Genomic DNA, 134,144 nt, shown 5'->3' with positions numbered 1-134,144 from the left:
GAATATTTTTCAGCCAGAATTGTAAGCGAAAAATTTTCGGGGAAGAATTTGCAGCAGGTATGGAGTTGTCCAGGGGTAATTTCCCGGCGAAAGAATTTTACATGGGAGGAACTTTATATAGTGGAATTTTTCGTGGGGAAATTTTCCACAGAGGGGTGGATTTTCTGGGATTATCTGAAAAATGATCAGAAAAAAAAACAAGTCTTTTCTACCGAAAGTAAAGAGTGACATTAAAACTTAAAATGAACAGAAATTATTCTGTATATGACGTGGGCTACTCCCACTTTAATACCCCCACCCCCCTCTACGCTAATGTTCGACCTTTTATCTAATTTTTAAAGAATGATTCTTGTAACACAAGTGCCTTGTAATTGAAAAAACACCTTTTTTAAAAGTTCTTAAAAATATTTTACCTTGAAGAGAGGGGTATTGAGGAAGGGGCAGCTCTTCTAATATAAGGAATAATTTCTTTTCGTTTTAAGTTTTAATGTTGCTCTTTACTTTAAGTAGAAAACTTATTTTTTTCATTTAATGAATGAAAGAGTGATAAAATTACAATTTATTTTTTACTTTCGACCAAGGCACATCGTGTAGAAAGGGTTGTCGTTAAAACTTCAAAAGTGACTCGATTGTAGATTGAAAGCTGCAATGCCTTTTCTAAGAATCATAATTGATTCGAGGGTGAACAGCCTCCTCCCCTGCCCATCGTTTTCCCAAATATGTCCAATCCAAATTTTGAGATTGCAATTTTGTTCAGCATATTTGAAAGGTCCAGTGCATATGTTTTTTGTGGATGACCCCCCCCCCCCCAAAAAAAAGAACTTTAAGGGCAAGGGCTATGAGTTATACTAGTTTCCCATTATTAACAGATAAGATTTCTATGGAAGGAAGGGCCTTATAAACTTTGAAGGGGGCTCACTGGATTGAAAATCAGTAGTTCTAGTGCCATTTTTATGAGTCAGAAGTGGCCAGAGGCAAACAAGCCACCCCTCCACCCACGTCTTATTTTCCCCAGATGCATCCAACAGAAATCTTGAGATTGTCATTTTGTTAAAAATGGTCCAAAGAACATATAATAATGCCATCGTCGATGATTCAACCCCTAATACCCCTGGGACAAGGGTTGTAATTTATGTCCCTGGGGTATATAAGGTTTTACGGAATGGGTTGTCGTATAAACTTCAGATGGGGCTAATTTGATAGAATTTTAATGCCTTTCATAAGAGTCAAAAGTGATTTGAAGACAAGCCCCCCCCCCCTCCCGCGCCTATCATTTCCGAAAACCAGCATCCAATCAAAATTTGTAGACATCTGTTTTATTCAGCATTGTTGAAAGTTCCAGTAACTATGCCTTTGGAGATGTCACCCCCCCCCCCCCTGATTGAAGGGCAACCCAGCTTACCTAGCGCTCTGCAACGTCGCTTGACTCCTGCCAGAGGGCCATGGCGCCCCTGGAAATTTAGGACTATAAAGTAATTATAAGGAAACCAAAGGAAAGAGAAAAGAAAAGGGAAAAACCATGGAAAAATGTGCGTTGCCCCGTTTTTGGCTGCCTACCAATAGATTTCGACCCTTAGTAAGGAAAACATAAGTTCTGATTTGTGACTGCGTGACCCTTTTAGAGTTTTCCAGAAACATTTTTTCTTTATGATTTGATTGGAGAAACAAAAAAAATCAATCAAATTCTTCATACCCTTCATAGTAATGAATTGTAACTAAATAACGATCCTTGTAAGTAAATAACGAAAGTATAAGAGCCTAACTTTTGATAACATTAAATCAAAGAATCAGCTTTTTATGGTGACTCTAAATATGTATTTGTTTATTAGTAATTAGTGCAGTTATTAGTATACAAGAAAGTTTGTATAATTATTGAAAACAACTTAATAAGGGCTTTTTCGGTAAAAAAAAAAAAAAAAATATGCCGTCAAGCTTTGACTGCATTGCAAGAGTACCCATGAGCTGATATATGGAGCCACCATAATCAGAAATGTATCGAATATCAGAAATAATCAGAAACGTAAACGGACTGCTGGGAATTTCTGTATCTTTCCCCTGAACAGAAACGTTTTTTGTGTTTTATTATCATTTTTTTTCCAGGAGTGATTTTATTTATCTAGTTGTCATTTTGAAAAAGATTAAATTTTTTACAGTTATGAAGCATAAAGTTTTCAAATATATTAGGTTTTCGTATTTAAAATACCAAATTAAAAATATTGAATAAAACAAATTTTATTTGATTTTCTTCATCTTAGTTTTAATGTTCTACTTTGAACAAACTATTTTGGTAATGCGTTACTTTTTATGAATACTGAGTAGTCTAAAGGGATTAAATATTTAGGTGTTTGATAACCAAGTTCAATACTTTCGATATTGTTAAAAAATATCCATTCAACACTTCGGCATTCTTCAACAGAACTAAGGAGCTTGTCCATTAAAATGTAGTTTTTAATGCATCTTGTAGGAAGAAGCATAAAAAAGTACTTTTTTATGTATCTCATTTCGTAGGAAGATGAGTCTTAAGCTCCCACAAGTAGTTTTTTACTGTTTACATGTTTTTATGACTTTTGTGCTTTCAAACAAGTTCATTCTGTATGAATGTACTAAATGAATCTTTTTGTTTTCATTATATTCGATTTTAACTGACCACTTTGAAAGAGGTTTTCCAGTCTAAAAAATAGTTTCTGAAATTTCAAGATGGACATATTATGGACATAATTTGGCTGAAAAGGACACATTTTTGGATGCTCAAGGGACATATTCATTGACCCAAAAGTTGGCAACTCTGTACCTGACATTCAATCAGATAACAGCCTATCTTTCTGTCTTTACTTTCTAAAACCTTTTGTTTTTGCTTTTTTCTTGGTTTCCATTGAAACGAATAACCAGAATAATCTTTTTTCTTCCTCCAATCGAGATTCCTTTGCTTATGAGCGTTTTTAATCCCTATGCCACAGTATGCATCCTTCATGGTAAGCTTTCGCTTTGAAAAAGTCCACTCAAAAGGTGTCAATTTCTTGTATATTTGTTTTACCTCTGAAAAATTGTCATGGGTCAAGCCTAAGGTGAAATGTCAGACAAACGGTGATAAATCTTGATCCCCTGGTTCCTTTGACAAGACCCCTGCTCTGGTCAATCGTCTAAATACTGTGGTTTGGAGGCATCATACAAAAGAAACATCTTGGCAAGAAACGCAAGGGCCAGAGAGCACGTAATTCTACCAGCCAGCAGATACAGATTTCTTGGTTAACTTTTTAACGGCATATTTTGCAAACCCACAAGTTCACGAAATGTACCTGGCAGGGTTGCCCCCTCCCCTTTATGCTAAATTTGTTATTGCTAGCTCCATTAATTAATGCGTCATCTTGTGACCTCTGAATGAATTCCCAAGAAATATTTTGAATCTTCAGGAATTTTAAAAATCACCAAGAGTGTTACCACATTTTCTATAAAAACCCTATAAGACCCCAAGCCATAACTTACAACCCTTGCCCTGAGGGCCGGGGGATTTCTTATCCTCAAAGACATAATTGCGAGACTTTTCTGATAAGTCTTTTCAAAATGGCTATATCAAAATTTTGATTGGAAGTGTTTGCAGAAATGATAGGCGTGGAGGGGAGTATTTGCCCTCTGATCACTTTTGACTAATGAAAAAGGCACTAATCCTCTCAATTTCCAATCGAATGAGGCCTTTTTGAAGCTTCTAAGACAGAACTTTCTATAAAAACGTAATATGCCCCAAGTGCTTAAAATGCAACCTTGTCCTGAGGGCTATGGGGGGAGCTCAAAGACATAATTTCCAGACCTTTCAACTAAGTTGAACAAAAAAGCCATATCAAAATGTTCATCGGAATTGTTTGGGCAAATGATGGGCCTGGGGGGGTGGGGTGATTCTCCCTCCGATTACTTTCGACTATTGAAAAGGGTAGTAATCCTCTCATTTTTCCAATCGAAAGAGCCCTTTTTAAAGTTTTACGACAACACTTTCTATAAAACACTTTATGTCCCCAGGGCATAACTTACAACCTTAGCCCTTAGGGCTGTGGAGGGTTGTCATACTCAAACAAATAATTTCCAGACCCTTCAACTACGTTCGACAAAATAGCTATAACAAATGTTCATCGGAAGTGTTTGGGGAAATGATGGGCATAGGGGGGGGGCATTCGCCCTCCGATCGCTTTTGACTATTAATAAGGGCATTAGCCCTCTCAATTTCCAACTTAATGAGCCCTTCTTGAAGTTTCTACGACAAAGCTGGCAAAGAGCTAATTTCCAGAGCTTTCAACTATGTTGAACAAAACGTCTATATCAAAATTTTGATTGAATGTGTTTGGGGAAATGGTGGGCGAGAGAGGGGCGGTAGTTGCCCTCCAATCACTTTTGACTATTAAATAGGGCATTAGCCCTTTCAATTTCCAATCGAATGATCCCTTCTTGAAGTTTCTACGACAACGCTTTCTATAAAACCTTATAAGCCCATAGGGCATAAATTACAAACCTTGCGCTGAGGGTTGTGGGAGGAGTGTCATCTTCAAAAACGTAATTTCCACACTTTTCACAAAAATGGCGATCTCAAATTTTTATTGGATGTTTTTGGGGGAAATGGTGGGCATGGGAGGGATGTTAGTTCTCCTCCAATCACTTTTGACTATAAAAAAGGGCAATAGCCCTTCGAAGTTTCTATTACAACGCTCTCTATAAAAACCTTATATACCCCTAGGGCATAACTAACAACCCTTACCATGAGGGTTATGTGTGTGTGTGTGTGTGGGGGGGGGGGGGGGGTTATTATCCTCAAACACATAATTTCCAGAACTTTCAACTACGTTGAAAAAAATAGCTATCTCAAATTTTGATTGGATGTGTTTCGGGAAATGGTGGACGCAAGAAGAGGTTAGTTAGCCTTCAATCAGTCTCGACTAGCCTAATAAAAAGGGCAATAGCCCTTTCAATTTCCAATTGAATAAGCCTTTTTTGAAGTTTCTACGACAACATTTTCTATAAAAAAAAAAAAACCTTATATGTCCCCAGGGTATAAATTACAACCATCTGCTTTGAAGGCTGTGGAGGGGGAGGGGGTTGTCATCCTCAAAAACCTAATTTCTAGAACTTTTATATACGTTGAACGAAATGACTTTCTTAAAAATTTGATTAGATGTGTTTCAGGAATTGGTGTGGGTGTGAGAGGGGGATTAGTTGCCCTCCAATCACTTTCGACTATTAAAAAGGGCACTAGCCCTTTCAATTTCCAGTCAAATGAGCCCTTTTTGTAGTCTCTACGAAAAAGCTTTCTATAAAACCTTATATGCCCAAAGGGCATAAATTACAACCCTGGCCCTGAGGGGTTTTGGGGGTTTGTCATCCTCAGAATCATAATTTCCGGAACTTTCAACTACGTTGAAGAAAATGCCTATATCAAAATTTTAATTGGATGTGTTTGGGGAAACGGTGAGCGTGAGAGGGGGCTTAGTTGCTCTCCAAAACCCTTTTGACCATTAAAAAGGGCACTATCCCTTTCAATTTTCAGTCAAATGAGCTTTTTTTAAGTTTCTACCACAAAACTTTCTATAAAAACCTAATATGTCCCCAGGGCATAACTTACAACCCTTGCCCTGAGGGCTCTTAGGGGGTAATCATCCTCAAAGACATAATTTCCAGAACTGTTAACTACGTGGAACAAAATGAATATCTCAAAATTTTTATTGCATGTGTTTGGGTAAATGGTGGGCTTGAGAGGGAGGTTAGTTGCCTTCTATTTACTTTCAACTATTAAGAAGGGCACTAGTCCTTTCAATTTCCAAACGAGTGAGCCCTTTTTAAAGTTTTAGGACAACAATTTCTAATAAAAACCATATATGCCCCCAGGGCATAACTTACAAACCTTGCCCTGAGGACTGTAGGGGGAGTTTCATCCTCAAAGACATAATTTCAGGACGTTTCAACTACGTTGAACAGAATATCTATCTCAAAATTTTGTTTGTTGGTGTTCGGGAAAATGGTGGACGTGAGAGTGGGGTTAGTTGCCCTCTAATCACTTTCGACTATTAAAAAGGTCACTAGCCCTTTGAATTTTCAATCGAACGAGCCCTTTTTCTACGAAAAAACTTTCTATAAAAACCTTTTATGCCCCCAGTTCATAACTTACAACTCTTGTCCTGAGGGGTTTGGGGGGTTGTCATCCTCAAAAACCTAATTTTCAGAACTTTCAACTACGTTAAAGAAAATAGCTATCTCAAAATTTTGGATTGTATTTGTTTGGGGAAATGGTGGGCGTGAGAGGGAGCTTAGTTGCCCTCCAATTACTTTCGACTATTAAAAAGGGCACTACCCATTTCAATTTCTAATCGAATTAGATCTTTTTGAAGTTTCTATGACAACACTTTCTATAAAAATCTTATATGCTCCCAGGGCATACTTTAAAACCCTTGCCCTTAGGGATGTGGCTGTGGGGGGGGGGGGGTACAATCCTTAAAGATCTAATTTCCAAAACTTTCAACTACGTTGAACAAAATGGCTATCTAAAAATTTGGATTGGATGTATTTGGAGGAAAGGTGGGCCTAAGAGGGGGGTTAGTTGCCCTCCAATCAGTTTCGACTATTCAAAAGGACACTAGCCCTTTGAATTTCCAATCAAATGAGCCCTTTTTCAAGTTTCTACGACAAAGCTTTCAATAAAAACCTTATATGCCCCTAGGGCATAACTTATACCCATCGCCCTGAAGACTAAGGGGGGGGGGGGAGTGTCCAGCTCAAAGATATAATTTACACAACTTTCAACTGGGTTGAACAAAATGGCTATCTCAAAATTTTGATTAGATTTGTTTGGGGAAATGGTGGGCGTGGAAGGGGCGTTAATTGCCTTCAAATCACTTTCGACTATTAAAAAGGGCATTAGCAATTTCCATTTCCAATCGAATGAGCCCTTTTGGAAGTTTCTACGACAATACTTTCTATAAGAACCTTGTATGCCCCCAGGGCATAACTTGCAACGCTTGTGTCATCCTCAAAGAACTAGTTTCCAGACTTTCAACTAAGTTGAACAAAATGGTTATCTCAAAATTTTGATTGGATGTATTTGGGGAAAAGATCGGCATGAGAGGGGTTTAGTTGCCCTCCAATCAGTTTCGACTGTAAAAAAGCGCACTTGGCCTTTGAATTTCCGATGGAATGAGCCCTTTTTGAAGTTTCTACGACAAAGCTTTCTATAAAAACCTTATATGCTTCCAGGACATAACTTACGACCCTTGCCCGTAGGGCTGTGGGCGGGGTGGGGGGGGTGTAATCCTTAAAAACCTAATTTCCAAAACTTTCAACTACGTTGAACAAAATGACTATCTAAAAATTTTGATTGGATTTGTTTGGGGAAAAGATGGGCGTCTGGGGGGGGGGGGGTAGTTGCCCTTCAATCACTTTCGACTATTAGTAAAAAGGGCACTATCTATTTGAATTTCCAATCAAATGAGCTCTTTTTCAAGTTTTTACGACAAAGCTTTCAATAAAAACCTTATATGCTTCCCCAGGGTATAATTTATAACCCTTGCCCTGAAGGCAGTGGGGGGGGTGTCCTGCTCAAAGATATAATTTCCATAACTTTCAACTGCATTGAAAAAAATTGCTGTCTCAAAATTTTTATTGGATGTGTTTGGGGAAATGGTGGGCGTGAAAGGGGCGTTAGTTGCCTTCAAATCTCTTTCGACTATTGAAAAGGGCACTAGCAATTTCCATTTCCAATCAAATGAGCCCTTTCTGAAGTTTCTACAACAATGCTTTCTATAAAAACCTTATATGCCCCCCAGGGCATAACTTAAATCCCTTGCTCTGAGGTCTGTGGGGGGGGGGGGGTTGTCATCCTCAAGGACCTAGTTTCCAGAATTTTCAACTACTTTGAACAAAATGGGTATCTCAAAATTTTGATTGGATGTGTTTGGGGAAAATATTGGCGTGAGAGGGTGGTTAGTTGCTCTCCAATCACTTTTTACTGTTAAAAAGGGCACTAGCCCTTTGAATTTCCAATCGAATGAGCCCTTTTTATAACCCATAGAACTTACTACCCTTGCCCTGAGGTCTGTGAGGGGTGTCCCCCTCAAAAACATAATTTCTATCTGGAAATCAACTACGTTGGACAAAATGGCTATCTCAAAATTTTGATAGGATGTGTTTGGGGAATTGGTGGGCGTGGGAGGGGTGTTGGTTCTCCTCCAATCACTTTTGACTATAAAAAAGGGCAATAGCCTTTCGAAGTTTCGAAGTTTCTATTACAACGCTCTATATAAAAACCTTATATACCCCTAGGGCATAACTAACAACCCTTGCCATGAGGGGTGTTTGTGTGTGTGTGTGGGAGGGGGGGTTATAATTCTCAAAGACATAATATCCAGAACTTTCAACTACGTTAAAAAAAATAGCTCTCTCATATTTTGATTGGATGTGTTTTGGGAAATGTTGGGCGTGAGAAGGGGTTAGTTGCCCTTCAATCTTTCTCGACTAGCCTATTAAAAAGGGCTCTAGCCCTTTCAATTTCCAATTAAATGAGCCTTTTTTGAAAATTCTACGACAACATTTTCTATAAAAAAAAACTTATATACCCCCAGGGCATAACTCACAACCATTGCCTTGAAGGCTGTGGATGGGGAGGGGGTTGTCATCCTCAAAAACCTAATTTCCAGAACTTTCACATACGTTGAACAAAATGACTATCTTAAAATTTTAATTGGATGTGTTTCAGGAATTGGTGTGGGTGTGAGAGGGGGATTAGTTGCCCTCCAATCACTTTCGACTATTAAAAAGGGCACTAGCCCTTTCAATTTCCAGTCGAATGAGCCCTTTTTGAAATCGCTACGAAAACGCTTTCTATAAAACCTTATACGCCCGGAGGGTATAACTTACAATACTGGCCCTGATAGGTTTGTCATCCCCAGAATCATAATTTCCGGAACTTTCAGCTGCGTTGAATAAAATGCCTATCTCAAAATTTTAATTGGATGTCTTTGGGGAAACGGTACGCGTGAGAAGGGGGTTAGTTGCTCTGCAAAACCCTTTCGACCATTAAAAATGGCAATAGCCCTTTCAATTTCCAGTCAAATGAGCTTTTTTTAAGTTTCTACCACAACACTTTCTATAAAAACCTAATATGTCCCCAGGGCATAACTTACAACCCTTGCCCTGAGGGCTCTTAGGGGGTTATCATCCTCAAAGACCTAATTTCCAGAACTTTTAACTACGTTGAACAAAATGAATATCTCAAAATTTTGATTGGATGTGTTTGGGGAAATGGTGGGCGAGAGAGGGAGGTTAATTGCCCTCCAATTACTTTTAACTATTAAAAATGACAATAGCCCTTTCAATTTCCAAACGATTGAGCCCTTTTTGAAGTTTTTACGACAACGCTTTCTATAAAAAAAACCTTTTATGCCCCAAGGGCATAACTTACAACCCTTGCCCTAAGGGGGCAAGGGTCTACTAACTTTAACGGCGTGGAACAAAAGGGCTATCTCAAAATTTTGATTGGATGTGTTTGGGGAAATAGTGGGCATGGAAGGGGTGTTAGTTGCCTTCCAATTACTTTCGACTATTAAAAAGGGCAAAAGCCATTTCAATTTCTAATCAAATGAGCCCTTTTTGAAGTTTCTACGCCACTGCGTTCTATAAAAACTTTATATGCCCCAGGATATAACTTACAACCCTTGTCCTGAGGGCTGTTAGGGGGTTGTCATCCTCAAAGACGTAATTTCCAGAACTTTCAACTACGTTGGAAAAAATTGGCCTTTTTGAAGTTTCTACAACAATGTTTTCTATAAAAACCTTATATGCCCCCAGGGCATAACTTACAAATCTTGCTCTGAGGTCTGTGGGGGGGGGGGGGGTTGTCATCCTCAAGGACCTAGTTTCCAGAACTTTCAAATACTTTGAACAAAATGGGTATCTCAAAATTTTGATTGGATGTGTTTGGGGAAAATATTGGCGTGAGAGGGGTGTTAGTTGCTCCCCAATCACTTTCGACTGTTAAAAAGGGCACTAGTCCTCTGAATTTTCAATCAAATGAGACCTTTTTATAATTTATAGAACTTACTTTGGGGGGGGGGTGTCCCTCTCAAAAACATAATTTCTATTTGGAAATCAACTACGTTGGACAAAATGGCTATCTCAAAATTTTGATTGGATGTGTTTGGGGAATTGCAGGGCGTGGAAGGGGTATTACTTGCCTTCCAATCACTTTTGACTATCTAAAAGGGCACCAGCCATTCCAATTTCCAATCGAATGAGCCCTTTTCTAAGTTTCTACGACAACTCATTTGATACGAAGTGCCCTAATCTAGAAAAAAAATAATACATTGTGCCAACATCGTTCTTTACTTAGGCAGCACTATTGCGCTGTCTATGATAAATTTTTGTCGGACAACCCATTTATTCAATATCAAAAAAGGATCTGGTCGTGGAGAACTGTTGCAAACCTGGCTTGATTAGCCGAGCGTGATTCCTTTCAACTACAGCATAAATATTAGGAATTTTGATTTTATTTTATTTTAATGTTATAATTTTCAAAAATATCTATCTTTCAATAAATATAAAATTATAAAAATTACCTATTTATTGTTTAGAGACAAATTTTTTATTCGTCTGAGGAAAGCATGTACTTTACTTCACTCCCCCCTTGGAAAGAAGGACTTGTACAAGTTACCCTCTGCTAATCTTGATCCGTATAAGGAAAAAAAAATTTATATTTTTCTTGATTAGCCTATAGTTTTTTCTTGCTATTATAATTTTGTCTGCTATTTGAGTCGTGAATCGAAAACACCAAAAAAACAGGCTTTCCATAGGCTTATCGTCATGTGTACTTCGGAATCGCGCGTGTGCGAAGGCGGAGTATGAATCTTGTGTGGTTTCAAATCTGTGTCACATATTTTTAATTGAGAGTATAGCCTATGTCGATACTGTATGTTCTGTCTACTGTGGTAAAAGTTGTGAAATCTAGTTGGGATGATTCTTTTGCTATCAATTTTGCTAATTAATTTTTTACTATTCCGCAGTGTGAAGGAGCCCAATAAGTATCTTAAAAAAAAAAAAAGTATCTTTTCTTGATAATTGTGTTATCGTATTTTCAATCGTAAGGGCAATATTTTGGTCCTGGGCTTTGCTGACGTGAAAGGTAATTTAGAACAGACAGTGAATCAGCGCATATTATGGACTTCTGATGTCAGACCTCTGCTTGTCTTAATCTGACTTCACGCCTAACTTGATTTAAAAAAAAATGTGTCAACAGCACCTTGTGTCACAAAGCAGTCACCCTTCCAAGTACTGACTGGGTCCGACGTTGTATGACTTAGAGAATCTGACGAGACTAAATACTTTCAATGTGGTATGACCGTTCTCGATATGTGTGAGATATCAGTTAATTTATAGAAATTATTTGAACCAATCAGGTTTAACATCTTACGATGTTACATCTTTTGATAAGACGAATTTAACGAAAATTAGAGGACTCTAATTCTGCTTCTTAGTAATTTTTTTAAAATATCTTTCTTCGTTCTACTCTGATCAGTGGTAAAAAAAAAAACTTCGATGAGATTCTCTCTTCAATGCTCTACTTGGCAGTGAGCTGTAAGATTTTAGAACTTTGGTAAATAAACAAACTTGTTGGATGTGAGCTATAAGTTCTTAGTACTTTGATGAAAAAAAATGATAATCTGAGTAGACAGAAGTAAGATGTGAGATGTAAAATCATAGCACTTTGGTGAGTAAAAAAACACATAATGTGTATACCGAGAATCTCTATCTTGTGGGTAAATCGGTTTAGAAACGAGACGTTGAAAAATGGCTGTCGAATCATTTCGAATAAATATACCCAGTTAAGAATCATGCTCATTAAAACCTGGTGTGGGACTAAGGGCGTGGCAAACCCCCTCACATTTTCCAATTTCCATTCGTTTTAGATTTCTTGTAACTCTTTTTTTTTTGGCAAATCTAGGTATATACTCAGTAAAAAATTTTTGAGGAGGGGCTGGTGTTCAAGAGGGAAGGTGACTTTGAAAAGAACACAAAAGAGATATATTATTTAGACAATGTAAGAGATTACAGCAGAAATTGCAAATTCACTGATTTTGCGTAGGTCTCAAGATCGACCCTCCCCATAGACGCACTTGAGCCTAGAAAATCATTATAATTTTGTCTGTAGTAACCTATAGGCTGCACAATTGCCAGTCGAGTTTTGACTGAAACTACCCTTATAACATAAAATTGCCAGATACTTCCGTACAATCCAGAATACACTCAAAAAGTGAAGTTGAACTATATTTTTGCACATTAGAAAGGGGGGGGGGGTAAAGTAACCTAAAATAACAATTTGGGCTATGTATTTGCACATTAGGGGTGTGTAGGGGTAAAGTGACCTAACCCTACCCAATACTGTTCTATTATCTGTAACACAAAGGAGAAGTGAAGTTTCGTTAATGCTAATGAAATAAAGCAAAACAGGATAAAAAGATAACAGGATAAAGGATTAAAAAGCAAAACATGATAAAGGATTATACTCGTATATAATCCTAACGCAAGTTTACCGGATCAACCTATTTTGTCCCTCCCCCCCTAAAATATCTTGGAGCTGTCCCTGGGGGGGGGGGGGGTAAAGCATATAATATATTAAATACGTAAGTAACTTAACCAAACCAAGGTACTATTTTCCCTCTAAACCCCAGAAAATAAAAGTTTAAATATTGTAAACGCAGTGATAAATTACTGTTTGCAATCCTCAGCAAAGGAAATCTCCGTTGAAAAAAACCTGTTTGACTAGTTTCTTTAGAATCTTCGCTGTAAAATATCGCGTGTGGGTTATAGATAAAAGAACAGCACGCCCTACCCTGCACAAATAAAGACCAATGTGTTCTGTCAACGGTTATTTATCTTTGTGGCTATGAAACCGGTTTTCATAGATCGTATATTTAGCAAACCTTTCGAGTGTGTAAGTGTGTTCTGGATTGTACGGAAGCATCGTGTTCCAAAAAAAACTATTGGGTAGGATATTATAAACTAACCCTACCAAATAATATAGCCTGGCTATTAAACAAATTTTGCGAATCTAGGAATTCAAGCCTAATACAGTTCCGAAAAAATCTTATTGCTTAATATTTGTGAAAATCAAGTACAACCGGTTATTTTGACGTAGTTAAATACGACCTCGCCCATTCACGAGCCAATAGAAAAGCGCCATTTAATCTTTGCTCTGACTATCCTCTATCTGATTTTTTCTCATTTAGTCAGACACGTTTAACTGAAACATGTGTGGAAAGAAATTAACGGCGCCGAAGGTAAATTCTCTTGATGAACTTATTCAAGAGGTGCATGCCGCATTTGAAGGTGATGAAGTTGATGTAGACTATGTTGAAGATTTGATGACAAACTATAGAAGTAACCCTGCTGACTGGAAAAAGTTTGCTAAATTTGATCGTTACAGGTAGCCTATATGTTTCTTAGTTAGATCAATTCTAGGCTAATTTGATCAAGAAGTATGACACAATAGATACTTTTGTCGGTAGAAGCATAGAAGCGGGAATATTGAGAAGGAAACTTGTTGGTAAAGTTCTACTAAATCATATTATTGAGTTGGGACAAAAGTGAATACACCATTCGATGCCTTTTTTTATGCTGATTACAAATATAATAATCATTTCAATCAGAAATGAATTTCAACCCCCCCCTATATATACCCAACCTAACCCTGAATTGGTATATATAGGGGGGGGGGGGTGAAATTCATTTCTGATAGAAATGCTTATTATATTTGTAATAAGAATAAAAAAAGGCATTAAATGGTAAATTCACTTTAGTCCTAACTCAATAATATTATTTGGTAGAACTTTACCAACTTGTTAAGAAAACAATTGTTACTTCATAATATGCAGAACATGTGTAATTAATACCTTTTGAAGAGACTTGCACTATGGTGTACCCCCCCCCCCCTTCTCGTAGTGTCCAAACATATAGCCAAAATAATATATTTCCCATGTCTTTTCCATTTTTGATTTCGTCTGCGTTGATTTAATTTAAGGGTAGGCTTCACGGGTTGAAGCAAAAGTGACGCATGCCAATAGGAATGGGAAACGTTTTTTGGGGCTATTTATTTTCGAATTGGGGGGGGGGGGGGTAAATGTTAGTTTATCATCCATCCTAGGGCAGGTTTCCTACTTAATAACCCAAATTTTAGGGAGGGGTGTAATTTGCTATGCCCCCCAGACCCCAGTTTCCCCCCAGCTGAAATTTAGTTTCTTCAAAAATCTTGTCAAAACTAAGATAAGGCTGCATAATTCAAGCATTCACAGGAACGGATAGATTTTCGGTACTTGCGTATTCTATCGACCATACTCAAGAGGTACAGTTACATTAATCATAATTAAATATGCCAAAATGTGATGAAAATATTATACTTTAGTAACAAAATTATGAAAACTATAACATAGAATAATGGAAAGTAGGCCGCCCAGAACGTATTATATTAAATACCTAAGCTAACCAACTCTATAAGTTAAATATTTAATTAAAATATACCTGCATAATATTTTATCTCACTCAGGCTAAGCTAATTATCTCCGTGTGTACACAGAGAAACCGGTTTGACAACAGATCAAGAACAGCAGTGTGGTCGATATAATACGTAAGTACCCGGTTTTCTTTAGTATAACAACCTATGGGGTGTTATATGGCTCATTTATCAGTTTTAATTGTAATTTTCACTTGTTTTGAAAAAATCGGCTCCAATGTTGACCCCTTACCTCCCAGGATTTTGACGAAATTACGCCACTGATTCTAGGCCTGTGCCCTTTTGTCAGTATGTTAATGAAACTTAATTTGAAGATAATTATTTAAGTTTAGGAAAAGTGGCATCAGAATTTCTATCACATAGTTCTTAAAACCTTACAAATCGAAAGCAGTGGATGTAGAAACTTGACCCTCTTTCTGGGTCATGATTAAAGTAAATTTGCTCTAGTTGACTGCATCTATCAAACACGCTGGACCAATTAATGAAAATCAGTAGGCCTACCTTTAGATTTACTATTTTATGCTCTTTGCACAATACCGTGGTGGGTTTTCTGGCAATGCACCCCTCCTCATTTTCCCAGATGTAGGCCCAGGATGTTACCAAAAAAAAAAAAAAATACATAAAAAAAACGATGAAAGTTAATGTTCTATTTTGGCGACTCTCCTCAGAAGGAAACATTTGAATAAAATTAAAGTATCGGGCCTACCGTTAGATCCCTTATTTTATGCTCTTTTCGAATATTCTGTTTGCGTTTGAGATCCCACATATATATGAGATCCCACAACCGACATAGGGACAAGACAAGGTGGACACACTACTAAATTTATTTTTATGTTCTTTCCATATGTAATAATCAATTCACTTACACATACACCCCCCCCCCTCCTAAGGAAAAATCAGTTACAACGCCCCTCACCCTACTCAAATATAATCAAAATTAACTGCCCTGGTTGCCCCCCCCCCCCCTTCCCATAGGAATGGTTCTGCATATATGTATATATATATATATATATATATATATATATATATATATATATATATATATATATATATATATATATATATATATATATATATATATATATATATATATATATATATATATATATATATATATATATATATATATATATATATATATATATATATATATATATATATATATTCTCACTGCCAGTCTGGAATTTATCTCCCTCTGGGATTGAGTGCGTAATATATCGAAATATTATTTGAAATGACTTTATAAATAGAAAATAGCGTAAGGAAACATGATAATCTGATTAACAGAAACATCGTGCTTGTTATAAAGAAAGAACGTACTGGTGCATTATACGGACACTTCTAAAAATTCAAGTTTGGATAATGCTAATGAAATAAAATAGGATGAATATATAATAGTTTTTAAACAAATTTGGGCTATATATTTGCACATTACGGGGGGGGGGGGGGGTAAAGCATAGCATATATTAAATACGTAACCTAACCTAGGTACTTTTTCCCCCTTAAACCCCCAAAAAACAATCGTTAAAATACTGTAACTCATTGAGAAACCCCGGCTTTGCAGTCATTTATGTATAACAGTCTCTTGAGAATAGCTTGTTTGACGGGTTTTTCGTGACTGGTTTCCTTGTACAATATATAAAAGCGTCCGTATAACGCAGCAGTACCACAAAGAATTTAATTGTTTTAGTATTTTATTTTTGTTTTATATATATATATATATATATATATATATATATATATATATATATATATATATATATATATATATATAACTGAAAGAAAACATTACAACGATGAATTTCTTTATTAGCAGGATTCTCTTGAACAGATTATTATGTTACCTTTGATTGTTGTCCTTATTTCTTAATTAATTTTAAAAAACAAAGTTTTTCCGAGGGAAGTAAAGAGCGAAGTTGAAACTTTAAACGAACAAAAATTATTACTTCACAGTCCATTTAACATATACCAATAAAACTAATGCAAATAATTCAACTGGTGATATTTCCCTGTGCTTGTAGGATTACAGAAAGCTAGCGCTTTACTGAAAACACAAAACAATATAGTAGTTTTGGTAAGGTCAAAGTAAATCTTTTAATGGCACTTTTAACAGTATAAAAGTAAAGCATTTTTAGATTGTTGCTTTATATTTTTTTTTCGTTTAATTTGACATCACTTCTGGAAGTGAAGTTGGAAGTGAAGGTCTTATTAGCATTAGGACTATAACTCGCTTTAGAATTTGTATCACAACTTAATAAAATAAAAAAAACGCGAAGAAAGGAAGAAAACAAGGGCAATTTCAGTCTTTGATTCACATATTTTTCACTGGCTGTTAATTGTCCTCGTTTTCTTCATTTCTTCGCGTTTTTTTGTTTTATCATGATTAGCCAGTGTGGTCTTAGAAATTATTTATCACAACTTAAAATCCTTTGTTTTATACAGAAAAATAACTGGATTTCCAGAGTTCATATTAAGGTTGATATATTCTTCATTTCAAATAATACTAGGTGAGACCAAGATGTTATCTGATAAATCAATCCATTATTTTATATGCCGTGTAATGACTTCAAACTTATGATTTTTATGCCCAAGTTTTTAAGACAGTCTTAATTGTATACTGAAAGTTACTGATATCGCAGCTCCTGGAGGACTATGAAAAGTGTTATTGATTAGTTTGTTGTTGTGACGCTATGTATTTACTCTTGACTCCTAAATCAATATTCTTGGTTTTATACTTGGCTTTTGTGTTTTCAGTAAAGCGCTAGTTTCCTGTAATCCTACAAACATAGGGAAACATCACCAGTTGATTTATTGGCATTAGTTTTGTTGTATATATGTTAAATAGGCTGTAAAGGAATTTTTTTTTGTTCGTCTTAAGTTTAAATTTCACACTGTACTTCCCTCGGAAAAACATTGTTTTTTAAAATTAATCTGTGGTCGGTTTTGATTAAAATTTGATTTAGAAGCAACACTGTTATGACCTTTTCTACTTATACGGAATAATTTCTGTTTGCTTTAAGTTTTAATGTTCGTCCTTAGTTTCAGTTGAAAACCTTTTTTTTTTTATATAATTTCTAATCACCTCCAATCTAGGGGAGATAATACACCTCAACCCTTATTAAGGAGCTGAACTAAGAAGCCGTACAAGAATTGAAGGAAAATTTAAGTTTAGATTGAAAAAAAAATTCAAAACATAGTGTCGTTTCTTTTTGTATAAAACAAAAAAATTTAAAAAGAAGAAATAGATCCTTAATTCTTTGTTTTAAAAATTAAATTTAGTCACACTTAATTGTTTGACCTGTCCCTAAATAAAAAAAAACACTCATTACTAAAAAAAATCAATGAAAATTTCAAAGAATATCATTTCTTGTCTAGGTACGATAAATGGTATTACAAACTAAGTTTGTTTTCATTTCAAAAATTTTGGGAAGGATTTCCTGAATTCTCCTACAGAACTGTTTTCATTTGTCTTTCTGTGTTTTTGGACGCACAATCTTACGTAAGGAGAGAATATTAAGGTGGAATTGTCAAGTAAATAATTTGAATAAGTAAGTATAACCATCATGGCCGTATCCAGGGGGGGGGGTTACCCGGTTTGAACCCCCCCCCCCCCCCGAAATTTTTTGACCGACTCGAAAATAAGTCGAAAATTAGTAAAACCTAGGTAAAAATCAGTAAAATTAGTCGAAAACTGAGTCAAAAATTAGTAACCCCCCCCCAAAAAAAGTCAAAAATTGGTAAAACCCCCCTGAACAAAAATCCTGGATACGGCCCTGATAACCATAAGTAATCCTTACCTTAATATACAACTTTTAGTGGTTCCAGAACCACATGCCTACACTTCTCCAACCACTACGTGGCAAGGGGTGTGGGTCAGGGGCGTAATTTGCTATGGGGCAGAGGGGCCAACTTCCCATCTAAGACCACAGTTTTCGTCCAGACTCCAGTAAGCCCCCCCCCCTCCCAGCTGATATTTCGGTTCTCCAAAAATGTTGTCAAAACTAAGATAAACCTGCATAATTCAAGCATCCACTGAAACAGGTCAGTTTTCTTTAGTACAGCTTCACCTTTTTTATTACTATATAGCTAAGTTTTCTCTGTCATTTTCACTTGATTTTGAAAATTGGCTCCAACTTTGAATCTACCCCCACAGGACTTTGACAAAATTACGCCATTCGTTGGGGTATGGATTTAGAGATAGATCTACTCAGAATGGCTTTGCAAACCATGAGCTGGATGACCTCTATTCCCTTTCGAATCAATATGCTAGACAAAATACCTTCCTGGAACAGGCTTTAAAAAATCAGTGTATCACATTTACAAAAACAGTGAAATTATCTGAAAATGATCGTATAGAAGGGAGAAAAGCAAAATTGAAAAAAAAGACACCCAAGCAGGAATCGAACGCAAGGCACGAAGTCGAACGCTTTACCTACAGAACCACGCCTCTAATAATGTGATTTGATACATTATTGTTTGTACCTTAAGTGCGCAGCTTATTAAGGGGGCTTGGAGGAGTAACATAGGAGAGGTGTTCTTGCAAACCTCCAGTTAAGGATTTTGGACCATAATTACTACAATGATGATATCGTTTTATGCTTCCGAGCTTTTCTACTTAAGAAGTGACATCAAAAGTATTGGCTTTAGTGTTATATCACACTTACGGATGGTAATATTGATAAACATCTCGTAGATATGAGCAATAGCTTTCAAATGATCCATTAAACGTCACTCAAAAGATTACTAGTTGCCCACTAGCCCCAGGTTTTCCACTTGAGACACGGTACCTAAAGTGCCGTTTTTAGTGCCATTTGAACTTGCTGATGGTTGAATTTATAGGAAGGACGTAGATATGAGCAATATCTTTTATATGAGCTATTAAAAATTTGTTTAAATACCTGCGATACCAATACGCCCAATAACAATACCGATACGCATGATATCAATATGTCCGATATCGATACAGTGTGCAACTCTTTCCCCAGGGACAAAGGAGGGTCATATCATCTCCAAAACCAAAGATATTGAGCTATCGAATGAGCTATTACACATCTCTCTATGATGTTCTGGTCACCCCCTACCCTTGCTTGAAATAAAAAAAAAAAAAAAACAGAAAAGAAACGTAAGACAGATCAGTGCTACCCATGCAAAAAAGTTTATTTTTCTTTGTTGTTTAAGGAAGGGGGTTGTAATTTCCCATAAATAGGTTTTCGACCGTGCTGATACCAATAGAAGACTTTTCATTTTGATCCGATGCCATTTTTGAGGGGTTTCAGACTTTTTTTTTGAAATCACCATAAATTTCTTTTCGCCATAAAATTTTACTTTTAAGACGAACCGAAATAATAGTTACCATTCCTGAATCAGTGTCAGGTGGAATTTTTTTTCACCAGGTAGTTTTTTTTCTGCAACCATCATCATTTCAAATAGTATTTTAAAATATAGTTATAATAGTAAGATCAAATATTCATTTGGGATGTATACGGGACCACCTGAGGGGGGAGCCTGGTTGCATTGTCAGTAACATGAATATGGTAATTATTTCAAAAGAGAAAACAATTAGGAATCTAATGATACTACTTAATTTATGAAGATGTTTCTTTCCATGAAGCCGCCAATCTAGAATATTTCCCAGTGACATTTTTACTTATATTGTGCAACATGTTTCTATTAACCAAATTATCATGTTTCCTGTCATTGTTACGTTTGAAAGTAATTCTGAATTGAGTAGTATTGTTATCCACCAATTCTATCTTAATGATTCAGGCAAAACTGGATTTCACCTGATCAAGAAAAGAAGCAAGAAAAACGGGTTACAAAGAAGACATGACGTATCGCAATATTTACGTAGCTCAGTAGCTTTGCATGACATGGTGCTAGGCGATAATTTGACTAATCGAGATATTGATGTGCCGATATTTTCACTTTCGATATCTCGAAACGGATATTTTGGATCAGGTTTTTGCTCAGATTAATTCTTGGTAGTAGTGGTGGCCCAATCACTCCGATCAGGTCCATAGTCGCTACTCTTCTTCACTGTTTATCACAAATTTCAACGGCGATTCCCTCAAGACGCAAGTGACCGATTTTCATCAAGATGCAGGTGTTTTTTACGTAATAGGAGTTGCTTGTTACGTAATATGGAGTGTTTTTTTCTTTAATTCATATGTTATATGTTTTAAAACCTAAGGATGTAGGGGAAAACCTTCAGGGGCCCCAAATAAAGACATACTCCCAATTGATCTTACTCCAATATTTACTTATGAAGATGACTTAATCTCGCAGGACATGTTTTGGGTCTGTGGGACCTTTATAATCCAGCTAAAATAGGTTTTGATGGTCTACGACGTGAGACTTGTTAGATCTTATGGCCCCCTTAAGTCGTAGTGCTTATGTCTAGTAACACCTGTCAGAAATTTCTCAGGTATGTTAGGACGATCAGACCTGTAAGGCTATGACAAAGAATTTTACATTATCATATGGAAACTTTGAGGGGCTACTATGACCAATTTGATGAATAGTACACCCCCTATGTTGGTCGTAGAATGCTTTAATGCCTTGCTGCTCATATGTCACTATCTCGGCGTAGGCGCTAAAATGAACGATCGTTTATTTTTCCGTTCAGTGACAATGGACGCCTGCATCGCTGCCGTCGACTATTCTTTTACCGAGAATTTTTTTTTTTTTACAGCCCAATGTGTATGCCGCACTACTATCCTATACACTTCTAAGAAACGCTCGGTAAAATGTCGAATGTGTCGGGCGTTAAAGCTGGTTATCTTAACGTTCCAAATCCTAATCTTTACTTTCGTCCACGGTTTTTGCAATAACGATATCTTGGATCGATTGGTATTAGTGTGAATGTTTTGGGTATGGGACATCCCTTGCTCGAACTATTAATAAAGCCGTTGTTCCTTTGTTATTATTGAGTTTCATCAATCATAATTAATATTCACAAAACACCCATGAAACTCGATGAAACATTTACTATGTGTCAGTGTTCTTATTTCAGATATACGAGGAACTTGGTGGACGAAGGAAATGGAAAATTCAATCTTATGCTGCTTTGTTGGGGAGAGGGTCAAAGTTCAAGCGTTCATGACCATTCAAACTCGCATTGTTTTATGAAGGTACGAATTTATGATATTGATTCTGGACTCTTTGAGCTTAGTTCAGATAGCTTGGAGGTATTCTTCCGTTCATGCTTCTCGGCAGTATGGGAGAATCCAATCAAAACAGTTTTTCGGATTTTATTCAATCTTTCGCATTAGGATAGATTAATGAAATTTGGGAGCGTAAAATTTACAACAGGAAGACGGGAAAAAATGGGAGAATGAATAGTTTAAACCCTTAATGAACTTTGACTCAAAATATCAATTGCTGGCATACACGAACGCTTTCGAAGAAACGGTTAGTTTTTTTTCATTCCCTCCCAGAATAATGTTTGGCTTTTGCAGTCAGATCACTTAGTTATAGCTTTCACTAAATGTTTAAGATGAAGGTTATTCTCAATGGCTGTCACAAGCAAGCATTATCAACCCTGCGTTTCTCGTCCAAAAAAACTAATTTAATATAAAAAAAACAATAACTGCAGAAGAAACAAAAACGTTGATGACACAAGAAGGAAGATCGGTGAGGAAGATTAAACCAATAAGAGAAAATTCTGCAAAATATATGACAAATTTATTAAAGCGCAAAAGGTTCCCTGGTCAACAACAAATATATAAAAACTTGTGTTTTAAATGGATAAAAGTCGGAAATTTACCAACAATTTTCAAAATGTAAAAGCTGGACTAAAAAGAAAATGGTTCTTGGAGTTAAAAAAGGGCAAAATAATCGCATTCGAAGCAAAATGGACAATTAAAACAATTTAGGTAATTGAACGCTGACATTTGTAACAAAATACGGTCCCGAAATTCTTCCAATACATCACTGTTTCGCAATGACTGTCTGGATTTAATATTTGTGTTATTTTATATTTATATATGTAAATGTGTTGTACGTAATTCACCTGGCAGTATTTTCAACGAGAATATCGCATTTAGGATTCTGTAATTAAGATTCCATTGAAGTGAGGGAGGGGGAGGGGGGGGGGCCAAAAAAGATGGAGAACTATTTTGGAAAGTAAAGGTGAGAACTGATTCTGTGGTGTAATTTCTTTGTTTTCAAGAAGTGCTTTAGAATTTTCAATTGTTGCCTGGGCTGATGGTTCTGGCGGGATGAACCGTTCGCGTGTTTTTCTGTCTAGAATCATAAGTGCAAACAGCGATGCGGGGTCACCTTGAGGAGGCGTGCCGGTCGAGGAAAATCATAATAAAGGGCAGAGGGTTACGCAGGGTTTTGGTCAATTGATAATTGTTCTTTTGTTTGTTTTGGAACTGTGAAAAAAATACCCTGTGCCTTCGTTATCCTACTTTTAATATCTTAACTGAATCCACCGTCTTTACTAATAATTAATTTAAAAAACTTTCCACAAAACGAGTTTTTCAAAGAAAAGTAAAGAGCTACATTAAGCTAAGAATGAGCAAAAATAGTCAAATAATCTTTCAAATATAAAACTACTACCAATCACTGTCAATAAATAAATGACACTCAACACGAATGGAATTAATAAAAAACTGTACAGAAAAGTTGAAGACGAATAGTAACGAGTATTAGTAGGGCTTAAACCGCCATGCCTTCTCAAGATTAGAACATAATTTGCGCTTTACTGAAAAAAACAAGACAAATAGTAGAGATGACCCTATAACTCCCACCGGGGCTCCTTATTTGGGCATAGAACCACGTGGTTTATGGTTTTTGTCAGTGAGAATGAAAAAATAGGAACTTTGTCACTTTTATGGATGTTTTTATGGTTTTTGTCAGTGAGAATGAAAAAACAGGAACTTTCTCACATTGATGTCTGTTTTCTTGGATGGTTATGTGTGTTGGTCGATTTATTTGATGTTTTTCATGGATGTCAACAGTAATTTATGGATTTTGTCAGTGAGAATGAAAAAACAGGAACTTTCTCACTTTAATGGATTATTGAGTCTAATGGGGACAGGTCAATGACACTTCCTTCTTGTTGTTGCTCGATGCAAATGTTATGATCCAGAAATAGTATTTGTTGTTGTTGCTCGAGGCAAACGTTATGAGTTTCCAGGAAACAGTTAGATCACGTGTTTCCTTCTCAGCCAATCAGAGGGCTTGTTTACATAACAATTCGACCTTGAGATTTCGTATTTAACAGGCATGCAATGTGATTCAATTATCAGAAAGTATTTTGACACAGTTGAAACAACAATGGATAAATTTGATGAATTAGAAGCCATGCCAACTTCAATTTGCAATGTAAGTACATTTTTTATTTTCAAATAAAATTATTTTCCTTGGTCACCCTCCACTATATTCACATAAATCCCCCCATACAATACAAACATCACTATAAAATCTTTATACTTGATAGAAAAAATTAAATATATTCTTTTTACCCTCAAAACCTACCCCCCTCCCCATTGTTTTACAACCAAATTCCTGCAAGTAGAAATAATTATCTTTTCGTTAAATTCCTGTTTTTTTATTTTCAAATAAAATTATTTTCCTTGGTCACCCTCCACTATATTCACATAAATCCCCCCATACAATACAAACATCACTATACAATCTTTATACTCGGAAAAAATAAAATATATTCTTTTTACCCTCAAAACCTAACCCCCTCCCCATTGTTTTACAACCAAATTCCTGCAAATAGAAATAATTATCTTTTCGTTAAATTCCCGTTTTTTTTATTTTCGAATAAAATTATTTTCCTTGGTCACCCTCCAGTATATTCACATAAATACCCCACCCCCCATACAATACAAACATCACTATACAATCTTTATACTCGATGGAAAACATAAAATATATTCTTTTTACCCTCAAAACCTAACCCCATCCCCCATTGTTTTTTACAACCAAATTCTCGCAAAAAGAACCGAACCTAACCATTAACCCGCTCTGGTTTTGACACAAGACTCCAGTGCGAGGCCTATAATTAGCTGTCACCCCTTTCCTGTTTGTATACATTAGCTGGTTTTAGGCAAACTAGGTTTTCAGTGCTTTTACGTAATTCTGTGTTTGTCTGAAAATATTGGTCATCTAATTTTGTCTGCAAAATTAGCGATAGATATTTAGGGCAATGGAATTCTATATAAGAGTGAAACGGGATTATTTCAAGGTTTCTTTCGATAAAGTTTCCCCTATATTCCCAGGAGGGGAGCGTGAATCCAGGATTTTTGTTGGAGGGGGGTGTAGCACTTTTAATAGTGACAAAATAGAAATGAAAAGATAATTGTTTCTTACCTTAATTGCTTCTTCGACATTTAGTGATTTTAGCTATAACATTTGAATAAAAAGGCAGTAAGATATGCCTTTCTCTTGAATAAATCGCAAGATTAACTCAATGAGAGGGTAGACCTAGGGCGGGTTAATTTTCCTAAATTTAGGGGGCGGGGTAGACAAAATTCTGGTTAGTGTGGATACTAATTCTCCTTCTTTAAAATAAAGGGGGAAATTATTTTGATACTAATTTTTTTCTCTTTTTTAAGGCAAATTATGAAGAATTTGCAACCCCTCCAGCTGTAAAGAGAGCTAGGGGTAACGCAAATACTGAAGAATACATGTCTCCTCCATCAAAGAAAGCGAGAGATGAGGAGACCGCCCGACCAGTGCCGCCCCCAATGCAGTCCGGTAAAAAACCGAAAAGACGATGGGCCGCAGGGGTGGAGAACCCCGTTATAAAAGCCAGTGACATCAATACTGCATCTATGCAAGCCCCTCTTAATCGAGCCTCAATGCCACCTCATCAAGTGCAGCCATCTGTGCAAGCCCTTGACATCACTGGCTCGACTGCACAAGTCACAGCTCCTACTGTACAACCCGCAGCCCAATCTGCGCGAGAAATTAATGACGTCGACCCGTCCGCCCTCCAACACGCACTACCCGGACCATCTGGCACCCTAGTGCAGCCAGGATATGCAAATGTGAGCATTTTTTTTCCTACATATCTATTACTTCCAATGTTTTTCTTTTCACTATTTTTCAATCCCAATATAAACTTGTCACAGAGATCTTAGCCCCCCCCCCCACCACTATTACCTATCTCAATGTAATTTTTTTTTGCCAAGTAACCGCTCTTTTTTTCCAATCTTTGCTATTTTCTCTGTTGCTTTCTCTTTACACATAGTTTTAGATACCTTTGAAACTCTGTGAATGCCATTTCACATAGTTTTAAGAGAGAGATTATTCCATCGATCTGTCACATACCAGCGTTCTTATTTACACTGAGCCTTACATCGTGCCAAGATATTAGCGAGGGGAAAGCGAGTTAACGGTTCCCGTTATTTTCCTACCTGTTGAAGTTCAATCTTGGAAATTGGAACACTCACGCGGCTTACAATAATTAAACTCGTAAGTTTACTGAACCAGTATGGAATTAGAAAGGAATATTTCAACTTTTGACGAGCATTATGTAAAGGGGGGCTGGGAGCCGATCGGGAAGAGCTGTGGGAAGCGCCGCGGGCCAGAGAAGCGCCGCGGGATGTGCTGCGGGCCCGAAAAGCGCCGCAAAAAGCTGATTTGAACACTTTGAAAATAAACTATTTTTTGAACAAATTGGTGCCTTCTATGTAAAGCGATGTTTTAGATTGTAAATATCTTAAGTTGGAACTTTCAGTTGAATTAACCAAGTGCTATTAAGCGTGTTTTAAGCAATAATAATCCAACTTTTAACAGTAGGGATGATTTGAACACTTTGAAAATAAGCTATTTCTCATTTATAGGTTGGTGCATTGGTTCCTTACTCACCATCGAGTGAAGAAGAGGAAGAACTCATTGAAGTGGCAATGGAGTTTCATGACATTCAAGACAATTCAGCTATCAGTGAATGGCACGGTATTATTAATTCCATTGAAATACCATCTAATATTGATGAGTTTTTAGTTGATTATTTTAATGTAGAACCTAGCACAGTTGAGCAGGTGGACTTGAGTCCAAATACCCTACAAATTTTAGAGGATTTCACAAACGAATTAACTGGGAACCCTCCTTCCACTGATTACCTACTTCCACTTCAAACCACTGAAGTGGAGCATACCCCAAATTTTGTCGGACAACTTGGAGGAGGGGGTAATATACAAGAGGGGAATACAACTTTTCCCGATTTTCTATTGTCCAACACAATTTTAAATAATATAGTTGTTTTCACTGCGACGTTTGGGGACTCCTGTAATTCTCTTCTAGGGAGAAATTTTGTGTGTGATCCCGTAGAGATTGTGCATGCCGATGTAGATAAAATTCGTGCACTGCTAGAGAACCACATTCAGTTGCGGGGGGGTAGGGATTCAATTAAGGTTTCTATTGTTTTAAAGGTTTTTTATTTAAATGAGGGGGAAAGTAAAGTTTATTATCATTATATACATTCCGAGATGCGCTTCATTTATCCGAATTTGGAAAATTTCGAAGGTGTTTTTAGTGAGTGGGTAGGACAAATTATAGCACATCTTGAGAACTATAACGAAAATGGGAGCGGGTCTGTAGTTTTATTTATTAAAAATGTAAGCGTTAATATTTTTAAATTTAAGAAAGATTTTATTTTAAGAGGGGGGCAGAGGGACACGGATATAGTTTTAAATTATAATCCAGATCTAGTAGGTTGTCGCGGTGTCCAGAAGAACTGTTTTGTAACAGGTTAAAAGTGTTTCAGGTATGCTTTCCTCATACCACCCTTTGAGCCTCTTGCAGATTACGCAACTAAAACGAATTTAGATCATTGGGTCCTGCATGAGAGGGAAGACTCTGATTTCGCAGTCGTAGATTTTTCATGTTTAGAAGGAAAATACCCAGTAGCGCTAAGATCTATTGACATTTTGAACGGGCTAATGCCCATTTAAATATCGGCGTTGCTGTGGTTCAGTACGAAACTGAATTTGAAGATGGGATTCGTTCTAAAAAGAAAGGGGTGGTTATCCCTGTAAGGGACCCGTCAGTTGATTTGGTCAAACACTGGGTTTGGTTGCTATACACACCACCTAGTCAACCGAATGCAATTGGGCATTTTAACCCTATCACTGACATTAGTAGAGTTCTGGGGGAGGGTAAAAAGGGGCGGGGGACCCGTTTCTACTGTCCAACATGCCTCTCTAGATTTTGGACTGAACTAAAGTTGCGAAATCATATGAGACACTGTATACGGCATGGATATCAGACAGTGGAAACAGTTTCAGGGGATAGGGCCATTCTAAGCTTTAAAAATTTCCAAAATACCCTTCTCCAATGCAACAAAATATCTTTGGACTGTGAAGCTAAGCTGGTTGAGGTGAATGATCCCCAATATCCAAACCGTATCAAAGAACACCAGGCCATTGCAGTGTCTTATGCTCATGCGCAAAGAGACAGTTCTAACACCATGCGGTTGTTAGAAATAGTAGAAACGTTGGATGAGAACGAGTGCATGGTCAAGGCATTGATTAAACTAATTGGCACGGCTAATGGCGCTATTTCTCGTTTGAGAAATACGCATTACTCTATGGTGCTGTCTGCGGAGGAACGTATCGCGATTAAAAATCAAAAAATATGTTGGGTTTGTAAGGGGGAGTTTGAAGAGGAGGATACAGGGACTACCGGGACAAGAGGGGGGAGTGGGAAAGTCAGAGACCAGGATCACTTGTGGCAGGAAATAGCCGCTCGGGGGAGTAATTTTAGAGGGGTAGCGCATCAATCGTGTAATTTAAACGTTAGCCAACAGTTTTTTATCCCTGTTTTTATCCACAACTCAAATTATGACTTAAAATTTATTTTACCGGCACTGGCACGTATGCACAGGGAGGGAGAGGGAGTAGACAGTCCATGGGTAAATAATTCATCTACCTATAACATTATTCCCAAATCGGCCAAGAAGTTGTTGCTTCTCGAACTGAAATGGCAGGTATTGGATAATAGACGTACGTGCTGGAATAAAATCAGGTTTTTAGATTCTTTTAGTTTTTTCCCCAAGGCATTGAGTCAATTGATTCAAGTGCAGAAAAGCGACATTTTTGATAGCTTTCCCTTGCTTAAACAGCACTTTCCAGACTGTGAAATGTATGACTTATTAACCAGCAAAGGTGTATACGCATACGACTATTACTGTTCTGGCGCTCGCTTAAGCGAGGTGAAACTACCTCCAATTGAAGCTTTTTACAATTCACTGACCAACAGTGAATGCACAGCCGAGGAGTATGAGTTTGCCAAGAAGGTGTGGGCTAAGGGGAATTGTAAAAATGGGTGAGATTATTGTAGACTGTACTTGGCCAGTGACGATTTAACTCTGTTGGATATAGTCTGTAAGAATACAGACCAAATCTATTCAGAGTTCGGGTTAGATATAGGCTATTATTTTTCCACACCCCATTTAGTGATGGATTTAATTTTAAAAATTAGTAGGGAGGAAATAGGCCTAATCACAGATGTAGATCAACACCTTTTTGTAGAGCGTTCAATGAGGGGAGGGTATGTTTTTTACGGGAACCGCGTCTTGTCATCTGATCTGAGCGGACAAAGCACCGGTGCAAAGTCATATGCGGTGTTCTTGGACATGAACTCGTTATACCCCTCGGCAATGTCCCACTACTCTTTGCCGTGTGGGAACTATCAATGGCTTGAGAATCCTTGTGAGTTTCCCGACATTACCACCGTCGAGGACAACGGGCCGCAAGGATGGTTCTTTGAAATTGATGGTCACATTCCGCTGGCGCTTCACGACTCAGTCAAAGATTTTGTCTTTCCCTGTATCAATTGACCAGTGACCAGGGACTCGCTGAGCCCCTACATTCGATCATTGGTTGAGGATATGGGGATGCTTTGGACTCCCTCCAAACAGAAACTGATTGCTGATTTGGACCCTAAAGAGAATATCGTTGTTCACCATGGGCTTTTGCATTGGATGGTGAACAATGGTTTCAAGATCACCAAAATACGTATGGTCCTGCAGCTCAATCAGCGGCCATATTTGAAAATGTTTATCGACACTTTTGTCGATAAACGCTCTAGGGCAAACTCCAAGGTAGAAAAGGAATTGTACAAGCTCATTCTAAATTCAGCGTTTGAAAAAATGTGTGAAAGCGTACGTAACAAATATCGCTGCGACGTCGTGACTGACCCACGAGAGTGTGCACGAATTATGACCGATCCCAATTTTACATCATTCACGAGCATAGAGGCTGGCATGGTTCTTCTACACAGGAAAAAGCGAAATGTGGTACTGAACAAGAATATAGCAGGCGGTAGTTCAGTACTCGAAATTTCAAAAAAGCTCAAGTTGTCGTTCTTTTACAATGTGTGCAAGGTGCAATGGCCACGGTAGGGGAATGTTCAAGTTGACGTTGGGGTGACAGATTTTTTTATTCTAAAGGTAAATAGGTCTGAGGATTTATTGTTTGATCTTGGAATGGGGGATCACATCAGCTCACAGTTGAATTTCCCCATCTGGACTACGACTCTTTACCACAAGCTGGTGAAGCGTTAAGCCCCCAACCAACTATTAATGTTAAAATGAGAGACGGGGAGTGATTTGATATCCATGGGGGTGTTCCCGGGTCCCAAAGTTTATTGCGTTGAAAAACATAGTGGGGATGAAAAGCAGGCGTGTAAAGGGGTGCCTACACACTTTGTAAAGAGCAATTTCAACATGAGCGTGTACAGAGACTGTATAGAAAGTAGCCTAGTGCCACGAGCACAAGTGCTTGCAATTCGCTCTCTACAGTATAGAAATTATACTGTGAGTGAAAAAAATGCAATATAATTTATATCCGACAAAGTCTATGTGTTCGAGAATGGTATGATTGTCTTTCACCATGCCCACTATCTTATTTCAGACCGAGTTGAATGCATAGACTATCGTAATCAATTGGGTTTGGATAAATTAACCTAACTAACCAACTAACCCCCACCACTGACCCAACTAACCCAACCACTAACCTGTAGCAGTGACGACAACTATTGTTTTTCCACCGCGGCCCCCGGGGGGTGGGGGACCCTTCCCGCGGCCGGCTCCCGGGGGGTGGGGGGCCACCAATCACTGTAATGTTCAACTGTGCTAGTTCATGTTCCGAGTGTTTTTTTTTGTTGTACAGAAAAGTGTTGTTGTACAGAAAAGTGTTCATGTTGTTGTACAGAAAAGTGTTGTACAGAAAAGTGTTTGCTGCAAAAAGTGCTGTTGATGGACAAAAGTTTTGTACAGAAAAGTGTTTAAAGACAATAAGTGTGTATTGTACATAAAGTGTCATCATTGTTCATGTTGAACAAATAGAGTTTTCATGTTGACCATGAAATTTTGTCTGGCTCTTGTTGAACAAGTGTTCATGTTGAACAAATATTTGTTTTCATATTGTCGAAATAAATATTGCCATGAAATATTGTTTTTTTGTTGTTCTTGAATGGATAAATCTATAGGGAAGTTACTACTTATTCATCTGACCCGTATGGTTTACAGTTAGTCATAGTCCCAATGTTGTCAACAGCATGTATCAATTTAAAACACCCTTCAGATCGTTTCTGTGTGGGCCCTCAATGTTTGGAAAAACAACACTTTTTGCTAGAATAATTCAAAATTGTGATAAAATGTTTTTGGAAAACCGAAAAAAAATCTACTATTGCTATAGTATTTGGCAGGAGTCCTATGATAAAATAAAAGCTATTGCCACAACCATACCAATACAATTCATACGAGGACTTGATGTTTTCAATAGTATTGAACCGAACTCGTGACTGATTATTGATGATTTGGCTGAATCCATTGAACACTTCTCACAGGAAATGCTACAACTGTTCACGGTTCGATCTCACCAAGAACACATTTCTGTAACCCTGGTACTACATAATGTGTTTCATCAGAGCAAATGTATGTGAACCCTTGCTTTGAATTGTACTATCTATATTATATATCGAGTCGTTAGTGATTCTAGCTCGCTCATAACTCTAAATAAACAGAGATACCCCCGCACTCCAAAATTTCTGTTGTCAGCTTACACTCAGGCGACTAACAAACCCTACGGTTACATTTTGCTGGATTTTAATCAGAGCACGCCCGAGGATCTTCGTGCTGTCACCGACATTTTCGACAATGAAATTACAGTTTATCTTCCGTTGAACAGTAGAAAAGGCTATTAGTCGCTATCATGACACTGAAGAAACTACACGAACAACGGCATTTATTTTCCGTTTTGAGCACTTCAAAACCCTTGCTTAGGAAGGCCATACTTAAACATGGTGTTGACAATGATTTCATTAATCTAATATCTGAACTTTGTTTAAATTTAACTGAGGGCAATGTTCAACTGCCAGAAGGTGTTAGACAACAGACAAAGCAACATCGTTCCACTGTACGTGCCTTGGCTTGTAAAAACAAGGGAAAGAAATTTAAAAGAAAACGGCTCCTTCAAGCAGGCGGTAGCTTTTTCACACTTTTACTGCCAATAATTGCAGGACTTGTAAACAGTTTTCTGTAAATGGCAAAACCAGATAAATTGACACCATCTGAACTTGTCCTCTCACCCGTTGAACATTTTGAAGACAATCTAAACAAATTCATTAATGATGAGAATATTGCCGATGACAAAAAACTGTTTTTACTTCAAGATGCATTGCGACGTATGGACAAAGATAAACCTTATCGTGAGAGACCCGCCGTCGATCCCTCTAAACAGGAAACATCTCAAGATTCTGCACAATCAAAGGAGAAGGACTTGAATTCGATTGTATCGAAAATTGGAAATCTATTGTCGTTGACCTATCGGGAACAGAGTAAAAGAGTATTATCTTATCTCGTGTTGGAAACTGGTGATCAAGTTCAAGTCGACAGCACAGGGAAACAAATTATAATTCAGGGAAAAAGTTATAATCTAGTTTATTTAATTTGTGATGTGGTGACGAATCGTAAAGGACTCTTATCCTTTGACGATAATCTATACACCTTTCTAAGTGCATCATACTTTCCCTAAAGCCTTATTGGTAATAAGCAAATTCTAAACAAACTAAGAGAATATAATCCTACAATATCGCCAATCTTAGTTAAAAAATAAGAAGATTCACTAGTTGAAAATGCTAGCACCATCGGTATTACATCACCTGTGACTGCTAGTCAAAAGCGAAGACTAATTAATTCACCATCCAGTGTGCAAAAGGGGAGTAGTTATTAAACTATGTACTTGCGTTAAAAATGGATGAAGTTATGAAAGCTGTCTATGAAAATTTTGGTGAAGCGATGAGTTTATGTTCTCCCAAAACGCTTTCTAAATTTGTCTCCGGCACAAAATTGAAAAAGGTAAAACAGTATCTAGAGAATGAACCGAGTTACACACTACACCGGAATCATAGGCTTCGTGGCAAACAATATCGACAAACTAAAGCCTTTTTCCCTCTGCATATAATACAAATGGATCTTTTAACTTTAGACGCAGTTCAACGGCGTCACAATGCACCCTACAAATATATTCTGGTGGCAATCAGTATCTTTGGTCGCTATGCCTATGCCATTCCATTACGATCAAAGAGAGGTGTTGAAGTTGCTCGGGCCATTGAAAGTATTCTTGAACAGGATTCATATACAAAAATTCAATCAGATCGTGGTAGTGAATTTGTTAATCCTCATGTGCAAAAGGTTCTTTTGAAATATAATACAACACTTTATCATAGTCACAGCCCGATAAAGGCTGCATTGGCTGAACGATTAATAAGAACGATTCGTCTTTTAATTTCAAGATATTGTACATTGAAAAATACACCGGCTTTTATTCATGATTTAGATAAAATCATGCAGATATACAACCATCGACCACATCGATCTCTGTCCAACTCTAGCCCTCGGGACGTTCATTGCAGTGAAAATACATTTGATGCTTTTCTAAAGCAATACTCCATTGATAGTGGTAATGAGAAGAAAAAGAAGAATTCAGTGTTGGTGATACTGTTCGAATAAATAGAGCCACCAATATTTTTGAAAAGGGGAATTATTTATGGAACACTGAACTTTTTAAAGTGTCCAAAATCCTGGACACCGAACCCGCAACACATCGACTACAAGACACCAAAGATGATGAGATTCTCGGCAGTTTTTATGAATATGAACTGCAAAAAGTTAGAAACAGTAGTGAAATTTATCAAATTGAAAATATATTAAATAGTCGTACTCGTAGGGGCAAGAAACAGTTGCTTGTTCGCTGGCTAGGATACAACTCGGATTTTGATTCTTGGGTCAGTGCTGAAGATATTAACAATGCCCAATGATTTCTATGTGAATTTCATGTCCAGTGTTTCTGATCCTCTCTACAATGATCTACGAGGAACTCACCTGCATGAGTGATTTATGTCGTTCTATTAATAAAAGAATTTCCTCTCGTAAAAAAGGAGCTTTTCATTTCAACTATTCAAATGAGGAGGGTAAGATCTACATTAGTTCACCTATTGCCAGTGAAAATGTTATTCTCAAGGATAGTCTAAAGAATGTTCTTGGCTTTAAGCTCAATATAATCAACGGTAAAAGTGCCGGAAACACTAAGTTCATTTTTGCTGACTACCCACCTGCCTTCTCCACAGACACTTGTATATTTCTCTACGCCTCATTTGTGAAAACATCTAGGGTTGGTAATTCAAATGTCCCCCTCCTACGAGCTCTTGAACGAAAAACCAATCAAGAGCATATTCACCACTACAATATGAAGCATCTTCAGTATATTCCCGTAAACACTTCCAATTTGGAACTCTTTCAGTTAACACTAAGAACTGAGTTAGGTGATCCCATAGCAATTTCAAATGGTTTGGCTGTGATTACATGTCATTTTCGCCCCATCGTTCAACAGCAAGATGTCTAATAGAAAAGTGGTATTCACTTGTCCTGATATTGACTGCTATGTTAATACTCTTGGCCCAAGACAACAGGGCAATGGAATGGACTATTACAAGGGTCGCTCGTCAATGTCTGGCTACGGTCTTGGCAGCTGGTTTGCTAAGCTGTTTCGCTCTTCACTACATCTGGATAGAAAATATCTTGTAACTTTTGCGACAGACTTTGTATCGTCTAAACTATAAGATTGTGGCTCTGAAAAGGATTTATAAAAGAGTTCTACTTAAAATTTTAGGTCCAGCGCGCGAACCCTTGGAGAGAGATTAAAACGGAATCGAAAAGGTTTAAAAAGGTCAAGAAACAATGCATCACTCATCAGTCTTTACTGATGACGGATACAAAATACATCATCCCGCTTTTCAAAGAAAAGAAGGAAAAGCTAACACGTGGCGCAAACAGAAGTATAATGACGAGAATTGTTAGATTGAAACTAAATTGCTTCCCATATGATATTCGACATAATACTTAAAGATTCTCAACCTTTATTAACCACATCTTTTAATCTTTTCAATACTGAAAATGTTGATGTCAGTGTCAAGAATGGATACTATAAACAATTTTATCCACTACAACCCCTCTCCGATAATATCCACTTTCAAATTTATTCCAATGAAGACTACTTTATGGACATGTCTTCAACATTTATAGATTTACAAATGCCGATTTACAAAGAGCCGATGGGATATCCTATGAAAATTGTATACTACATAATTTATTTCGTCAAATTAGTGTCTACATCAATGGCAAGCTGGTGAGCACAAGCAACAATCTCTCAAACTATGCAAGCTATATGCAATTCATGCTGATGACACCCAAGTCATACAAGGAATTGAGAGGCGCCTCCAATGGATATGAATATATTACTAATACTGATAGTACAGATGCACTTAAAAATGCTACAACTAGTGAATTACATCTAGTTGGAAAATATATCATGAAATATTTAATATACCCCAATGGCTGTTCCCATTGTTAAAGTGGATATAAAATTAACGCTTGCACCATCCAATTTCATATTGAGAAAAGAACTTGCTGCCAATCCCAATGTAAGTCTCTTCCTCACAACAGCAATACTCCAGGTACGCAAACAGCAGGTCATGAGTTTTGTTGCTTTGGCCGTGGACAAACTAAGAGCCAATGGGAATAATATTAAACTACTCGTTCCTCATACAATCACCAATCAACGTCATATTGCCATGGGGTCACGCAGCTTCACCGATTCATCCTTTATCAATGGCGAAATCCCCTCGAAACTTGCATTGGCGTTTGTAAAGAGTGCCAGTGCAATAGGATCGTGGACTGAATGCCCACATAAATTCGAGATGTTTGGACTTTCATCTCTTGTGTGCAAAGTAAACGGTATCCCACTCTACAATCTATCTTTTGATAAATCCTATAGAACATTGCATAAGTTGACCATGCAAACCCTAGATCATGATTCGCAACTATTTGAAAATGGTATAACCGAAGATATGTTTGCTAAAACACATGGTATCATTGTACTGGATTTGTCTGGCACACAGGATATGAGTATAGTACGTACGGGGACTGTGCGTTTAGAGTGTACATTTGCCGATCCATTGGCTTAGAGTATTGCACTAATCTCACTAAATCAATATGAAACCCATTGGGAAATCACTCCCAAAGGCAGTGTTCTACTAGACTTGGCGCCATGAACACCAGTCAAATAATCAGTGTATTTAATATGGATCCCTACATGTCCTAGTACAAATCTTGTAGTCTGCCCTCAGACTTTCTCGGAAAAATTCAAAGCTTGAACAATACCTTGATTATTGTTAATAGAAGTCCATTGACTGTGCTTACGGGTCATTGGCTGTGCATCTATCAAACAATGAGGATGATTGAGTTTTTTGATCCTTTTGCCCTACCCTATACATTCTACACACCCCACATCAGCAACTATATTGAGAGCAATGGGAAAAGTATTATTCAAAATCGAAAGAGGGTGCAGGATCTAACGACTAAAAGCTGTGGCTTCCATGCACTGCTATATTTTGTGTTCCGATGTCATGGCTATATTTACATGCAGTTTCTCCATATTTATGGTGACAATCCTCGTCTGAACGACTTTCTAGTGGAAACTATCCTCTCAGAACTATACAGTATTGATTTCAGTGCCCTAAGAGTAAAGTGCTTTAAAAATGTGTGTGAATTTGTTAATTAATAAAATGTATATATACAACAATGTCTTTAAATCTTCACTTTTAGATTTCTTCTTCGATGTATAGGCAACTGTCGTGAACCACTAATGCTGGTAAATCATTTGGATTCACTGTATATTAATCTTGATTGACTGCAAAGTCAGGGTCACATTTTCTGCAGCACAATGTAACTTCACTCTTGTCATATCTCTTTGTATAGTCAATGATGCTATTTGCATTCATATTATGAAATTCACGAGTTTCAATCTGTCTATTTGAAGCAATATCACATACAGTGTTTTCAAGTGGAGAATCACATTCGGTAACTGCCAAATAAAAATCACTATGTTTATAGTCATAGTAGGCAGTGTCGTCACAGCGATGACGTAGAAACCAGATTGTCTTGTTACCCCAACAGTTGAATCGTAGACCAGATTCCTCTTCTCAGAATAATTTAAATCCACGACGATACCAATCTCGTAGCAATAAACTGAAATCATATTTAGGATTCTTTTCAGTCATAGTGGGGTAAGTATTCTCCCAATTCTCATTTTTATAATGGAGGAACCCTGAACATAGGTGCCTGCTTAGGTTAGAGTCACACAACTCTTCAAGACATTAATTAAATCTTTTATTTTGTATTACGTAGTCTCAATGTACTTTACCGGGATTACATAATTTACTACTCTCAATACAGTCGTCAATAATTGTGCAATTCTCACATGATGACCAGCTGCCTAGTGTGTACATGCACAATGGACATATATCATACATTTTTTGGTTTCCGATGTCAACTCTCTCACAGCTAAAACGAAACTGATCGTCTTCGCTCGATAAATTCAAAGTGGAGGAAAGGGGAGAGGAGTAACTCTGTGACGCTACCTCTTTCGAAGGAGGAGCCATCTACATTGAATCCATTGGCAATGATTTCAAAATTATATCTACGATATGATTCTACTTTGTTTCTATTAATATATAAATACATTGATTATAAGAACTTTAATCACATTTTAAAAGTTTCAAACACTATTCCAATGGAAGAGACTCTCTTTTCATTTTAATGTCAAGGGCTCCATCAGATAATATAAAATGTTAGAGAGATAACTCGAGAAAATCATCTTCCAAAACCAAATGTTTTTCCATAAACACTAGATTTTATCTAATTCTCTCTTTCTCAAATTTATTCATTTTTCAATCCTTTCGCTCTGACTGCTAACTCTAGACTGACCCTGATTCGTTAGCCCTGACCAGAAAAGCATGTACAATTAGCGATAGAGTTTGTCTTCGATATGTTTCACTAATGCACTTAAAGCACATTGAAGTCTATTCACATGTGCTATATCACCTTTAGCGGCGAAACATAATTGATCTTCCATTTTAAATTTGCTCAAGGATATCACATATCTTGCATATACTGCATCCCATTCCAGACAAAGCAACGATCCTTTCGTGATTTTCACCGCAATATTTGGTGCTCTTGTACCATTATCATCAACTCCGCTCTCTACTTCTAAGAGTGTAAACATTCCATTTGACGTCAAAACAAACAGTATATCCAAATGAGTATAGTCGAAACTGTTTTTTTCACTCTTTTGAATTCTGTTCACAGGCTAATAAAACTATAGCAAAAACCCTTTCCTTATATTCCTTCCGCCGCTAATATGTAAACAAGCCCTCTGATTGGCTGAGAAGGAAACACGTGATCTAACTGTTTCCTGGAAACTCATAAAATTTGCCTCGAGCAACAACAACAAATACTATTTCTGGATCATAACATTTACATCGAGCAACAACAACAACAAGAAGGAAGTGTCATTGACCTGCCCCCATTAGACTCAATAATCTATTAAAGTGAGAAAGTTCCTGTTTTTTCATTCTCACTGACAAAAACCATAAATTACTGTTGACATCCATGAAAAACATCAAATAAATCGACCAACACACATAACCATCCAAGAAAACAGACATCAATGTGAGAAAGTTCCTGTTTTTTCATTCTCACTGACAAAAACCATAAAAACATCCATAAAAGTGACAAAGTTCCTGTTTTTTCATTCTCACTGACAAAAACCATAAACCACGTGGTTCTATGCCCAAATAAGGAGCCCCGGTGGGAGTTATAGGGTCATCTCTACTACAAATGACTGAGGATTGTTTGTTTAATTGACATATACTGATATTTGTTCCTTAAAGTTTTAATATTTTTTTTATTTATGGAAGTATGAAAACTGAAAACAATTCAAACCTGTTTTGTTTTCATTAAAGTGCAACTTTTGTTCTAGTCCTGAGAAGGCATGGGGGTTATCAGCCCTACTCATGTTAATTTTTGCCTGTTTTTAGTTTGACTCAGCTATTTATTGTAATTTCTGTTTGTTTTGAGTTTCATTTATTTATTGATGGTAATTTGTGGTTGTTTTATGCTTGGAAGATTGTTTGACTTTATTTTTGCTCATTCTTGGCTCAATGGAGCTCTTTAATTTTCTTTGGAAAACTTGATTTGTGGAAAAGTTTTTAAAATTAATTTCTGTTCGTTTTCTATTGATATAGTCTTTTTCATGGGAAAAAACAATATCGTATATCTTTTTCAGTTTTTTTTTCTATAAGAATACGTAGTATGGGTTGCTATTTGTATGTTGGAGAAACTTTTTCAAAAATTTTTAATCCTGACTCAAACGGTATTTTTTAAATAAATGTTAAAGCTTCTGAAGTTGACGTGAAAAACAAAACTTAATATCATTCCCAAAAGATTCTGTCTATGCTCTTTGACAACCTGGATACACTTACACTCTTTTCATTTATTTGAATTGTAAAAGCAGAAGTATTAATAGTAGGCCTAGTACCCCCAAAAGTTTCAACTTAATACCCCCAGTCGTTCTCGATATATTGCTGAGGTGTCCTTTTTCCAACCATAACAACGAAGCTTTTTGATACAGTTTTAAAGTAAAGTTTAGTTTTATAAAATAATAGACCAATTGCATAATTGTGGTGATTTGACATTTCTAATATCTCTAGACATAGTTGCTGGACCTTTCTACTATACTGAACAAAATGGCTGTCTCAAAGTTTTGACTGGATGCGTTTGGAAAATGAATGGGCTTGAAAGAAAGGCTGCTTGCCCTCCAATCTCTTGTTACTCTTAAAAAGGGCACCAGCACTTTTAGTTTTGAATAAGGGGGTTTGAACCCCCCCCCCCCCCCAAATGTTTGTCTGACTCGTAAAGACGTAACAAAAATGGATACAAATAAATTTTGTATGCGTTTTTTAAGGTGTTTTTTGTGTTAATCCCCCCCTCCCGATTTTTTTTTTAGTAAAACCCCCTCCGAAAGAAAATCCTGTGTACGGCCTTGCTGTTCCTAAGATATTGATGTTACACCCTTTTGACAACTCGCATACAGAGGGCGTGTTCTGATTCAGTTCATCCTCCCCCCCCCCCTCAAAATTTCTTTAAGATTTTACCTTCATACCCTTAGGCATAGTTGTAATAGTAGTTACAGTAGTAATATTGATATTACTAGTAATAGCACTGAATAGCCATAGTACTATTAGCAGCAGTAGTATTAACCTATTGCCTTTTGGTCAGTTGAACATCCCTCTCATCATGTCCTGGAAGTTTCAGCTTAATACAATTAGCCGTTGTTATAACATTGCTGATATATCCTTTTGTTAATCTGTATGCTTAAATACTTCTTGGTTTTCATCTCAATGCTCTTAGCCCTAAAATTAGTTGCAATTGAAGTTGTAGCAGTAAATGTAGCAGAACCCGACATCACTTCTTCACCTTCCCTTATTCTTAGTGTCGTTTCTTTTTCTTAGAGCACTCTTAGTAACTATCCTTATTCAGAAAATTATTGTGACGGTTCTTCATTGCAGATGCTTGATGGAAAACTAATAGAAACAAGATATGATTGGCCCGAAAACACACAACTATCACACGAAGTAGAGAAGTCCGATGTCACAGAAATGCAGTTGAAGGGTAGAACTACCCTTGAAAAAGAGGGTGTATGCTATATTAACGGTAAGTCACAGTAAAAAATGTAAAATCCCCTCAAAATCAACATCATATAGAATTGTCTATAAGAATGAATGCATAGTATGTATGACATGTCCATATGTTCATATGACCTTTTTGTCTACATGTCTATATGAACTTTTAGCGTTGAATTATAGCTACTGCGCTATTGCTCTACTTTTAAAAAAAACAAATATGTATAACATACTACGCGTGGGTGATCTGAAACCCAGAAGCCCAATAGCCTTAACACTATGGCCCACAAAACCTTATATAAAGAGGAAAAAATTATAGTAAATAAATAAATTTATATGCATGTAAAATAAATAAAAAAAACTATTTTTTTCAATTGTAAGCTTTTACAAAGAGAGCATAAGAATGATATTTTTCATATAATTTTGTTAATATTTAGACGAGGATACTCGTAAAAAACTAACTTGTATGCTTGGATAAAAGATCAAACGGTAACACTGTCTGCTTCAATTAAGATTTTTGAGTAAAATGTCTTTAATTCTGAATTAGGGTTATTTCTATGTTACGAAAAAAAAACTTTCTAATAGTCAGATAATAATTTACATTGCTTCAAGACTACTAACATTTGTAACTCCTGTGCTGTTTTAAATGTTTTCGAAGCATCTTTTTTCTGAAATTTTGTAAATTTTGCTTTGTTTCAAGACCGACAATTTTTTTACCGACTGAAGTGAGTATGATAATATCTTCTGAATTTTGAAACGAAATTTCAATGCACTGGCCTTTTCTATCCTGAGACACAAACCACTAAAATTCCTAACATTTAAAGGAACTAAAGAAGTGGGCATTTGTGGTTCCATATGTCCCGTTGGCAGCTGTAAGTTATCGTCTTTGGCAGATAAATGACTGTAAAAATATAATCCATTGAACAAAATATCGAAACAAAAAGCATTGCTTCCCACGTCGAGTATAATCAAACAAAATGAAAATATTCGAAAAAAGGTAATACTTGTATATTCACAATCGGAAGTTTTTATCATAAAGCAGAAAATACGCATTACAGAAAACAAAGAGAAAATCGAAAGGATCTCGCATTTCATAAAGTATACCTCTTGTTTTGAATCAAATCCAATGTGATAACTCTACCCTCATCCTGATCTAGTATGATGATAAACCATTCATTTAATCTAATACCTACGTTGTTTATCAAAGCTTGGCCTATAAAAAACATATTGGGTAGTATTTAAGTTAGGGGAGTGAAGCTTTCAGGAGTGAATCTGTAGCCCAAAATAGATCTAAACCGTCTAATTTTTGATGAAATAAGACAAAATAGGATTTTTTTTTAGCTGTTTCAGTTACTTAAATTATTGTTAAACTCACCCACCAAAAGTTATATTTAGAGTGATCATTTTTATTCAGTTTGTCATAAAGTCCTATAATAAGTCCAGCTTAAAATTACCAAAAAGTACTACAAAGAGAAGCTTGTCTAATGCACCCCCTCCCCGCCCCCCCCCCTCTGTCGGTAAACCTTCTGAAGTATATTGCATCATTTGCGCTTTTTTGAGAACTAAGTGTATTTTGAACAGTGTCCTTTAATCTTTCAAAACATCAACAAAAGATACAAAAATAAAATAACATATCCTGATATAAAATAACATATCCAGCATATCCTGAAATTCTCAACTCAATACCCTCAGCTGTTCTTGAGATAATTACTTATATGCCCTTTAAACAACCAGCGTACACATAATATGTTTTGAATTTTTTCAACATTTTATGAAATTTTCATCTTAATTTTCACCTAAGCCTTTTGAAGACCCAGGATCAAACATGCTCAAAAACTAAAAAAACTCGGATCAAAAACTGCATGTAAATGATGGGCAACTTGCATAACTAGCAGTCCTTGCCCTAGGCACTATGGGGTGTCATGTCATCCCCAAAGGCATACTTGGCTATCTCCAAATTCTGATCTGATGTCTTGCTTTTGGGGATGGCAGCTGTAAAGGGCGTTGCAGATGGGCTGGTTGTCCTGAGATAACTTTTGACTGTTAAAAAGGGCACTAGAATTTTCATTTTTCCTGTCGAATAAGCCACCTCGAAACTTTCTACTAACTATAAAGTGACACTTTCTGTAAAGTGGCTCTAAAAAAAGTATATGTACATTGAAGACTTGAGGCTCTTTACTACAGACAACGCTAAAGCGTTGTCTCTGATCGTAGGTATTTGAACAAATGACTGGCTTTATTATATTAGGTTACTGTGTCGTATAAAAGCCTATCCATAGACTAAAGAAAACTTTAAATCTAGGCTATTTATTTGGTTTTCAGCAAAGCATATATGACGATCAGGCCTCTTGGGTTTTGAGGGTGGCAACACACTAGTCTTTTGTCGTAAACATTTGTCAACATAGAGCCTGTTATGACGTTTATTTTAGTTTAAATATTTTGAAAAGACCACTAATTTCGTCAATGTTTTCTTCTTTTAAGTCGATTCTTTTCTAAAGACGAAAAATCTATTTTGTAAACAAAAACTTTCAATTTAAGCAATCAAGTTGGTCTCAGAAAGGCGAGTACTTCTTTTATTTCTTTTTTTATTGGAAATATGGCCTTTCAAACTTATAGGGGATGGAGGGGGGATAAATTTTCACCTTGTATATAAAGTGCCAAGTAATGAATTTCTTTTTTTGTAGTGTCTATTAACTGAAGTGTAAACACAAACCAAATTGTAACTCCAATGATATGCAAAACAATGTACTTTAAGCCAAATACAGTAACTCTTAATCAAGGAAACTACTACTACTACTAACAACTCACCGCAGCACCAAGCCGCCTGAGGCCAACACAGCTACGCACGATCCTCCTCCACCCCACTCTATTCAAAGCCTCCCTTTTTACACCCGCCCATCGAAGTTTCCATTTCCTTTAAATCTTTCTTTATGACGTCCTCCCACCCCAGACGGGGATGACCTGCTTTCCGTTTAGCCCTAGATGGTTGGCCGAAAAGAACAATCTTCGGCAATCTGTCATCCTTCATCCGCACAACGTGCCCTAAACACCTCAACCTTTCTTTCATTATAGCCCTAGAGAGCGGTATTGAACCACATTTTTCGTATAGCCTATTGTTTGAAATACGGTCAGTCAACCGCGTACCCAGAACAATCCTTAAGCAATTTATCTGGAAAACATCTAGCAAATCTTCATCCGCTTTTCGGAGCGTCCATGCTTCAGAGCCATATTTGACCACTGTCATCACTGTAGCTTCTAATATTCTAATCTTGGTTTGCAGACTTATCTTCCTATTCTTCCAAACTTTGTTTAACTATGAAAAAACACCCTGAGCCTTGGGTATTCTATTTTTAACATCTTCACTGGTCTCACCATCTTTACTTATGATGCTACCAAGGTAAGTGAAACTCCCAACCTGATAAAACTTTTCATTATCCAACGTCACCTTTTCATCCTCACGCACTCCCAGCCTCAGTGACCTAGTCTTCCTAACATTAATTTTCAAACCAATTCTAGCACAATGAACTCGTAAAACCTCTAAAACTTCATTCATTTTGCTCACACTTTCATCTAGGATGCTTAAATCATCAGCATAATCCAAGTCCAGGAGACTTTTTCCTCCCCATTTGATATCGTGGTCTCCCATTGCCTTTCCTGTGCTCCTTAAAACAAAGTCCATCAGAATAATCCATGTAAAGGGGGATAGAACACAACCTTGCTTAACTCCTGATTTAATAAAAAACGAGCTGCTAACCTTATTTCCTACTTTTACCGCAGCAGTGTTATTCTCGTACACAGCGCTAATCACTTTAATGTATTTGTCTGGTATACCATACAAGGATAAAACATTTGCTAAAGCTTTTCTATCAACAGAATCGAACGCTTGCTCATAATCAAAATCGTTAGGTACTTCCCCTTTTTCAAAAATCATATTCATAATCTTCAATAACTTATTTCTGACCTCAGAGCCACCATATTTAAGAAACTCATTTACCACCCTATCAGCACCTGGAGCCTTATTATTCTTTAATCCTTTTAGTACTGTTGCTAATTCCTCCTCACAAAACAAATCTTCCTTCACATCCAAAGTATCACAAACTTTTTCATTTTCCTCTATATTTTTTCCTGCAACTCTGTCTCGGTTAAGCAAGTTCTCAAAATGTTTGGCCCATATCTCTTTAGTTTTTTGCTTATCGCTAATTGCGACCCCATTCCTATCATTAACTGGGATAAGTCTGGATTGACGGCTCCTTCTCAATTTGTTAACATGCCAGTACAATATTTTACTATTTTGTCGTCTAGCTGCATCTTCCAGATCCTCGGTAACTTTCTCCATGGCCTCCACTTCACACCTCCTTAGTTCGTGTTTTAATGTTTTTCCCACTTTCTTTACATTTCTTTTGTTTTCATACGATCTATCACTCAGATAACTCTTGCACAAGTCCTTTCTCCTTTCTATTAAACATAAAGCCTTTTCTGTAATATTCTTAGCTGCACTTCTTGCTTTCTTCCCTAATATACCTTCCGCAAGTTCAAAAATTTTTTTTCTAAAATGATTTTAACTATTTTCTACATTGTCAAATTTTGTACTTTCAGGTTTAGCATCGAGCTTTTTCTGGGAAGTCTCTCTCAAATTATCATCCTGGAGTCTACCACCATTATAAATTCCTGGAAGGTAGATACCCTTCCGAAATTTCAGCTTTAAATTAACCGTTGACACTACTAGATGGTGATCTTTACTTTTAACATCAATAACAGCACTCCTATATATCCTAGTTTCTTGTATTGATCCTGCTAGTCTTCGGTTAACGATAACATAATCAATAAGGTTCGCTGTCTTACCATCACGTGAATGCCGTGTTAACTTATGAGCCATTTTATGACCAAACACCTTATTGGTTATAACTAGATTGTTATACCTACAAAATTGCAAAAGTCTGTATCTATTACTGTTTTCGTTTCCTACACTAAATTTACCTAGGCTGGGATACCATCTATCCCTATTTCTACCAACCTGGGTGTTCTTGTCTATTTGCTCCTGTAACTGTAAGTAAAATTCATCAGAGTCCCTAGTATCTCCGTCAGTCGGTTTTACAGGGGCGTATACTACTATAACTGATACCTTGAACTTTTTAGTCATAGAATGAGCAATTAGTATTCTATTATTAATACCTTCCCAGCCCAAACAAGACTTAGCAGCTTCCTTATTCATTATGATCCCTACTGCGTGTCTATGTACCCTATCCCTCCTGCCTGAGTAAACAAATTCTATATCACCTAATTTCATGCTTCCTACCCCTGGGATATGAGTTTCTGAAACTCCTAATAAATCCAGTTCGAATCGTCTGAATTCGTCAGTCAAAATGTCAATACGATAGTCATTTTTTAATGTCGTAACATTCCAAGTTCCAATTTTCATGTTCTTTAAATCATTGAAATCATTTTCGCATCAGGGAAAGCCATGGTCCCGGATACCAGTGCGTGACGGGGATTATATATCTTCCCAAGTCTACATCGAAGTGCTTAAGATGGCATAAAACTGGACAGCAAGAAGTCCCTGGGACCTCCATGAATGGAGGCTTTGTGCAATCCTGGGCCCATCTTGGTCACAACATGGTTTTCAGCACTTAGCGATGCTCTTCTATCAACATAGAGTCGAAATCCTGCACAGACAGTCTCAAGCCTATTACCTCTAACTCATTACATATTCAAGCCTACAAATATTATGCTACTACGGGGAGGCAACCCATAATAGATAAATTAGCTAGGAAGAGGTTTTTCAGCCCAAAGATGCCCATCAAAACATACTAAGCCCAGAAAAATTGTCCATTAGTCAGAATCCCGTGCGAATGCTGTGTCGTTTACTAGGCTATAATTTCCTCGAGGCGCCACTCCTCAAGTGGGAATAGAGTTGACCGCAAGGTCCCCAGTCTTGCAGGTATCCCGAAAAGGTCGAGGCAGCCCTTTGCAGAAGCCGTTGTCTATAGATCTGGATCTTACGCCCTGCCACAGTTGTCCTCCTATAGAGGATCCTCTCGCGATGGTGTTCTGCATCACCATGCAATTTAACCCATTACTGGGAGAAGGTTTTCAACTCACGGGACTTATGGACAAACCAGTGGGTCCTTTTGAGTGTACATTTGAGGGGCCTTCTTCCTATCAATAGATATGTGTGATGGGTGAAATCTTGCATAGTTGGACTGTGTCAATTTCCCTCAGTCTATCAATGCTGCTGTGGATACGTATTCCGTGCGTAAAAAATATTGGCAAAAGGGGACTAGGGGGCTGACAACTCTATATCTCTTCCTAATCTGTTTAGAGCTTCGATTTTTACTCTTTCTCGTAAATTTCTTCCTTTAAATAACTTTTTTCAACCCGATTTGAGGAACTTCTGCTTTTTCTTTTGCCCCAAATGGACTACCAACTTGGGCAACTTTAAAGAACCTATCATGCTTCAGCCATAAAATGTGACGTAACCATCATAAACTTTCTTCTATTGCACCCCTAGAAAGTGCGACCAAAACAAATGTTCCGCGCAACTTCTTGCGTGATATAAAGCAATTCGAACGAATTTAAAACTATCTTTATACATTTCCTCTGCAAAATATCCAACATGTTTAAGACTGTGAATACTGTCCTTCCAGTATCCTATATGTAGTTCCACCCCTTTTCTTCAATTCCCCCTAATTATTTTATTCATTTCAGTGTGTTTGGTCAGTGCTTTCCCTCCCCTTCCTATAGAATCTAGGAATATTCCTTTCTGCTTCTGCTAGATTTCCTTTTCTTAATCCTTTATTTACAGGATCTCTAGTCTAATATGTATGATCACTCGAAGTAATTTTTTTGCCTCATAAATCAGGCTAATCCCTCTGTGATTGCCGCACTCACTTTTATAACAACGCTTATAGAAGAGTTTAATAACAGTTTCCTTAGATAGAAGTTGCTTCCCTTTTATCAAAAATCTTATTCATAATGTCTCAGTGTAGTATCTCGTGCTTTGTTACCAGTTGCCACCATGTTTCAACAAGTCATTTACCATACTGTAAGAACCCGAAGCCTTTTTATTTTGCAACCCCTTTAGTACCGTCTCTAACTCCACATCAAATATTTCTTCCTTCACTTCCGCATTGTCAAAATTTGTCTCACTGTTTTTTCTCGTTGACTCTTTCTTTGTCAATAATTCAGGCCCCAATCCAATCTTAATCTGTAATGGATCCAAACTGATCCATTGCCGTCAGGTCGTATCTTAAGGTCCTCAGTAATTTTACGCAGAGACTGTTATTACTACACTCATTCATACCAACTTTTTTTTTATATAAGAGAGTTTAATTAAAAAAAATTTATAACCCTAGGTAGCCTATCTTATTTCTTACTTTGTGCAAAACTTATTTACATTAATATCAGCACCTAAAGCATATTTATTATGGCTTAACTCACTCCAAAAACCTTCTGTAAATATCTCCTTAACATTTGTTTGATTACAAATTGATGCCTGCTCCTATCTGTAACGGGACAAGTTACTTCCGTTAGTTTAACTGAACATCCTGCTTTCTCTTGGTTTCTTAATACGCAAATGCATTATTTTGCTATTGTGCACTCTGACTGAATCTTCCATATGTTCATTAATTTCATCCATAGCCTCCATTCTATCTTCTTAATTGATACTTCAACAACCGCTCAACATCTCTTACTTTCCATTTATTCTAATAGGATTTGTCACTCAGAAGCATGCTATGCAAAATCCTTCTCTCTTCTCCAAAATTAAGCTTTGCAGCTACCATTCCTAGCTCCTTTTTTAACGTACCTCCCTATATATATATATATATATTCTGCTAATTTGCACTCCCAGACTTTTTTCATAATATCATTCCATCCATTATCTACAATAAGAAATTCTTATCTCCAGTTTCATATCCAACTGTTCTTGGAGTGCTCCTCTCAGATTTCCATCCGGAACTAATATGGTCATAACTTCATGGAAAGCAGTTATTTTTGGTGAATATCAGCTTTAAATTAGCCCTGGAAACTACTAGTATGACCTACCTTATAGGGATGAATGTCAATGATATATGTAATCTCTGATACTTTCAACCATTTATGCATCCAAATTTAAGAATCAAGTCACAATTTCATCATTATAATCAATAAGCCGGGGTAAAAATTCTACAAGCACCGAACATAGTCTGAAAGAAACTTTAGAGCATAGTCTAAGGTCATAGCTGTCAAATGCTTACTGTATTTAGTTTCTTTTTTTATCCAAAACTTTAGATACTTTCTAAGAAATCCATCGTAATTGCGCATACTTAGTACGATAATATACATCGTTTTGCTTTTTTTAGATTCTCTGGGATTGCACAGAGTTGAAAATCCAAGCCACACAGATCCAGCAGTCAGTCTTCATTTGTACTGTCCGCCATATGATCAATGCCAAATGTTTGATGAAAGAACTGGCCAAAAGACATCGTGCAAAATAACTTTCTGGAGCCGGTATGGCGAAAAATGCAGAAATGTAAGTTTATTTACTTCCTATGAAATCCAAAGCTATGAAAGAGATTTCTTAGAGACAGTGAAAAAAAAGAAAATTATCACGGGTAGCACTCATTTTTTGAAAGAAAAGATCAAACGAAGCAAGTTGTAAAATGAGATGCTGTTAAGAGGCGAAGAATAGTACACCTCATGTTCCGGGACCGCAGGAACTGTTACTACGCCTGTGATATGTAGGCCAAAGCTGTGGAGCAAAACTAGCGACCATGTACATTGGATTGGACACAAAAACTGTGAAGCTGGAACAAAGGCCATACCTGTTAATTCTTAAGAAGTTTAATTGAGATCCAATACACCTACCATATATGTGTATATATGTGTTCCTTCCTTAATTCTCCCCTACAGAGGTTGAACAAATCTTGGGACTCTGAGATGCATAACTTAGGAATAAAATAATACTTCTGATGAAATTTAGTTGATATCCACTCACTTGTTTTGATAGATACCCTGACTAGAATTCGTGTATTCCACCCCCTCCTGCAGAGATCAGATATGCTCCAGACTCTCAAATTTTTCTTAGGATGTTTGCTATTACCTCTAATTATGTTTCGTTGAGGTTGAACAACATCCTCTTGTAGATTCCTCGACGAAAAGCTAAAGAGCCTATCCTCCCTCTTCTGTAGATCATTTTTGGGGTCCAACTTGGACCCCAAAAAGACCTATGGAGGACATTTTACACATTTTAAGTGCTTCATAGTTTACTCAAACTATAACCAATAGAGCTGGGGATTAAAGATGCGCAGTCCCCTCATATATTGTGCAATTTCTGTTCCACTTTCAATTTTAATACTACTGGTAACTTTCATTTTACAAGGATATTTTTATTTATTCAATCTTTAAAAAGCATGTCAGTTTGCATTATCCACGTTTTTCTGCTGTGAACAAATTTCTAATATGCCATTTTTAGTGACAATATAGCTTTTTCAATGCTATTTTTCTCTATCATGTAAAATCGGATGTTTTCCTTTCAATTCAATTTCTCAATTTCTTTCTGTTTTAACTCAAAATCAGGCAGCTTAATTATATTGGTTTAATAGACTACGTAGGCATGAGTGAACGTGGTTTGCCAAGATGTATTGAGATTTTCAAAATTAAATATTTCAAGACTTAGTAAATAGTTTTTACTTTTGATAAATATATTGTGTCGTATATACATCTATAGCCAAATGCAGGAACTTTAAAACTAAATATTGCACAAAGTTTATCAACAATGATCGCACAGCTATTTTTTGACTTAATTACTTCGAACGCTCTTGCTCAGCATGGTCGCCAGCGTAGAGGGAACTAGTTGACAGCGCCGTCAGTCTTCTCCAGGTTGTCCTGTCCCGGGCTAGTGATGGGGCCCCGTTTAGGTTAAAATATTAAAATTTGGTATAGGAGCTTAAGCTGTAGAAGAGATTAAAATCTAAAGTTTCTTATGGGGAGGGGGGTATTCTTCGAATAATTGCTATACAGAAGGTAAGCTTTAATGCTAAGGTTCAGTGGGTACTGAATTTCCTTTTATTTAAGTTTACCCTCAATATTGTGCTGAAAAGAGCCAGAAAAAAACAATTTCGTTTTTGCTAAATCAAGTAAAGAGCGATGTTAAAGTTTGAACTGAGCGTTAACTTTTTCATTTAATATATGAGGAGAGCTTCCACTCCCTATTCTTCGCTGTTTGCGCTAAATCTTAGTTTATAGTCTGTTGAGAGTACAACAAGTATCTATAATATGTTTATACTATAGCGTAAAGCTCCTTAAGCTCCCTCGTAGATAGGATAACCTCCTGAGTCCTGACGGACTTTTTCTGGCTGACCTCGGCGAAATTTTAAATTACCCGACAATTTTTTTTTAATTAAGACGATTCTAATAGAATTCGATTTGTGTTCCTGGTGGGGGGGGGTATCCAACCAGCTGGGCTGTGGGTTGTGGCTACATAGTTTTGTTTCTAGGTCGGCAGTTATAAGATAAAGAATAACACTCGATATATTCCATTGCTGTCGTTATTTTTTTTATTTTTTTTGTAAAGATTTAGGCCCTCGCAAACATCATTACGATGAAGAAGTAGAGATATTCCTTACAGGAACTTTCGTTTACTTGTCACAGCCGGGTAAGCAGCATCTCACTGAATCTTCTGAAGTAGCATCAAATCTTGTTAAGTACTTGGCATTAACCGTTCTGTCTTGATTTAACGCAATGGAACGCTTTTTCTCCTCTTGGTGAATCCCTTTATATTCTTGTCTTCATTGCAGAGGCCATTCTCACAATCCAGTTCACCGTATTTGTTGGATGAAATTCTGTCACCTTCGAAAACCAAACATTCCCTTACCTGGAATTTAAAGTAGATCAACTGTTCGTTTCTCTTCTTAGCTTTCGTTGCATTATTTCCGTAGAGGAGCCTGGCATTTAACTAACCAAGATCAATATAATAATTTAAACCACTCACTGTCCATTATCTGCTACGGCTGCTAAAGCGATAATAACTAATCATTCTGTCACATAAGTCTACTTCTCTCATGAACATACTGCACTCGCGAACAACCTAGGGGTAGTTCTTTTTTTACATTTTTTTTATTATAACACAGCAATATTTCGAAAATGAAAACCACCCACTGTGAAAGGTGTACCTTCATTTTTTTGGAGGGTATATGCAGTCTGCAATACTGAAAATGGTTTTTTTAAATTGTGATATCTAAATCTTACACCTTCGGCCTGCAAACTATCCACTGACCTCCCATCCTCCCCCTACACCCAACAATAGGTGTGCAGCTGAGCAATATTGTGTGACCGTTTATAGTAATACATATACAACCTATATAATAACCATTCATTGTGTATGTACTCCACGGTATGTAGGCTATGTTTAGGGAGGCCACAGCCCCTGCGAGGCCGTGGCTTGTGGCACAAAATGGTGGTAATTGGCTCGGTTGTATTTTGACCGTAGCCAGGTCAAAATATTTGTTTGTTTTGCGACAAATATAGGAGAAGTTTGCACTTCCCTGCAGCGCGATACCTGTTATTGCTTTACAGAGGCACTAGATCTCTGAATTTTCAATCGAATGTGACCTCTTCTGATGTTCTGAGACTAATGGTTCGGCATGATCACTCCATGAAGAAAAGCTAAGAAAGAAACAAATGAACACGTGCTAGTGATCAACTTTCATAGACAGTACAATAGCCCTACCTAAATAAACAGCGAAGTGGGCTCCGTGTATTATCTTTGTTTCAGTAGACGGCTTATTTGGACGGAAATTAAAAGTTAATGTGCCCTTTTTAAGTCACCAAAAAGGTTGGAGGGCAGTTAGCCGAGGTGTTGAGCCGAGTGTAAAAAAGTGAGGTGTTGGGGAGGGGGGAGCCCGTTTCAGATACAGAATAATTTCTGTCCAATTTTAAGTTCTTAATGTCGTTCCTTACTTGCAGTTGATTTTTTTTTCATTTAATAGCGTTATTAAATCCAAAATTGTTGAGACTTTCAGAACAAGACTTGAGGAATGAATATAAATATATATTAAACTTGCAATATAAATTTCGTTAGTCCTTTTCAGTAGTCTTGGTTATAATGGTAATTTTTTTCTTTTGTTGATATTGTGACAAATAAAAGCACCCAGCTCGAAATAAAAATTGTTTTCAGTAATACGCAAATGACGTTCCGGTCCTTAGAAGGCATAGAGGTGTTAACCCTACTCCTGTTTGTGGTAGTTTCTGTTCTTTTTGACTGTGACTTTATTAGCTATTGTAATATCTGTCCGTTTTGGGTTTTTACTTAATCATTGAGAGTGATCCTATTGGTTTTACTCTTGAATTGCTATTTAACTTTAAATTTCTGGTCGTCGTAGGCTTAACATAGGTCTTTACTTTTCTTTGCAAAACTTTTTTTGTGAATTTTGTTTTTGAATCATTTAAGGAAAAAGTCAACATTTCGTTGGCCTTCTGTAGGATTACTCCTTTTTTAGGGAATGGGGGTCTTGTTTCTGGAATTATTCGGATTTTCTCATTTTAATTAGATTGACTGGGTGTTTAAAACTTTATGAATATTAACAATTCGGAATCACCATGTAAAGTAGATTCTTGCGGTGGATATATTTTTATAGAAACTTATTTTTTAAATATAAACAAGTTAGTCAATATTCTATTAGGAAACACAGTTTGGAAATAAGGCTGCCTTGCCAACATCGGAAGTCAGTCATCCCACCAACAAAGGTTATCAATAATCAGAGGAACACGAAAATTACTTACTTGGGTTTCCCATCAGGGCTTCCACTTCTACAATATTTCGAGTATAATACTTCATTTTAAGCATTTTTCCTCTAAAAGTTTTTAACCTGCTTTAATGCTTTATTTCTGGTTTAAACAAGGGATCATTATGGCCTTTTCTGTCCAAAAGTTGGTCAAACCTCGTGGGATTCTGGATTAGTTGAAAAAGTTGTGGGAATTGATATTGTCTAAAGAATAGTTTGATAATGGCAGAAATACGGTTGATTATTGGAGCTGTATGGCGTCCATCAAGACGTCAAGTGGAGTGCCAAAGTTTGCTAACATTCTTTAAGTGTTTCGGTTGATTTTTTGTCTTCTCTGTTAAAACGTTGTTAGGGAAAGACCTTTTAGCGTATTGAAAACCGTAAATATTGAAAATAGGAATGTGTTCGAAAGCGTACCTTTTGCTCTAACGATATCCGCCAAGCATAAAGTGTAAAGGTCCCCTTATGCTCATCAAGATTTTGAAAAAAAAAATGAAATCCACGAAATATGATGCAAATGCGTCCGAACGTGTTGCTTTTTTAAGTGTTGCAAAGAACGGCGGGTAAGACGACGACAAGATGATTGGGTGTAATAAATCCTTAGATAGAAATTTTTAACCTCTAAAATAGAACTTCGTGTACTAACGCAGGAGCTATAGCTTGTAATTGACTTTTTACCATCTTGTTTTTCCTTTTTTTTGATTACTTGAATTACACGAATTTCAAGTAATCACCCTCGGCCTTGGTTAGATAGACACACTAAAATTGTTACTTTATTTATAGTGTTCGTGATTATTATCCAACTATAATTCTGCTCTTTTTTGACATTTTAATACTCTATTTCTGTATCGTTGGGTAGAAACGCTGCTTCTTATGTTGCAGAAGCAATGTTTTTCCTGTTTTGCCACTTTTGATTTTCCTGGATGCTTCTGACATCCTTTTAAGGATAGAAAGTGGCGAGGATTCATACTCATCGGTTTTTGCGGAAAGTTGGAACACAGGACAGATTGCTGAATATGAAATAAAATTTTTGCGGCCTCCATATATTCGGTGCCTGCTGCCAAAAAGGATTGCTTTTGTTTGTTTCAAACAGTTCATGGTAACGAACTATTTGAATTTTATGCCACAAATATTGGCACAACATTTTGTGCCATAAACCAAAATTTTCGGGTCGAACAGCTAAAATGGTATAGAGTGAAATATCTGAAATGAGCAATCTGCTTATAATTAGGAAAGCTGCATAAATATTCCCCCTTTTTAGAGGTTGTGCTGTCACTTTCGTCTCTAAACATTTACACAGTCCATTCAAAATGAATTGCTTTTGTGTAGAACGGTTTTACAGTTTTGCAATGTTACAAACCAGCTATTGTGGAGGGGGAGAGATCAGTGAGCATCATTGAGGAGGACGGGGTGCCCAAACCCTCAAGTAGTGCCTTTTTAAGGGTCAAATTTCCTAACTTTTCATGAGAGGTCCTTGCGATCACTGCAGAGGGGAGGTTTAACCTCTAGGATCTCCTCGTTCGAGATAATATATTTTAACTGAGCATTTTCTATGAATGTGAAGGAAAGAACAGCCTCCCAATTATCGCAGTAATATTTTTAGTGTGAGAACAGATCATATTTGCGTTATGCTATAAGGTGGCTGGGGCGACTCTTGGATAAACAAAAATTAAATAAAAAAAAACAAGTTTTTTTAACTGAAAGTAAGGAACGATGTTAAAACTTAAAACGAACAGCCCCTTAAAGCAGCCCCTTTCATATACGGAATAATTTCTGTATGTTTTAAGTTTTAACGCCGTTCCTTACTTTCAGTTAAAAAAACTTGTTTTTTTTATTTAATTTTTGAACGTTTTGAATTAATGCAGGTTTTGATTTTGGCTCACCGTATATGAATAGGTCAATATCTACCAAATCATATTATTGAGTTAGGACTAAAGTGAATATACCATTCGATGCCTTTTTGATGCTGATTACGAATATAATAAGCATTTCTATCGGAAATGAATTTCAGCCTCCCCCCCCCCCCTATATATGCCAATTCAGGGTTAGGTTAGGTTGGGTTAGGTTAGGTATAGCCTATATAGGGGGGGGGGCTGAAATTCATTTCCGATAGAAATACTTATTATATTCGTAATCAGCATAAAAAAAGGCAGCGAATGGTGTATTCACTTTAGTCCTAACTCAATAATATGATTTGGTAGATATTGACCCATGAATAATTAAAAAAAAAAATTGAATATTAATTTTACTTTTATTTGGTTAAATGGCTTTCTCGAAACCTGTTTAATTTTATTTACGAACGTTTTTATTAGTAATAATTATATGTAACTTACGAATTAACTTACGTAACGAACCTCTATATTCTTATATTTTTAATACGTATATTAGAGGGTTCGCCCCCTAGTCAATACCTTGCTCTTTAAGCTAAATTCGAATTTTGTTCCAATTCTTTAAAAACGACCCCTTAATCACATTAGTAGAGATGGGGGTGTTACTCGTGACCCCACACCATATATGGGCATAGAATACTGTCAGTACACCTAATAAGGGCATAACCTCCCTAGGGAGAATGATTACGTAATGGGGTCAATGACCTCTTTTTCCAAGGTCGATTTATTTGATGTTTCTATGTGTGATAACTCCGGGACGAAGGTTGCACATGCGCATTGAATTCTAACGGGAACAATGTTATTGATCTAGGACTCGAGGGGGAAGTGAATTTCCGAGAACTTGATTGCGTAATCGATCGCGAATGTCATGATCCAGAAATAGTATTTGTTATTGTTTCCGAGGCAAAATGTCAAGGTCAATGTTGTTGTTGTTGTTTTGAACAGAGTAATTAGAGAGAACACGTGGTTAATGGGGTCAATGTTGTTGTTGTTATTGTAAGTGCACGCTCGATGCAAATGTTATGATCCAGAAATAGTATTTGTTATTGTTATTCGAGCCAGATGTTATGAGGGTCCCGGAAACAGTTAATTAATGTCTGACAGATGACGTCAAGTTAATTAATGTCCTTGCATTTCCAAAGAGAATTGTCACCGAGAAACAGTTAGATCACACATGATGTCATGATTGATTGATTGACACAAAAGGGGAATTAATTTGTTGTTCTATAGAGAATTGATTCATGAAAGGGGAATTAATTTGGAGTTCTAACAAGAGAATCGTTTCCGAGGCAGATGTTTTGATCTTAGCGTGCGAAAAGGTTTCCAAATAATTTGAAATGCATTAGCGCAGAGATGCCAAACAAAAGGAACATGCTGAAATTCCGTTTGGGGGGGTAATTTTGGCGAAACCGTTTTAGCTATTTTATGGAATTATTTCGGTGAAACGCTTAGAGACATTATAAAATATGATTTTTGAAGAGATTTTGGAGGAGGTTTTGAGTGTGGTCGTTATAATACACAAGTTTCAATTGAACAGTGTTGTGAGGTCCTCTACCCCAACCCAAAGGGCCCCGATTGCTCTACCCCAACCCCAAAGGGCCCCGACTGCTCTACCCCAACCCCAAAGGGTTCCGATCCCCCTACCCCAACCCCAAAGGAAGCCCCCGGTCCTCAAAGGTTCTCTGGGCTTCCAAAGGACCCCCCGGGCCCCCAAAGGCCCTCAACCTGTCTCCAAATGCCCCCCAGGCTCCCAACTGGCCCCCCGGACCCCAAAGGGCCCCGCCCGGACCCCAAAGGCCCTCCCCCGGTCCCCAAAGGTCCCCCGGACCCCCAAAGGCCCACACCGGGCTCCCAGGGCTCCCAAAGGACCAATCGGCCCTCAAGGGCCCCCCAGACCCCCAAAGGCCCTGCCCGAGCCCCCAAAGGCCCTCTCCGGTCCTCAAAGGTCCCCCCGGGCTCCCAAGGTCCACCAGACACCCAAAGGCCCTCCACCAGTCCCCAAAGGCACTCTCCCAGTCCACAAAGGTCTCCCAGACCCCCAAAGGCCCTCACCGGGCTCCCAGGGCTCCCAAAGGACCAATCGGCACTCAAGGGCCACCCAGACCCCCAGAGGCCCTCCTCTGACCCGCCAAGGCCCTCCCCGGGTCCTCAAAGGTCCCCCGGGCTCCCCAAGGGCCAACCGGCCCCCCCGGGTCCCCCCCCCCCCCTCCCTCGGCCCCCCCCAGAGTCCCCACTACATTTTTTAAATACTTTTTTATGGCTTTATTATATCTTTTCTGAACAAGTTCCTTTCTTAATGCCATTCCTAAACCCATTTTCCAACCTCAAAGAGTCCCCTCCCCATTTCGTAAATACTTTCATGAATTTTTTTAACATGATATTTTTTTAACTTTTTTACGTATCTTAAAATGACATGAAATATGCTTACGGCTCTACCAATCTTACTATGTGATTGTTCATGGACACGACGTGGCTTTCCCACTGGTACTCTATGGCAGGTTATCGACACTACCTAGTTTATTGCATGCATTATATCAGTATTTTTTACGCAGTGGAAGGATAAACACACAATTCATATCTGTAAAAAGTGAAAATGAATTATTCGACGAACGAATGTACACATGATAAAATCATTGTCGTATTGAATGCTGACAAGGAGAAATACCTGAACTATGAAACGAGTGCAAGCGGTAACACTATTGGAAATGTATGCATGCGTTGTCATGACAGCGAGAAGTTAGATTTCTTTGGAGTACCGAAGAATTTCAATCGTGTAAACCGCGGATATGCAAGAGTGACGTTTCCAGAGATGTTAGTGCTCAAAGAGAATACTAGTCTAAAACTTTAATTGATGACGAAGGGCAACTACATGCTTGTAGTCCTGGTAACACATTATCGGTTGATAAATCCTATCGTCATCTTTCAGGTATTAGCATACGAAAGAATAGAGGGAGAAGACAAGCATACTCCTGCAATAATGTCATTAATCATATCTTGTCAATATGCCAAAACTGGCATATATGTAAAAATAATGTGACAGTAGACAGTGAAATCACAGGCAGAATAAAAAGGACATTAGCAGACAATATCATCATTGAATATAAAGATGAATTGACGGAAAGTGAAGCGCAAGTGTACTAATAATGTGTAATAATGTATTTAACGTATTTTTATATTAATATTCTACATCTCTTTATTTCATTAAAAATATTTTATGCATTATTTTGTTAAGTGTTCATTATTTTAGGGTATGCTAGAACGTCAAACGTTCAGAATATCTATTGAAAAGGTCAGAGATGAAAGAAAAAGAATTTTTAGAGATAAAGATACTACTAGCAGGCTCAATGTTTCATAGAAGATAGAAAAGTTCAAGATCTCTTCTGAATTTTACCAAAGAACACAATTCACTTGTAATTTCACCAGAGAAAATAAAAAGCTTCCACTTCAGTTTTAAGTTCACCGAGACATAAAAAATTTAAAGTTCACTTCTAAATTTTTCTGTAGAAGATAGGAAAAGTTATGCTATGATTATGATTATTTTCCATGGAGATAAAAAGTTTCACTTTAATTCTAAATTTTCTTAAATTCAATTCCGACCTTTCTCAAAGAGTCAAATTTAAAGTTCTGTTCCAAATATTTTCCCGGAAGACGAAAAGTTCAACTTCGATTCTGACATTTTCTCAATGAAAATGAAATAAGCTATTGATCATTTCTATTTCCCCAAAATAATATAAAAATTTCCCACTTCAGTTCAGATTTTTCTCAAACAGATGAAAAAATTTAAAATACTGTTCCAAATTTTCATAGAAGATAGAAAAGTTCAAGTTCTCTTCTGAATTTTATCAATGAAAATGAAATAAGTTACTGATCAATCCTAATTTCACCAGAGAAAATAAAAAGCTTCCACTTCAGTTTTAAGTTCACCAAGACATAAAAAATTTAAAGTTCACTTCTAAATTTTTCTGTAGAAGATAGGAAAAGTTATCCTATGATTATGATTATTTTCCATGGAGATAAATAGTTTCACTTTAATTCTAAATTATCTTCAATTCAGTTCCGACCTCTCTCAAAGAGTCAAATTTAAAGTTCTCTTCCGAACATTTTCCCCGAAGACAAAAAGTTCAACTTCGATTCGGAATTTTCTCAAAGACAATGAATTGAGCTCATGATCATTTCTATTTTCCAAAAATAAAATAAAAATTTTCCACTTCAGTTCAGATTTTTCTCAAACAGATGAAAAAATTTAAAATAGTGTTCCAAATTTTTCATAGAAGATGGAAAAGTTCAAGTTCTCTTCTGTATTTTATCAATGAAAATGAAATAAGTTACTGATCAATTCTAATTTCACCAGAGAAAATAAAAAGCTTCCACTTCAGTTTTAAGTTCACCGAGACATAAAAAATGTAAAGTTCACTTCTAAATTTTTCTGTAGAAGATAGGAAAAGTTATGCTATGATTATGATTATTTTCCATGGAGATAAAAAGTTTCACTTTAATTCTAAATTTTCTTAAATTCAATTCCGACCTTTCTCAAAGAGTCAAATTTAAAGTTCTGTTCCAAATATTTTCCCGCAAGACGAAAAGTTCAACTTCGATTCTGAAATTTTCTCAATGAAAATGAAATAAGTTATTGATCATTTCTATTTTCCCAAAATAATATAAAAATTTTCCACTTCAGTTCAGATTTTTCTCAAACAGATGAAAAAATTTAAAATACTGTTCCAAATTTTTCATAGAAGTTAAAAAAGTTCAAGTTCTCTTCAGAATTTTACCAAAGAACACAATTCAATTCTGATTTCACCAGAGAAAACAAAAATCTCCCACGTCAGTTCTTTATTTCACAAAGACATAAAGAAATTTAAAGTTCAATTCTAAATTTTTCGGTGGAAGATAGGAAAAGTTATACTATGAATGTAATTATTTTCCATGAAGATGAAAAGTTTCACTTTAATTCTAATTTTCTTAAATCCTGAAATGACATGAAATATGCTTACGGCTCTTCCAATCGTACTCTGTGCTTGTTCATGGACACGACGCGGCTTTCCCACTGGTACTCTATGGCAGGTTATCGACACTACCTAGTTTATTGCATGCATTAAATCAGTATTTTTTACGCAGTGGAAGGATAAACACACAATTCATATCTGTAAATAGTGAGGATGAATTATTCGACGAACGAATGTGCACATGATAAAATCATTGTCGTATTGAATGCTGACAAGGAGAAATACCTGAGCTATGAAACGAGTGCAAGCGGTAACACTATTGGAAATGTATGCATGCGTTGTCATGACAGCGAGAAGTTAGATTTCTTTGGACTATCGAAATCATTCAAAATTGCTCAAGGTGGATATGCAAGAGTGAGAGCACCAGAGATGATAGTACTAAAGGAGAATGCCAACTTAAAAATAATTGTCGATGATCGAGGACAACTCCTTGCTTACAGTTCTGGTAGCACGATACCTATTGATAGATCCTATTCCCATCGTTCTGGTATTACTATTCAAATGAAAGCAAAGAAGAAAAGAAAGGCCTACTGCTGCACTTGTGTAATATATCATATCATGTCTAACTGCCAGAACGGCTATCTATGTAAAAATAATGTGAGAATAGACAATGAAATCACAGGCAGAATAAAAAGTACATTAGCAGACAATATCATCAATGAATATAAAGATGAACTGACGGAAAGTGAAGCGCAAGTGTACTAATAATGTGTAATATTGTATTTAACTTATTTTTATATTAATATTCTACATCTCATTATTTCATTAAAAATATTTTATGCATTATTTTGTTAAGTGTTCATTATTTTATGGTATGCTAGAACGTCAAACGATCAGAATATCAATGAAAAAGGTCAGAGATGAAAGAAAAAGAATTTTAGAGATAAAGATACTACTAGCAGGCTCAATGTTTCATAGAAGATAGAAAAGTTCAAGATCTCTTCTGAATTTTACCAAAGAACACAATTCAATTCTAATTTCACCAGAGAAAACAAAAATCTTCCAATTAAGTTCATTATTTCAAAAAGACATAAAGAAATTTAAAGTTCAATTCTAAATTTTTCTATAGAAGATAGGAAAAGTTATGCTATGATTGTGATTATTTTCCATGGAGATAAAAAGTTTCACTTTAATTCTAAATTTTCTTAAATTCAACTCCGACCTTTCTCAAAGAGTCAAATTTAAAGTTCTGTTCCAAATATTTTCACGAGAGAAGAAAAGTTCAACTTCGATTCTGAATTTTACTAAAGAACACAATTCAATTCTAATTTCACCAGAGAAAATAAAAATCTTCCACTTAAGTTCTTTATTTCACAATGACATAAAGAAATTTAAAGTTCAATTCGAAATTGTTCAGTGGAAGATAGAAAAAGCAATACCATACTTGTGAATATTTTCCCGGAAAATAAAAATTTCTAGTTCAATTTAAATTTTCTCAACGAAGTCAAGGAAAGTTCAAGTTCTCTTCTGAATTTTCTCAATGAAAAAGAAATAAGTTATTGATCATTTTTATTCACTCGAAATAATATAAAAATTTCCACTTCAGTTCAGATTCTTCTCAAAGAGATGAAAAAATTTAAAGTTTTGTTCCAAATATTTTCCCGGGGGAAGAAAAGTTCAACTTCTAGTCTAAATTTTACCAATGAAAATGAAATAAGCTATTGATCAATTCTATTTTCCCAAATAATATAAAAATTTTCCACTTCAGTTCAGATTTTTCTCAAACATATGAAAAAATTTAAAATACTCTTCCAAATTTTTCATAGAAGTTAAAAAAGTCCAAGTTCTCTTCTGAATTTTACCAAAGAACACATTTCAATTCTAATTTCACCAGAGAAAATAAAAAGCTTACGCGTCAGTTTTAAGTTCACGAAGACATAAAAAATTTTAAGTTCACTTCTAAATTTTTCCGTAGAAGATAGGAAAAGTTATCCTATGATTGTGATTATTTTCCATGAAGATAAAAAGTTTCACTTTAATTCTAAATTTTCTTAAATTCAATTCCGACCTTTCTCAAAGAGATGAAAAAATTTAAAGTTCTGTTCTAAATATTTTCCCGGGAGAAGAAAACTTCAACTTCAATTCTGAATTTTCTCAATGAAAATGAAATAAGTTTTTGATCATTTCTATTTTCCCAAAATAAATATAAAAATTTTCCACTTCAGTTCAGATTTTTCTCAGAGATGAATAAATACAAAATCCTGTTCCAAATTTTTCATAGAAGTTAAAAAAGTTCAAGTTCTCTTCAGAATTTTACCAAAGAACACAATTCAATTCTAATTTCACCAGAGAAAACAAAATCTTCCACTTTAGTTCTTTATATCACATTGACATAAAGAAATTTAAAGTTCAATTCTAAATTTTTCGGTGAGAGATAGAAAAATTAATACCATACTTCTGAATATTTTCAAAGAAGATAAATACCCTACATGTGAATATTTTCCCGGAAGATAAAAAGTTCTAGTTCAATTTAAAATTTTCACAACGAAGTGAAGAAAAGTTCAAGTTCTCTTCTGAATTTTCTTAAAGAAGGGAAAAAAGTTAGCTCAATTCTGAATTTTACCAATGAAAATGAAAAGCTCCCACTTCAGTTCTTAATTTCTCAAAGACATAAAACAATCAAAGTTCTCTTCTAATTTTTCCAAGAAAATAAAAAGGTTCCATTTCAGTTCAGGTTTTTTCTCAAAGAGATGAAAAATTTAAAGTTCTATTCTAATTTTAAATTAAATTTTAGCTCCTTTGTCTTATGGATTTACCCCTCAAATTTCTAAATTAGAAAATAAGGGACACGTTCTGTTAATAAAGACAATCGTTCAAACTCGTTCATCTAACCTCCAAAACAGTAGGTTAGGTTAGGTATAAATAAATATTAATCAATAAATAGAAACATTTCTACATGTTTAAGTTAGGTTAGGTTAACTTGTCATGAGCGCTCATGATAAATTAAACTAACCTTTCCCGACGAGTATGGTTAGGTTAGGTTAGGTTAGATTAAGTTAGGTTAGGTTAGGTTAGGTTAGCCCACGTACGCGTCACTTAGGTTAGATTGGGTTAGGTCAGAGACAGGCACAACGTTAGGTATATGATTAGTTTAGGTTAGGTTAAGTTAGGTTAGATTAAGTTAGGTTAGGTTAAGTTCGGTTAGGTTAATTTAGGTTAGACTAGCTTAGCCTACGTACGCGCGCGTACGTAGGCTAAGCTAGTCTAACCTAAATTAACCTAACCTAACATAATCTAACCTAACTTAATCTAACCTAACCTAACCTAATCATATACCTAACGTTTTGCCTGTCTCTCACCTAACCTAATCTAACCTAAGTGACGCGTACGTGGGCTAACCTAACCTAATCTAACCTAACTTAATCTAGCCTAACCTAACCTAACCATACTCGCCGGGAAAGGTTAGGTTAACTTATCATGAGCGCTCATGACAAGTTAACCTAACCTAACTTAAAAATGTATAAATGTTTCTATTTATTTATTAATATTTATTTATACCTAACCTAACCTATTGTTTTTGAGGTTAGATGAACGAGTTTGAACGATTGTCTTTAACAATAGAATGAGTCCCTCATTTTCTAATTTAAAAATTTGAGGGGTAAATCCATAAGACAAAGGAGCTAAAATTTAATTTAAAATTATAATAGAACTTTAAATTTTTCATCTCTTTCAGAACAAACCTGAACTGAAATGGAACCTTTTTATTTTCTTGGAAAAAGTAGAAGAGAACTTTGATTGTTTTATGTTTTTGAGAAATTAAGAACTGAAGTGGGAGCTTTTCATTTTCATTGGTAAAATTCAGAATTGAGCTAACTTTTTCCCTTCTTTAAGAAAATTCAGAAGAGAACTTGAACTTTTCTTCACTTCGTTGTGAAAATTTTAAATTGAACTAGAACTTTTTATCTTCCGGGAAAATATTCACATGTATGGTATTTATCTTCTTTGAAAATATTCAGAAGTATGGTATTAATTTTTCTATCTCTCACCGAAAAATTTAGAATTGAACTTTAAATTTCTTTATGTCATTGTGATATAAAGAACTGAAGTGGGAGATTTTGTTTTCTCTGGTGAAATTAGAATTGAATTGTGTTCTTTGGTAAAATTCTGAAGAGAACTTGAACTTTTTTAACTTCCATGAAAAATTTGGAACAGTATTTTGTATTTCTTCATCTCTTTGAGAAAAATCTGAACTGAAGTGGAAAATTTTTATATTTATTTTGGGAAAATAGAAATGATCAAAAACTTATTTCATTTTCATTGAGGAAATTCAGAATTGAAGTTGAAGTTTTCTTCTCCCGGGAAAATATTTAGAACAGAACTTTAAATTTTTTCATCTCTTTGAGAAAGGTCGGAATTGAATTTAAGAAAATTTAGAATTAAAGTGAAACTTTTTATCTTCACGGAAAATAATCACAATCATAGGATAACTTTTCCTATCTTCTACGGAAAAATTTAGAAGTGAACTTAAAATTTTTTATGTCTTCGTGAACTTAAAACTGACGCGTAAGCTTTTTATTTTCTCTGGTGAAATTAGAATTGAAATGTGTTCTTTGGTAAAATTCAGAAGAGAACTTGTACTTTTTTAACTTCTATGAAAAATTTGGAAGAGTATTTTAAATTTTTTCATCTGTTTGAGAAAAATCTGAACTGAAGTGGAAAATTTTTATATTATTTGGGAAAATAGAATTGATCAAAAACTTATTTCATTTTCATTGGGAAAATTTAGAATCGAAGTTGAAATTTTCTTCCTCCGGGAAAATATTTGGAACAGAAATTTAAATTTTTTCATCTCTTTGAGAAGAATCTGAACTGAAGTGGAAATTTTTATATTATTTTGAGTGAATGGAGATGATCATTAACTTATTTCTTTTTCATTGATAAAATTCAGAAGAGAACTTGAACTTTCCTTGACTTCGTTGAGAAAATTTAAATTGAACTAAAAATTTTTATTTTCCGGGAAAATATTCACAAGTATGGTATTGCTTTTTCTATCTTCCACTTAAAAATTTCGAATTGAACTTTAAATTTCTTTATGTCATTGTGAAATAAAGAACTTAAGTGGAAGATTTTTATTTTCTCTGGTGAAATTAGAATTGAATTGTGTTCTTTAGTAAAATTCAGAATCAAAGTTGAACTTTTCGTCTTCCGGGAAAATATTTGGAACAGAACTTTAAATTTGACTCTTTGAGAAAGGTCAGAATTGAATTTAAGAAAATTTTGAATTAAAGTGAAACTTTTTATCTTCATGGAAAATAATCACAATCATAGGATAACTTTTCCTATCTTCTATAGAAAAATTTAGAATTGAACTTTAAATTTCTTTATGTCTTTTTGAAATAATGAACTTAAGTGGAAGATTTTTGTTTTCTCTGGTGAAATTAGAATTGAATTGTGTTCTTTGGTAAAATTCAGAAGAGATCTTGAACTTTTCTATCTTCTATGAAACATTGAGCCTGCTAGTAGTATCTTTATCTCTAAAAATTCTTTTTCTTTCATCTCTGACCTTTTTAATAGATATTCTGATTGTTTGACGTTCTAGCATACCCTAAAATAATGAACACTTAACAAAATAATGCAGAAAATATTTTTAATGAAATAATGAGATGTAGAATATTAATATAAAAATACGTTAAATACATTATTACTCATTATTAGTACACTTGCGCTTCACTTTCCGTCAGTTCATCTTTATATTCATTGATGATATTGTCTGCTAATGTCCTTTTTATTCTGCCTGTGATTTCACTGTCTATTCTCACATTATTTTTACATAGATGGCAGTTCTGGCAGGTAGACATGATATGATTTATTACACTAGTGCAGCAGTAGGCCTTTCTTTTCTTCTTTGCTTTCATTTGAATAGTAATACCAGAACGATGGGAATAGGATCTATCAATAGGTATCGTGCTACCAGAACTGTAAGCAAGGAGTTGTCCTCGATCATCGACAATTCTTTCTAAGTTGGCATTCTCCTTTAGTACTATCATCTCTGGTGCTCTCACTCTCGCATATCCACCTTGAGCAATTTTGAATGATTTCGATAGTCCAAAGAAATCTAACTTCTCGCTGTCATGACAACACATGCATACATTTCCAATAGTGTTACCGCTTGCACTCGTTTCATAGCTCAGGTATTTCTCCTTGTCAGCATTCAATACGACAATGATTTTATCATCTGCACATTCGTTTGTCGAATAATTCATCCTCACTTTTTACAGATATGAATTGTGTGTTTATCCTTCCACTGCGTAAAAAATACTGATTAAATGCAAAAAATAAATTAGGTATTGTCGATAAACTGGCATAGAGTATCAGTGGGAAAGCCACGTCGTGTCAATGAAAAAGCACAAATTATGATCAGCGGAGCTGTTAGTATATTCTATATCATTTCAGCATTTAAGAAAATTGTAATTTAAGTGAAACTTTTCATCTTCATGGAAAATAATTACATTCATAGTATAACTTTTCCTATCTTCCACCGAAAAATTTAGAATTGAACTTTAAATTTCTTTATGTCTTTGTGAAATAAAGAACTGACGTGGAAGATTTTTGTTTTCTCTGGTGAAATTAAAATTGAATTGTGTTCTTTGGTAAAATTCAGAAGAGATCTTGAACTTTTCTATCTTCTATGAAAAATTTGGAACAGTATTTTAAATTTTTTCATCTCTTTGAGAAAGATCTGAACTGAAGTTGGAAATTTTTATATTTATTTTGGGAAAATAGAAATGACCAATAACTTAATTCATTTTCATTGAGAAATTTCAGAATCGAAGTTGAACTTTTTGTCTTCCGGGATAATATTTGGAACAGAACTTTAAATTTGACTCTTTGAGAAAAGTCGGAATTGAATTTAAGAAAATTTTGAATTATAGTGAAACTTTTTATCTCCATGGAAAATAATCATAATCATAGCATAACTTTTCCTATCTTCTAAATAAAAATTTAGAAGTGAACTTTAAATTTTTTATGTCTCGGTGAACTTAAAACTGAAGTGGAAGCTTTTTGTTTTCTCTGGTGAAATTAGAAGTGAATTGTGTTCTTTGGTAAAATTCAGAAGAGATCTTGAACTTTTCTATCTTCTATGAAAAATTGAGCCTGCTAGTAGTATCTTTATCTCTAAAAATTCTTTTTCTTTCATCTCTGACCTTTTCAATAGATATTCTTAACGTTTGACGTTCTAGCATACCCTAAAATAATGAACAATTAACAAAATAACGCATAAAATATTTTTAATGAAATAATGAGATGTAGAATATTAATATAAAAATAAATTAAATACATTATTACACACTATTAGTACACTTGCGCTTCACTTTCCGTCAATTCATCTTTATATTCATTGATGATATTGTCTGCTAATGTCCTTTTTATTCTGCCTGTGATTTCACTGTCTACTGTCACATTATTTTTACATAGATGGCAGTTTTGGCATATTGACAAGATATGATTAATGACATTATTGCAGGAGTATGCTTGTCTTCTCCCTCTATTCTTTCGTATGCTAATACCTGAAAGATGACGATAGGATTTATCAACCGATAATGTGTTACCAGGAATATAAGCATGTAGTTACCCTTCGTCATCAGCTAAAAGTTTTAGACTAGTATTCTCTTTGAGCACTAACATCTCTGGAAACGTCACTCTTGCATATCCGCCGTTTACACGATTGAAATTCTTGGGTGCTCCAAAGAAATCTAACTTCTCGCTGTCATGACAACGCATGCATACATTTCCAATAGTGTTACCACTTGCACTCGTTTCATAGTTCAGGTATTTCTCCTTGTCAGCATTCAATACGACAATAATTTTATCATGTGTACATTCGTTCGTCGAATAATTCATTTTCACTTTTTACAGATATCAATTGTGTGTTTATCCTTCCACTGCGTAAAAAATACTGATATAATGCATGCAATAAACTAGGTAGTGTCGATAACCTGCCATAGAGTACCAGTGGGAAAGCCACGTCGTGTCCATGAACAAGCACATAGTACGATTGGTAGAGCCGTAAGCATATTTCATGTCATTTTAAGATACGTAAAAAAGTTGAAAAAATATCATGTTAAAAAAATTCATGAAAGTATTTACGAAATGGGGAGGGGACTCTTTGAGGTTGGAAAATGGGTTTAGGAATGACATTATGAATGGAATTTGTTCAGAAAAGATATAATAAAGCCATAACAAAGTATTAAAAAAAAATGGAGAGGGGACTCTTTGGGGGGCCCGGGGAGGGTGTTTGGGGGACCCTTGGGGGCCGGTTGGCCCTTTGGGAGCCCGGGGGACCTTTGAGGACCAGGGGAGGGCCTGTGAGGGTCTGCGGAGGGCCTCTGGGGGTCTGGGTGGCCCTGGAGTGCCGATTGGTCCTTGGGGAGCCCTGGGAGCCCGGTGAGGGCCGTTGGGGGTCTGTGAGCCCGGTGGGGACGGGGAGAGGGTCGGGGGGGTCGGGGGGAGTATCTGGGGGTGGCGGGGAGAGAATTGGCGTCTGTGGGGACTAGTTAGGCAAGGTGAGGGGGGGTTGAGGCTCGGGTAGGGCCTTTGGGGCGCAGGGTGGCCCGTGTGTGCCGCGTGGTCCTGTGGGAGCCCTGGGCGCCCGGGGAGGGCCTTTGGGGGGCGGGGGGCCCTTTGCGGACCGGGGGTGGGCCTTTGGGGTCCGGGAGGGGGCCCTTTGGGGTCCGGTGGGCCAGTTGGGAGCCTGGGGGGCATTTGGGGACAGGATGATGGCCTTTGGGGGTCCGGGGGGTCCTTTGGAAGCCCAGAGAACCTTTGAGGACCGGGGGCTTCCTGGGGGGTGGGGGGCGGGGGATCGGAACCCTTCGGGGTTGGGGTAGAGCAGTCGGGGCCCTTGGGGGTTGGGGTAGAGCAATCGGGGCCCTTTGGGTTGGGGTAGAGGACCTCACAACACTGTTCAATTGAAACTTGTGTATTATAACGACCACACTCAAAACCCCTTCCAAAATCTCTTCAAAAATCATATTTTATAATGTCTCTAGGTGTTTCGCCGAAATAATTCCATAAAATAGCTAAAACCGTTTCCCCAAAATTACCCCCCAAACGGAATTTCAGCATGTTCCTTTTGTTTGGCATCTCTGCGCTAATGCATTTCAAATTATTTGGAAACCTTTTCGCGCGCTAAGATCAAAACATCTGCCTCGGAAACGATTCTCTTGTTAGAACTCCAAATTGATTCCCCTTTCATGAATCAATTCTCTATAGAACAACAAATTAATTCCCCTTTTGTGTCAATCAATCAATCATGACATCATGTGTGATCTAACTGTTTCTCGGTGACAATTCTCTTTGGAAATGCAAGGACATTAATTAACTTGACGTCATCTGTCAGACATTAATTAACTGTTTCCGGGAACCTCATAACATCTGGCTCGAATAACAATAACAAATACTATTTCTGGATCATAACATTTGCATCGAGCGTGCACTTACAATAACAACAACAAAATTGACCCCATTAACCACGTGTTCTCTCTAATTACTCTGTTCAAAACAACAACAACAACATTGACCTTGACATTTTGCCTCGGAAACAACAACAAATACTATTTCTGGATCATAACATTCGCGATCGATTACGCAATCAAGTTCTCGGAAATTCACTTCCCCCTCGAGTCATAGATCAATAACATTGTTCCCGTTAGAATTCAATGCGCATGTGCAACCTTCGTTCCGGAGTTATTACACATAGAAACATCAAATAAATCGACCTTGGAAAAAGAGGTCATTGACCCCATTACGTAATCATTCTCCCTAGGGAGGCTATGCCCTTATTAGGTGTACTGACAGTATTCTATGCCCATATATGGTGTGGGGTCACGAGTAACACCCCCATCTCTACTCACATTTCCCTTAGTTAGAATATATAGCTCTTATGAAAGTACTAAATAATCTTTGGCTTAAAGAGCGAGGTATTAACTTGGGGATGAACCTAATCATGTACGTAATGTTTCCTGTCGTTTTAAGTTTTGATGTTGCTCCTTACTTTAAGTTAAAAAACTAGTTTTTTTTATATATAATTTCTGATCTTTATTTAAATAATGCTGGGAAATCCAGCGCCCCCTTCATAGCAATGTCCCTTCTCCCATGAAAACTTCCTTCATGGTGAGATCCTCCCACATAACCCCTGAACCACTCCCCCCCCAACTTCCAGAAAAATATCCTCTGAAAACGTCTGTATACTTCCCAATAACCAATACTATATGTTAACATTGGGTAAAGTTCATAACTTTCAGCTCTCTCTCCGGGAACTTTGGGGGGATTAAGTCATCCTAAAAGTCATAGTTATCATATTTTCGACCATGCTGAACAAAATGGCCATCTCGAAATTTTGATCGGGTGACTTTGGGAAAAAAATGAGCGTGGGAGGGGGCCTAGTTGCCTCCATTTTGTTTGGTCACTTAAAAAGGGCACTAGAACTTTTAATTTCCGTTCCATTGAGCCCTCCCATGATATTCTAGGACCACTGGGTCGATACGATCACCCCTGGAAAAAAAACAAACACGCATCCGTGATCTTTCGTCTGGCAAAAAATGCAAAATTCCACATTTTTGTAGATAGTAGCTTGAAACCTCCGCAGTAGGGTTCTCTGATACGCTGAATATGATGGTGTGATTGTCATTTAGGTTCTATAACTTTTAGGGGATCGTTACCCCTTTTTTCGAAAATCAGCCAAATTTTCTCAGGCGCTTAACTTTTGATAGGTAACTAGTAGGTGAAGATTTAACGGGTGACTTTGGGAAAAAAATGAGCGTGGGAGGGGGCCTAGTTGCCCTCCATTTTTTTTGGTCACTTAAAAAGGGCACTAGAACTTTTCATTTCCGTTTGAATGAGCCCTCGCGCGATATTCTAGGACCACTGGGTAGATACGATCTCCCCTGGGAAAAAGAAAACACAAATAAACACGCCTCCGGTATCTTTCTTCTGGCAAAAAATACAAAATTTCACATTTTTGCAGATAGGAGCTTGAAACTTCTATAGTAGGGTTCTCTGATACGCTAAATCTGATGGTGTGATCTAAGTTCTATGATTTTTAGGGGTGTTTCCCCCTTTTTTCGAAAATAAGGCAAATTTTCTCAGGGTAATTTCAATAGTCAATAAGGCAAAATTTTATCCCGTAACTTTTGATAGGTAAGACTAAACTTGATGAAACTTATATATTTGAAATCAGCATTAAAATCTGATTCTTTTGATGTATCTATTGGTATCAAAATTCCGTTTTCTACAGTTTCGGTTACCATTGTGCCGGGTCGCTCCTTACTTACAGTTCGTTACCAGGAACTGTTTGATATGGAAAACACTGAAAATTGTTGCGCTTTGATTAATTTTTATATAACTTTTTTATGTTGATAACATGTTCATTTATTAATTTTTTCTTTATTTCTTTTCTTTTTGGGATTTGTTGGAATTCAACATCGTATCACATGCTTACCTTCTAAAAGTCGAAGGGAGGAGGAGGCAATTTCCAGGAGCAATATTTCCCCAAAGAGTCCTCCTTTAAGAATAGAAACATATCGACCTGAAGAATAATTTTGGCACTTCAGGCCCGCCCTTGAAAAAATCTGAAGAGGTCACCTTTTCAGAGGCGATTTTCATTTTCGAAGAATTGTTGTGCAAAAGCTAGAATTTAGATCAAAGGAACTAGGTGGTTGTGTGGATAGTTTCCCAAATCAAACAGTTTGTGGTAACGAACTGTAAGTAAGGAACGACCCGGCTCAATAGTAACTGAAGCTCTAAAAAACCGAATTTTGATACCAATAGATACATCAAAAGAATCAGATTTGTATGCTGATTTCAAATATATAAGTTTCATCAAGTTTAGTCTTACCTATCAAAAGTTACGCGATAAAATTTTGCCTTATTGACTATTGAAATTACCCTGAGAAAATTTGCCTTATTTTCGAAAAAAGGGGGAAACACCCCTAAAAATCATAGAACTTAGATCACACCATCAGATTCAGCGTATCAGATAACCTTACTATAGAGGTTTAAGCTCCTATCTGCAAAAATGTGAAATTTTGTATTTTTTGCCAGAAGAAAGATACCGGATGCGTGTTTATTTGTTGTTTTTTTTCCCAGGGGTGATCGTATCTACCCAGTGGTCCTAGAATATCGCGGGAGGGCTCATTCGAACGGAAATTAAAAGTTCTAGTGCCCTTTTTAAGTGACCAAACAAAATGGAGGGCAACTAGGCCCCCTCCCACGCTCATTTTTTTCCCAAAGTCACCCGTTAAATCTTCACCTACTAGTTACCTACTAGTTAAATCTTCATTTCAAGTTTTAATTTCGACTTCTACCTTAATTTAAATGAGAACGTCTTCTGTTTTTTCTTTATTTAGTTACTTCCAGAGTCTAAGCTTAAATCTAGAACATCTGTAGTATTTTAGTTGACTAAAACTGGTTTTATAAAATATATTTTTTTTAGTTAAAAGAAAACACAATTTCTAGGTATGGCCCTGTCTCTTGGAGCTCCTACGAAACTAATGCCTATCCATGCATTATTCTTAACATGGCCAGTTTTAAATAGTACTCAAGACCATTTTCTCTAAGTAACAAATTTCACCTCGCTTCCCCTCCCCGTTTTCATCGCAAACTATTGCTGTTGCTGTCCAATATGTCAACTGAATTGGTTTTATTTACTTTCAGGTTTAATTGGACATCAAATGGTGAAGGAAAAGCAGTGTGGTCCTACTCTGTGATATATACTCTCTTAATATTTTTTAATCAAATATTTCAATTTGTATACAAAGGCTACATTTCTGAAATGTACATAGATTTAGTGCTTTTTATTTGAAAGTACCTGGTTCGGTACCTTCTTTTATTTAAATAAATTTTATTATACTTTATTTTAACTTTTGTCCTAAATAGATTTTAGTATTTAACTAGAGTACTTTGGAATTTACCATTTAGAATTCAGCACATGACTGAATTGAACGAGAGCTGGCGTTCCCTCCCCCAGAAAATATCCCCGCCCCAGAAATTCTCCCCTCACGCAGAATTAAGCAACCACAGAGAAAGTACAAAATAGGCACCTCAGAATGTCGATCAGGTGTCCTAAGGGGTAACAAAAGGAGCAGATATTAAAACCAGTTTTAGGATAGGGGCAGGTCGGTCTCCAATCACTTCCGGCTTATAAAAAAGGAACTAAAACTCAGAATTTCTGATCGAATGAGCATCCTCCGAAGTTTCTACGACCACTAGGGGGAGGCTGAAGATGAGGAAAGGGCAGCCCCCCTCCTATACCTATCAAGTTCTGCTAATTTTGTGTTTTAATGTTACTCTTTACTTTCATAATAACAACGTAGACCAGAAATATTCCCAGAAATCAAGAATAATTAAACAACAGTTTTTAACTCCACCCCCCCACGCCCCTTCCTTAGAACTAATTCTGTATTTACTTGAAGGATCAATGAGAGTTGGGATTTGTTGGCATTAAAATGCACCCTTTGAGGCATCTGCCCGCCGCCAAAGTTTATACGACCACCCTTCCCATAAAAACCTTATATCTTAACAATAGGGAGCCTGCATAACTTACAGCCCCGAACTCGGGGGCTGGAAGGGGGGCTGTCAAACGGAGGCATGGTTCTTGGACCTTCAAACTGTTTTGAACAAATCGGGTATCTTGAAACGTTGATCGGATGCGTTTTGGGAAATTATGGGGGGGGGGGGGATTTCCGTGAGGACAACGCCTAATCCCGAATTGAACATCACGGTACAGGAAAAAGTTGACAAGAAATCGGAAAGTTCAGTGTACGCCCAGAACCACTCTTATGGAAAGTCGTTTTGAAGACTATTTAGCACAGCTTTGGGGAAATCTTAAAATGAATTTCTTCAATCGGCGTAAAATTTTCAAGGTAAGTAGGCTAGACCAAGGAGATTTTAACAGTAACAACAAATTATGGAAGAAGAATGTGGTTATATCAAGTCATATTGTGAAAAAAAACTGATTTTTTCCACACTGATCTGCTTTAAAATTGCAGTCCATTGAGATACCTCAAATAAAATTTCAGAGCCAGAGGATCCTAAATTAAGCCAAAAATAAGGAAACAATCCTGTTGTATTGATTTTTTCTTTCAGGACTACAAAGCAGAGCTCTCATAAATTACCTTGCCATACATTTGTTAAACATACCCTCCTACCGGCACTCTTGCATATATCTATTTGACACGGTGTAAGCAGCATAGGCTTATCAGTAGTAAGGCAATGCACAGTCCAGCCAGTGATTGCGTAATATGACATACCACGGGTCAGCCACCTATTACTATGAACGGTCCATGTCTTACCAGACGGGTTTTCTGAGGTAAGACCCTTTTTTTTGGGGTCAATGAGAGATGTTTCTGCTAACAGTACTCCATAAGACAATAATAGATAGGAAACTAGATTGCATAATATGCCTTACCCCGGACAGTCATCAATTGATACAGAGGGTACAAGACTTGTCAGACATGTTTTTCAAGGCTCAATAGCCAAAACTAGAGATCGTCACATTGCCTATTCAAAGGTACAATTTTTGTTGTTGTCACTATTCTAGTTTTTTCTAAACCAGTATTTGCTTGTGGTTACTCCATATACAGTAACTTGATTAGTAGTTGGATTCAAATATAAGGAGTAATTTTCATTGTAGTTCATATTAGTAAGAAAATTGAATTCAGAGAGAGAATAGTTTATTTGAGAGGATATTAGTGGAGAAAAAATGAGTGGTGCATTTACATTATTGAAGATTAATGATGGAGCCGGCAGCAGCAGCAGCAACGATATTCGAGTATCCAATGTAGCTGTGGAAATAACCGCTGGCTCTGGACTATGTCTTGAATTGAATAGTATGTATGCTAGATACGTGATATCATTAAGCAAGTTTAAGCAGGAGGAGCAATTATGTTTTGCTGGAAAAAAGAATATTATCCATATAATTAAACTTCGGTCAGCATTAGATGTCCTATCGAAATATATTGATGAGAACAAAATGCATCAGTGAATATTATTATTGTAATTATGTTCAATAAAAATGTTTCTAAATCAATGTTATTTTTTTATTTATATAGTAGACTAGCATACGTTTTCTAGAGCACAAAAATAAATTCTGGTTAGTCTAAAGATGGTTGTGAGAGAGTTAGGATTCTAAAAAATGATTGGATTTGAGAAAGAGCGAATCATGAGGAAACAAGTTTTTATGAACAAACGTTTGATTCTAGATGATGATTTTCTAGAGTTGTCTATTCAAAGAAAGATATTTTCTCGGGGAATGCCTGTTTATATAATGAAAACTGATTCTCCATCATTAGACTATTGTATAAAACTTCTACTTCGTGGTCCAAATGCATTTACACAATTTATTGATATTTTGATCACGACACGGCAAAATGATATTGTGGATATGCTTTTAAACATTAGTCTAGAAATTTAGAACTTTTTTTTCATAAGAAAGCTAGTGCTCAAGGATGATTTACTCCTCTTTCTATATATCTGAGACAATTTTTGTTGATGCTTCCTCAGTTTCATTGTGGTAGTGAGAGTGTCAACACATGACAAAATGTTCCACACATGACCGTTATGTATGTACACACTGGGCAGCTGGTCATCATCATATGAGAATTGAACAATGATGAGTATGATGAAAAGTGTAGATTATGCAACCCGTGTAAATTGCATAGAGGATATGCTGTACAAATTAAAGGTTGTAATTCCTGTCTTGAAGAGGTGTGTGACTCTCATCCTATTTGGCTGTGACGGAATGTGATTCGACACTTGAGGACACTGTTTGTGAAATTGCTTCAAATAAGCAAATTGAAACAGTTGCATGAGGGTTCAGTAGCACGAGAGTTCAGTAGCACGGGGGTTCAGTTGTACAGGGTTTCGGTTATACAGGGGTTCAGTTACATGGAGGGTACAGTTACACAGGGGTTGAGTTAAATGGGGCTTGAGTTCCAGGAGGGTTCAGTAGCACGAGGGTTCAGTAGCATGGGGATTCAATTGTACAGGGTTTCGGTTATACAGGGGTTCAGTTACATGGAGGGTTCAGTTGCATGAGGGGGGGATTTGCGAATTGGAGGATATGGGGTGATAGTGTACTGTATAATACATAAGTGATGTTTTGGAGAGTATTGTCAATTTAAAATAGTTTAGAAATAAAAAAAATTTTAACAACAAATGGATGAAGTGTTTTGAGGGAGATGGGTTGCAGGGAGGGTTGAGTTGCACGAGGGTTCAGTTAAAGGGGGTATAGTAACATGGGGGTTTAGTTAAATTGGGCTTTGTCGTGGTTTAGCTTGTCACAGTTACATTCTCTTGATCTTTCAAAGTTCACTTTGATTTTATTTCATTGATTCTTTTTGTTTGCATGTCCGGGTTGGTGTTTGCAACTCAAGTTGAGTTTTCAGACCTATGTATTTTAGATTTTTGTGGATGTTTGATTCCCGGGGTTTATTATTTGAGATTTAAACTTTAGTGTTTCGTATGTAACGTGCCTGAAATCATGAATTAGAATATTTAATTGGCAGATTGGGGATTTTTAGACCTTGGTTTTTTGGGTTTTCGTGTGTGTTCTTGATTTTTCGAAGTTCATTTTGAATTTCTGTCGTGAAATGCAAGAGTTGGAATATTTAAGTAGTGTTTTGTTGTGCTTTACCTTGTCGCAGTTACATTCTCTTAATTTTTCAAAGTTCATTTTGAATTTCTTTCGTGAAATGCAAGAATTGGAATATTTCAGTAGTGTCTTGTCGTGGTTTATCTTGTCACGGTTACATTCTCATGATTTTTCAAAGTTCATTTTGGATTTCTATCGTTGAAATGCAAGAGTTGGAATATTTCAGTAGTGACTTGTTGTGCTTTACCTTGTCATAGTTACATTCTCTTGATTTTTCGAAGTTCATTTTGAATTTCTGTCGTGAAATGCAAGAGTTGGAATATTTCAGTAGTGTTTTGTTGTGCTATACCTTGTCACAGTTACATTCTGTTGATTTTCATAGTTCATTTTGAATTTCTTTCATTGAAATGCAAGAGTTGGAATATTTCAGTAGTGTTTTGTTGTGTTTTACATTGTCACAGTTACATTCTCTTAATTTTTTAAAGTTCATTTTGAATTTCTTTCGTGAAATGCAGGAATTGGAATATTTCAGTAGTGTCTTGTCGTGGTTTACCTTGTCACGGTTACATTCTCATGATTTTTCAAAGTTCATTTTGGATTTCTTTCGTTGAAATGCAAGAGTTGGAATATTTCAGTAGTGACTTGTTGTGCTTTACCTTGTCACAGTTACATTCTCTTGATTTTTCGAAGTTCATTTTGAATTTCTGTCGTGAAATGCAAGAGTTGGAATATTTCAGTACTGTTTTGTTGTGCTTTACCTTGTCACAGTTTCATTCTGTTGATTTTCATAGTTCATTTTGAATTTCTTTCATTGAAATGCAAGAGTTGGAATATTTCAGTAGTCTTTTGTTGTGCTTTACCTTGTCACAGCCACATTCTCATGATTTTCCAAAGTTCATTTTTAATTTCTTTCGAGAAATGCAAGAATTGGAATATTTCAGTAGTGTCTTGTCGTGGTTTACCTTGTCACAGCCACATTCTCATGATTTTTCAAAGTTAATTTTGGACTTCTTTCGTTGAAATGCAAGAGTTGGAATATTTCAGTAGTGACTTGTTGTGTTTTACCTTGTCACAGTTACATTCTCTTGATTTTTTTAAGTTCATTTTGAATTTCTGTCGTGAAATGCAAGAGTTGGAATATTTCAATAGTGTTTTGTTGTGCTTTACCTTGTCACAGTTACATTCTGTTGATTTTCATAGTTCATTTTGAATTTCTTTCATTTAAATGCAAGAGTTGGAATATTTCAGTAGTGTTTTGTTGTGCTTTACCTTGTCACAGTTACATTCTCTTAATTTTTCTAAGTTCATTTTGAATTTCTTTCGTGAAATGCAAGAATTGGAATATTTCAGTAATGTCATGTTGTGGTTTACCTTGTCACAGCTACATTCTCATGATTTTTTAAAGTTCATTTGGAATTTTTGTCGTGAAATGCAAGAGTTGGAATATTTCAATAGTGACTTGTTGTGGTTTACCTTGTCACAGCTACACTCTCATGATTTTTCAAAGTTCATTTTGAATTTCTGTCGTGAAATGCAAGAGTTGGAATATTTCAGTAGTGACTTGTTGTGCTTTATCTTGTCACAGTTGCAATCTCTTGATTTTTCGAAGTTCATTTTGAATTTCTGTCGTGAAATGCAAGAGTTGGAATATTTCAGTAGTGTTTTGTTGTGCTTTACCTTGTCATAGTTACATTCTGTTGATTTTCAAAGTTCATTTTGAATTTCTTTCATTGAAATGCAAGAGTTGGAATATTTCAGTAGTGTTTTGTTGTGCTTTACCTTGTCACAGTTACATTCTCTTAATTTTTCAAAGTTCATTTTGAATTTCTTTCATGAAATGCAGGAATTGGAATATTTCAGTAGTGTCTTGGCGTGGTTTACCTTGTCACAGATACACTCTCATGATTTTTCAAAGTTCATTTTGGATTTCTTTCGTAGAAATGCAAGAGTTGGAATATTTCAGTAGTGACTTGTTGTGCTTTACCTTGTCACAGTTACATTCTCTTGATATTTCGATGTTCATTTTGAATTTCTTTCGTGAAATGCAAGAGTTGGAATATTTCAGTACTGTTTTGTTGTGCTTTACCTTGTCACAGTTTCATTCTGTTGATTTTCATAGTTCATTTTGAATTTCTTTCATTGAAATGCAAGAGTTGGAATATTTCAGTAGTCTTTTGTTGTGCTTTACCTTGTCACAGACACATTCTCATGATTTTCCAAAGTTCATTTTGAATTTCTTTCGAGAAATGCAAGAATTGGAATATTTCAGTAGTGTCTTGTCGTGGTTTACCTTGTCACAGCCACATTCTCATGATTTTTCAAAGTTAATTTTGGACTTCTTTCGTTGAAATGCAAGAGTTGGAATATTTCAGTAGTGACTTGTTGTGTTTTACCTTGTCACAGTTACATTCTCTTGATTTTTTTAAGTTCATTTTGAATTTCTGTCGTGAAATGCAAGAGTTGGAATATTTCAATAGTGTTTTGTTGTGCTTTACCTTGTCACAGTTACATTCTGTTGATTTTCATAGTTCATTTTGAATTTCTTTCATTGAAATGCAAGAGTTGGAATATTTCAGTAGTGTTTTGTTGTGCTTTACCTTGTCACAGTTACATTCTCTTAATTTTTCTAAGTTCATTTTGAATTACTTTCGTGAAATGCAAGAATTGGAATATTTCAGTAATGTCATGTTGTGGTTTACCTTGTCACAGCTACATTCTCATGATTTTTCAAAGTTCATTTGGAATTTTTGTCGTGAAATGCAAGAGTTGGAATATTTCAATAGTGACTTGTTGTGGTTTACCTTGTCACAGCTACACTCTCATGATTTTTCAAAGTTCATTTTGAATTTCTGTCGTGAAATGCAAGAGTTGGAATATTTCAGTAGTGACTTGTTGTGCTTTACCTTGTCACAGTTGCAATCTCTTGATTTTTCGAAGTTCATTTTGAATTTTTGTCGTGAAATGCAAGAGTTGGAATATTTCAGTAGTGTTTTGTTGTGCTTTACCTTGTCATAGTTACATTCTGTTGGTTTTCAAAGTTCATTTTGAATTTCTTTCATTGAAATGCAAGAGTTGGAATATTTCAGTAGTGTTTTGTTGTGCTTTACCTTGTCACAGTTACATTCTCTTAATTTTTCAAAGTTCATTTTGAATTTCTTTCGTGAAATGCAAGAATTGGAATATTTCAGTAGTGTCATGTTGTGCTTTACCTTGTCACAGCTACATTCTGATGATTTTTCAAAGTTCATTTTGAATTTCTGTCGTGAAATGCAATAGTTGGAATATTTCAGTTGTGACTTGTTGTGGTTTTCCTTGTCACAGCTACATTCTCATGATTTTTCAAACTTCATTTTGAATTTCTGTCGTGAAATGCAAGAGTTGGAATATTTCCAACTCTTGCATTTACGAGGTTATGTGCGCGCACGTAACCTCGTCTAAATTAACCTTAAAAAATGAAATAAAGCTATGTCGACTTTGCATGTCTCTCACTATGTATGCGCCGTCGCGGTGTGTAACCAATCACCAATCAAGTTATTGTATATTGAGCAACCTCCGCTGTCTCTGATTGGTCCCTAAAAAATAGTCTGGTTGAAAACGTGGAGTTTTCGTACTGCCCACTTTTTTGCAATGTGTAGGAACCAGAGGGGAATCCCCGCTCGTTTGGAAAGGTGCCAAGGAAAGGCAAGCAAATAGCATGTAGTTTCAAAACGTGTTTAATCACGTTTCTTGAATGAAGTACCTGTACTGCATATTCAAGAGGAGTTCAATGACTCCTCCTCGCAATGACTTCCACGGGTTTTATGACTACTCCCCACAATGAAATCAAATGGTTTTAGGACTCATTCCCCCTAGCCATAACTCCACTCAACCTTGAGCGAAGGTACAAAAGTTTGATGAAGTATTTTTCTACTTAACAACTACATTAATAACTTCCAAGATGATTGGACTGTATGACAGTGAATTTATCGGTTTGAAAAAATACTCTTGCGGTGATATATTTGAATGTGCATTTTTATTATTGTCTATGGAACTCGAAGAAATTGACTGTTATCATTGGATAGGGAGCTTTAACATGTATGATCATGATAAGACCTTGTGGAGTACTATATTACGTCATATAAACAGACGGGGTTTCTACTATAGAGTGATTACACCACTTAATAATGCTGGTCATGAACTGAGAAATGTTCAGGAGGAAGTCAGTGAAATTTGCAGCTTTTTCGGGGTTGAAGCGCTCTACGTAAAGGGCAATGTACCTACAGATAAAGTTTTAATTCAAAAGTGTGATCCTAGGATTCCACTTTTCAATCTAGAAGAGTTTAAGTGTCCTAAATTTTAAGGGGGTTATCACCGTCCTGAAGACGATGTTAGGTTCTTCGCACAGTGTATACCTAAGAACATACCTGATAGTGATAAATCCATAAGACATGGTAAAAACTATTCTATATCGTGGGACCATCGTTTGTGGATGTTTAAGAGTGAACTATAAGTACTATTTTTATGTAAACATTTGTTGTTGTGTTTTTTTTTCTCAAAAAAAATCTGTTAATACGTTTAAGCAATAAATATCTTTAAGCTTAACCCGTCTTTATTCTTTACTCTTGCATTTCACGACAGAAATTAAAGATGAACTTTAAAAAATCATGAGAATGTAGCTGTGACAAGGTAAATCACGACAAGACACTACTGAAATATTTCAATTCTTGCATTTCACGAAAGAAATTTAAAATGAACTTTGAAAAATTAAGAGAATGTAACTGTAACAAGGTAAAGCACAACAAAACACTACTGAAATATTCCAACTCTTGAATTTCAATGAAAGAAATTCAAAATGAACTGTAAAAATCAACAGAATGTAACTCTGACAAGGTAAAGCACAACAAAACACTACTGAAATATTCCAACTCTTGCATTTCACGACAAAAATTCAAAATGAACTTCGAAAAATCAAGAGAATGTAACTGTGACAAGGTAAAGCACAACAAGTCACTACTGAAATATTCCAACTCTTGAATTTCACGACAGAAATTCAAAATGAAGTTGAAAAATCATGAGAATGTAGCTGTGACAAGGAAAACCACAACAAGTCACTACTGAAATATTCCAACTCTTGCATTTCACGACAGAAATTCAAAATGAACTTTGAAAAATCATGAGAATGTAGCTGTGACAAGGTAAAGCACAACATGACACTACTGAAATATTCCAATTCTTGCATTTCACGAAAGAAATTCAAAATGAACTTTGAAAAATTAAGAGAATGTAACTGTGACAAGGTAAAGCACAACAAAACACTACTGAAATATTCCAACTCTTGCATTTCCATGAAAGAAATTCAAAATGAACTTTGAAAATGAACAGAATGTAACTCTGACAAGGTAAATCACAACAAAACACTACTGAAATATTCCAACTCTTGCATTTCACGACAGATATTTTAAATGAACTTCGAAAAATCAAGAGAATGTAACTGTGACAAGGTAAAGCACAACAATTCACTACTGAAATATTCCAACTCTTGCATTTCACGACAGAAATTCAAAATGAACTTTGAAAAATCATGAGAATGTAGCTGTGACAAGGTAAACCACAACAAGTCACTACTGAAATATTCCAACTCTTGCATTTCACGACAGAAATTCACAATAAACTTTGAAAAATCATGAGAATGTAGCTGTGACAAGGTAAACCACAACATGACACTACTGAAATATTCCAATTCTTGCATTTCACGAAAGATATTCAAAATGAACTTTGAAAAATTAAGAGAATGTAACTGTGACAAGGTATTCATTTAGCTCTTGCCAAGACAAGACGTGATGTGAATTGCCTGCCTAGATAAACCGGTTTAAAGCGGACTATGAGTGTTGCAAGCGATAATGACAGGTATGTTTATTCGCCTGTTTTGAACTTTATCCAAGTGAATTTCGAAGCGGGAATTGACGACGATATTATTGTGAGTCATGCGGTTGATTTTTTCGAGAATTCGGCCGTTTCAACTGCAAAGATTGAACTTTATTCAGCTACAGTTCCAGATGACTGTTGTCCTAAGCGCGTTGGCAATAAAGCAATTACAAACAATATCAGAGATATGATTGATTTAATCCGGAAATGTGATTCTGAGAACATAACTATTCCTATTTATGTGATCCGACTTCCAACCAAAGTTCCTACCATACAGGCTGTAGCATATTCACGCTTAGCTACCAAGATTAATAATATTGGCCGAACTCTAGAAGTTATTGATTCTAAGCTCACAAATTATGATATGAATTTCCCGGCATTACCTACTGTCCCCGCGAATGATAATCTAGCCACAGTTGTTATCTCGAATGTGCCTAAGGTTTTGAATAACCCAGCAAAACGTAGAGAGGTAATTGACAAGATCTCCGGTCATGAGGCAATTAGCAGCATACGGTCATCTAACGATAAACTTGTAGTAAGAATTGATAATGTGGCCGTGAATGATTTTTGCAAGGCTGTGCCCTCAGTTTTAGCGAACTCTAAAGCCAAACTTATCGAAAAGAAATATTTTGGTCTATTAAAGGGTATAGGCACTGATTACGATATCTCTCGCCTTACTAAATACCCTGGAGTCTCCGACGTAACAAGGCTTGGAACTTCCCATGTACTCAGAATTTCGTTTGTAGATGTTGCAACTAAGATCAATGCCATTAAAAATGGATTGAAAATTGATTACGAATTTTTGCGCGTTTTTGAGTATTTTCAGATCCCGCGTTGTTGCCATAGATGCCGTTCTCCTGACCACGTAGTTGCCAATTGCAGAAGCCCAGTCGTGAAATGCTCCCGATGCTCTGATCCCCACGAATCATCAAAGGACTCTCCCTGTCAGTTGTCCCCTAAATGTGCTAACTGTGGTGGAGACCATGTGTCATATAGTTTGCGATGTCCCAAGTTGCGTGCTATTGCTACCAAAGGTATTGCCAAATGATATCTTTGCCTATCTCTATTTGTTCTTTTAATATTAATGGGACCAAAGATAAGGACATTTGTATTGATAATCTTTTTGATACATTTGATGTAGTCCTTTTTCAAGAACATTTATTGCCGGCTGTGAGCGTAAATTTCCTTCGACGTAGCCCCGGCCACATTGTTTTTTCTACAAATGCCCGAAGAACTCGTGGTCGTCCCTCCAGTGGGTTGGCTTGCGTGCTGAATCGGAAACTCTCTTCCCTTTCCCCTCAGTGTTACAGATCTGATGATATTTATTTAGCCGTCAGGATTGGTGATCTTGTACTAGTCAATGTTTATTTGCCGCATAATAAGAATAATCTTGCGTCATTCACCCATTTTGTTAAAGCGTGCAAAAAACTGAAATTTTGGTATCGGGTATTGAGAAACTTGATTATGATTGGCTACTAATGGGTGACATGAACTGTGATATGACAATGTCCTCCCCCCGATCCGATTCACTGCTCGAGTGCCTCCCCCTTGGTTTTCGGATTCTGACAAAAGATCTTCCATTTACTTACATACATGCCAGCGGCTCCCGGTCTAACCTTGACCACTGTGTATGCTCTGCTGGTGTTACAACTTCAACTGTCCATGTTGATGAAGATGAAAGAGATTATGATCACATACCCATATCTCTGTGTGTGTCAGTCACATCTAAACTAGTAATAAATGCTCCCCAATCCGTAGAAAAAAAGTGGTTTCAACGGCGAAATTGGAATCGTTGTGATTGGCCTTTATATGTGGCCACGCTTGCAAGCCTGCTGAGTACCATTAATGTGCCTTATAACCTCCTCTGTTGTGGAGTTAGCTCACCTAGTGCTCGTTTGCAATTGAATACGTATTATCATCAAATCATTTTATGTTTGAAAAAACCGAACAAGTAGCTGTCCCAATTGAACGTATTCGGTCCAACACGCGAAAGTTTGTTTGGAATTATGACCCTCTTTTAAAAAAAGTGAAAAATCAGGCCAAGCTATGGTTACGTATTTGGATTGCTTGTGGGCGTCCCTCTCGTGGTACTGTTTTTGATATTAAACGTAAAACTAAAACGGCTTATAAAAGACAACTGCGGTCCGTTCGTGAAGCTGGAGTTAATTTTCCAAACAGTTCGAAAGAGTGGAAGTTAGTGACGAATTCTTCTAAGTTTACTGATTATAAGAGTGATAATATTCCGCAATCAGCTTGGATCCAACATTATTCTAATATTTTTTCCCGTGTTAATTTCGCTGTACATAGCCGATATTCCCAACTCCTTGCTAAGTGCCTTCCCGGAAAAATGCAACAAAAGCATGTCCTTCGTGTGTCAGCTGATATAATTACTGAATCGATCAGGCGGCTGAAGTCTCAGTCTATTGATATTGATGGTATAAGCGTTTTTCATTTACGGAAAGATTCTCGGGAACTAGTAAAACATTTGCAGCTACTTTTTCAAATGTGTCTTTGTTGTTGTTTAGTGCCTGATAGTTTCCTATGTGGTACTGTTACCTCAATTGTAAAGAGAGGAAAAGATGTAAATAAATGTGATTCTTATAGGCCTATTACTGTCGCCTGCAATATTAGCAAACTTTTTGAATATGTGCTTCTTCCTTATATTATTGATTTTGTGAATTATGATGCTAATCAGTTTGGATTTAGAAAGGGGATTTCTTGTCATTATGCACATCGGGTGCTTGCTCTCCTTTTTAAGGATGCACAAACGAAAGGTCAATCATTACATATATGTGCTTTAGACATATCTAAAGTGTTCGACAGTGTTGTGCACCCTCAGGCTTTTTATTCTTTACATCAGCTTGGTATAAACCCATCGATTATTTCTCTGCTACGTTTTTGGTATTCGAATTCATATGTTAGATTGAAATCGAATGGATGTGTTTTTGGAAATATTCCTGTTAAAAGCGGGGTTAGGCAAGGAGGAGTTCTTTCGCCTTATATTTTTAATGATTGTATTTCGAGTGTGATTAATAAGATTCCCTCCAGTTGTTTTTTTGGTTTTTCGGAAGTGTCTTATTTAGCATATGCTGATTAACTCCTCCTGATTAGTCGTTCCAAAAGGAGGCTTGAATGGAATGTTAGCATGGTGGGATCTATGCTTAGTGAAATAGGCCTATCATTAAATACTTTGAAATGTGAATATTTACTCTTTAACGCTGTTAATCCCCCTGCTACTCCCCTTGCTTGCAATACCTTTACGGTACCTAGGGTCCCTGTTATTAAATGGCTTGGTATTTCCATTTGTGAATCCGTAGGAAGTATCCGACGTAAATTTATTTGTGATTCGAAGGATAAGCTTAAAGCTGGTTATGGGAAAATTGTTGCAAACCGTGGACGTTTTAATAGGCATGGTCTTGCTAAACTCTATTGTAGTTTCTGTGACCATGCGATTTTATCCGCTTCTGGGCTGTATCCGCTTTTTACTAAGCATGATCTGAAACAAATGAAGGTTAATTATTTTAGATATTGTAAGTTCCTATTATATTTGCCGCTTGCTGTGCGCAATAGGCACCTTGTTGGTCGTTATGGTGCAACAGAAATTCTGTCCTCGCTTGAAATGGTGCAAGCGAAGATCAGTCAGGATGCTGGTTTTCGGTTGGGCCCACATCACAGTCTTATCCGTTTTTTTATTAGTGTTTATATTTGCGGTTAGATTGTCACTGTTCTTTTTCTTTTTTTTGTTTGTATTACTCCACTATTTTACATTTATTGTACAGTGGGTTATAAATAAAATAAAATAAATAAATAAATAAAGCACAACAAAACACTACTGAAATATTCCAACTCTTGCATTTCAATGAAATAAATTCAAAATGAACTATGAAAATCAACAGAATGTAACTGTGACAAGGTAAAGCACAACAAAACACTATTGAAATATTCCAACTCTTGCATTTCACGACAGAAATTCAAAATGAACTTCGAAAAATCAAGAGAATATAACTGTGACAAGGTAAAACACAACAAGTCACTACTGAAATATTCCAACTCTTGCATTTCAACGAAAGAAATCCAAAGTGAACTTTTAAAAATCATGAGAATGTAACTTTGACAAGGTAAACCAAGACAAGACACTACTGAAATATTCCAATTCTTGCATTTCGCGAAAGAAATTCAAAATGAACTTTGGAAAATTAAGAGAATGTAACTGTGACAAGGTAAAGCACAACAAAACACTACTGAAATATTCCAACTCTTGCATTTCAATGAAAGAAATTCAAAATGAACTATGAAAATAAACAGAATGTAACTGTGACAAGGTAAAGCAAAACAAAACACTACTGAAATATTCCAACTCTTGCATTTCACTACAGAAATTCAAAATGAACTTCGAAAAATCATTAGAATGTAACTGTTACAAGGTAAAGCACAATAAGTCACTACTGAAATATTCCAACTCTTTCATTTCAACGAAAGAAATCCAAAATGAACTTTGAAAAATCCTGAGAATGTAACCGTGACAAGGTAAACCACGACAAGACACTCCTGAAATATTCCAATTCTTGCATTTCACGAAAGAAATTCAAAATGAACTTTGAAAAATTAAGAGAATGTAACTGTGACAAGGTAAAGCACAACAAAACACTACTGAAATATTCCAACTCTTGCATTTCAATGCAAGAAATTACAAATTAAATATGAAAATCAACAGAATGTAACTGTGATAAGGTAAAGCACAACAAAACGCTACTGAAATATTCCAACTCTTACATTTCACGACAGAAATTCAAAATGAACTTCGAAAAATCAAGAGAATGTAACTGTGACAAGGTAAAGCACAACAAGTCACTACTGAAATAATCCAACTCTTGCATTTCAACGATAGAAATGCAAAATGAACTTTGAAAAATCATGAGAATGTAACCGTGACAAGGTAAACCACGACAAGACACTACTGAAATATTCCAATTCTAGCATTTCACGTAAGAAATTCAAAATGAACTTTGAAAAATTAAGAGAATGTAACTGCGACAAGGTAAAGCACAACAAAACACTACTGAAATATTCCAACTCTTGCATTTCAATGAAAGAAATTATAAATGAACTATGAAAATAAACAGAATGTAACTGTGACAAGGTATAGCACAACAAAACACTACTGAAATGTTCCAACTCTTGCATTTCAATTAAAGAAATTCAAAATGAACTATGAAAATCAACCGAATGTAACTGGGATAAAGGTAAAGCAAAACAAAACACTACTGAAATATTCCAACTCTTGCATTTCAATGACAGAAATTCAAAATGAACCTTGAAAATTAAGAGAATGTAACTGTGACAAAGGTAAAGCAAAACAAAACACTACTGAAATGTTCCAACTCTTGCATTTCAATTAAAGAAATTCAAAATGAACTATGAAAATCAACCGAATGTAACTGGGATAAAGGTAAAGCAAAACAAAACACTACTGAAATATTCCAACTCTTGCATTTCAATGACAGAAATTCAAAATGAACAATGAAAATCAACCGAATGTAACTGTGACAAGGTAAAGCACAACAAAACACTACTGAAATATTCCAACTCTTGCATTTCAATGAAAGAAATTCAAAATGAACTATGAAAATCAACAGAATGTAACTGTGACAAGGTAAAGCACAACAAAAAACTACTGAAATATTCCAACTCTTGCATTTCACGACAGAAATTCAAAATGAACTTCGAAAAATCAAGAACACACACGAAAACCTAAAAAACCTAGGTCTGAAAATCCCCAAACAGCCAATTAAATATTCTAATTCATGATTTCAGGCACGTCAAATACGAAATACCAAACTTAACTTCTCAAATAATAAGCCCCGGGAACCAAACACGCACGAAAATCTAAAAAACATAGGTCTGAAAACTCAACTTGGAGTTGCAAACACCAACCCGGACATGCAAACAAAAAGAATCAATGAAATAAAATCAAAGTGAACTTTGAAAGATCAAGAGAATGTAACTGTGACAAGCTAAACCACGACAAAGCCCAATTTAACTAAACCCCCGTGTAACTATACCCCCTTTAACTGAATCCTTGTGCAACTCAACCCTCCATGCAATCCCATCTCCCTCAAAACACTTTTCAGCCATTTCTTGTTAATTTTTTTTTATTTCTAAACTATTTTAAATTGACAATACTCTCCAAAACATCACTTGTGCATTATACAGCAAACTATCTCCCCATCTCCTCCAATTCACAAATCCCCCCTCGTGCAACTGAACCCTCTATGTAACTGAACCCCTGTATAACCGAAACCCTGTACAATTGAATCCCCAACCTACTGAACCCTCGTGCTACTGAACCCTCGTGGAACTCAAGCCCCATTTAACTCAACCCCTGTGTAACTATACCCTCCATGTAACTGAACCCCTGTATAACCGAAACCCTGTACAACTGAACCCCCGTGCTACTGAACTCTCGTGCTACTGAACCCTCATGCAACTGTTTCAATTTGCTTATTTGAAGCAATTTCACAAACAGTGTCCTCAAGTGTCGAATCACACTCCGTCAAAGAAAAATAAAAATCTTTTGGATTATAATAATACCATACTTTGTATTCACAAAGATGAAGTTTAAACAATATTCTTTTTTTTTTCCATCTGTTTAATGTTTGACCCGGTTCCTCCTCCCAGAACAATCTAAAACCACGACGATACCAATCCCGTAGCAATAAACTAAAATCACGGTGGATTCTTTCCAATCATACCGGGATATGTATTTTCCCACTGATTACAATTATCATAATGGCAATTGGAGCATAGGTGACCTCTAGGATGAGAGTCACACACCTCTTCAGGACAAGAATTACAATCTTTAATTTGTACAGTATATCCTCTCTGCAAATTACACGGGTTGCATAATCTACACTTTTAATCATACTCATCAATCATTGTTCAATTCTCACATGACGACCGGCTGCCCTGTGTGTACATACAGAACGGACATGTATGGAACATTTTGTTATATGTTGACACTCTCATTACCACAATGAAACTGAGCTAGCAACAACAAAAATTGTCTGAGATATAGAGAGAGAGGAGTAAATCATCCTTGAGCACCATCTTTCTCATGAAAAAAGTTCTAAATTTCAAAACTAATGTTTAAAAGCATATCCACAATATCATTTTGCCGTGTCGTGATCAAAATATCAATAAATTGTGTAAATGCATTTGGACCACGAAGTAGAAGTTTCATACAATAGTCTAATGATGGAGAATCAGTTTTCAATATATCAACAAGCATTCCCCGAGAAAATATCTTCCTTTGAATAGACAACTCTAGAAAATCATCATGTAGAACCAAACGTTTTTCCATAAGAACTAGATTCCTCATGATTAGCTCTTTCTCGAATCTATCCATTTTTTAGAGTCCTAACTCTCTCACAACCAACTTCAGACTAACCAGAATTTTGTTTTGTACTCTAGAAAATATACGCTAGTCTACTATAGAAAGAAAAAATACCTTTGATTTAGAAACATTTTTATTGAACATAACTACAATAATAATATTCACTGATGCATTATGTTCTCATGAATATATTTCGATAGGACATCTAATGCTGACCGAAGTTTATTTATATGGAGAATATTCACTTTTCCAGCAAAACATATTTGTTCCTCCTGCTTAAACTTGCTTAATGAATTCACGTATCTAGCATACATACTATCCCATTCAAGGCATAGTCTACAGCCAGCGGTTATTTCCACAGCTACATTGGGTACTCGTATATCGTTGCTGCTGCTACTGTCGGTTCCATCATTAATCTCCAATAATGTAAATGCACCACTCATTTTTTCTCCACTAATATCCTCTCAAATAAACTATTCTCTCTCTTAATTCAATTCTCTTACTAATATGAACTACAATTAAAATTACTTATATTTGAATCCAACTACTAATCAAGCTACTGTATATGGAGTAACCACAAGCAAATACTGATTTAGAAAAAACTAGAATAGTGACAACAACAAAAAAATTGTACCTTTGAATAGGTAATGTGACGATCTCTAGTTTTGGCTATTGAACCTTGAAAAACATGTCTGACAAGTCTTGTACCCTCTGTATCAATTGATGACTGTCCGCGGTAAGGCATATTATGCAATCCAGTTTCGTATCTATTATTGTCTTATGGAGTACCGTTAGTAGAAACATCTCTGATTGACCCCAAAAAATTGTTCTTACCTCAGAAAACCCGTCTGGTAAGCCATGTACCGTTCATAGTAATAGGTGACTGACCCGTGGTAAGTCATATTACGCAATCACTGGCTGGACTGTGCATTGCCTTACTACTCTTATCTATCGAATACTGGAGGTAGCAATCCTTACACGCGCTTCCCGAAAGTTTTAGCCTATAAGAAATGTCTATAGGCGTTGATAAAAAACGCACTAATTTGTAACATTTTTATTATGCAGGGATATGGGGCTTAGCCGTACACTAAACACTGTTCCCTTATAAAATTATGCAAGGGGATATTCGTGGGCTATAGCCCGCATAGACAAGCAACTGATAAAACATTAGAAAGACGAAGTATGAAAAAAAAGACAAAAGTACGGAAAAAATTGTTTTTCCACAAGTGGTTGGAAAATTTCCGAGGTTAACTGAAATTGTAGCCCCTGGTAAAAAGAGGTAATTTTAATGACAAATTATTGTGACTTATTACGAATTTGTTCAGGAGGTGAAATATACTGAAAAAAATATGTAGGCTGTTTTTACTTTTATAACTTTAATAAATCAAATAATATTAACATTTTGATTTCTAAATATAAGTATATGTATATTAAACTGACAATGCACATTGTATTTGTATTTTTTTAAGTAAAGTGCAAATTTTGTTCTGGCCTTGGGAAGGCATAGTGGTTTTGCGCCCAACTTATGTTAATTTCGCCTCGCTTTGAGTTTAACTCGGTTATTTATTGTAATTTCTGTTCGTTTCGGGTTTCATTTATTTATCAATGCTAATTTATGGTAGTTTCATGCTTGGTAGATTATTTTATGTTATTTTTGCTCGTATTTTGTTTAACAGAGTTCTTTACTTTTCTTTGAAAAACTTATTTTGTGGAAAAAGTTTTTTAATTAATTTCTGTTCGTTTTATATTGACATAGTGTTTTCAGGGAAAAAGAAAATAATGCTTTAAATCTCTTCGTTTTTTTAAAACTATAGTTCGGCCTGCTATTTATATGCTGGAGAAAAATTTTCAGCAATTTTTAACAACATACACCCTTTTAAAAATCTTGACACAAAGAGTCCTGTTTAATTTAGTTTCATACCTCCTCTAGTTGCCCTGAAATGGAAAACTTGATACCATTCACAAAAAAATCTGTTTACTTTCTTTGATAGCTTGGATACACTTACGCTATTTCGATTTGGTAAAATTTTAAGAGCAGAAATAGCCCCGAAAGTTTGAACATAATACCCTCAGTCGTTCTTGAGATACTGCTGAGATGCCTTATTGGGAATTAGCATTAACACAGTGCATTTTGATTTAATCTTAAGGCAACATTTAGCTTTTAAACATAATGAGCAAATGGGAGGGGGATTAGTTGCCCTCCAATCACTTTCGACTATTAAAAAGGGCACTAGGCCTTTCGATTGCCAATCGAATGAGCCCCTTTTTGAAACGACAACACTTTCTATAAACACCTTATATACCCTCAGGGCATAAATTACAACCCTTATCTAAGGTCTGTTAGGGTGGTTGTCATCCTTTAAGACCTAATTTCCTGAAATTTCAACTACGTTAAACAAAATGGCTATATAAAAATTTTATTGGATGTGTTTGGGGAAATGGTGGGCGTGAGAGGGGTGGTAGTCGCTCTACAATCACTTTCAACTATTAGAAATGGCGCTAGCCCTTTCAATTTCCAATCAAATGAGCCTTTTGAAGTTTCTACGACAAAACTTTCAATAAAAATCTTATATACCCCCAGGGCAAAACTTACAACCCTTGGCCTGAGTGCTGGGGGGAGGGGTGTCATTCTCAAAGACCTAATTTTCAGAACTTTCTACTACGTTGAACAAAATGGCTATCTCACAATTTTGTTTGGATATGATTTGGGTAATGTTGGCAGTGATAGGGGGGTTAGTTACCCTCCAATCACTTTCGACTATGACAAAGGGCACTAGCCCTCTCAATTTTCAATTAAATGAGCCTCTTTTGAAGTTTTACGACAAATATATCTATAAAAACCTTATATGCCCCCAGGTCAGAACTTACAACCTTTGCTCTTGGAGCTCTGGGGGGTTTGGCATCCTTAAATACATAATTTCCAGAACTTTCAACTACGTTGAACAAAACGGATATCTCAAAATTTTGATTGGATGTTTTTGGGAAAATGGTGGGCTTGAGAGGGACGTTAGTCGCTCTCCAATCACTTTCAACTATTAAAAAAGGCACTGGCTCTTTCAATTTCTAACTGAATGAGCTTTTTTGAAGTTTCTACGGCAAAGCTTTCTATAAAACCTTATATGCCCCCTGAAACGGCACTAGCCCTTTGAATTTCCAATCGAATGAGCCTTTTTTGATTTTTTTTTCTACGACAACGCCTTCTATAAGAAACCTTATATGCCCCCAGGACATAACTTACAACCCTTGCCCTGAGGGCTGTGGGAGACTATCCTCCTCAAAAACATAATTTCTGTCGGGAAATCAACTATGCTGAACAAAATGGCTATCTCAAAATTTTGATTTGATGTTTTTTTGGAAATGATGGGCGTGGAAGGGGCGGTAGTGGCCTTCTAGTCACTTTTGACCATTAAAAAGGGCACAAGCCACTCCAATTTCCAATCGAATGAGCCCTTTTCAAAGTTTCTACGACAACTCCTTCGATACGAAGTGCCCGAGTATGGAGAAAAAAAACACATTGTGCCAACATCGGTCCAGGGAATAACTTACAACCCTTGCCCTGAGGCCTGTGGGGAGAGGGATTTTCATCCTTAAAGACCTAATTTCCAAAACTTTCAACTACTTTGAATAAAATGGCTATCTAAAAATTTTGATTGGATGTGTTTCGGGGAATGATGGTTGGGGGGGGGGCGAGTTGCCCTCCAATCACTTTCGACTGTTAAAAATGGCACTAGCCCTTTGAATGTCCAATCGAATGAGCCCCTTTTGAAGTTTCTGCGACAACGCCTTCTATAAAAACCTTATATGCCCCCAGGGGATAACTTAAAACCCTTGCCCTGAGGTTTGTGGGGGAGTGTCCTCCTCAAAACATATTTTCTATCAGGAAAGCAGCTACGCTGAACAAAATGGCTATCTAAAAAAATTTTGATTGGATATGTTTGGGAGAATGATGGGCGTGGGGGGGCTAGTTGCCCTCCAATCACTTTCGACTATTAAAAAGGGTACTAGCCCTTCGAATTTCCAATCGAATTAGCCTGTTTTGAAGTTTCTACGACAACACCTTCTATAAAAACCTTATATGCCCCCAGGGCATAAATTTAAACCCTTGCCCTGAGAGTTGTGGGGCCTCCTCAAAAACATATTTTCTATTTGGAAATCAACTACGTTGAAGAAAATGGCTATCTCAAAATTTGTTTGGGGGAATGATGGGCGTGGTGGGGGGGGGGGGGTAATTGCCAGCCAATCACTTTAGAATATTAAAAACGACACGAGTCGTTTGTATGTCCCATCGAATAAGCGATTTTTTAAATTTTTACGAAATTACCTTCTATATAAACTTTGTATGCCCTCAAGGCATAAGTTAACACCCTTGCTCTGAGGGTTGTGGGGGAGTTTCCTCCTCAAAAATATATTTTCTACCTGAAAATTAACTACGCTGAACAAAATAGATATCGCAAAATTTTGATCGGATGTGTTTGGGGAAATGATGTTCGTGGGGAGGGGGCCTAGTTGCCCTCCAATCACTTTCAACGCTTTCACTTTCAAATTAAAAAGGGCACTAGCCACTCCAATTTCCAATCGAATGAGCCCTGTTCGAAGTTTCTACGACAACTCCTTCGATACGAAAAGCCCGGGTATGGAGAAAAAAAACACATTGTGCCAACATTGGTCCAGGGCATAACTTACAACCCTTGCCCTGGGGGAGTGTCCTCCTCAAAATTATATTTTCTATCTGGAAATCAACTACGCTCAACAAAATGGCTATCTCAAAATTTTTATTGGATGTGTTTGGGGGAATGATGGGCGTGGGGGGGGCTGGTTGCCCTCCAATCACTTTCGACTATTAGAAAGGACACTATCCTTTTTGGAGTTTCTACGAAAGCGCGTTCTATAAAACTTTATATGCCCCCAGGGCATAAATTACATCCCTTGTCCTGAGGGCTGTGAGGAGGTTGTCATCCTCAAAAACCTAATATCCAGAACTTAAAACTATGTTGGACAAAATGGTTATGTCAAAATTTTGATTGGATTTGTTTGGGGAAAAGGTGGGCGTGAGATGGGGGTTAGTTACCCTCCAATCACTTTCAACTATTAAAAAGGGCACTAGCCTTTTGAATTTCCAATCGAATGAGCCTTTTTTGAAGTTTCTACGACAACGCTTTCTATAAAAACCTTATATGCCCCCAATGCATGACTTACAACCCTTGCCCCAAGGGGTTGTGGGGGAGTGTCCTCCTCAAAACCGTATTTTCTATCTGGAAATCAACTACGCTGAACAAAATGGCTATCTAAAAATTTTGATTGGATGTTTATTTTGAATTTTGTAGAATGATGGGCGTTGTGGGGGGGGGGCTTATTGCCTTCCAATAAATTCGACTATTAAAAAGGACACTAGCCCTTTGAATTTCCATTCGAATGAGCCTTTCTTGAAGTTTCTACGACAACGCCTTCTATAAAACCTTATAGCCCCCCCCCCCCAGGGCATAACTTAAAACCCTTGCCCCGAGTAATGTAAGGTAGTGTCCTCCTCAAAAAATATTTTCTATCGGGAAATCAATTACTCTGAACAAAATGGCTATCTCAAAATTTGGATTGGATGTTTTTTGGGGAATCATTGGCGTTAGGGGGGGGGCTAGCTGCCCTCCAATCACTTTCGAGTATTAAAAAGGGCACTATCCCTTTGAGTTTCCAATTGAATGAGCCTTTCTTGAAGTTTCTACGACAATGCGTTCTATAAAAACCTTATATGTCCCCAGGGCATAACTTAAAACCCTTGCCCCGTGGGTTCTGGGGGAGTGTCCTACTCAAAAAGATATTTTCTATCTGGAAATCAACTACGGTGAACAAAATGCCTGTCTCAAAATTTTGATTGGATGTGTTTGGGGAAAAGATGTTCGTGGGGGAGGGGCGTAGTTGCCCTCTAATCACTTTCGACTATTAATAAGGACACTAGTCCTTTGAGTTTCCAATTCAATGAGCCTTTTTTGAAGTTCTTTTTACAACGCCTTCTAGGAAAACCTTATATGACCCCAGGGCATAACTTAAAACTCTTGCCCTGAGGGTTGTGGGGGAGTGTCCTCCTCAAAAACATATTTTCTATCGTGAAATCCACTACGTTGAACAAAATGGCTATCTCAAAATTTTGATTGGATGTGTTTGGGGGAATGATGGGCGAGAGAGGGGGACTAGTTGCCCTCAAATCACTTTTGACTATTAAAAAGGGCACTAGACCTTTCGATTTCCAATCGAATGAGCCCTTTTTCAAGTTTCTACAACGAAGATTTCAATAGAAACTTATATACCCCAGGGCATAACTTATAACCCTTGCTCTGAAGACTGTGGTGGGAGTATCCTGCTCAAAGGTATAATTTCCTGAACTTTAACTGCGTGGAACAAAATACCTATCTCAAAATTTTGATTGGACGTCTTTGGGGAAATGGTGGGTGTGGAAGGGGTGTTAGTTGCCTTCCTATTACTTTTGACTATTAAAAAGGGCACAAGCTATTTCAATTTCCAATCGAATGAGCCCTTTTTGAAGTTTCTACGACACTGCGTTCTAAAAAAAATTTATATGCCCCAAGGGCATAACTTACAACCCTTGTCCTGAGGGATGTGGGGGGTTGTCATCCTCAAAGACCTAATTTCAAGAACTTAAAACTACGTTGAAAAAATAGCTATGTCAAAATTTTGATTGGATGTGTTTGGGGAGAAGGTGGGCTTGAGAGGGGGGGGGGGTTAGTTACCGTCCAATCACTTTCGACTATTTAAAAGTGCACAAGACCTTTGAATTTCCAATCTAATAAGCCTTTTTTGAAATTTCTACGACAACGCCTTCTATAAGAAACCTTATATGCCCCCAGGGCATAACTTACAACCCTTGCCCAAAGGGTTTGGGGAAGTGTCCTCCTCAAAAACATATTTTCTATCTGGAAATCAACTACGCTGAACTGGCTACCTCAAAATTTTGACTGGATGTTTTTGCGGGAATGAGGGGCGTGGGGGGACTAGTTGCCCTACAATCACTTTTGACTATTAAAAAGGGCACTACCCCATTGAATTTCCAATCGAATGAGCCTTTCTTGAAGCTTCTACGACAACGCCTTCTATAAAAACCTTATATGCCCCCAGGGCATAACTTAACACACTTGCCCCGAGGGTTGTGGGGAGTGTTCTCCTCAAAAAGATATTTTCTATCTGGAAATAAACTACGCTGAACAAAATGGCTATCTTGAAATTTTGATTGGATGTGTTTGGGGGAATGATGGGCGTGGGGCTGTAGTTGCCCTCCAATCACTTGCGACTATTAAAAGGGCACTAGACCTTTGAATTTCCAGTCGAATGAGCCTTTTTTGAAGTTTCTACGACTACGTCTTGTATAATAACCTTATATTCCCCCAGGGCATAACTTAAAACCCTTGCCCCGATGGTTGTGGGGGAGTTTATTCCTCAAAAAAGTATTTTTAATCGGGAATTAAACTACGGTGAACAAAATGGCTATCTCAAAATTTTGATTGGATGTGTTTGGGGGATTGATGGGCGTGGGGAGTAGTTGCCCTCCAATTACTTTCGACTATTAAAAAGAGCACTAGCCCTTTGAATTTCCAATCGAATGAGATTGTTTTGAAGTTTCTACAACAACGCCTTCTATAAAGACCTTATATGTCCCCAAGGCAAAACTTAAAACCCTTGCCCCGAGGGTTGTTGGGGAGTGTCCTCCTCAAAAACATATTTTCTATTTGGAAATCAACTACGCTGAACAAAATGGCTACCTCAAAATTTTTATTAAATGTGTTTGGGGAAATGATGATCGTGGGCGGGGGCCTAGTTGCCCCCAATCACTTTAGACTATTAAAAAGGACACTAACCACTCCAATTTCCAATCGAATGAGCCCTTTTCGGAGTTTCTACGACAACTCCTTCGATATGAAGTGCCCGGGTATTGAAAAACACACATTGTACCAACATCGGTCCAGGGCATAACTTACAACCCTTGCCCTGAAGGCATTGGGGGGAGAGGTTTTCATCCTGAAAGACCTAATTTCCAAAACTTTCAACTATGTTGAATAAAATCGCTATCTAAAAATTTTGATTGGATGTGTTTGGGGGAATGATGGACGTGGGGGGGGTCTAGTTGCCCTCCAATCACTTTCGACTATTAAAAAGGGCACTAGCCCTTTGAATTTCCAATCGAATGAGCCCCTCTTTAAGTTTCTACGACAACGCCTTCTATAAAAATCTTATATACCCCCAGGGCATAACTTAAAACCCTTGCCCTGAGGGTTGTGGGGGAGTGTCCTCCTCAAAACATATTTTCTATCTGGAAATCAGTTACGTTGAACAAAATGGCTATCTCAAAATTTTGATTGGATGTGTTTGGGAGAAAAATGGGTGTGGGAGGGATAGTTGCAATCCAATCACTTTTGACTATTAAAAAGGGTACTAGCCCTTCGAATTTCCAATCGAATGAGCCTGTTTTGAAGTTTCTACGACAACGCCTTCTATAAAAACCTAATATGCCCCCAGGGCATAACTTAAAACCCTTGCCCTGTGGGTTTTGGGGGAGTGTCCTCCTCAAAAACATATTTTCTATCTCGAAATCAACTACGCTGAACAAATGGCTATCTCAAAATTTTGATTGGATGTGTTTGAGGGAAATATGGGCGTGGGGGGGGTAGTTGCCCTCCAATCACTTTAGAGTATCAAAAGAGGCGCTAGTCCTTTGAATTTCAAATCGACTGAGCCTTTTTTGAAGTTTCTACGACAACGCCTTCTATAAAAACCTTATATGCCCCCAGGGCATAACTTCAAACCCTTGCCCCGAGGGTTCTGGGGGAGTGTCCTCCTCAAAAACATATTTTCTATCTGGAAATAAACTACGCTGAACAAGATGGCTCTCAAAATCTCAAGATGAATCTCAAATTTTGATTGTGTATTTTTGGGGAAATGATGTTCGTGGGGGGCCTAGTTGCCCTCCAATCACTTTGGACTATTAAAAAGGGTACTAGCCACTCCAATTTCCAATCGAATGAGCCCTTTTCGATGTTTCTACGACAACTCCTTCGATACGAAGTCCCCGGGTATGGAGAAAAAAAAACATATTGTAGCCAACATCGTTCTTTACTTAGGCAGCGCTAGCGCCCTGCTTATGAAAACTCAAATGCCACATAATTCTGTATGTTTAAATATATAAAAAAATCAAATGATAAAATAAAAGTTCAAAATAGGGATAAAATCCTTTTTAATAGACATTGTATAGAAATTTACAAAAATACCAGATATTTTGGTCACTGTATATGTGACCGAAAAATCTGGTATTTTTTTGAATTTCTATACACTTTCTATTAAAAAAGATTTAATCCCTATTTTGAACTTTTATTTTATCGTCATGGAAAGGCAGTGTGGTCTCCGAAATTAAAAAATCAAATGAAAGTAAGCAGCAACATTAACTTAAGACGAACAGAAATTATTCCGTATATGAGGGGGGTTTGACAGGAAAAATATGTATCACACACGGGAAAAGCCTTCGGCTTTTTCTTATTGGATCTAGTAAACCTATTGCCAATAGCGAGAATTAATTATTATAGAAATGAGTATAAAAAAAGTGCGGGTAATCCCAGGCAAACGTGGGGAGTAATTCAGTCTGTTCTGAGCCCTTCCGAAAGTTCAATTTTACCTAAAACTTTCAATACTGATGCTTTAATTGTTGATAATATGTGTGACCATTTTTCTATTGTTGAATTTCGGATAGCGATAACTCCACGACAAAATCTTCTGAGGATGGAACATACAACCAGTTTTTACCCAAGGAAAGTGATGTATCTGCATATCTGATATCAGTAACTGCTAGTGAATTGCGTACCACATTGTGGAACATGAAAAAAATGCTTCAGGTACTGACTTCCTTTCATTGCGTAGACATAAGTATGTTTTCTCAGAAATATGCGACCAGGTTTTGGTTTTGTTTAATATGTGCCTAAAATTTGGTGTTTTTCCCGGTTTTGTAAGGATTGCTAGAGTGGCTCCGCTTTTTAAGGGCAATTTAAGGGTGAAGAAAACAAAATTGCCGAATGATTATAGGCCTATTTCATTGCTGCCAGTTTTATCTAAGTATTTGAAAAATTGATTATCGGTAGGGTGGTTGATTTTCTTGAGAATAGAAAGTATTTTAGTAAAACTCGGTTTGGACTTCGAAAAGCAATGTCGACAGATCACGCTCTTCTTTTCTCACGACTTTTGTGAACGATGCTCTAGACCAAGGGTGGAAAGTTGTATTTGTTTTTTTTTTTTTTTTTTGGCATTGTAAAAGCCTTTGATGCAGTGGACCATGGTCATTTTTTTTGGGGGGGAGGTAAGGATGGTTGGAAGTAATCGGGTATGTAGGGTTTTTTAAAGGGTGATGTCTGCCCATACAAATTTTATAAACTTCAGGTTTTGTTGTTGATGTGTTTTATTTCTTTTAATAAAACGTTTTTTTTTCTCTCTCTTTGATGATTTCCTTCAAGATCCGTCTTTAAATTTTCGGTTATTATGGGCTATGGTTCGTTCTTTACTAGGTTGTCTCAAAGGGGATAACCCTGATTTAAAAAAAAGAAGTTTTTCCCAGAAAATTAAATATGGGTTTTAAGTTTAAAACAAACAGAAATTAGCTCATACAACATGGTTAGCTTAAATTAAGCAGAAATTACTCTTAATCAAGAAGTAAAATCTAAAACAAAGATAAATTACTTCATGGGTGCAGTAGTAGCTGCAACCTAGTAAAGAGCGAACAACAGCCCATAGTAACCAAAAGTTCATTTTGTTGCGTGGGTAGCACTGATCTCTTTCCATCTTTTTCCAGGGCTAGCAGATTACCAGAACATCATAGAGAGATGTTTAATGGATCCTTCAAAAGCTATTTCTGATATCTGTGTGCTTTTTTTTATAGATTCCACCATCTGCGAGTACCATTTGGTATTGAAAATGGCACTTTTTGTGTAATTTTTCAATGGGTGGTGCTAGCGGACTATCAGAATATCGTACCCAGATGTTTAAATGCTCATTTAAAAGCTATTGCTTATATCTACATTCTTCCTATAAATTCCACCATCTGTCAGTTCCAAATGGCACTAAAAAACGGAAACTTTTCGTGCTATGTCTCAAGTGGAAAAGCTGGGGCTAGTGGGCTGCCAGAACTTTTTAGAATGATGTTTAATGGCTCATTTGAAAGCTATTGCTCATATTTACGTGCTTTTTATCAATTCTACCACCCGTAAATGCAATAAAGCACTAGAAACAACACTTACGGTGGCATCTTTTAAGTGGAAAAGCTTGGAAGTTTAAAACGGTATTATTTTAATAATTATGGTCCAAACCCTTTAAAGCAGGTTTACAAGAACACCTACTGTATACTCCCAAACACCAATGGATTACATTAGATTTACAGAGACGTGGTTCGGTTAGTAGAGTGCTAAGCTTCAAGTCAAAATGTCAAGCGTTCCATTTCTGCTTGGGCATTTTCAATCCTGGTTCTGTCTCTTCTGTATGATTATTTTTCTGATAATTCATTTTTTTTAATCTGAAGCGCTTATTTTTTAAACTTGTCAAACATTTGATTCAAAAGGGAATAGAGGTTATCCAGTTTCATGGTTTTCAAATACACTCTTAGTAGATCCCTAAACCCATACCCCAACCCCTTGCCACTTAGGGGTTGGAGAAGTGTAGGTATGGGGTTCTGTAACCACTCAAAGTTGCAAACTAAAAGAAGGGTTACTTATTGTTACATTTACTTATTAAAATTATCTACTTATTTTTACTATTTAATAGACAGGATAAAACTATTTGTTATGTATTATAGAGAAATCATTGTGCTAAAAACCTATTTGCACTTTTTTTGTGATATTTTTTTAGTTGTCAGGTTACATTCCAACTTCTTTTTTGTTTTGTATATTGCTATTCCACACCTGTATGTCCAAAGTTTTTTGGTGTTAAGCAGGGAGAGGGGAGTGTTTCGTGAAATAAGTTCGAGATACAATTTTTTTTTATGTTTTGAAAACCTTGAAAATCTTCTTTTGAAAAATAGTTACTTCTAGAACGCCAAGGAAATCGATGTGTGAAAAAGGTCTTAGAAATTATTTGTCAGTGTGAAATTCATTTTTAATTTAGAAGAGCGCATGTTTTCTTGGCTGCTCTGCATACCATTAAACTTATTTAAAACGTTAAACCCTAACCAATGTCTTAAGCCCTAACCACATCCTAACTTTGTAATTGATTATTTTTCTATTACAATGGACCTTTCAACATACAATGGGTTCACAACATTCATTGTTACAATGGATTTTTTAACATAACCTCCTTCAATGTCAAATCACTTCACCAGGTGATAGTTCCACCTTTTGTAGACTATTTTTACGAAAAATCCGAGATCCCTTTAACCTTATAAGAAGTCCACAAGTACAACTCCTTCACAGTCCTTCACATTACCTTGTTGACAAAAATTTCACGTATTTATGGATTGCCCCTCGTATTGTTGCATTTTTTGGTACTGGGAAGCTAAATTGGGACCCAAAAACAAGAATTGAATGATGGGGATGATGAACGTGGAAAGCTGTATTGGTAGCCCATTAAAAATAATGGAAACTTCTTTGTTTCGAAGTCAGTTTATACTGTATAATTTCACGACCTTTACCATAGTTACAAAAAATATGCTTAAAAAGCTCCTTTAGAAAAACAGTTACTTCTAGAAATCCAATGAAATGAGGTTCGCTATACCAATCTTAGAAGTTAATTCTTAGTGTGCAGCTCATTTTTTAAAACAGAACAGCCATTATAAATATAAAGAAGAGTGCATGGTTTCTTACTAGTTTGGAAATATATACTGGATAAATCATGAAGATTTATCCAGTATTTTAAATACTTTTAATATAGAAAGGCTTGAGAGCTGGAAAGTCTCCGTGAGAAGGAAAGATGGCATAACTTTTTCAGAGTCATATAATTATTTTCTCTTCTTGATGATTGTCTATCATCCTAGGGCGGACCTAAGGCAGAAAATCATCCAATAAGGCTAATTTAGATAGTCTACCAGTCCTGTGAGCCATTGTAAACGCAATCGGAGATCAAAAAGAATTCAAAGATTTAGAGTAAGGGGAGAGGTTATACTGCAGGGGGTACAAGATCACTGACCTCCAATGAGCTAGAATACTGCCAGTACAAGATCACAGGGGTTTGAATACTACCATTACAAGATCACAGCCAATCAGAGGCCTACAATCCGTGGGCGAACAAGATCACTTGCCTCTTTCTAGGCCAATCAACGGTTAGAAATACTGGACTAACAAGTATTGAAAAATCCCATATATATTCCAATTCAGGGTATATATTTGCAAATTAGGGGGTGAGGGTATAGAATATCATATAGTTAATACATAACCAAATCTTGGTACCCCTCCCACTACACTTTGAATGTTTTTTTCTCTACATGAAAGAAACTATAATTTAATTTCTTTTTAAGGATAATTTTGAAGAATAAGGTCCTCCCGCCATCAAAAAGGCTCGAATCGCCAACCAATTACGTCCTACAGTAATTAACTACATCGAGTCTTCGAGATCTTATATGCAAGGAGAGACCGCGAGGGCCCATATGCAAGAAGGCGAAATGGCTAATGACATGACAATTTCGCAAAAAAGCAAATGTAAGTTTTAAATTTATTTTTCACTAAAGATTTTTCTCTCAAAAGAGAATACCTCTTCCTTGATTCATAAACATGTCCTTATTCTAATATCCTGTTTGAGGTCAAATATTATGACCGTTTAAATTGGAGAATGCATTATTTTAATAATTAGATGAGACACGATAATTAAATCGGCCGTTTCTATCTCAGAATTGACTTAGCCTAATGTCTGCATCTTTAACTGTAAACAAGTGTGTGTAGTGTGTTTGGTTTTAAAAGTTTTATTAAAAGAAAACATATGATGCGTGAATTTAATCGACACTGGAAAAAAATAAATCTAATTTAAAACCGACGTTAAAAAGTCAGTAGTTCAATTTTCTGAAACTTACAAATATTTTCATCATTTTTGGTCGTTCAGGTAATTAAGTTTCTTAGAAAACTGTTTCAATTCTGATGCAGATATGTCTGTTATGCTAATTTACATTTTGAGATGATAACTAAACAGGCTGTGTTTATCTCAGAACTGTCATGGTCTGATGTCTGCATCTTTAACCGTAAACAGGTATGCGTTGTGTGATTAGTTTACAGTCCCATAGTTTCAAAAGAAAAGATATGAAGCATGAATTTAATTGACACTTGGAGAAAATAACAGTAATTTAAAACGACGTTAAAAAGTCAGTAGTTCAATTTTGCTTTAGACTTACAAATATTTTCATCATTTTTTGGTCGTTCAGGTAGTTAAGTTTCTTAGAAAACTGTTTCTGTTCTAATGCAGAAAAGGTACTTTTCGAGTACTTATATTCAATGATTGTTATTCTTTGAAACCTTGAAATATACGCAAATTTATTTTATCGCTATAATGAAAATAGGAAGACAACCCTTTGCAATAGTTGGAAAGGGCATGGGCGCAATTTGAGTATTTTGTTTGGGGGACAGTAGGAGGATGGGAGGGCATTGTTTATTGCCTGGAATTGAAATGCCTCCTTTAAACTTTTCATTTAGCCATTCATCCTTGAGCTAGTAAACAAATTAGGGAATCAATATAGGCTGATTAAGCAATCGCTTTGCAAATACATTAGTAGCTGTGATTGAAAGGCCAAGTCACCTCTCATAACCGTCAATGTGTCAACATAGGACTATTAACTCCTTTACTTTTAATCCAATTTCGACTTTCTTAAAAAACAGAGCGATTTATACACATTGAAAATAAGTGTCTATTTTATTTATAGGTTAGAACGGTTTTAGCACTACCCTCTCCTTCACCTGTAGAAACAAGTCACGAATCACATGGTCCCATTGATGAAATGATTCAAATTGAAGCTCCATTGCAATTTCATGACGCTGTTGAAACGCCATCGCATATTAGAGAAGGGTAGGGTAAATTTTTCGAGACTGTTATGGTTGTGATAATTTAGATGGTGCACCTGCTAACATTATTAATGACACGGAATGGACGGATAATTTATTAGGAAAATATTTCAATTTTGATAATAATTCTTTAGATTTAGACATTAGCACAGTTGAACAAAGCAATGCAGTTAGTTCAGAGAGTGATTTACCATGGTTGAGTCCAAACACCATGCGAATTTTAGACAATTTTACTCGCGAGTTAAATGAGAATCCTTCCCTCTCAGATTTAATGAATATAGCTCCGGTTCAATCAAATTTAATTAAACAAGAAAATGAATTTACATGGATGGATTTGCATAGTCCTAACGCAATAGAGGCTTTTTTAAGTGAACTGAGGGATTTTACTCCACACACCAGTCCAATTGTTGAAAAAAGCTGGGGACGGGGAGTAGGTAGTGATGATATACAAGGGGGAGGGGGTTTAGATAATATTATACAATTCTCATTACTACCGGAATCTCTGCAAAAAAGTTCAATTATGAATAATATAGAAGTATTCACTACAACTTTTCGCGATTCGGTTAATACAGGTTGCAGGGAGTATAATAACCAACACCTTATATATCATTCATGAATATGCAGAGAAGATTCATGCACTTCTTGAGCACCGAATTCAACTGCGGGGGGCCCAAGACAGCATTAAGGCCTCAATTGTTTTAAAAATATTGTATTTAAATTAAAATCATGGTGAGGTCTATGATTACTATATACAAACTAAAATATTCGTGCTGTACCCTCGATTGGAGAACTATGAGAACGTCTTTATGCAATGGGTAGACAGTATTGTCACGCATCTCGGCAATTATAATGAGAATGGTAGTGGTTCAGTGGTTTTATTTGTTGAAAATCTAAGTGTGAATATATGTGAATTTAAAAAAGATTTTATTTTAAGAGGGGGGAATAGGCCGAGGGCAATATTTTTAAAATATAATTCTGATTTAGAAGGATGCAAGAGCGTTCAACGAATCTGTTTCGAAACAGGCCAAAAGTGTTTCATGTATGCGTTTCTCATATCCGCTTTCCAACCTCTGAAAGATGACGCTTCAAAGAAAAATTTGGACTACTGGGCCGTGCACGGAAAAGAAGGGTCTGATTTTCCTCGAGTAGATTTAACTTGTTTAACAGAAAAATTTTCTGTAACATTCAGGGGAATAGATATTTTTGAACGGGCCAACGCGCATTTAAATATTGCTGTTACAGTGCTAAAATATGAAACGGAATTTAAAGAGGGTGAGCGTTCTCATAAAAAAGGGGTAATATTCCCAGTACGAGCGCCATCTATTGAACCTGTGAAAGACTGGGTTTGGTTTTTGTACACACCACCTAGTGAACCTAATTCAATAGGTCATTTCAATTCCATTACTAATATTAGTAGAGTTTTTTTTTTTGGGGGGGGGGTAAGAAGAAGGGGGTTTGTTACTATTGCCCAATGTGTTTGTCTAGATTTCGTAGCGATGTAAATCTAGAAAATCACATGAAACACTGCAAAGCACACGGCTATCAATCGGTTGAGACAATTGGTGGTGACCTGTCAATTTTGCGATTTAAGAATTTTTAGAATACACTTATGCAAAGTGATAAAATAAGTTTAGATTGTGTAGCCAGGCTTACAGATGTGAATGACCCACAATTTCCAAATCGCATCAAAGAACATCAAGCCATCGCAGTTTCCTATGCCCATGCGCAGAGACACAACACTAACACTATGCGTCTCTTAGAAATAGTTGAGACATTGGACAAGGAAGATTCATTATCAAAGCATTGACTAAATTAATTTTCACAGTAAATGGGGTCATCTTCCGTTTGAGACACACTCACTATCTAATGATATTATCAGAAGAGTATCGCCTGGCCATTAAAAATAAGAAAATATATTGGGTATGCAAGGGGGAATTTGAAAAGGGGACTAAGGGGAAAGGGACTATGGGAAAAAGAATGAGAGGGTGGGAAGGGGTAAGTCAGATATCATGATCACTTGTGGCAGGAAATATCCTCAGGGGGTAGTAATTTTCGTGGCGTAGCACATCAATCGTGCAATGTGGATGTAAGCCAATAGTTTTTTATACCGGTTTTCATTCACAATTCAAATTACGATTTGAAATTTATTTTACCGGCTTTGACACGTATGCACAGAGAAGGAGGGAGGGGGGCAGATAGTCCATGGGTAAATAACCCTTTTTCCTATAATATTATACCCAAATCTGCTGAGAAGCTGTTGCTTTTAGAGTTCCAATGGAAAACAGTGGATAATGGGCATACGTGCATGAATAAAATCTGTTTTTTAGATTCTTATAGTTTTTTCCCCAAGGCTTTCAGTCAACTAATTCAGGTGCAGAAAAGTGACAATTTTAATAGTTTCCCTCTGCCCAAACAGCGCCTTCCAGACAGTGAAATGTATGACTTACTGACTTGTAAAGGCATATAAGCGTATGACTATGACAATTCTGGCGCAAGGTTGAGTGAGGAGAAACTCGCTCCCATTGAAGCGTTCTATAATTCAATAACCGATAGTGGATGCACTGCCGAAGACTTTGATTTTTCCAAAAGGGTAAGGTCTAAGGGGGGCAGTATAAATTGTTGGGATTATTGTAGAATGTACTTGGCAAGCTATGTGTTAACTCTTTTAGACATTGTCTGCAAGAACACAGACCAAATTTATTTGGAATTCGGGCTGGACATTGGCTATTATATTTCAACACCACACCTCGTCATGGACTTAATTCTAAAAATCAGTAGGGAGGAAATAGGTTTGACCACCGATGTGGATCAACACCTATTTGTTGAAAGATCTATAAGAGGGGGATATGTTTTTTACGAGGATCACATCCTAACAATGGATCCACGTAGGCAGAACTCTGTTGATGGTGTAAAGTCCAATGCTGTTTTTCTTGACATGAACTCACTATACCCCTCGACGATGTCTCAGTATAGTTTAAAGTGTGGCAATTACAAATGGCTTGAAATCCTTGTGCCCTAGATTTCCCCGACATTCACACTGTCGAGGAAAATGGTCCCCAAGGATGGTTTTTTGAAGTTGACGGTGACATACCACAAGAACTCCACGACACTGTAAAAGATTTTGTTTTTCCGTTTGTAAATAGACCGGTGACCAAGAATTCTTTGAGTCCATACAATCAGTCTTTGGTCGAGGATATGGGCATGCATTGGATCCCCACCAAGCAGAAACTAATTGCAGATCTGGACCCGAAACAGAATATTGTTGTTCATCACGTTGCTATTGCGATGGATGGTGGCCAAACATTTCAGGGTCACAAAGATACGCAGAGCCCTACAATTCGATCAGAAACCTTACTTGAAAACGTTTATTGACACTTTTGTCAGTAAACGTTCACAGGCAAAAAGTAAAGTTCAAAAAGAAATGTATAAACTGGTTTTAAATTCAGCTTTTGGAAAAATGTGTGAAAGCGTACGAAACAGATCTCGTTGCGACGTGGTAACCTGCCTTAGAGAATGTGCACGAGTTGTCGCTGATCCTAACTTTACAGCATTCACGAACATAGACTCGATTATGGTTCTGCTACACAGAAAAAGGAGAAATGTTGTTCTGAATAAGAATATTGCGGGGGAGAGTTCAGTACTTGATATTTCCAAGAAACTCTTTTCTTTCTTTTGAAATGTGTGTAAGGTACAATGGCCAAGGGAGGGGGAGGTTCAAGTGTACTATGGGGACATAGATTCTCTATTGTTAAAAGTTATTGGAAGATTTGGGAAATGGTGTGTACAATGGCCCGCGGATGGATTACACGAATTGTAATGAGAGCATCTATCCCGAGTTGGTGAAACACCAGGCCCACAATCAATTATTAATGTTAAAATCGGAGACGGGGAGAGATTTGATATCCAAAGGGGTATTTTCCGGTCCAAAAGTATACTGCTTGGAAACACACGATAAGGATGTAAAACAAGCGTGCAAAGGGGTGCCTACACACTTTGTAAAAAATAATTTCAACATGAGTGTCTACAGAAACTACGTGGACAGTTGTCTAGTGCAAGAGCAAAAGTGCTGGCAATTCGCTCTCTGCAATATAGAAACTAAACTGCTAGAGCGGAAAAAATGCCATATCATACATATCCGACAAGGTCTATGTACTCGAGAATGGTGTAAGGGTACTCCCCCATGGACACTATCGGATTTCCGGTCGATTTGAATGTATGGACCATCGAAAACAACTCGGTCTGGATAAATTAAATTAAATTAAAAATAGTACTTGATGGGGGGGGAGGACAACAATATCTCAATATAATCTTCATTCCGTTGCCATCATCGTCATCATTTACCTTTTACTGCAGCTGCTATTGCATACAGAGTTTGTTTTCCCACCGCAGCGGGCAGCGCTTTCCGCCCCCGGGGATGGGAGGATCCCGCCCGTGGCCGGCCTTCGGTCATGGGGGTGGGGGGAGGGGTGGATTTTTATCCTTTAAATGCTGTAAATAGTGTTTTTTTTCTCTTAGTCTACAAATGTGTTTAACTGGGCTGCTGCTATTGCTGTTCTTGCTGTATTTGAAGTTGTTTTTTGCCAATAAATGAAAAATATTAAATTGTTCTTGTTCTGTTATTGCTGTTGTTGTACAAAATGTGTTGTTAATGAAAGAAAAAATATGTTTTTGTTGCTATTGAATAACGTACTAGGTAGATCTAAGGGAAAATTATTACTTATTCATTAGAAAAGTATGGTTTACAGTTAGTTTTAGTCCAACTGCTGTCAACAGCAGTATATATCAATTTAAAACGCCATTCAGATCATTTCTCTGTGGTTCGTCAATGTCGGGGAAAACGACACTTTTTGCTAAAATAATTAAAAATTGTAATAAAATATTGTTGGAAAAACCAAAGAAAATGAACTATTGCTATAGTATTTGGCAGGAGTCCTATGATCAAATAAAAGCTATTGCCACTGCTACATCCATGCCAATACAATTCATACGAGGACTGCTTTGTTTCTATTAATTTATCAATAAAATGAGTAAAAGCATTTGAGTCACGTCGTAAAAGCTTCATATAATAGTCCAATGGTGGAGATGTTTTCAATAGTATTGAGCCAAACACATGGCTGACTATTGATGATTTAGCTGAATCCATTGAACAGTTCTCACAGGAAATGCTACAACTGTTTACAGTTCGCTCTAATCATGAAAACATTTCCATAACCCTAGTTCTATACAATCTGTTTCATCAGAGCAAGTGTATGAGAACCCTTGCTTTGAATTGCACCGTCTATATTTCCTATTGAATTGTTCGGGATTCAAGTTCTCTAATAACTCTTAATAATCAAATGTATTCCGGTGCTCCCAAATTTCTACTTTCAGCGTACAGCCATGCGACAAATAAGCCCTACGGGAACGTTTTCCTGTATCTTAATCAGAATACACCCGAGGATAAGTGTTGTCACGGATATTACTGACATTGAAATTATTGTATATTCTCCGGTAAACAGTAGAAAAGGTTATTAGTTGCCATCATGGCACCAAAGAAACTACAGGGAAATAGACACTTATTTTCCGTTCTAAGCATTTTAAAACTACCACTTAGGAAGGCCATACTACAAAATAGTATTGACAAAGAATTTATTAATCTAATATCTGAACTTTGTGTAAAGTTAACTGAGGGCAATGTACAGTTGCCAGAAGGTGTTAGACAACAGACAAAGCAACATCGTTCCGCTGTACGTGCCTTTGCTTGCAAAAAAAGGAAAAGACTTTAAAGGAAAACATTTCCTTCAAGCTTGCGGTACCTTTTTTGCACTTTTACTACCAATAATCACCGGACTTTTAAACAGTTTTCTCCAGATGGCTAAACCCTATAAATTGACTCCAATAGAACTTGTCCTTTCACCAGTTGAACACTCTGAAGACAATCTAAGCAAATTCATTAATGATGAAAATATTGCCGATGATAAAAAGCTAGTTTTATTTCAAGATGCACTGCGTCGCGTGGACAAACATAGACATTATCGTGAGAGACCACCGCCGCCGCCGCCAATGTCACAGATCCCCACCCCCAAACAGGTAATATCTCCTCAAGATTCTGCAGTAGCAACAACGGCACAATCAAACGAGAAGGAATTGAATTCAATAGTGACATCAGTTGGATATCTATTGCCATTGACCTATCGGGAACATAGTAAAAGAGTATTAACATATCTCATGTTGGAATGTGGTGGTGGTGGTGATGATTATCATCAAGTTCAAGTCGATAGCACGAGGAAACGAATTATAATTCAGGAATAAAGTTATAATCTACTCGATTTAATTTGTGATATGGTTACACATCGTAAAAGACTTATCATTTGACAATAATCTAGACTGCTTTCTAAATACATCAAACTTCCCCAAAAGTCTTTTTGGCAATAAGCAAATTCTAAAGAAATTAAGGGAATAGAGTACAGGTTCCAGCCCTCTAATAACCCCACCATTTATAAAAGAAGAAGATAAAGAAGATTTAAAATCAATCTTGGAAAATACTAGAACTCCTAGTAGCAGCAGCAATGATTTGATAACACCAATGATGACGGCTAGAAAAAAGTGAATACGTATTAACATCAACTCGTCGTCACAAGCACCACCCTCTAGTATGCAAAATGGGAGCGGTCATTAGACTATGTGTTTTCATTCAAAATGGATGAAGTTTTAAAACATGTCTATAAAAATATTGGTGAAGTGGGAAGTATAAGTTCCCCTGCAACACCTTCTAAAGTTGCCTCTGACGTAGGTGGCAGCACATTAAAAATGCAAAAGAGTATCTAGAAAATGAACCGAGTTACGCTCTGCATCGGAATCGTAGGCTTCGTGGCAAATAATATCGACAAACTATAGCCTTTTTCCCTCTGCATATAATGCAAACAGATCTTTTAACTCTAGAGAAGATTCAAAGACGTCAAAAAATACCCTACAAATATATTCTAGTGTTAGTCGCTATGCATATGCCATTTTATTGCGAACATAGAGAGTTGATGAAGTTGCTCAGGCCTTAGAAAGTATTCTTGAACAAGATTGATATAAGAAATTAAAAGTGATCGAGGTAGCAAATTTGTTAATCAACATGTGGAAAAGGTTCTATTGAAATATAATACAAAGCTATATCATAGTCACAGTCCGTTAAAGGCTTCATTGGATGAACGATTGATAAGAACGATTCGCCTATTAATTTCGAGATATTGCAAACTGAAAAATACTGCCACTTTTATTCAAGATTTAGATAAAATCATGCAACTTTATAATCAATGACCACATCGATCACTGTCCATTGTTAGCCCTCTGGAAGTTTATTTCAGTGAAAATACATTTGACACTTTTCTTAAACAATATTCCAGTGAAAAAAAAAATGCGAAGAAGAAATTCAATGTTGGCGATACTGTTCAAATTAACAGAACCACCAATATTTGTGAAAAGGGGAATTATTTATGGAGCACTGAAATTTTTAAAGTATCCAAAATCCTAGACACTGAACCCACGACATATCGGCTGCGAGACACCAAAGATGATGAGATCCTCGGCGGTTTTTATAAATATGAACTACACAAAGTTAGAAACAGTAGTGAAATTTATTAAATTGAAAAGATATTAAAGAGCCGTACTAGCAAGGGCAAGGGAATGTTGCTTGTTCGTTGGCTAGGATACAACTCTGATTGGACATTCATGTCCAATGTCTTCGACCCTCTCTACAATGATTTGAATAAAACAAGTGATTTTTGGTCGAAACTCTTTCCCACTATCAAACTCGATGTTGCGTATGAAGTGGCTCTTGTCGACTGAATTCTCAAAAAGACCTATGATATCCTTAGAAAATATCGCAAATATGATATAAAATTTAAACCCTATGATTGGCCGCCAGCACCCGATAGCGAACATCATAAAATTCATAAGATCAAGTAGTTTTATCATACATATGTTGAATTACCAGGGAATGAAATCAGCTATATGAATTATTTATTTCGATCTATCAGTAAACTAGTTTACACTTGTAAAAAAGGAGCCTCTCCTTTTAACTCTTCGAAGGAATAGGGCAAGATCTACGTTGGTCCACCCATTGACAGTGAAAAGGTTATTCTCAAGGACCATCTAGGAGGTTTTCTTTGCTTTGAACTCAAAATAATCAATGGTGGAGGCGCAGAAAACACTGATATTATTTTTTCTTGCTACCCACCAGCCTTTCCCGCTTGCATTCGATTATTTCTTTAAGCTTCATTTGTTGAAACATCCAGAGTTGGTAATAGCAATGTCCCCCTCCTACGAGTTTCTGAACGAAAAACCTATCAAGATCATATTCAACATTACAATATAAAGCATCATCAGTATATCCCCGTAAACACTTTCTATTTGGAACTCTGCCAGTTAACACTAAGAACTGAATTAGGCGATCCTCTAGCAATATCAAAAGGTTTGGCTGTGATTACATGCCATTTTCGACGCATCGTTGTCGGTGTTCAAAAACAAGATGTCTAATAGAAAAGTGGTATTCATTTCTCCTGATATTGACTGCTATGTTAATACTCTTGGCCCAAGACAACTGGGCAATGGAATGGACTATTACATAGGTCGTTCATCAATGTCTGGCTATTGTCATGGCATTTGGTGTGCTAAGCTGTTTCGCTCTGCACTACCTCTGGCTAAAAAATATATTGCACCGGCTGTCACAGATTTTGCATCCTATACACTATACAATTGGAGCTCTGGCAAGGATTTAAAAAAAAGTGCTTCGGACAATATTAGGCCAAAGGCTCGCGCACCTTCACCAACTCATCCTTGATCAATTGCGAAATTCCATCAAAATTAGCATTGGCATTTGTAAAAAGCCCTAGTGCAATAGGATCGTGGACTGGCTGCTAACATAAATTTGAGATGTTTGGGCGGTCATCCCTTGTCTGCAAAGTAAATGGAATCCTACTCTACAATCTATCTTTTGATAAATCCTTTTAGACATTGTAAGATTTGACAATGCAAACCCTAGATCATGATTCACAACTATTTGAAAATGGTATAACCAAAGAAATGTTCGCTAACACACATGGTATCCTTGTACTAGACTTATCTGGCAATCAAGATATGAGTATAGTACGAACGGGGAGTGTGCGTTTAGAGTGTATATTTGCCGACCCATTACCTGAGAGTATCACACTAATCTCATTAAATCAATTTGAAACCTATTGGGAAATCCCTCCCTAAGGCAGTGTTCTACTAGACCTTGCACCATGAACACCAGTCAAATAATCAATGTATTTAATATGGACCCCTACATATCCAACTACAGATCCTATTGTCTACCCTCGGACTTCCTTGGAAAAATTCAAAGTGCAAACAATACCCTAATCATTGTTAATAGTAGTCCGTCGACCGTGAATACTGGCCATTGGTTGTGCATCTTTCAAACAATGAAGACGATTGAATTTTTTGATCCTCTCAGCCTACCTTATACATTCTACATTCCACACATCAACAACTATATTGAAAGCAGTGGGAAAAATATTATTCAAAATCGGAAGAGAGGGCAGGATTTAACGACTAAAAGTTGCAGTTTTCATGCGCTACTATATTTCGTCTTCAGATGTCGCGGTTATACTTACAACCAGTTTCACAACATTTACGTAGACAATCCACGTCTGAACGACTTTATGGTGCAAAATATGCTCTCAGACCTATATAATATTGATTTTAGTGCCCTACGAGTAAAGTGCTTAAAAAATGTATGTGAATTTGTTTATTAATAAAAAAAATGTGTATATACAACAACAATGTCTTTAATCTTCATTTTAGATTTCTTCTCCGGTGCATAGGCAACTTTCGAGAACCACTAATTGTGGTAGATCATTTGAATTCAATGTATGTTGAGCTTGATTGGCTGCAAAGTCAGGATCACATTTTCTACAGCACTATATAACTTCACTCTTGTCGTATTTCTTTGTATAGTCAATGATACTATTTACATTCATATTGTGAATTTCACTTGATTCAATTTGTCTATTTGAAGTAATATCACATACAGTGTTTTCAAGTGGTGAATCACATTCCTTAAATGCCAAATAAAAATCACTAGGTTTATAGTCATAATAGGCAGTGTTGTCACAACGATGAAGTAGAAACCAAATTGTCTTGTTACCCCAACAGTTGAATCGTAGACCTGATTGTTCCTCCCAAAATAATTTAAAACCACGACGATACCAATCTCGTAGAAATAAAAATTCACGTTTAGGGTTCTTTCCAATCATACCAGAATAAGTATTCTCCCACTGATCACATTTGTCATAGTGACAATTGGATCATAGTTGCCCTCTAGGTTAAGAGTCACAAATATCTTAAAGACATAAATTACAGCCTTTAATTTGTACTGCATATCCTCTATGTAATTTACAGGGATTGCATAATTTACACTTTTTATTATATTCATCAATAATTGTACAATTCTCACATGATAACCAACTGCCGATAGTGTAAATGCACAGTGGACATATATAGAACATTGATATATGGTTTCCGGTGTCAACTCTCTCATAGCTAAAAAGAAACTGATCCATTTTCGATAAATTCAGAGGGGGATAGGATAGAGGAGAGAGAGGCGTAACTTAGGAGAGAGAAGAGAGAGGAGTAACTCTGTGACTTTACATAATCTGTTTCGAAGAAAGAGCCATCTACATAGAATCTATGTCAATGTTTCCAAAAGTATATCCACGATATTATTCTGCTTTATTTCAATTAATTTATCAATAAATTGAGTAAAAGCATTTGAGTCACGTCGTAAAAGCTTCATACAATAGTCCAATGGGGGAGAATAAGTTTTCATTATATTGACAAGTTTTCCCTGAGAAAACATCCTCCGTTGAAGAGATAACTTGAGAAAATCGTCATCTAAAATCAAATGTTTTTCCATAATCACAAGATTCGACATAATTTACTCTTTCTCAAATTTATTCATTTTTCAATCCTAACACTCTTCTTGCGGACTCTAGGCTAATCACAATTCGTTCTTCTTAAAGAATATTCAGTAACCTAAAAATAAATCTAATGATTATAAAGGGAACATTTTCAATTTCGAAACAATTTCATTGAATGTGATCATAATTACAACAATAATATATATTACACATACACAATTATCAATATAACTTATTGTCTTCTATATGCTTCACTATTGCGTTTAAAGCACTTTGAAGTCTATTCACATGTGCTATATCAACTTTTGCAGCGAAGTATAATTGGTCCTCCAATTTAAATTTACTCAAAGATAACACGTATCTTGCATATACTTGATCCCATTCAAGACAAAGCCGTAATCCTCTCGTTATTTCTACCGAAATGTTTGGCGCTCTTGTATCATTGCTGCTGCTACCAGCTCCATTATCAACTACTAATAGTGTAAACATTCCACTAATTATTGCAAATATATCTCAATGAATAAATAAGCGAGTAAAGTCAAACTATTTTCACTCCTTGAATTCTATTCTCACACTAATATCAACTATACTGAAAGTCCTTCCTTATATTAGTTGTGCTTGCTAAGACCTCTTGGAGCTATTGCGTGAATCCAATTTTTAAATTCTCAGAAGTCTGGTGAGGTCATCTTGTTAGTCCAGTATTTCTAACCGTTGATTGGCCTAGAAAGAGGATGTGGTCTTGTTCGTCCATGGATTATAGGCCTCTGATTGGCTGTGATCTTGTCCCGGTAGTATTCAAACCCCTGTGATCTTGTACTGGCAGTATTCTAGCTCATTGGAGGTCAACAATCTTGTACCCCCTATGGTATAAGCTCTCCTCCTACTATTTATGACCCACCATGTCCACAGAATTTCAAGCAAGTGGGTGACTGAGGTTTCTCATTAACAACGTTTTTAATTAAAAACGGGCGAAGAATAATTTAAAAAAAAGAAGTTTTTTGAGGGAAGTAGAGAGCGAATTTGGAACTTAACAAATAAAAGTTATTACTTAAAAGTCTATCTAACATATGTCAATAAAACTAATACAAATAAACAAACTTATGATAATTCCCAATGTTTGTAGGATTATAGAGAACTATTGGTTTACTAAAAACACAAAAACCAAGTAGAAAAAAGGATATTGATTTAGGAGTTAAGAGTGAGTACGCCAAACTAATCTATAACACCTTTCATATTCTTACACTAGCTGTGATATCGTTAACTTTCAATATAAATTAAAATTATCTTAAAAACTTATCATAGCTGATCTCGCCAGTCATAATACCGATAGTGAGTAATATACAATTTTGAATTGTAAAAAACACACTTTAGTATTATTCGAAATGACGAACAAATAAACCATAATATGAACTCTTAAAATCCAGTTATTCACTGTATACAACGGAGAATTTCAAGTTATGACACAAAGTCTAAGGCTAGTCTATAGTCCTAATACTATCAAAAATTGCTTCACTTCGAGCTTGCCTAAAAAATAATCAGGAAATGTCCTTAAAATGCTTCATTTTTACGCTGCAAAAAATGTCCTGAAATCGTTTACTTTTAACTTACCAAAACTCTTATATTGTTTTGGGTTTTCAGTAAAGCGCTAGTTTTCTATAATCCTATAAACATAGGGAAATATCATATGTTTGTTTATTTGTGCTAGTAATATAGTCCTAACAGGGTTTGAAATAAATGGCACGGGAGTACTTCTAAATAGATTCATATTTTTTATCTCACAAATCCGTATTATGAGCTTGTCCCATAATGTTTACCTCAATAATAAACAATGTAGTTTGTATTCTTAGGGCAACTCGCGAAAAATTCGGGAAAAAAGGCTAGACAAAAAAATGGTTAGAAGCCTTTTAACTTTTGTATGTATGTTCAATAGTCATTACCAATAGATTTGTAAGAAACGTAGAGTTAAAAATAGCCAAGGCCCTAAACCGAGAACCTCATTTTTCTTAATATTTAATGTATAATCAGTTCTTTTGAAGTCACTAGCCTTCTAGTTGCAGTCTCAAACTAATCTATGAATAAGTTTTAGATTTGCTGAGTGTTTTTTCTTCTTTTTTAAAACTAAAAATTGATAAAAAAAAAAATAAATACTTTGATCTAAGAGCAAGCCGTGCACAGTTTACAAGTATCTAGAAAAAAAAGTTACCTAGCCTGGAAAATACCCATGCTAAACAATATATGAGAAACTAAAAATCCTGAAAAAATTCACTAGGACCGATTTAATATGACATTTCACTTATTGAGCAGCGTAAATGCAATACTTCCCAGCTAAATGGGGATTTGCTGGTTATAAAGATGAAATGTACTCAAACAGTTCATGGTAATGAACCATAAGTAAGGAACAACTCGCCCCCAATAGTAGCCAAAACTCCAAATGCAGAAATTTCGATAACGATTGATCAAAAAATCCACCTTTTATGCTTATTCGAAATATATCAAATTCATTGGTTTAATGCTACCCATCAAAGGCTACGAGTGTGAGAAAATTTGGCAGATGGTCAAAAAAGCGCGGGAAAAACATAAAAAGTCAAGCGATGTTAATGAACATCACACCATCAGACTCAGTATATAAGAGATCTCTACAGTAGTTTCAACCTATTTATAAAAGTGTGGATTTTTTTTTTTTTTTTTTTTTTTTTTTTTTTTTTTTTTTTTTTGTCAGAAAAAAGATCAGGATTAGTGTTTATTTGTTGTTTGTTCTGTTTTTTTTTTCAGGGATGGTCATATCGAGCAATGGTTCAAGAAGGTCGGGTGAGGGCTCATACGAATGAAAAAAAAAGCTTTAATGGCCTTTTTAAGTGGCCATAAGGATTAGAGGGCACCTAGTCTCCCTCCCGCACCCATTTTTTTTTAAACCATCCGATCAAAATAATCATAGAATCATTTGATTCATCCTATTTGTAAGGTCTAATAACTATGCCTGTGGGGATGACAAGACCCCCTGTAGCCCCCGGCGAAAGGGCTGTAAGTTACACAATTTGCCCACTGTTCACATAAAATATTTGTTAATGGGAAATATATGAACTTTTTGGGGAGGGGGGAATTTTCTGCATTTTCCGGGGGGAGAAATATTTTCCAATGGAATTCTCTGGAGGAAATTTTACACGGGGGGAGAGGGAAAGGGATTCTCTGGCATGATTTGGAAAATGGTTAGATATTAAGTAAAAAAAAACAAGTTTTTTCAACTGAAAGTAAGAAGCAGCATTGAAACCTTTTTTTTATTTGATATAATTGAAGAGTCGGAGTAGCATTTTGGTTTTTGTCCCTGTTTTTGGTGCTACTATTTTGTTTTATTTCAAAAAGTGGCAGGGATCTAAGCTCTTCGGTTGTTACAAAAAATGTAGATCTTTGTTCGAGCAGATAGACAAATGTAACATTACAGTTTGGAAAGGAATGTGTAAATCTTCCCTGCAGGAACTAAGAAGGGGTTTTGCTTGTCCTTGAGTCAAAGCCTACAGTGTATTAGCTGAAGTGGAGTTTTATATAGCTTAAGTTAAACATCGGCACTGTTTCTGTTTTTTCTGTTTATTTTATTGTCTTACCGGTTTCTGTTAAAAAAAAAACCAAAAAAAAAATAAAAAAAAAATATAATAAAATAAAACAGAAAGAGGTCATCTGTTTTTGTCGGACCTGTTTCTGTTCTGTTTCCTTATAACCTGTTTTCTGCGTTTGGTTTTTTACCTGTTTTCTGTTTTTTTTTGTTTTTTTTTTTTTTTTTTACCGAGCGCTTGCGTGTGCGCTATTGTCTAGCGGATAAAGGTCAGCAAACTATTGCGCTGCTACCTAGTGGTGAAAGGCGGGAACGTCTGAATAACGAAACGAAAAGAAGAGAATTAAAAAATAAAAGGAACAAGTCAAACGTAGTCTAGTGAAGAAATAACAACTAATAAATAATCCAGAGAGATAAAAGGTTTAGCGTAAGCTTGAATTTGCATTGTTGTGAATAAACTCAGGTGATCAAAAAAGGTTAGCAACCCCAGGTCTGAAGTGAGCTGAACCTGAAACTTTAAAACTGCAACCGTACGTAACCATATGGTTACCGTCGTTCTGATTTTCCTTCCATTCCTTCGATTATTCGTAGCAGTCCGTAAAGCACACCAACTCGTAGCTCAATGATCAAGCTACCTGAGAAAATTTTTGTTTGGCTGGTAAATGTCACTGGCGGTTAGTTGCTAACAGGTTGTCAGAATTAAAAGTCAACATACCAAAAGTTAAGCAAAGGTCCTCTATTTCGGCTGGTATAGCAGCAGGTGAGTAATATTTTATGGGGGGATTTTCGTCTCTCTGTGTTTTTGTGACACTGAGTTAGTGTCTTAGAAAAGTTTTCTTCAAGATGTTAGAAAAAACCATATAGAGTAAGGCTATTTTTCAAACCGTAGCCAAAGGATTACGTTTGGTCTTTGTGGTTGTGTTTCCCAGAGGCGTTGAACTGTGCGCATGTTATTTAGTTTACATCTAGTGCGAAACAATAAGAAAATAAATCTCGAATACGAGGTGGAACGGCAAGTGTAGGGTAACTGTGACCATATGGTTACATCAGGAACAGAGGGGTTTTCTACAGAACCATGCACGGATATTGTCGGTTGTAGCAGTACTATGACGGTTTTTTCTAGGTGATAAGATGGAACTTGGCATGCAACTGTCTTCGTATTCCCAGCCGTCAGAGGAAAATATTTTCCGCGAGAGATCACGGAGATATTGCCGAAAAAAGGACAGCAGAAAAAGCGGTAAATGTGCTTTTATTCCTGTCTTATTTGGATATGTCATCCGATAACGACGACAACCCATCGTGGGCACCTCAGTTTAGCCAAATTTCTGAACATTCCGTGCCTCAAAAAGCTGTCGCTAGTTCTGCTACACTCTACAACTTATTATTTGTTGATCTGATGGAAGATCTACCTCTCTCTCAGCTGCAGATGTTCGATTTAAATTTAGCTGAAGCTGATTGTGAATCTGAAGATCCAGTACCTTGTGGTGAAAGACGGCCTTTGGAAAAAAGCAGAAGACGAAAGAGTACCGATGGTTGAAGACTGCAATGGTATAAAGCGACAGAACTCGGATGGGAACTGAGCCACAGAACACTGTTATTGACCTTTTCATCAATCTGTTTAGCAATTTTATAACTGAATCAATAATGACCAACTTAATGGATTAAACCAACTTGAACGCTTTCAGAAAAATAAACACCTGCAGCTGGATGTTTCCTTTGAAGAGATGCAAAGATATCATGGCGTTCAGCATTTATTGGTGTTGTGAAGCTTCTCGCACTGCAGATGTATTGGGGAAAGACCATCAGGTATTCCCCGATTGCTGATTCAATCACTCGAGACAGATTTATACAACTACGCACAAACTTCCATATCTGCGAAAATATGCTTGCCAAACCAACCGGGCATTCTGAACATGGCAAACTGTTCAAAATCAGATCCTTGTATGATTTGTCTAGGGAAAACCTTAAGTTGATCCCGTTAAAAGAAGTCCACAGCATGGATGAACAGATGATCCATTTCAAAGGGAGAATCAAACAATACCTGAAAGACACTTTCAAACACTACCTGAAAGACAAACCCCATTCGTGGTGAGTAAAGGTGTTTACTCGTGTGGGTATAAGTGCCGTAGTATACGACATTGAGATTTAACACTGGGAAAAAAACTGTTGCCACTAGTCGAAGGTGCGGGAATTGTATTGTGTCTGGTACAAAAAAATCTGATATTTCATTATCTGTAAAGTTTTTTTTTCACAACATCTGCACCTCCATCGAGCTCATGGGGAAGCTAAGGGATGAATATGAAATTGAATCATACGGAAAGATAAAAAGTAACAGGCTGAAAGGAGCTGTCCTCAGCTCCAACAGGGGAGGAATGGTGAAACAGCGGAGGAGTTATGTAGATTGGAGAGTTGAGAAACACAAAAAGGTGCCCTCGTAAAGTGGTACGAAAACAAAGCGGTACATTTGGCGTCTCCCCGTTGCTTTATGGAGCCACTTGATAAGTACCAGAGATGAAACAGTGTTACCAAGAAACATATTGAGGTAAACAGGCCAAAAGCTGTTCGTGAGTACAAGATATCTATGGGGGTGCCGCCTTGGCTGATATGTTACTTGAACTTTATCGCACGGATATAAGGTAAAAAAAAAGTGGTATATAAAAACAGCTTATTACATTTTTGACCTGGCTGTAACACATGTTTGGCTGCTACAATGTAGACAGATGGACGTAGCACGTGCACTTTTAGTAAGTGGCGTTTCATTCAGCCAAAGGGCAGGCCATCCTCCGTCAGTCCCAAGAGAGCTACCGTGACACAAAAAAAAGGCTTCCAAATGAGTCCATCAAGTTTTACTATGTTAGGCACTACCCTGAAACGGCAACCAAAGGGAGGTGTCGTTGCAAAAAGTGCGTGAAGTATTGCTCAAGCCCTATAATGTGTACCAAGTGCATCAAGTTTGAATCTGCATCAACAAGGATCGTATCTGCTTTATCTCTTCTACCAGAAGTAGCCCAAATGCTAGCTCTGGTATGTAGCGTTATTTAAGCCAAGTTCCTGCCATGACCATATGGTTACGGTTACCGTTTTTGACCCAAGTAAAATAAAAAATACAAATTAAGTAGAATTAGTTATACTGAGCCCTATGGATATTCTACACAAAGTTTGAGAATTATCTGTCAATACTTGTTATGTTCAGGTCTAAAAGGGTTAAATAGTCCTCTACATTCATAAAGCAAACATTTACGGTTAAACTGCCTGAGCACTCCCCTTTATAAATATGTGTCTTCCGATTGATTGATGCATGAGGAGCTATCTAAGAGAAGACAGAAGATTGATTTAACAAGGCGCTTTTTTTGTAGTTTTAACACTCTTTTTAAATATTTTCTACTCAAAAACAACACTAAAACGCAAGATATTCCAAAAACGATCTTCTATTTCTATCTGCTCATGCATCAATCACTCAAAAAAACACAAAAAAAAAACAAAATTAAAGGTAAAAATACCAAAAAATCAGCTATATCCAGAGACCTGACACCAACGAACTTTCAACGAAAACTGGTCTTTTTATACCTTGCAAGAACCGAAAAGCCGAAAATTATGCAAGAATTACACATTTTTCTTGGTTAATTATATTGCAGTAAAAAGACATTTATGAGTAGTCAACCTAGACTTGTCCCAGTTAAAGGTTGGAATGGGCTACAATTTGTGATAAGGAAGGAGTTAAATAAAGATGGGCAGACTATTTTGAGAATGTGCTCAACCGGGATAGAGTTACAGGAAAAGATATAGAGGAAAATGAGAAAGTTTGTTACACCTTGTGTGTGAAGAAAGATTTATTTTTTGGCATCTTATGGTATCTTTGCCATAACATGGCATCTTTATAGCATCTTTGTACATATGCACTTAGTTTTGTGCCACACGTTGTTGGTGTCGACGATTATGACGCCACAGTTCTTCCCACCTAATATTTGTTTCTTTTTCACTCTGATGTTTGACACGTTCTGATTCTCGGTGTCTCTTGTCTTCTAACCGCCCGTGCCTTTGCTCTCCATTTTCATTTTTGACTCGCTTAGATTCTTGGTGTTGCTTGTCTTCTAATCGAATGGGTCTTTGCTCTTCATTCTCATTTTTGACTCGCTCAGATTGTCGGTGTCACTTGTATTCTAACTGCGTGTGGATGCCTGTGTGATCGATTAGAAGCTGTTGAGATTTATAAATACCAATATTTAGGTCTAGCTTTGAACAGGGATTCCGGTGATTTAAGAATAAATTAGTCATATATCGGTTTTCTCAAAAGAAAAGCCGATACTTTAGTAATCTCTGAAATAAACCTTGAACCCTCTTCGCAATCACATAATCAAACCTGCCACAGCCCACTCAGATTTCAAAGGGTGTCTGCAAGGAATGCTTTAATTAAAATCAGAAATCTGGTGACATAGTTCTCCAACTTATTAAATTACTGTTTTGTTTGTTTGAATGAATGAATTTATTGGTGAATGACTCGCTTTACGGTTGTTTGGTATTTGGTTTTAATTCCTCTAATTTTGGCTTTTACTGAATTTTATTCATCTTTTCATCCTGGTTTTTTATTGATTTTTATTGGTTTTGTTTTTTCACATTGACTTTCAGCGTTTACTTTTGGTTTTTTATTTTCTTTTTTGGCGTTTTCCTATAATATACAATATATACTTTTGGATATAAAAGTGATATATATATATATATATATATATATATATATATATATATATATATATATATATATATATATATATATATATATATATATATATATATATATATATATATATATATATATATATATATATATATATATATATATATATATATATATATATATATATATATATATATATATAATATATATATATATATATATATATATATATATATATATATATATATATATATATATATATATATATATATATATATATATATATATATATATATATATATATATATATATATATATATATATATATATATATATATATATATATATATATATATATATATATATATATATATATATATATATATATATATATATATATATATATATATATATATATATATATATATATATATATATATACATATATATACTATATATATATCACAGTAGACAGAATATAAACTGTGTATATATATATATATAATATATATATATATATATATATATATATATATATATATATATATATATATATATATATATATATATATATATATATATATATATATATATATATATATATATATATATATATATATATATATATATATATATATATATATATATATATATATATATATATATATATATATATATATACTCTAGAAACTAAGGTCATCCTCTTGAAATCAAGATCAAACTGTAGAAATCAGGGTCAACCCTAGAAGTCCAGACAAATCCATAGAAATCAAGACCAACCATAGAAATAAAACGCAACAATAGTAAAAAAAAAAAAAATAGAAAAACGAGGATTATACAAGCCAGTGAAACATATGAACTAAAATGCAAATATTTCGTTCAAGACCTCCGCTTGACCGTCCTCAGTGCAGGATAATAAAATCAAAAATTACTAATAAAACTCCATGGATGCTATAAAAAAATTTTCATTCAAATTTTAGTTGCGCTTCGTTTCAAGGTTTGAAAATTTTTTTATAGCATCCATGGAGTTTTATTATTAATTTTTGATGTTATTATCCTGCACTGAGGACGGTCAAGCGGAGGTCTTGACCGAAATATTTGCATTTTAGTTCATATGTTTCACTGGCTTGTATAACCTCGTTTTTCTCTTTTTTTTTTACTATTGTTTCGTTTTATCATGATTAGCCAGTGTCGTCTCAGAAATTATTTAAGAAAAGCTTACGGGGAGTGTACGACCAAGTCTGTTCTTAATTATTTAGATTTTTCCAAAAAACACGCTAACTTAATTAGCCAGCAAGAATTTTTACAGAATTGTAGGTTTCATAGAATTTTTAGTAGAGATGACCCTAAAGCTCCGATCCCTCACCCCTGCTGCCACCTACAACTTTTTTAACACCAAATATGGGCATAGCCTCCCTAGGGAGAACACGTGGTTAATGGGGTCAATGACCTCTTTCTCCATGGTCTCTTTCTCCAGGTGTGTTTTTGGCACGCTCTCAGCGAATGTTATGATCCAGTTATAGTATTTGTTGTTGTTTCCGTGGCAAATGTCAAGGTCAATGTTGTTGTTGTTGTTGTAAGTGCACGCTCTCAGCGAATGTTATGATGTCAGGAAATAGTATTTGTTGTTGTTGTATGCTAGCGAAGAATGTCATGATCCAGAAATAGTATTTGTTGTTGTTGCTCGAGGCAAATGTTATGAGTTTCCAGGAAACAGTTAGATCACGTGTTTCCTTCTCAGTCAATCAGAGGGCTTGCTTACATAACAATTTGACCTTGAGATTTCGTATATAACGGACATGCAATGTGATTAAATTATCTGAAAGTATTTTGACCCAGTTGATACAACAATGGATAAATTTGATGAATTAGAAGCCTTGGCAACCTCAATTTACCATAGGTTAGGATAGACTAGATTAAGTTAGGATAGGTTAAGTTAGGCTAACCTAGCCTAACCTAACTTAACCTAACCTAACTTGATCTAGTCTATCCTAACCTAACCATTCACCTAACTTTTTGCCTGTCTTTCACCTAACCTAACCTAGGTGAAGCGTACGTAGGATAACCTCACCTAATCTAACCTAATTTAATCTATCCTAACTTAAGTATTTCTTGGGGTTGAGGTATCCTAAAAGCTATAAAGTAGAGTTGTGGGTGAAAAAGATAAGTACGTCAAGTTGGAAAATGGGTTTAGGAGGGAACATTAAGAAAGTAACTTGCTCTGAAATGGTCTTCGAAAAGTATTTCTTGGTGTTGAGGTATCCCCAAAGCTGTAAAGTATAGTTTTGGGTGAAAAAGATAAGAACTTCAACTTGTAAAATGGGTTTAGGAGGGACAATAAGAAAGTAACTTGTTCTGAAATGGTCTTTGAAAAGTATTTCTTGGTGTTGAGGTATGCTAAAAGCTGTAAAGTCTAGTTGTTGATGAAAAAGATACGTTCCTCTAGTTTTAAAATGTGGTTAGGAGGGACATTAAGAAATTAACTTGGACTGAAATTGTCTTTGGAAAGTATTTATTGGTGTTGGGGTATCCAAAAAGATGCAAAGTATAGTTTTGGATGAAAAAGATAAGTACTTTAAGTTGTAAAATGGGTTTAGGAGGATCATTAGAGGTAACTTGCTCTGAAATGGTCTTTGAAAAGTAGTTCTTGGTGTTGAGGTATCCTCAAAGCTGTTAACTATATTTGTGGGTAAAAATGATAAGTACTTAAACTTGTAAAATGGGTTGAGAAGGGATATTAAGTATGTAACATGCACATAAATGGTCAATGAAAAGACTTTCATTGGTGTTGAGGTATCCAAATAGCTGTAATGTATAGTTCTGGGTGAAACAGATAAGTGCTTCTACTTGTAAAATGGGTTTAGGAGGGAAATTAAAAAAATAACTTGTTCTCGAACGACATTGAAAAGTATTTCTTGGCGTTGGTGTATCCAAAAAGCTGTACAATAAAGTTGTGGGTTGAAAAGGATGGGTACTTCAACTTGTAAAATGGGTTTAGGAGGGACAATAAAAAAGTAACTTGTTCTGAAATGGTCTTTGAAAAGTATTTCTTGATGTTGAGGTATCCTAAAAGCTGTAAAGTATAGTTTTGGAGGAAAAGACAAGTACTTTAACTTGTAAAATGGGTTTAGAAGAGACAATAAGAAAGTAACTTGCTCTGAAATGGTCTTTGAAAAGTATTTCTTGGTGTTGAGGTATCCTAAAAGCTGTAAAGTATAGTTTTGGATGAAAAAGATAAGTACTTCAACTTGTAAAATTGGTTTAGAAGAGACATTAAGAAAGTAACTTGCTCTGAAATGGTCTTTGAAAAGTATTTCTTGGTGTTGAGGTATCATAAAAGCTGTAAAGTATAGTTTTGGGTGAAAAGAATGGATGTTTCAACTTGTAAAATGGGTTTAGGAGGGGCATTAAGAAAAATTGCTCTGAAATGCCTTTTGAAAGGTATTTCATTGTGTTGAGGCATCCAAAAAGCTGTAAAGTAAAGTTGGGGGTGAAAAGGATTGATGCTTCAACTTGTAAAATGGGTTTAGAAGAGGTATTAAGATAAGAAAGTGTTCTGAAAAGTCTTTTGAAAAGTATTTTTAGGTGTTGAGGTATCCAAAACGCTGTAAAGTAAAGTTGTGAGCTGAAAAGTATGGGTACTTCAACTTGTAAAATGGGTTTAGAGGGGCCATTAAGAAAAGAACTTGCTCTGAAATGTCTTTTGAAAAGTATTTCTTGGTGATTAGGTACACAAAAATCTGTAAATTAAAGGTTTGGGTGAAAAGAATGGGTACTTCAAGTTAGAAAATGGGTTTAGAATGGACATTAAGAAAGGAAATTGCTCTGAAATGTCTTTTTAAAAGGTATTTCTTGGGGTTGAGATATCCAAAAAGCTGTAAAGTAAAGTTGTGGGTGAAAAGGAAGGATGCTTCAACTTGTAAAATGGGCTTAGAAGGGACATTAAGAAAGGTACTTGCTCTGAAATGTCTTTTGAAAAGTATTGCTTGGTGTTGGAGCATTCAAAAGCTGTAAAGTAAAGTTGTGGGTTAAAAGGATGAATGCTTCAAGTTGGAAAATGGGTTTAGAAGGGACATTAAGAAAGGAAATTGCTCTGTAATGCCTTTTGAAAAGTATTTCTTGGTGTTGAGGTATCCAAAAAGCTTAAAAGTAAAGTTGTTGGTGAAAAGGATAGGTACTTCAAGTTGGAAAATGGGTTTAGAAGGGACATTAAGAAAGGAACTTGCTCTGAAATGCCTTTTGAAATGTATTTCTTGGTGTTGAGGTATCCAAAAAGCTGTAAAGTAAAGTTGTGGGTGAAACGGATGGCTACTTCAAGTTGGAAAATGGGTTTAGAAGGGACTTTAAGAAAGGAACTTGCTCTGTAATGCCTTTTGAAAAGTATTTCTTGGTGTTGAGGTATCCAAAAAGCTGTAAAGTAAAGTAGAGGATGAGAAGGATGGGTACTTCAAGTTGGAAAATGGGTTTAGAAGGGACATTAAGAAAGGAACTTGCTCTGAAATGCCTTTTGAAAGGTATTTCTTGGTGTTGAGGTATCCAAAAAAGCTGTAAAGTAAAGTTGTGGGTGAAATGGATGGGTACTTCAAGTTGGAAAAAGGGTTTAGAACGGGCTTTAAGAAAGTAACTTGCTCTGAAATGCCTTTTGAAAAGTATTTCTTGGTGTCGAGGTATCCAAAAAGCTGTAAAGTAAAGTTGTGGGTGAAAAGGATGAATACTTCAACTTGTAAAATGGGTTTAGAAGGGGCATTTAGAAAGAAACTTGCTCTGAAATGCCTTTTGAACGGTATTTCTTGGTGTTGAGGTATCCAAAAAGCTGTAAAGTAAAGCTGTGGGTGAAAAGGATAGTAACTTCAACTTGTAAAATGGGTTTAGGAAGGACATTAAGAAAATAACTTGTTCTGAAATGCCATTTGAAAAGTATTGCTTGGTGTTGGAGCATTCAAAAAGGCAGTATAGTAAAGTTGAGGGTGAAAAGGGTGGGTACTTTAACTTGTAAAATGGGTTTAGGAGGGACATTAAGAAAATAACTTGTTCTGAGATGCCATTTGAAAAGTATTGCTATGTGTTGGGGCATTCAAAAGCTGTAAAGTAATGTTGTGGGTTGAAAAGGATGGGTACTTCAACTTGTAAAATGGGTTTAGAAGGGACATTAAGAAAAGAACATGTTGTGAAATGCATTGAAAAGTATTGCTTGGTGTTGTGGCCTTCAAGAGCTGTGAAGTAATGTTGTGTGTGAAAAGGATGGGTACTTCAATTTGTAAAATGGACTTAGGAGGGACATTAAGAAAAGGAACTGGTTGTGAAATGCCTTTTGAAAAGTATTTCTTGGAGTTGGAGCATTCAAAAAGCTGTAAAGTAAAGTTGTGGGTTAAAAGGATGGGAACTTCAACTTGTAAAATGGGTTTAGGAATTACATTAAGAAAATAACTTGTTCTGAAATGCCATTTGAAAAGTATTGCTTGGTGTTGGAGCATTCAAAAGCTGTAAAGTAAAGTTGTGGGTGAAAAGTATGGGTACTTCAACTTGTAAAATGGGTTTATGAACGATATTAAGAAAATAACTTGTTCTGAAATGCCATTTGAAAAGTTTTGCTTGGTGTTGGAGCATTCAAAAGCTGTAAAGTAAAGTTGTGGGTGAAAAGTATGGGTACTTCAACTTGTAAAATGGGTTTAGGAAGGACATTAAGAAGGAACTTGCTCTGAAATGTCTTTTGAAAAGTATTGCGGGGTCCGGAGGGTCTTTGGGGCGGGGGGTTACTTCGGGGTTGTGGTAGTGTGGGTCGGTGTCCTACCTAACCTAACCTGAAAGTGTGATTTCAGAGAAATTCTTTAAGCGTTTAGGGTTAACTTACCTTTTTTAGGGATGATCATTTAGGATTCTCCTACATGTTGGATCTGAAAGTGTGATTTCAGAGAAATTCTTTAAGCGTTTAGGGTTAACTTACCTTTTTTAGGGATGATCATTTAGGGTTCTCCTACATGTTGGATCTGAAAGTGTAATTTCAGGGAAATTCTTTAACCTTTTAGGGTTAACTTACCTTTTTAAGGATGAGCATTTAGGGTTCTCCCACATGCTGAACCTGAAAGTTTGTACCCTGACCTGTTGAATCTGAAAGTCTAATTTCAGGGAAATTCTTTAACTTTTTAGGGTAAACTTACCTTTTTAGGGGTGACTATTTAGGGTTCTCCAACATGCTGAACTTGAAAGTGTGTTCCCTGACATGTTGAATCTGAAAGTATAATTTTCATGGCGATAGACTATTCTAAAGAATAAAACGGTTGAGGCTTAAGATATTTATTGCTTAAACATATTTAAAAAGATTTGAAAAAAAAAATAATGACATATTTAAAAAAAAGAAGCTTAATCCATTTGATATGAGGAGGAGCAAGTTTAGGACTTTGGATATCTGATGCATTTTTCCATGTCAGGTATCTTTTCCGGTATCCATTGAGCGAAATATCTAACTTCATCTTCTTGGTCATGTACTGAATGCAGGTATTTCTCACATTTGAAGTCTTCTAAATTGAATAATGCTATGTTTTTATCACATTTTTCTAGTAAGAGTTTATCAGTTGGCACGTTTCCCTTAACATAAACATCTTGCACACCGAAAAAACTGCATATTTCCTGAATTTCCTCTTGTAAATGTTTTATTTCATAGCCATTTTCATTATGTGGTCGTATGGTTTTAGCGTAAAAGCCATTTCGATTTATAAAATTTAGTGTTGGACTCCATCTGTTTTTCTCGTACTTATACATATTGTATCTGATGTTCCATTTATAGCAATGAATTTCACGTCGTTGATTGTCAAGGAGTAAGAAATCTGCTTCGAAAATAATGCCAGATGAGGAATATTTCAGACCAATATATTCTGTGTCAATCACACCAAACATTATTATATCTGAAAAAAAGTGTTTAAATTAAATAAATATGTAATGTTTCTGAAACTCTAACAAACACAGCTCACTTTCATAGAATAAACTGAGAAGGAGGGAGTGTGTTCAAAGATCGCAACTTGCAAACTGTGAAAATGATTGCCAAATAAGTAACGTTGTACATTTCAGCACCCGCTCCTCTGAGTAAATATTTGGAGGGGTCAATTTTCTGAGGAATAACTCAAAACATTGTTATACGAACATTCAGTTTGAATACGTAAAAAGAGATTGAAGCAGGGTGTAGTAGCAGGGCCATGGATCAATCACCATGTGGAAATTTTCCGTATTTAAAGAGAAATCTTTGTCGAAAGCAACCTAAACTCTGAAAATCATAGTTTGATTATAATAAATTCAACTTTTCTCATAAATAACTCAAAGCATTATTATACAAACGTTCAGTTTTTTATTCAAGCGCATGCCAGATCAATAACGAATATATCTTACTACCTTTTATTCAAATGCTATAGTTAAAATCTCTAAAATGTCAATGAGAAATGGTTCGCACAACGAAGTAGAAAACAATTATGATAAAAACAATCTTTCATTTCTATTTTGTCACTAATAAAAGCGCTAACCCCCTCCCCAACAAAAATGACGGATTCACGCCCCCCTCCCCTAAATTTAGGAAAATTGTTATAGTTAAAATCGCTAAAATGTCAAAGAGAAATGGTTAGACACTGAAGTCGAAAACAATTATGATAAAAACAATCTTTCTTTTTCTATTTTGTCACTAATAAATGCGCTAACCCCCTCCCCAACAAAAATCCCAGATTCACGCCCCCCCCCTAAACTTAGGAAAATTGTTATAGCTAAAATCGCTAAATTTCGAAGAGAAATGGTTAGACACTGAAGTAAGAAACAATTATCTTTTCATTTCTATTTTGTCACTATTAAAAGTGCTAACCCCCTCCCCATCAAAAATAACAGATTCACGCCCCCTCCCCTAAATTTATGAAAATTAACCCACCCTAGGTCTATCGCTAATTTGCAGACAAAATTAGCTGACCGCTATTTTCAGACAAACACTGAATTACGTAAAAGCACTGAAAACCTCGATTGCCTAAAACCAGCTAATGTATACAGACAGGAAAAGGGGTGACAGCTAATTATAGGCTTCGCACTGGAGCATTATGTCAAAACAGAACGCTTAATAATAACAGTGACGGAAGTCTCAGTTAGAGGAAAGATTACAATATGGAAAAGCTAAATTTTTCGAAAGGATAATTATTTCTTTTTGCGAGAATTTAGTTGTAAAAACAATGATGGATGGGGGGGGGGGTAGGTTTTGAGGGTAAAAGAACACCTTTTATGTTTTCTATCGAATATAAAGAGTGTATAGTGATGTTTGTATTGTATGGGGGGGGATTTACCTGAATATACTGGAGGTTGACCAAGGAAAATAATTTTATTTGAAAATAAAAAACAGGAATTTAACGAAAGGATAATTAATTCTATTTGCGAGAATTTGATTGTAAAAAAAATGGGGGGGGGTTAGGTTTTGAGGGTAAAAAAATATATTTACGTTTTCCGTCGAGTATAAAGATTGTATAGAGATGTTTGTATTGTTTGGGGGGAGGGGGATTTACGTGAATATACTGGAGGGTGACCAAGGAAAATAAAAAAACAGGAATTTAACGAAAAGATAATTAATTCTATTTGCGAGAATTTGATTGTAAAACAATGGGGTGGGGTTAGGTTTTGAGGGTAAAAGAATATATTTTAAGTTTTCCATCGAGTATAAAGATTGCAAGGTGGTTAGGTTTGAGGGGAGGGGGTACTTACCTAAATATACTGGAGGGTGACCAAGGAAAATAATTTTATTTTGACAATAAAAAATGCACTTACATGTTAAATTGAGGTTGCCAAGGCTTCTAATTCATCAAATTTATCCATTGTTATATCAACTATGTCAAAATACTTTCTGATAATTTAATCACATTGCATGTCCGTTATATACGAAATCTCAAGGTCAAATTGTTATGTAAGCAAGCCCTCTGATTGGCTGAGAAGGAAACACGTGATCTAACTGTTTCCTGGAAACTCATAACATTTGCCTCGAGAAACAACAACAAATACTATTTCTGGATCATAACATTCTTCCCTAGCATACAACAACAACAAATACTATTTCCTGACATCATAACATTCGCTGAGAAAGTGCACTTACAACAACAACAACAACATTGACCTTGACATTTGCCTCGGAAACAACAACAAATACTATTGCTGGATCATAACATTCGCTGAGAGCGCGCCAAAACACACCTGGAGAAAGAGACCATGGAGAAAGAGGTCATTGACCCCATTAACCACGTGTTCTCCCTAGGGAGGCTATGCCCATATTTGGTGTTAAAAAAAGTTGTAGGTGGCAGCAGGGGTGAGGGATCGGAGCTTTAGGGTCATCTCTACTATTCTTCCAAAGTCTCTTCGGTTTCGATTAAATCTAGGCACGCAATCGGAACTGAAATTTAGTGATAGGGTTGGTTTTCAATCATTGAACCACATTATAAAAGACCAAAAAAACCGACGTTTTTTCCTTAGTAACATGATTTCTAGAGTTCGACATTATTTACAGTGTAACCTCTCGTCACCAGATTTTCAACAGATTTCTAAAATAGCCCATAGTTCTTTCCGTCACGACTTTTTTATGGCTAGAGCTCGTTTATAAGAAAAGTTTTTTAAATTACAATACGAAAAATTTCAAAATTCCAGACGTTTCCTCCCTAGATTCTGTTCTGGCCCGGCCATTGAGAACCTATCTTCGAAAGTTCTTACACCGGAAGAAATCAATGTCTTGTCCAAGGGACCAACATTTTGCTTGCCTCATCCACGAGTAAATTTCTCAGAGATAGTATCCAGTGTGGAGGTTGATATATTGGGCTCAAGAGGTATGTTGGAGAATCCCGATTTACTTCAAGGGGAGGTTG

General features: G+C 36.2%; 1 protein-coding gene across 1 annotated transcript; it reads left to right on the top strand.

Annotated features, from left to right (window-relative positions):
* The first annotated feature begins 12,939 nt into the window (after positions 1-12,939).
* Positions 12,940-73,089, top strand: LOC148948661 (cysteine dioxygenase type 1-like). The gene is made up of 6 exons (XM_089094034.1): positions 12,940-12,955; positions 13,251-13,447; positions 21,543-21,660; positions 40,466-40,610; positions 48,919-49,088; positions 72,890-73,089. The coding sequence occupies exons 2-6, from the start codon at positions 13,272-13,274 to the stop codon at positions 72,893-72,895; spliced, it is 615 nt and encodes a 204-aa protein (XP_088950160.1). The 5' UTR covers positions 12,940-12,955; positions 13,251-13,271; the 3' UTR covers positions 72,896-73,089.
* Positions 73,090-134,144: the final 61,055 nt, after the last annotated feature.

This window comes from Artemia sp. Qi Xiang Cuo, chromosome 9, assembly GCF_049724085.1.
Source record: "Artemia sp. Qi Xiang Cuo chromosome 9, ASM4972408v1, whole genome shotgun sequence".
NCBI lineage: Eukaryota > Metazoa > Arthropoda > Branchiopoda > Anostraca > Artemiidae > Artemia > Artemia sp. Qi Xiang Cuo.
The sequence above is the reverse complement of the archived record's forward strand: the minus strand, read 5'-3'. Positions and strand labels throughout refer to the sequence as shown.

Coding starts and splice junctions, on each gene's coding strand:
- LOC148948661 (XM_089094034.1), top strand. CDS start 13,272: ATGTGTGGAAAGAAATTAACGGCGCCGAAGGTAAATTCTCTTGATGAA. Junction 13,448..21,542: donor GCTAAATTTGATCGTTACAG/GTAGCCTATATG, acceptor TTCTTATTTCAG/ATATACGAGGAACTTGGTGG. Junction 21,661..40,465: donor ACTCGCATTGTTTTATGAAG/GTACGAATTTAT, acceptor TCTTCATTGCAG/ATGCTTGATGGAAAACTAAT.